This window comes from Micropterus salmoides, unplaced genomic scaffold (genome assembly GCF_014851395.1).
Source record: "Micropterus salmoides isolate LMB-PRFRI ecotype aquatic unplaced genomic scaffold, ASM1485139v1 Ms_hic_scaffold_5, whole genome shotgun sequence".
In the NCBI taxonomy this organism is placed as follows: Eukaryota; Metazoa; Chordata; class Actinopteri; order Centrarchiformes; family Centrarchidae; genus Micropterus; species Micropterus salmoides.
Genome location: NW_024044237.1, coordinates 21,343,936 through 21,453,912, shown reverse-complemented (window position 1 = coordinate 21,453,912; position 109,977 = coordinate 21,343,936). Strand labels below are relative to the sequence as shown.

At 41.0% G+C, this 109,977-nt stretch overlaps 4 protein-coding genes across 4 annotated transcripts; 1 reads left to right on the top strand and 3 right to left on the bottom strand.

The window, feature by feature from the left end:
- Positions 1-8,046: 8,046 nt before the first annotated feature.
- ccdc88b (coiled-coil domain containing 88B) lies at positions 8,047-62,522 on the bottom strand. Its single transcript, XM_038699669.1, has 28 exons — positions 62,309-62,522; positions 61,056-61,204; positions 59,548-59,656; positions 51,027-51,096; positions 50,769-50,827; positions 49,406-49,489; positions 48,394-48,534; positions 44,513-44,655; positions 44,040-44,121; positions 43,032-43,190; positions 41,726-41,872; positions 41,355-41,520; positions 41,008-41,123; positions 40,531-40,599; positions 37,621-38,328; positions 36,887-37,066; positions 33,709-34,049; positions 33,357-33,516; positions 32,128-32,529; positions 30,264-30,425; positions 29,391-29,668; positions 29,038-29,181; positions 25,212-25,398; positions 21,909-22,054; positions 13,276-13,383; positions 11,506-11,657; positions 8,736-9,080; positions 8,047-8,347 (listed from the first exon to the last, which is right to left on the bottom strand). The coding sequence occupies exons 1-28, from the start codon at positions 62,366-62,368 to the stop codon at positions 8,310-8,312; spliced, it is 4,905 nt and encodes a 1,634-aa protein (XP_038555597.1). The 5' UTR covers positions 62,369-62,522; the 3' UTR covers positions 8,047-8,309.
- A 1,582-nt stretch (positions 62,523-64,104) lies between these two features.
- rom1b (retinal outer segment membrane protein 1b) lies at positions 64,105-69,383 on the bottom strand. The gene is made up of 5 exons (XM_038699981.1): positions 69,234-69,383; positions 67,752-67,994; positions 67,006-67,193; positions 66,164-66,410; positions 64,105-64,879 (listed from the first exon to the last, which is right to left on the bottom strand). Exons 1-5 carry the CDS (start codon positions 69,381-69,383, stop codon positions 64,637-64,639), a joined length of 1,071 nt encoding a protein of 356 aa, XP_038555909.1. The 3' UTR covers positions 64,105-64,636.
- A 24,608-nt stretch (positions 69,384-93,991) lies between these two features.
- Positions 93,992-106,053, top strand: scyl1 (SCY1-like, kinase-like 1). The gene is made up of 18 exons (XM_038699097.1): positions 93,992-94,195; positions 95,247-95,387; positions 96,948-97,070; positions 97,187-97,413; positions 97,953-98,043; positions 98,399-98,554; positions 98,913-99,071; positions 99,808-99,915; positions 100,168-100,281; positions 100,394-100,549; positions 100,657-100,845; positions 101,499-101,574; positions 101,733-101,927; positions 103,260-103,408; positions 103,530-103,619; positions 103,827-104,147; positions 104,678-104,756; positions 104,834-106,053. The coding sequence occupies exons 1-18, from the start codon at positions 94,088-94,090 to the stop codon at positions 104,956-104,958; spliced, it is 2,607 nt and encodes an 868-aa protein (XP_038555025.1). The 5' UTR covers positions 93,992-94,087; the 3' UTR covers positions 104,959-106,053.
- Positions 106,054-107,113: 1,060 nt separating this feature from the next.
- rarres3l (retinoic acid receptor responder 3-like) lies at positions 107,114-109,977 on the bottom strand (the record flags this gene model as incomplete). Its single annotated transcript, XM_038699098.1, is given in 3 exon segments — positions 107,114-108,014; positions 109,461-109,729; positions 109,960-109,977. Coding segments are annotated over 3 exon segments (410 nt in total), but the record flags the coding sequence as incomplete, so codon positions are not given.

Here is a 109,977-nt window from a genome sequence, read left to right as displayed (position 1 = left end):
TGCTTGAAGTGGGCCGGGACATTTTCTTGCATACCGGGACTTCTCCCAATCTTCCGGTACTCTCCTCTGCCCTCTCCATATCAGGTTCTCTGGCCGCTATGTGACGCTTACCTGTTCCCGTTCTGGTCTGCCTGCTAAACTCTATCGGGGCGAGACGAGGGAGAAGAGAAGTCAGTGTCACTTGTCGTGAACCAACCACAGTCTGGATGGGCCAGGATATTTAAAAATATTGACAGATAGGTGTCATTTGCACTGGGGACGCTGGGGACAGGTCAGAATCTGAATGTCTCCATCACTTTTTGAAAGCTTTTGTTAAAAATGTTCTGAAAAACAGCAACAAGAAATGTTGAATAACAAATGAAACAATGCTCTGTATTTGTATAGCACCTTTACACTACATCTGCATTCACCAGTCATACACATTCATACACTCAGTGCTCAACCCGAAACTAACATTCACACACATTCATACACTGGCGGAACAGCCACTAGTTACTGCACAATATTCCATTATGTTTTTATATTTTGAATTGCCACCTGTCACCTTAATTTTGTTTCCTTTCATATAAATAAAGGCAATTATTTTTTCCCACTTAAAGCACTGTCCATATCCAATATTGATGTGAACCCTGTCAGTCACTGTTTGATGTCAAATGTACCTATACGGAAACAACAGAAAATGTGTCACTGTTCAAGAACCTACAGTACAGACTGCACTGCAAATCACAGAAACTACAGCAGATGCTTGAAATCAAACAAACATTATCTTGCACAACCATAATTATAGAAACTTGCTACCAATTCCAAGTAATATTAAAATGTAAACATACTGTTTAGAGATAAATGTCTGATCTCTGATGTTTGTATGATATGTAGCTATCTTAGAGGGCATCTCTGGGCTGCTTTTCCTTTCATCACATGATTAAAATACAACCTTATAGAAATGCGGTAGAAAGGTAAATCATGTTGGAGGATGGGGAGACATGTTAACAAAGTAGTCGTGTCTTTGTTGTGCTGATGTCAAACAATTTACAGGGAAGTTAAATTAGTCCGGATGCTGCTGGAGTCAGACCTCTTGGAACCAATTCAAGGAGCCCTGCTGAGCTCTGGACCCTTGTTGTGGAAGAGCGTAGGTACAGTTTACAAAGAAGTGTGTGTGTGCTGTGTGTGTGCAATCATTAAGTATTAGTGAAACGTTTCAAGCCTTTCAAGGTATTTCTCTTCAAAGAAAATTGTGTGTCGGCAGCAAAAAGTGGGAGGAAAACAGCGGCCGGCACTCAGAGAGGATGAGGATCCGCATTTAGGTGAGATGGGTGATGTGTATGGATGAGGCCATGATGGAGAGAGCGAGAGAAGAGGGAGGAGGGCGATGTTTACGGGTGGGGGGTAGCGAGGCCAGTAAACTGCTTGTGAAATGAAAATGGCTCTTTAGCAGAATCCAGGACACTTGGGCGCTGCGCTGGATCAATGTCTCTGATTTACTGTCTGAAAGCCTGTCAGAAGGAAAGAGAAGCAGAGGGGGGAGACAGAGGATGGAGGAGGCCGGACAGACAGAAGTTAGAGCTTAGAGGTAGAAGAGTCCTTTAATAGGAGGAGAAAGAGGAGAGACGGGGAAGAGGTAAGGATGTAGAGGGAAATTGTCCATGAGAGTGACAGTGCGCGGAGGCAGAATCAGAGGGATTGCTCCTCAAGTCCTCACGGCCGAGATACAAAATCAATCTGTCAAAGCAATGGGGAAGGGCAATCTTGTTTTGTGCAGGGAATTGGTGCGGCCATTTGGGGTAAAATCAATAGAGGGACACATGGCGCTTCTTAAATCCTTACTATTCCACAGAGGCCAGTCGTATTGACAAACATGGGAGAGGTACACAAATCTTTAACTTGACCTGTCTGAAAATAATCTGTAGGCCTATTCTGTTGGTGGCCAAAGAAGTCAGATGAAGGTGTTGATTTCTGCCGTGCAAAAAACATTCATGTAAATGATGGGAAGATTACTTTGAAGTAGCACGCTAACATTTGCTAACTAGCATTTAACACAAAGTGCAGCCGAGGATGATGGGGATGTTAATATTTTTGCAGGTATTTGGTCATAAACCAAAGAAAACTGACAAAAGTTTACAAGATTATGGCACTAGATGAAATGTTGAGGGATCACCAAAGTTATTGCAGAAGGGGAACATAAATGTCTGTACCTAATTTAACGGCAATCCATCCAACAATTGTTAAGACATTTCACTCAAAACCACAGAGTTCAAACTGCTGGTGACTATACAGTAGAGTGATAGAGTAGTTGATAGATTAAAGTCAGGGGATTATCAAAGTCATTAGGATTAATTATGTCAGAACCATGAATGTCTGTACACATTTTGACCCAATCCATTTAGCAGATGTTGAGATACTTTGCTGTAAAAACTTGGATACTGACTTGGAACATACTGATAGAACCGACATTGCATCAGTGCTAACTATGACAGAAAATTGTTTCTGCCATAACACTAACAACATGAAACAACATGCTGATCAGAATTTATCCAAAACTAATCAGTTTACTGTCATATAAATCACAGAAATGCAACAAATCATCACATCTGAGGAACTGGAACAAGAGAATATTTGTTATATTTGCCCTTTTAAATCACTGAAACAAAATAGTTGCAGATAAATTTTCAGGCGATCAATTAACCAGTTGATGCTGTTCCGCCCATCTATTGTTCACTGATGTGTATGTGTTTGAAACTGTATCAGACTGCATGAGGGGCAGAGTGTGTTCCTGTGAGTATCTCAATGCATGAGTCAGTGTGACACACACACACACACATGCAGGTATAGCTCTGGGGCACAGGACGACAGGCCGGACGTCTCGACAAGAGTGTTTTCCCGCACCCTCGGGACACCGGGTTGGGAAGGAGGGGGGTTATTTTATTTTTATTTTGAGTGTTTAATGTATTAAAAGGGGCCGGGGTAATGAATTATAATCTTTAATGCAGAAACCGATCGATACCACCAAGAGAATAAATCAGCTTTTACTGAGAGCGTCAAAGCCCCTTAATACACTAGGGGAGAGAAAGGGAGTGCATGAGGGAGAAAGAGGAGGAGGAGGGGAGTAGCAGGGACAAACTGTTAGGAGAGGAAGAACAATCCTGAAAGAAGCAGAGAGACAGAGAGAGAGGATGAAAAAGAAGAGAGAGGGGAGTGTGGGGTAAAGAGGAAGGGATGGAGAGATGGATGGAGGCAGAGCGAGGGAAGTTATAGATGAACAGACTCACCTTTGGGCTAACCTCATTGAGTAAAAGCCTGCTGAAAGCACAGCGATTTTGACAGTTTTGTGAGGAGGCGAGGTTGTAGGGTCAGCCGGTGTGTGTGCACACACACTCCACTTACTTGTTATTTTTCCACCTAGTTGTATTGTGTTCCCTCTCAATGATCCCCTCCTCGACTTCTGTTGCCTGGAGCAAAATATAATTAAATGAATTACACCACCACTTCTCGATCAAAGATCACCTCACCGCTCTCTTGTCTCGGTGGCTGCCCAACCGGGGGGCCTCTGCTGGGAGAAAATGCCTAACAATAATCCATGAATTACAACTTTTTATTAACCCAAAGTGAAGTTTCTGTGGTGTGCACGCATTCTAAATCAGCAGAAACGAACCTCGGAAGAGCTGAAAAAACAAAACAGTTTGATTTGGATTCAGTTGATAGTTGCACAGATTCATCTCAGAGGCAAGCACCAGGCCTAAACATGAATCTAATGCACCTCAAAGTATTTAAAATGCCTAGCCTGTTCAGTTAGTGGACTAAGTGGTTTGAGTGAGGTTTTTGGTCACTGGAGGCTCTTTAGTAAGACACAATCATTAAAATTTCATAGCTCAGACAAGGACTGGAGGTAAAAAGGCGGATGCGGGTGATGAGGAAAGATATATGTGGGCTACAGAGGTGGAGAGAGTCTTGTTGGTTAGAAAAAAGAAAGATGAAATCTTCAGAGAGAGAGAGGTCTTTTCTAGAGGAGAAAGGCCAAAAATATAGAAAAGGAGGGTTGAAAAAGCGATGTTCGCTGATAGTGTCACACCCCTCAGGTGCTCAATAATTAAACAGCTGAGCAGACTCCTGAGATCCAACTGTGATGTCAACCAAGGCAACCATCCATCATTCATCGCTTTAGGAATCAGGGGTGGAGATGGCACTTAATCACTCAGTTTGTGCCAAGAATTTGCTCTCGCTATTTTGTTTTCTTTCTCCAAGGCTTTTTTTGACAGATTTTTTGTTGCTGCTGCTTATTATGCTCACAGGGATAAAGTCTCCCTTCAAAATAGTTTATTCTAGTGAGAGATCCTGCTGAATAAACAAGGGTCAAGTTGCAAACGAATCACATTCCTGTTTTTTTGTTCATCCTCCTTTTCAAGTGCCCCATTCTTGATAATGCACGGGCGATTTATAAATGACAAAAAACAACAATCTGTGAATGCTTCCGCTGTGTGCGTAACCACAAGGCTTCTCCGGTGAGAATTTAAAGCCTTACCCTTCACTTTTTGTCTGTGGGTGCTGTCTGTCTGTGCGCCTGAGGGCGTGTGATTGTTGCATTGCACTCATAATAAGCCTCTGAGTGACTGGCAGAACCAATATCTTGCTATCGCTTTGCCCTGCGCTCACTCAGGCGGCTCGGTGTGCAGCCCCCGTCATGCATCTCAATTCCACAAACACAATGTTCAGAGCCGAGAGAAGGGCCCTGCTTTTTGATTAATGTCACCATGACAACTACATAATTCATGAATTGTATTAGCGATCCATTTGTCATTTGCAAATCATAATTCAGGATGTGTGTTTGGGAAAGGCTGGCTGCTACGGCCTGCTATTATCCTCAGTGTTGTCTTCTGAACACTCACACACACACACACACACACCCACTCTAAAACAACCCCTACCGGAAATGCTGACGTATCCTCGTCCTAATCTGGGAGGCAGAAGCTCTTTGGAAGCTGCCTGTCTTATAAGAGGGCCCATTTAGCTTCATGATGAACTCTCAGGTCTTCTCATTTGGAAAGCTTGCATGCTAATTCCCCCCTCTTCATCTGTCTGTCTGTCTGTCTGTCTGTTGGCAGAGGCCTGGTCGGCTCTACACTGACACCATTTGGTGCCACAGTGAAAGGAGTTAAGAAGGATTCTCATTAAAGCACTAGTGCAGATCATTTGCCGTTAGATCAATGACTAGATTTACACAGGAACCTTAAGATGAAATTGTATTTTCAACAATTTGCAAGCCAGATGGCAGGGTTTCTCCATGTTAATCACTCTGTGCACAGATCAGGTCAGGGGGTTACAAGGCAGTTTATCATTAGATGTACGTGTTTTATTTTGTTTCCTGCATCAATCCAACCCTCAGATTGATATCTCTAACTGGACTGCAGATGATTTAACTTTTTTTCTTAGTTCATTACATTAGGTTTGTAATTCCAGAGATTGTTGCCTTTCGGTCACCTGGTTCCAGTGGTAATATTCAACATTTTATGAGATCTGGATTATCTCCTTTTTACTTTGAGGACTGTCTTACAGAATACATGATAAGCTTCTAAAAGTGATACTTTTTTTTACTTTGAGTGAGCCAACTTAAAGAGGAGATAATCAGCAGGAGCACCACACACTTTTAGTTAATCCTGTAAAGGTTTATGGAAGACAAGATGAAGGAGTCCTAGTACTGAACTTTAATGCTTGAGTGAAATTAGCATATGAGGACATTTACTTCTCCCAGTTCTGCTCCACTTTGGTATTTCCTCCACCGCTGAACGACATGTTATATATGTTGCTAATGAAATCTATTTTGATTTTCCTGATGTCTTCACTAAGCATCTGTAATTGAGCAGTTCCAGACGCACTGCAGCTTCTGTAGTAAGTTAAGTAAAAATATAGCTGAAATAATATTGTTTATCATTAAAATGGAGTGTAAAAGAAAAATAAAGCTTTATACCTCTCCTTTACATCTTATCAGTCAGTACTTGAAGACAAGACCTGCATTTGAAGATAAAGATTATTTTATGACGATAGAAGCAATGCTTGTGAATTTCCTGGTAGCCTGTTACCTAAAAAACTTTTTTAGTGTTAGCTTGTTGGTTAAAAAGCTACTGTTACAAGAGTTCATAATGTGATGCTACAGCAGTATAGCAGTATACTCTGAGTAACATTACGCGGCTGCTGAAGCTTTAGCTTCAGATAGGTTTAGTTAAAAAGGCTGGTGCTTAGTGTGTTTAGCTAACAATGTTTTCATTTAAGCTAGCTAGCCACACAGTCCTCCTGACTGCTCTGATGTTACCAGCAATTCCTCCAAATTAAATGACTGATTTGTACAGTGGGGGAAATAAGTATTTGACCCCTTGCTGATTTTGCAGGTTTGCCCACTTACAAAGAATGCAACGATCTATAATTTTAATCATATGTACATTCTAACAGTGAAAGACAGAATCCCAAAGAAAATTCCAGAAAATCACATCATATGAATTTATAAAAATTGATAACCATCTGATGAGGAAAAACAAGTATTTGACCCCCTGGACAAACAGCATGTTAATATTTTGTAGAAAAGCCATTATTGGCCAGCACAGATGTCAAACGTTTTTTATAGTTGGTGACAAGGTTTGTGCACATTTCGGCAGGGATGTTGGCCCACTCCTCCCTGCAGACAGCCTCCAAATCATTCAGGTTCCGAGGTTGTCGCCTGGTAACTCGAATTTTAAGCTCCCTCCAAAGATTTTCAATTGGATTCAGGTCTGGAGACTGGCTAGGCCACTCCAGAACCTTGATGTGCTTCTTCTTCAGCCACTCTTTTGTTGCTTTGGCGGTGTGCTTAGGGTCGTTGTCGTGCTGAAACACCCATCCTCGACCCATCTTCAGCTCTCTCACTGAGGGAAGGAGATGTTGGTCCAGAATTCCACGATACATGGCCCCGTCCATCCTCCCCTCAATACGATGGAGTTGTCCCGTCCCCTTGGCTGAAAAGCACCCCCAAAGCATGATGTTGCCACCACCATGCTTGACGGTGGGGATGGTGTTCTTTGGGTTGTACTCGGTGTTCTTTGCCCTCCAAACACGACGAGTTGAGGCCAAAAAGTTCTATTTTGGTCTCATCTGACCACATCACCTTCTTCCAGGCCTCTTCTGAGTCGTCCAGGTGGTGTAGGCGAACTTCATGCGGGCCTGTACATGTTTCTTCTTGAGCAGGGGGACCTTGCGTGAGCTGCAGGATTTCAATCCATGATGGCGTAGTGTGTTACCAACTGTTTCTTTTGTAACTGTGGTCCCAGCTGCCTTCAGTTGATTCATCAGTTCCCCCCTTGTGGTTTTGGGATGATTCCTCACCGTTCACATGATCAGGGACACCCCACGAGGCGAGATCTTGTGTGGAGGCCCAGACCGAGGGAGGTTGGCGGTGGTGTGGTGCTTCTTCCATTTCCTGATAACTGCACCGACAGTTGATATTTTCTCTCCAAGTTGCTTTCCGATTCTCTTGTAGCCCATCCCAGCCTTGTGCAGATCAACAATCTTGTCCCTGATGTCCGTAGAAAGCTCTTTGGTCTTGCCCATGGTGGTGATGCTGGATGCTGGTTGTTTGGGTGTTGACAGGTGTCTTTTATACAGGTAACGAGGTGAGGCAGGTGTATTTGATGTAGATAATTGGTTGGGATTGGGGCTGTGTCTTAAAGAAAGACTAACTGGCTTGTAGGAGCCAGAATACTTGCTGTTTGGTAGGGGGTCATATACTTGTTTTTCCTCATCAGATGGTTATCAATTTTTATAAATTCATATGATGTGATTTTCTGGAATTTTCTTTGGGATTCTGTCTTTCACTGTTAGAATGTACATATGATTAAAATTGTAGATTGTTGCATTCTTTGTAAGTGGGCAAACCTGCAAAATCAGCAAGGGGTCAAATACTTTTTTCCCCCATTGTAACTACCCTCCAGAACAATACAAAAGCGTTGCTCCTGTGCTGATGTAAATGTTGCGTGGGGAATACAGGAGTTGAAAAATAATGAGCTAGTGAAAGCAAAATGTATTCAATTTTATTTTTGACTTATTTATTAATAATGTTTTACTATTTGTTAGCTTGGGGCTCCAAACTACAGAAGTGGTTCATTCGTTACACAGCACCAACACTGTAAATCATGACAGAATGATTTATTCATTTATGTATTCAAAAAATACTAGAAGGATCTCATATTTAAAATAGTTAGACATACAAAAGCCTGCATCAAAACAGTTTGCCAGGAGCACATAATATAAAACTTGCGTTTATTTAATTGAGAGTCGATTGTAGTTCATTCTCAGGCCGCTGTGGTGTCATCACTGGAGTGTTGATTGTCTGGAAGGCAGAGAAGATCACAGTCTTAACAGGCACTTGCATGTTTTATTAAGCTGATTATTAAATGGATTTTGAATGATTGTAGATGTTGTGGACACTTTCTGGGCACTGTTTTACTTTGCAGTCCAATTTTTATTCAGCTTGACATTTAACTTGTTACCCCCATAGACCATTCACTATGCTGTGCACATAGCATACTCGCAAACACACACAAACACTATCCATCTGAACAAAACATTTATTTATTTAAATTTGACCATTATCTTACTGGTTTTGCTGTGTTCCTTCTTTTAAGGAAAATGAGACTAAATTAAGTGTTAGGGTTGACATTTCTGAAAGTGTCAAGGCGTGAACACACATCTTCCTCATTCCACTTTCATCTCCTCACCTCTGCCTTCATCCTCCTCGGCATCCTCCTGACTGTTCAATGGTGTGTCTGCTGCCTGGGGTGTGTTTGTTTCACCTCTCTCTCCCTCCCAGAGGACATTTGAGGAATTCTGGCTAGAGCGCAGCTGCAGGCGGGGCGGTGTTTTGTGGTCACCGGGACTGAAGGATTGGGAAACTCCAGCGCCTCCCCTGGCCAATCCCAGCCCCCAGCCATGGCGGGATCCCAGTTTACGACGGCCTCCTGAGCCGGAGCGCATGGCTGGAGTCCCGGGAACCGAGATTTCCGGCTCTGTCTGGGCCTGAGTTTTTCTCAAGGGGGAAGGAGAGACTGGAGCACTGCGGGGGTCTGAAACAGTATGGAATTAATTCAAGGTTAAGAAAGACTTATTTTTACTTAAATTATATGGTTATACAAAGGCCTTGGTACATTAATAATGATATGTATAGTAGGTGATAACATTTTGACATCAGTAAAGCACTGGCTCATTTATTCTGTGATAAGAGTATAATCAATGTTCAAGACCTTCAGCATGATGATGATTTTCAACATTTGTCCTCTCCTATGCTAATTTTTTTTACTGTGTGCCACCAGGTGGCCAAATCTGCCTGATAGCTTCACAGCACAAACCAGGAAGGTATACAACAACTTTTCTTCCAGTGCAAATGCAGTTTCAGGGACTGTTGACAATGGCAGGTGCAGAAATAAATTAAGGTGTAAACTGTGGCTCTGGTGGTGGAGCTGGTTATTGGTTCGATTCCTGGTTCCTCCTGTCCACACATCAAAGTGTCCTTGAGCAACACGTTAAGCCCCGAAAGTTGCTTTGCCAACCATCGGTCTGTGAGTGTGTTAATAAGAAGCATTGTGAAGTGCTTTGTTCTGCTAAAGTACAAAAGCACAGTAAAGTAAGTCAATAACTCTTTATTTTAAACCCCTTATTTAGCTTTAGGCTAATAAGCAGTATATAAACAATTAAATGTACATGTAATGGAGTTATATGTTGACTATGTATCCATGCATTTGTAAACTGTAATTCCTCCTGGGATTCATCAGTATGGGGATATATTTTAAATGTAGCAACCTCTTTTCATAATTTTAGTTTCACTTCAATATTGTCTAATGCACACCTGGTCAACAGGTGCATAGGAGAATGACGAATGTAAAACAAGAAACAAACAAAGGTAGAGTACTACTGCACACTATCAGCACTAACATTATTGAAAAGGCAACATTTAAGACATTAAACTCACAAAATGAAACAACAACATCTTTATACTGGAACTACAGTTTTTTTTTTAGTTTAATGTCTGATCAGCCTTTTCAATACATTCAGTGCTGACAGTGCAGTAGTTCACTACTGTTTTTTTTACTTACACAGTTTGGCATTTAAAATGAGAATTATAATCATGATACGGAAATGTATTATTTATCCATCCATCAATCGTCAACCGCTTATCCTGTGTACAGGGTCGCGGGGGACTGGAGCCAGTCCCAGCTGGCATCGGGCGAAAAGCGGGGTACACCCTGGACAGGTCGCCAGTCCATCGCAGGGCCACACATAGACGAACAACCACTCACACTCACACCTAAGGACAATTTAGGGTCACCAATCAACCTAGGCCGCATGTCTTTGGACGGTGGGAGGAAGCCGGAGCACCCGGAGCGAACCCACGCAGATATGGGGAGAACATGCAAACTCCACACAGAAAGGCCGGGGCAACCAGGGTTTGAACATTGTCTTGAACGTCTAGAAGCCTATTTGTTAACTAAAGAGCTTAACATGGATATAAACATGACCTTTATATTCTAAAAGACAATCAAAACCTATTTACCAGATATCAATTATATCGCACTGAAATAGCTTAATGAAAACTATTCATTAATTCTGATAGCTTCAGTTTAATAAGATAATGAACTGCTGTGTTGCAGTCTGTTCAGAGAGTTGTAAAACCGGCTGCAGCCTGAAAACTGACCTGAGACAAATGGTTAAGTTCAAGTTAACCTGCCATAAAGCAGGTTGGTTTCAGCGTTAAATGTAGGTGTTATGAGAAGTGTCACCTCAAACATAGAAGATAGGAAGCAGCGGACTTTGTGTGGGAAATTTCTTGGCTGACTCAAACAATCTCAACCAGGGATTTGAATTATTATATACTGTTTTGGCTGCATGCACCGTCTTTTGGAGAGATTTTCTGCTCCTTCCACTTGGTGTGTACTTTAGAGATCAAGTCTCTCTGGGATACAGGCTCAATAAACACCACAAGTCTTCTTGTCGAGGAACTGAAAGAGTTGGGCCTCCCAGTTTTGGCCCTGACACACAGTTTAAGAAAGCAGGGTTTTAGGGGGGATAATAGAAAACACAATGCGAGGCAAAATACAATTAAATGGGTACAATAACACTGTCAAAAAGAGAGGGAAAAAATCTTAAATACTGGCTTTGAAAATGTCTGCAGAGAGTCCCCCCCCCCTTTCTCAGCCAGCGAATGCATTCAACAGTCAAGGTGCATAAAAAGAGAATGAAGCCTCGCAAATCTTTTCCTTTCAACATGTGGTTAGCAGAGAAAGCCGGTCTCAGTAAGTCTTGGCACTCTGCAGGGAGAGATCTAAGGAGAAGAGAGTGGTATCAATGCTGACCACACTTGGTAGTCATGAGATGATTTGTATGCATGCCTGTAGCCTCGCTTGATGGGGTGAATATGTGAGCATATCTTTGTGAAAACCAGTCGGCTGGTGTTTGTGTGTATGAGAAAGTGTTTGTGTGTGTTTGTGGTCTCACCAGGCTGAGGTGTGTGTGTGTCTGATGTAAATTCAGTGCTGTCGGCCAGGTTTTCCACGCTGCCCGCGGCGGTGAAGAGGGCACGTCCCTCTCTTCCTCCTCCCCGGGGTTTGATTAGCTTCTTCATCCTGTCTGCAATCCAGTTAGATTTCCTACGAGGACACAGAGGACAGGGACCATTTACAAAGAGGGATGAGGTGAAAAAGAGAGCGTGTGCGCGCACACAATGCCCTGATTTTCCAGAAAACACTAGGAGGATGCCAAGTGTCACAACGGCTGCATCTTGTTCACAAAAATGCATTGTTTGTTTTCAGAAAATGAACATTCAAAATTGAAAACAAAATGTTCTTCAAGGTGTCATTAATTATGCCAAAGAAAGCACATTGTAACATGACATCAAGAAAAATACAACTGGAAATGTTATAATTAAAATGTCATTGCCATATTAATTTGTAGCACTTTGAAAAAAATGCACACAATTTGTGACACCTGAACAATACTAATAATTAAAATTAAAAATGCTCGCTAGCTGACCAATAAAAGAACAGGTGCACTTCCTCTGAAGGAATTGGGCGTTCTGCTAAAGTGATACACATCTCAACACTATGACCTCAGTTTAGCAAACTATATTTGGTCCTCCCAGTTTTAGTCAACATATACACATACTTTACGACTTTACGTTTTGGGGATAATGGAAAACACAGTGCAAGGGAAATTAAATGAAATGGGGACAATGCTGTATATCAAAACACACAACACAAGTGTTAATCTTCCCCTGATATAGAGTACAAGTACATATGTAGGGAGGTACTAATTTCTGTTACCATAATGAACAATAATATACAGTATAATAGAAATGTTTCATCAAAAGGATTATACAAACATTTTTGCAAATCCCAGTGTAAAACCTCAACATCTTTTGAAAAAAAAAAGAAAAAAGCCGTCATAACAATAAAAATTATCTGAATAAAAGGATTAATTTTATTTAATCCAAATGTTTGCACTGTATGTACCGGGTCAAATTCAAAGCATTTCTTTTCAGGTTGAAACCTAGAAAGGCAGATTGCCAACTCTTAGAGCTGAATAAAATGTAATGAAGAGGGGAAAGAATAATAAAATGCTAAACTGAAGGCTAAAGTACTGACATTCTTTTGTGTTTCTGGAGTGCAGCTCCAAGTTCATACATGCTTTTAAGAGTAACTAAAATATTAATATGGCAACAATTTTGGAAATTACATTGTAAATATTCCACGTTAATTTTCTTCATCAAAATTAACAAAATATCTTTAGTGATAAAAAAGAAATACTTTGCTGCCAAAAGTGCATTTACATACAGAGTGACCGGCTCATCAGGTACATCTGTACAGAAATGAAATACATGAGCACTGCCTTAAATCCTATGTTTAAGTTTATAACATTTAGCTTTTATTGGCACCACATCGGATGTGCTGATTTTATATTATATTTTATTAATATTTTGTCCATACTTAATGAAATGGACAAAATACTACAAACATCTTTCAATATAATACAATTCAAAAGCACAGAGTTGATTCAACTCTCAGGCACAAAAACTGAACAGTATAAGCCTCTATAATTTATTGATACAAGACCAGCCCGACGTTGACTTAAAATACAGGTTAAAAGCTCTATACCTTTGTGCAAAGCAATTTGAATTATCTTTTGTGTATGTTAATATTAGTATATTTGGTGTAGTTAACTAATAAACTGGCAGTTCTTTGAATAGGTAGATATCTTTGTGTACAGTACTTGGCCTTGCTGACTGGAGGTTGCATGCTGGGCTCGAGGACTCTATACTGATCCATGATCTTCTCCACCAACTTCTGCTTCTCCCGACGGAGCTCGCTCAGTTTCTCCCTGAAGGAAAACACAAAGAACAAAAAAACTAAATAGGAAGGTCTGTTTAATTCATTCCGTGCATTTATTATCATTGTGAGTAGATGAGATTATTCTAGATATGTGAATGTAACATGGCTGATAGTATCTGACTCAGCCCATTTCTATAAACTCACTACTGAAAAATGGAGCCTGCTGTGCTGTTTAAGCTGGATTCTTTTAAAACCAGCGGATCAGAGAAGAGGTCGCATGTGGATGTTAATGTGGCAAGCGGTGGTTCAGGGTTCACGCTGCGATGTGGACAAACATAAAGCAGGACAGTGTTGAAAAATAGCCTGCATGCTCAGCAAACCCCTGCTAATTGAAGCGGTCAGTATCAAGGTCTGTGTACATTTATAGCCTGCGAGTGGTAGGCTCTAGGGATGGTGATGTCGGCCGTTCAGTCAGTCCACCACTTTGGTCCAGACTAAAATATTTAAACAACTATTTCATAGAACACTAATGCTACAAAGCAGGTTCTGCTTTGACCCTGTAGCATTACTCTGATTTATGCTTTTCTGTTGTAAAGTACAAGTCAGGGAAAGCCGTTATGAGATCCTGTTTTACATATAGGGTATAAATCAAAAAACACATCTGGTGCTGTACACATGATTTCTAAGTAATACACAAGCAACATTTTATTCTACTGTTTATTTTTTGTTTGTATATTTGTTGTTTAAGCCCAGCTAGCAGCATGGGTCTACTGACGGCCATGTCAGTCTGTCAGTCGGTCCACCACTTTGGTGCGGACTAAAATATTTCTAATAATATAATAATTTATACAGACATTCATGGTCCCCAGAGGATGAATCCTATTGACTCTAATGCCACCATGAGGTTCACATTTATCGTTTTGAGAGAAATGTCTCAACAACTACTGTGTTAGGTGAATAGCCATGAAATTGTGTTCCTCTAAGGATGAACAGTAAAAAGTCCCCTGACTTCAGTCAGTCTCAGCTGCACTTTGTGTTCAGTGCTAATTGAAATGTTAGCATGCTAACATGCTAAACTAAAATAATGAACATGATAAGCATTATACCTGCTTAACATAAGCATGTTAGCATGCTGACATGCTAATGGCACAAAGCACCACTATGCAGCTGTAGACTCTTACGGATGTTTTCATTTTTCTTATTGGATGTTTTCCAATTTAGTAATGTGGCCATCAACTCTGGTTCTTTTTGTGTCTTTCATTCTGTTTACCTCTTCAACTCCCCCCCACGACTATGTGTATCAACTACCAAAGCATCTAGCTTGCAGCAGAGCAGAATCTAATGTATTAAATAAGTTAAGAGTATGATGAAGCATTCTTGAAGGCCAGTTCGATTTATTTTCTGAACGCTTATGAGGCCTCCTCACATGCTTGCTCACTTCACAACATTTTCCTCAACATTAGTTTGGAAGGGCAAAGTCCATTTTTATAAGGTGGTTTATCTTAAAGGTATATATTTGAAATGTGAATCCGACTGGACATGTGATATTTGGTGCTTTTTTTGTATCTATCCTGGTTACTCACACATATAATACCACATCACATGGACTAATATGAAGCACATTCATTTTTGTTTATTCATTTTGTTGTCACGATTCACTTGTCTTGTTCCTCATTTCACCAAGGAACACAAAGCGAAAGCTGAACATGAGCCTGAGTCAGACGCAGTTTCCCTTCACATCATTTTTTAATGCCTGTTTTTCTAAGCAAGAGAAGCTGCTGGCTATGAGATAATGACATCCACCCCTTCCACCCCTGATACCCTATTTGGACTTGTATCCTGGTGTTAGTTTGGATTACATTCTCATCCCTAATGAACCACGCCACAGTTTACTTGGCTCAGGACAAAGACCTGCATTTCCTGCTCAAATAACCTGAGCTGCTCAGAAGTTGTTTTCAGAGCCCCAGTTTTCTTTGTACAAGTGCCGTTCTATCTCACACAGGCTCCGCCCTCTACTGGACTCTATTGGTACTACCTCCTCCAATCACACGCACGCACTTGCCCACTGGAATTTTATCGTGCACGTAGCCGACCAATAGGACGTCGCTACCGATAGGTGCATGACGTATAAATAGCAGTGTGCCTACTGCCTCAGCATCCTTTTTTCTTCAGCAAACGGTGAACTGCTCACTGAATTCACCACCTCCACGGATGGAGTCGCCACTTCTAGAAAATTATCTTTGCACCCAGGCGAGGTGACCCATGTCCTGCCTGGATGAGTCCAGGCCACCCCCCCGCCAGCCGACCTGCGGCTGGGGAAGGGAGCGACTGGCCAAGTGACCGTTATGGAGGGAGAGAGGCCTGCTGACGCTGCCACAGTCCCCCGTATGGTGTGCAAGACGCCATTGTTTTACATGTGCTGCTTGTGTAAAACTATGGTATGGCTTTTGAGAATGTGGAAACCGTTTTTTGATTAAAACATGTTAATTACATTCCTCAAAGAGCTAAGTTAACTTCTCTCATCAAAGAGCTAACGTTAACTCCTGGGATGAGGCTAAGGGTTCGCCCTGCGGCCTTGTGTTCACGAAGCCACTGTTCTAACGTGCATGAGTCGAATGAAGGGCTGCTGCCATGACAGTGACACAATCGCACATTGTCAACATATGCTCAACTGAACCAGCGCAGCGTTCAGCTGACTAGCTGCGACGGCATGAATCGAGCTAGCGCCAATCTAGGTCAGATAAAGCCGGATAGACTCAACCAGACAACACATCTCTTCCAGCAGTGCGGCCTGTGGCACTTTATCACAGTGAACAGCGGCTCATTCTCCCAGCAGCAGCTTGCTGCAGTGGAGAGGAGGATGCCCTGTCCTGACTCGGCTTCACTCGGCAGCTGTGTTGATATTGACTGCTCCACTGACGACGCACTCACAGTGACACTGCCGTCATTGGAGCAGCGAGCTGTGGTGCGTTCAAGGACACCACGGATCAACAGACCGTGGAGTATTCAAGGACACCACGGAGCAGCAAGATGTGGTGCGTTCAAAGACACCGGGGAGCAACCGGCCCTGGTGCGCTCAGGGACACTATAGCCCATTTGACATTGGCCCCCCCTTGGGCTAAACTTCATTTAGGGAAAGTGTGGCGGTGGAGAGTGCCGAAGATGCGTTGTTGAATGCAGAATGGCGACACCGCTGCATGCTGACAAGCTGGGTGGACAGCATTCTGAGACGAGGCTACTCTCTTCAGTTCTGCTTGTGTGTACACTGTGGTGATGCTTGTGAATGTTAAACTGTTTATTAGAAACCCATTACATTCTTAAAAGGGCTAATTCCCCACCACCAACCCCATCACATTGAGCTAGCCGTGTTGACAGCATTCTGAGACGAGGCTACTCTCTTCAGTTCTGCTGCATACCACCAGTTTTCCTAGACATAATGGAAGACTGTCTATCCTCTCAAGAGGAAGTGGACTTCCTGGCCGCCGACATCCAGCAACTTCTGCTGAAGCAGGCTGTCTTAGGGCATCTCTGCGCATGACATGCACAGAGGTCTTGCACCATGTACTTTTTGGTCCCCAAAAAGACGAGAGGCTTCTGAGCCACTGTGGATCTCCGCTACCTGAACCAGCATAATGGACAAGAGGGCGTATCCACATGCTGATGATCAAGAAAATGCTGGAGCCAGTGCAGCCCGGCAACTGGTTCACCGCCATCAACCTGAAAGACGTCTATTTCATGTCGAGGTGACACAGTAACACGGAATTTCTAGGCTTCTCCTCTCAGGGGGTAGCCTACAAGTTCATTAGGCTCCCTGTCAACTACTCACTAGCCACCCACACACTATGCAGATGCATCGCACTGCAATTGTTGTGCGAGAAGGGCATGAGGGTTCCTTTCTACTCACAACCTCATGGTCATGGAGAAATTGAAGCCTTGAGTGATCTCCACACAGCCCATTGATTTTGCACCTCAACAGCCTGGGGTTGCGATCAATTGGGAAGAAAGCTCCCCCCAGCCGCTGCAGTGAGCGGAGTATCTGGGGATTGTGCTCAACTGCAACACTCCAAGAGCTTATCGCTTGTGCGCGTCGCTTGGTGGTCCACAGGCTGCAGCAGGGGGCAGCTGCGGCAGCGCCCCCCCCCCCCTTTCAACTCTAGAGCAGGAGGACCTGTGATTCTGGGGGTCTCTCACTGTGTGGCAGCGCAGGTGCTGCTCGGCAGGGTGTCTTCATCCGTGTCAGTCTTCATAGATGAGTCTCTCACTGGATGGAAAGGGACCTGCCAGGGGAGTGCAGTGAGTGTTGTGGCTCCCTGAGGAGAGCCGAGGGGGCCACACACCACATATCCACAATCCGCTCCAGGTTGTGTTTCCAGTGTGGTGGTGCATTTCCTCCAGCGCGTACATCAACAGACAGGGCGAAGTCCAATCCACAGCTCTCTTGGCACTTGCAGGGAGCCTATGGACGTGGGCATCAGAAGACCTGCTGTCTCTGAAAGCCCTTCACGTCCCAGGCTTGGAGGACGGCGGTGGCTGACCTCATGTCGAGGGCTGGCCTCCAACCGAGCGGGTGGAGACTGCACAACATTGTGGTACAGCAGATCTGAGCTTGCTTCGGGAGAGCAGAGGTGGATCTGTTTGCCAACACCCAATGCCCGCTGTGGTTCTTAATTCAGCCACAGGACAGCCCACCCTTGGGGATGGACGCGTTACACACGTGCCATTGCCATAAGGGCTGCTGTTTGCATCCCCCCCACCCCATCTCATCCCTCCAGTTAGGTGAGGCGTAAACGGTCGTTTGTCATTCTGTTAGAAGTGACGCGGCCTACATTGACAGTGCCCTGTTCTGTACCTATGGTCTGGGGGGCTCTGTCACAAGGGTGATGCTTCATATGCACAATGCTGGTGTTGGACCAGCCTCTCCAGGTTTTTCTCCTAAAATTGTGGAGAGGCTGGTCTATCCGCTGAAGTCGCACAGACCATCCAAGCGGCGGGCAGTCTCCACCACGTCTTGCTGTAAAGCTAAGTGGTTGAGATTTCAGCATTGATACATTGAGAGGGAGACGGATCTGCCTACCTGTTCGGTGGGATCTGTTTTCTCTTTCCTGCAAGGTCTGATGGAGAAGGGGCTGTCGCGCTGCAGCTATCTCTCCTGTCACAGGGGGTTTGGTGAAAGAACAGTCTTCACCCACTCCCTCGTGATACGCTTTCTGCAGGGTGTGAGAAGACAGCCACCGGTGTCGTGTCTCTGGGCGCCTCAGTAGGACTTGCTGCTTGTGTTGGTGGCTCTAATATCTGCACCTTATGAGCCCCTGGAGCAGTCCTCATTGAAAATGCTATCTCTTGAACAGCCCTGCGCCTTGCTCTCACCTCTGCTAAGAAGGTGAGTTGCCTGTCGGTTCACCCCAGCTGCATGCTGGTTCTTGGTGTCCAGAGTGCAGCCAGATTGAGACAACATACCTCCTTTGTTCTAAAGAAAATAAGGAGCATGTTCAGGTCCAGGACAATAAATCTGGATGCTTTCTATCCCCCTACCCCACTTAGGGTGCAGGGAGGTGAGAGTGCATCTGTTGTGTCCATGTGTGCTAGGCTAACATCCTATGTAGAGCACACAGCCCCCATTCGATGCACTGGTCAGCTGTTTGTCTGTTTCAGTGACAGTGCAGTCAGTAAAACCCTGTCCAAGAAGAGCCTGGCCAGCTGGCTTTGTGAGTGAATCTCCCAAGCGGGAACAGACCCACCCTTAGCGGTGCGTGCACATTCCACTTGGAAGTGTGGAAGTGTCTATGACCCTTTTTCAGCGGGGTGTATGTCGAAGAGATCTGCACAATGGCATCTTGGCCCTTACTGTGCCCGTTTGTGCGTTTCTATCTTTTGGATATGTCAGGATCCAGCTCGCAATTGCGACCTAGGATCTGAAAAGTGAGGATCTGGTGATTACTGGGAGTGGAGGGGGAACATACACTGGCAGTGCCTGACGTTTCAGTCAGAAGTCAGGGCAGTGCAGGTGTTAATGGTCAGACCAAGCCCCTATCGGTCCAGCGACCTTCTCAGGGGTGTCCCACCATTCTGTCACTGGGTGATGTGGTGGTCGTGGTTGGTGTGGTGGACTTCGGCTTGTCGCGGCTAGGGCAGACAGTCATCGGGCTCCACCCACTGTACCCATAGAGTCCAGTAGAGGGCGGAGCCTGTGTGAGATAGAACAAAGGTTACGATATGGTAACCCTAGTTCTATAAGCACAGGCAGAGCCCTCTACCGATGAGCCCTGCCGCTCTGACGCCGTCTGCTGAGGAGGTGGTCGGACGCTGAGGAAGTAGGGACACTGCTATTTATACGTCACGCACGTATCGGTAGCTACGTCCTATTGGTCGGCTACGTGCACGATAAAATTTCACTGGGCAAGTGCGTGGGTGTGATTGGAGGAGGTAGTACCCATAGAGTCTAGTAGAGGGCTCCGCCTGTGCTTACAGAACTAGGGTTACCACATCGTAACCATTACTCTGAATACTACTGAATGTATAAAAACAGCACTCTTTTCAAATAATGAGTAGGAATAAAATATTTAGTTCTTTGCATTCGGTAGGCATGGATACTGTTTCAAGTCAGGTTCGATATGGATTCAAGTCAACACCTTGAAAGTCGCCCCCAGAGTGATGAAACAGCATCTTAAGTCTCATCTACAAACAAAAGTGCTTGATATTAGTGACACCTCACTCAATGTGTCACTCTAGCTACTTAAATTTCAGTAGCATCTGTCTGTATTATGTGCGTTCTTGCTACCTGAGGGATGCTGAGTTCTAATGATGACTATTTAACAATCATGTGTACTCAAAACACATAGCATCTTGTAGTGCACCACCTTATATCCTTAAACTTGCATTAGCTGGGGTTTTTTTGGCCACAACAAGCTATAAAAACACATGTGGCTTTCCAGTAGCTAAATGCTCCACTATGTTCAACAGCTAGTTGTTGCTGCCATTTGGTGCTAGATAGGTAACGCACAACGTTGACGGTCTTTCTGCACATGAACAAGATAGATAAAACTATATTTTTCATTGTATGCCAATGTTACATATAAACATTACACATATTTTTTGTCTTTGTTTGTCAAGATCCACCCTTCTATCTTGAGTCCCATTATCCCAGCATTGATTTTGATTTTCTTTCTATAATTCAGTGTTATTTCTTTCTCTTTTATAATAATAACTGCAATGATATGGATTAAAACTCAAAATACATTTCTGTGGGTCTAAATAATGCATGGCTGTTTAACATGCAGTTGTAATAGAGGGTAGTGTTACAGGTGTAAGAGGCTACAGACCTCGCATGGCAGGGCGCTGAACTAAAATGTGCTGTGAAACACCTGGAAATGTGACATTTTTTCTCAGAAATTTAAGAAAATAAAGTGAAACCTGTGTGGTCAGGAAAATAAAAACTTTTCAAGAACTAAAGCTTAAAATTAAGCTACAAAAATAATTTTTTTAACTTAAGAGAAACCTGGCTCATTAGATTTGAAGGATGAATCCAGCTCTGCATGCTCACTATTAGTTCTGGATTAATCTTTTACCAGTCTATTATCATTTAAAAGGATGACTGCTGAGTGCTGTTGGACTGTGAAATTGTTGCCTCGCAGTCTCAAACCTTCATATAAGTGCTTTTATGCACTGGATATGAATACAGAATGGTTTAACAGTTACAATTTGTTAACAACACACATAAAGTTTGCCCCTGCTTGTTGGTACAATTTGAACAACAGCATTAAGATGCTTTGTTGTGAGGAAACCTGAGGCCTGTACCACGAAGCAGGATCTGAGCTTATCCAGGTAACTTCGGGTTTAACCCTGGGTTTTCAGTACCACGAAGGGGGTTCACTTCTTACCGGGATAGATTTCCATGGTAACTTATGCTGAACGGCTAACCTGCACCCGGGGCAGGTTATGTTCCAGAAAAGAGATCAACTCTGTGAAAACGCAGTCTACTGACCAATCAGCTCTCTTGGAAAATGACATCACCATCTGTAGGAAATCCCACAGACTGTTTTAGCCAATAGGCTGCTTTATGTTTGCACTGGTGATGTGGAGAAACTCTTCACTATAGCGATATAATCCTACAGAGACTGATTAAAAGCCTTAGGCTATTGTTGCATACAAGTTTTTACAGTACAGCAGCATAAGCCTACTTACTGCTTTGAAATGAGTTTATATATATGTATATGTAATATAGCTTTCTTAGGCCTACTACAGAGACTGTGGTCATTAGTTCATAAAATGTGACGCTCTGCTGACAGTGGACTTGTTCATGTCTGTGATTGGTCATCTGCTGCTAACACCGCCTCTTTTATGTGAACACGCTCACGACTGAATTGGGAAACCCTGTGTTGACTTACCGAGTTGATAACCAGCTTCGTGGTACCGCTGATCCCGATCGTGTATGTTAGGGTTAGTTAAGCCAGATAACAAAAACATATCCTGAGTATGCTGAACTCGCTTCGTGGTACAGGCCCCTGATCTCCACTCCTATTTTCCGTGTGAAACAAATCATCTAGATTGTGTGTGCTGGCGAGTGTGGGTACTGACTGGTACTCCCTCTGCTGTGAATAGTGCTGGTCCCGGCGCTCCAGGCTCTGCTCCAGTAAGGCCCGGTTCTCCTTCAACAGGCTCTGGTTCTGCTCCGCTAACTGTCGGTTTTCCTCCTCCATGTTCCCCTTCAGCTGGGTCAACAGCTACACACACAAAATCAAAATAAATTGTTTAGTAAGATCAAAATACATAGTTTTTGTTTGTATTTGTACACAGCCCAATTAGTCTGTATAAGCATGATAACTTATGTCCATCTATGAATGTATTCCCAAGACAGTAGTGTGTATGTGTGTGTTAGAAATGGACAAAGTTGACAAGAAAGCAAATGCAAAAGACCATAGAAAACACAAAATGGATCTGCAAAGATCTATATACAGGTTGTTTCAGTATTTGTTGAATAGCAGTATCAAATGTGTCAGTCTCAAAAAGAAGATGTTTATAGTGTGTAAAGTATGAAAGGCAACTGAAATTGGCACAAAGAGACCCAGCAGTTGGTGATTGATTTGCTGGGGACCTGGTCAAAAAAAGATCAAACCTGACAAAAGTGGGAAGCAAGAGGTCAGTGCTCACCAACACTGACTGACTAAATGGCACATAACTGCAAACCACAGAATTCATTCAGCTGCTCTATAAAATTGTACATTTAAGAGTTTCATGAAGATGTTTTTTTAAGCAGAGATCACATCCAAGGCTGACGCACAAAACCATATCACCTAGTGTATCAAACATAACTACCAAAAAAAAGCAGTGAAAATAGGTAAAAATAGATGTTTGGGCTAAGAAAACTATCCAATAATGCTTTCAGACCACAAACTTTTTCTATAACATCCAACATATAATATCCAACACTTATTATGCAAGATTATAGTCTTACAAGAATGTGCGGCCACACCTTTACTGAACGTGTCTCGTAATTTCCTATTTGAGAATCTGTGTCGAATTATTCTTTGCCGCAGTCCTGTCCAGTGTAGCTCCATCAAAAAGCACAGCTGCTGCAACAGGTTACTCTACATTAAAGAGAAGAGTTGTCACCTTTCCATTTCTCTGTTTAGCTTCTGAAAAACAGTACAAAGTGAAGGCTGTATGTCCAGTGCTAATATATGGGAATGCTGATACTTCACCTTCTTCACCTTCTTCTCCTGAAAAAATTCTAATCTGCTAATCTGATCCAAGTTAGTAATTTAAAGGAATAGTTCCACATTTTGGTAAGTAAGTTAATTTGCTACCATCTGAATGTCTCAACAGAAATCGAGACTCATCAGACCAGGCAACATTTTTCCAGTCTTCAACTGTCCAATTTTGGTGAGCTCTTGCAAATTGTAGCCTCTTTTTCCTATTTGTAGTGGAGATGAGTGGTACCCGGTGGGGTCTTCTGCTGTTGTAGCCCATCCGCCTCAAGGTTGTGCGTGTTGTGGCTTCACAAATGCTTTGCTGCATACCTCGGGTTGTAACGAGTGGTTTTTTCAGTCAAAGTTGCTCTTCTATCAGCTTGAATCAGTCGGCCCATTCTCCTCTGACATCTAGCATCAACAAGGCATTTTCGCCCACAGGACTGCCGCATACTGGATGTTTTTCCCTTTTCACACCATTCTTTGCGAACCCTAGAAATGGTTGTGCGTGAAAATCCCAGTAACTGAGCAGATTGTCAAATACTCAGACCGGCCCGTCTGGCACCAAAAACCATGCCACACTCAAAATTGCTTAAATCACCTTTCTTTCCCATTCTGACATTCAGTTTGGAGTTCAGGAGATTGTCTTGACCAGGACCACACCCCTAAATGCATTGAAGCAACTGCCATGTGATTGGTTGATTAGGTAATTGCATTAATGAGACATTGAACAGGTGTTCCTAATAATCCTTTAGGTGAGTGTATATTCTCTCTGGCTTCCTCCCGCCATCTAAAGATATGTGGACTAGGTTAATTGGTGACTCTAAAATAGGCGTGAGTCTATGTTTGTCCCTGTGATGGACTGACGACCTGTCCAGTGTGTACCCTGCCTTTTGCCTGATGTCAGCTAGGATTGGCTCTAGCCCCCCGTGACCCTGTATGTGGGATAATGGATGGAAGTTAATTTGCTTTCTTGTCGAGCGTTACATGAGAAAATTGACCACTCTCACATCTGTACTGTAAAAAGTTAAATTAGTAATTAGCTTGGCACAGGGACAGAAAGCAGAGGGAAACTGCTAAACTGGCTTTGTTCATAGGTAACACAATCTAAAGCCCATTAGTTAACACTTGTTTAATCCGTATACAAACAGAAAAAAAGACAGTTATTTCTTGTCGGGTGTAGCAACGTCTCTGCGACACATAACCCTCTGTAAAAGCACTACAATGACATATAATGTGTCAATTAGTGAGCTTTGGGTGCTTGCTAGGTGGACTTTGTTACCTTTGGACAGAGCCAGGCTAGACGTTTCCCGCTGTTTCCAGCCAGCTAACCTGGCTCCAGCTACATACAGTATTGACCATACAGACAAGAGAGTGGTATCTAACTGTGTATCCCCAAATGTCCAACTATTCCTTTAAAGGTCGGTTTTGTCCTAACTGCAAACTGTGGACATAATCCAGAAAAGAGGCTGGTCTACATGCGTCCTGAATCCTGAAGGGATTTTGTGTATCCACTTCGTCTTGTACAATATTTCTACACCTATATCAGCAGACCAAAAGTCCTGTACCAGCTTTTACAGGACCGGATGATTCAGGATTAATTTGCAGCTGGATGAAGCGGCAGCACAAAACATCTGCTGTTTGACTCTTTACAGGAAGTCAATTTCCACCTGTTTTGTCCCTCAAATAGCTGGAAACATTCCTGATGGAAGAATGTTTTCAATATTCAGCACTTGTTAGATGGCATTACACGGTAGACTAAAGCTGTTCTGAAGACAAAGATGCCCCTACTCCTTAATAGCTATTTGGTATTCATTTTCTGTTTGGACCACTATATATATATATATTTTTCTGATGTTAAGATGAAATTGTCTTTACATGAAGTATCAGCCACTCAGTGTTCCCCACTGATTATATGATAATTGTTCCTCCCTGACTAACTATGTAAATTACTCTCTAAAAGCTGCAATGAATTCCTAATGAATTTTGTTTAATTGCCCAACAATGCTTTAAATAAATTTGTTTTTTTATTTCAAGAGGGTAATGTACCTGAGTGTCTCCGCTGTGAAGCACTAAATCCCTTTTTTGCATGTCAATGGTCGACTCGCAGCTTGAATACAAAACACCTGTGTGTATCTGCAGGTGTGCTAATACGCTTCTGTGTGTTTATGTATGTGTGTCTGGTTTATACCTGGTACTGGCTGGTGAGGCGGGCATTGCTGAGGTCCAGGCTCTGGTTGGTTTCCCTCAGCGCACTGAGTTCCCCCTCGAGTCTTGTCCGCTCCAGCTGGGAGGCGCTCAGCTCCCCCCTCAGCACTGAGCCCTGAGCTAGCAGCTCCGCCTGTGACGCCAACCACTCCTTCTGCTGGGCCTGCAGCCTGCAACACATGGGCTTTACTCATCACTGTCACTGTTATGTGTCCTGTAAAGTGCTGTGCATCACTGTTTAGTAAGTGCTCTCTAACTGAAGCTCATTGTTATATTATTACACAACATGATGAGTCCTTACAAAGCCCAGCTACCAACCAACATATAAATCTGACATCATCTTAGGCAAAATGATTGAAGAACACATTATCAGTGGTTTTGAAGGTAAGCAATAATTTGTGCTTCATTTTGTAATGAGATGATATGAAACTCGTAATGATCAATGTGGGGGAAATTTGGTAATATTCAGTAATAAACATCAAAGATTTTATGTTCCCAACGTGGATTCAAAGTGTTCTGGAATTAAACTTTTTATGTAAATTAAAACTGAACCAGTGTACAGCAAGCATAGCTCAGTATAAAACAAAACAGTTGTATCCATATATTTCCTTTAGAGCTGTAACTAACAATTATATTCATTATTGATTCATCTATCATTTTTTCTATAAAATAGTACAAAAATAAACACACAGAAGACAAGAAAGACCAGAAAATATTCACATTTGAGAAGCTGTAACTAGAGAGCTTTTAAGTGTTAAAGAGGTGGTATTATGCTCATTTTCAGGTTCAAAATCCTATTTATAGGTTGTACCAGAACAGGTTTACATGGTTTAATTTTAAAAAACACCATATTTTTTGTTATAGTGCGCATTGCTGCAGCTCCTCTTTTCACCCTGTGTTGAAGGCTTTGTTTTAGCTATGGAGTGATACATTTTGTCTCTAAATTATCTATATTGGGAGTTGCACATGTTCCTAGTTCCTCACCTACATGTACAAATACCTACTAGCCAATTAGAAGCAGAGAAGGGCGGGTCAGCAAAAAGCCAGTAACAGCCAATCAGAAGCAGAAAAGGGTGGGTCAGCGAAAAGCCGGTAATAGCCAATCAGAAGCAGAGAAGGGCGGGTCAGCGAGAAGCCCGTAAACAGCTTCGATTCAGCTGTAGGCTACAAGTTGCTGACCAGCTTGGCATCGTGGACTGGAGCAATAGTTATAGAGAGGTGAGTTATTAATCTGTAACAAAAGTATTTTTCAACCATAAAGTTTTAACTGAGCTCTGTCTCTACATCACAGTAACAACTTTATGTCCATTGACTGCCTGGAGGGTAGCTAGTGTTTGGAAGGGAGAGGAGAGGTGGGCGCTGCAGCTCAGTGTTTTTGAGGGCGTGTCGGAGTAGCAAACCTATTACTTGCACAAAGTATATAACTCAATAAAGGAGAGGGAAAAAGCCAAAAAGCATAATACCACCTCTTTAAGTCTTAAAACCGTTTGGCCAATTGGGGGCAGCAGAAACAAGTTGTAAACACAAATTGACATATCAACAACACTTTTTAAGATGATATGGTGAACTTAGCAAACAGCTGCTAATTCACACATGCAGCAGTTATGGAGTAACATAATTAATTTGAGTCGTATTTCTGACAAATTCACTCTCTCTTAGCTCTGTTTTTGGTCTCCACCAACTCCTGAGGGACATATCTGGCTCTTTATCTGCTATATGATCCACTATTCTCACCAGCTAGTCTTTAACTGTGTCTGTCTGCTATTTGGCCTGAGCAGCGTAAACAGCCAGTTTCAGAGCTTTTTTTATTGCAAACAGCTGCCTGCTGCAGCTGAAAACGACGCTGTGTGAGAGCGGGGAGAGTGAACCAAAACAGTAAGGTTGTGGACAGCCGGACAACAATGAGCTGAAACTCACTGAGGAGAAGTTGCATATTGAGGTTATAATCCTCTGTAGGTTCAACACAACGAGCAGGGGCGGAGCTAGACTCTCAGCAAAGTGAGGGATGCGCTTCATCACAAGGCCCACCTGATACCAAGTCACTTAAAGTTTACATGATCCTGGATTCACTCCAAAAGTCCACTGAGTCCGTCTGTGTCGCTGCTGCCGGAGCAGATCGCAGCCATTCTAGTAAATGTTTGTGCTCACACCAGAAGCGCTGCAGTGTGTCCCAGAAGCGTAACAGCGTCAAGCAGCACAGAGCAGATGAACCGGGCAGGAAGTCAGACACAGAAACGGGCAGAAAATCCGGTCAATTTTCAAAATAAAATACCTGGTACAGACTTCCGATCATGTATCAACAATAAACACAGTTAAATCAGACAAAAAAGAAACAATTTAACTACATAGCCTACTTAATCATAGTTGAAGCACAAAAAGCAAGCACTAATCACCAAATCAACAAAATCTAAACATGTTGGCAAATTTCGGCAGGCAAAACACTCTTATTCTGAAATGCTCTCTGTGGTAGTTGCTAGATGCACCCGTCAAGATGAGGAACAAAAGCGGGCCACAGAGAGCTGTGAAGAAGGTAGTAGAAGCACAAAAAGGACAAGAAGTCATTAACATGGGGCAGGCTACACGCTCTGCTGCTGAAATGCTTCTTAGAGGTTTCCAGTGGACTTTGACACCGTAAATAAACCGCTGCGCACACGCAGCCTATTTCCGTACCTCAGAATTCCCATGATGCATGAGGGTGAAGGGAGTTTTGTTAAACTGTGCTAATAAGTTTGCCATTTGTGTGAAATACAAATACTTTATGATTCATGTTTATTAAAACGTGTCTCCTTAGAATATAGTGGGGGGGTTTGTTGGTAATTGCCATTCTTGTGGTGAGTTATCATTGAAACAATGAGTGAAGGGACTGTTTCATTTGAAAAGAGCTGCTGAATTCTCCTGGTACATGGAGCTGCATGCAGCACTGTTGTTCATCTGTGTCCATAGCAATCAACTGAGCTAAATTTCTTGGCCCTCGTAGGGGGCCCCCATGCACCCACGCTACGTCTGCTTATGACTACGAGCAATACCTTTCAATTTGTCAATTGATGAATTATAAAAATATCGATTTAATCTGCTTTAAAGAAATTAATCGAACAATTAATTGATTATCAGAAATGTTGCCAATTAATATTTTTGATTTATATGTTAATTATCTAATTCTAAACTTTAAGTGTAGGAAATACAAATTTTAAATATACATTTGTATTTTTTTCGTCGTGTGACATCTGACGACCAGCAAAGGAGCCCATCCTGTTTCCAGCTTGGCAACCCATCATTTGAGACAGTCAGTCAGTAATCAATAGCATTAATATGATGATGAAAACCTGGTTGATTAACTAATTATGGCACATGAGTATCTTATGGTGATGATGATCATCATTATACACCCACTGCCCCCAAAATAAAAGCTAAGTACTTACATATACACATATATATTAAAATATTACAATTAAAACTGTAGATTCATTATTGTTTCATGTCAAAAAGCCTTAAATATTCTGCTTTTGATGTAAAACATCAAATATATACCTATATTCATCCTCAATCCTCTTTTTTGATGTTTTATATAATGCGTTACATTTCTGTGCTTCTGTTTTGTGCCCAAAAGCCTTAAATCAGTAACAAAATAAGCATTCTGTGCATTCCTTTTGGCACATTTGCATTCAAACCAGTTCTTGTGTCACTGTGCTTCATATAGAAGCATCAGTGCTGCTGCTCAACATGCAGGCAGTGAGAGGAGAGGAGCGAAGGCATTATCAGATCTCATGAATGTGATGCTGAAGAAGCTGACTGGTGGGCGCATTTGTTACCTCTCGTTGTCTTCTTTAAGTCTCTCCAGCTCTCGTTCTCTTTCCAGTCTCCTCTGGGCTTTTGCCTCCATCTCCTCTCTCTCCATCTTCATTTCACGCTCTCTCTCTTCCAGCTGGGTTTTACCGTCCAGGAGCTCCTTGTACCTTGAGATTGCAAACACAACTTTCACCCCAACAAAAACAAAATGCCAGACAGAAACTGTGTCTTTAAAGGATGCAGGTTGTGTTCTTGTGTCTATTTGGGAGAATAAAAAGTCCTCACAAGGATAGAAAAAGACTTCTCTACAGTCAGGATTTCATATTTTTCAATTTATAAAAGGGTCTTATTTTATGCAGGAGGTTTGTGTTTGTACCTGGCCTCCAGCTCCCTGTGCTGGGCCTCCAGGCTGCGGTTGTTGCTCCTCAGCTGAGAGTGTTTGTCCAGCAGCTCCTCCAGCTCCACCTCTTGCCGCTGCTGCAGTACTGTCATCCGCTCGTGGTCCCGCCTCAGAGCCTCCATCCTGTTCAGTGACTCCTCCCGTTCCCGCGCCCACACCTTGGACTCTGCCTCCAGAGCCGCACACCGTGCCTCGCTCCCACTGCAGCGCGCCAACACTGCTGCATGCTGGGAGCTCAGGGATGCTTGTTCCACCTGTGTGTGTGTTTGTGTGTTGTTGTGTATATGGTATAAAACAGAGAGATCATGCCTGATCATTTTAGGGGTCAAGGAGAAAGCCAAACCTTTTACCTCCCAGTGTCCCACCTGCAGCATGATAGCACTATGTAGAGCTTTCATTCATAGCACTAAAAACAATTAGATTAATATGAACATTTAAGATACGGGATGTATCGATAGAGTATACAAAGGGAAAACAAGGCTAAGGGTAAATTTTAACTTGGTGATGATGCTAGATGAAAAGTTAATATACAATATAATTTATGGAAATATGAAAATGTGAATCCAAATTTAATGGCTAATGATTAAGACTAATCAATCAACACTTGCTAAAAATATGGTGTCTCCCTACATTAAAGCAATCTAGTAATCCAATAATGTAAAAATTCCTTTTAAACTACTGTATGTCCAAATGCAGAGATCTAATAATCATGATTTGCTTTAATGTAGGTGGACCAAATGGTTAAAAATAATGTGAAAGTAGAGGTAATTTTTTTTTGTTGTTCTTTGTTCCAAAGATGAGTAAATAAATTCAGCTATAATCATGCTTTCTCTCTGTGTGTTTGGTCACCTGTAGCTGGGTGTTGAGTGTCTGTAATTGGGTGCAGGAGTCCTGCAGGCTGAGGGAGTGCCGATGCAGAGCCTCCAGCTGCTCCTTAAGGTGCTCACACGCATCTTGGGACTGGGACAGCCGCAACAGCAACGCCTCTTGTCCTGCAACCGCTGCCACTTTCTGAGGGCGACAAATTAAATTTTAAGAGAACGTCCACAGCCATGTACAGTAGCAGCTGCATCACGGACTGTGCGTCCGCTGTTGTCACATGCCGCTCAAAATAACCATATTATTTGCACTTCGACTGAATCTGCAGCAGACCTTCCAAATGCCCCCAGTCAGGTAGCAGCTTTATGTGACATTTGTGTCAATCTATAAATACAGAGATTAAAGTCATCCAGTGATTTTGCAGAGAGACCGAAACTACTCGTCCACATCTCTTGTTTATACTTATATATTTCAGTGAGTACAATCTTTGCACAGGCATTTATAATCCAATCATCAAATCTACAGACTTAGTTGTGACTCTTGATGGTGCAATCTGCACTGACATAAATAAGGGAGTGCGTTGATTGGGCATTGTGATGGGTAGAGGAGAAATTTACAAGCCATGTTGTATTTAGCAAAATTGCTAAAAGGTATAAAATCTGGTGTTTTTATCCAAAATGAAAAATAGCCTGCCTTGCACCAAAGCTCAGCTCTACGCCCACCAAACAATGTGAATTAATTTGTACATTTTTGCAAGTACTGGCACAACAACAAGACATTTCATGTATGAGTCATCTTTGAGAGTCTGGAGCTCAGCTTTGGCAGCTCTTTTTTTTCCATTTTGGATTATTTCAAATTTCTTACCAGGACCTTACTGAATCATTCTGCTACATTGGGGATTTCTACTTTTTTCACTGGCTCTTTTAGATGTCCTGCATTTTCACTTTACTGTTCTCCTTGCCTCTGTCAGTAGTGGAAAGTAACTGTGTATTTTTCCACCTGTACTGTAAGGGTATTGTAGTTTTTACCCCTCTACCTTTATTGGGGAACTATAGGTATAAGTTACATTAAGAAGAAGACATTAAAAAACATATGAAGAACTTTGAACTAGTGGTTCCCATTGTTGACTTGTGACCTCTTCCAAAAAAGTCTTTCCTCTCTCATTTATCATTATTTTTTTTCTACAGAATGAGTACTTTTAGTTTTCCTACTTTTAGTAGATTTTCTTGATAATACTTCTGTAACATTTTGAGTTTTTCTTCTAATTTCTAGTTTTCCTGGTACATTTGCTTAAGTAAAGGATCTGAGTACTTCCTCTACCACTTGCCGATACATCAACAAGCGTTCCTGCATCTTAAGGATGGGTAGGACCAGGAACTGAACCCTAACGGTGTTAGTGCTTTGCTTCATCTATCCTAATCTAAATCTTTAAATCCTGACAGCGTTAACGGACTACCATATCTTTTGAGCAATGCATTGAATGAAATTCCTGACCTTGGCAGTGCTGGATTTGCACCTTACAGCTTGATGGTAGAGCTTATGTGTGTGTCTGTATGTGTGAGTGTGTGTTTGAGAGAGAGGGAAAGAGAAGAGCTATAACATGAGAGCACCAGAAGAGATAAGGAAGATTAACAGTAGCCGAGGTGACATTATAAAAGCTGATGAGCAGAGATAAAGCAGTAGTTCTGGAAAATAAAGTGCCGCACTCTGGGAAGTGGTGGCCTACTGTGAGTTGATAGTCGTGAAGCATCCCTAGAGCAAGAATTTCAACATAATATAGATCATCTCCCATCACACAGAAGCTGCATTGAACCACAGAGACATCCTGTAAATTAGATTCAAAGGCTCACATGACACACCATGCACAGAAATATATTTGAACACAGATACATACCTCTTTTTCCAGCTCTATCAGCCTCTCACTCAGCTGACTCTCTTTCTCTCCTGAGGCACAATCTGGGGTCATGGAAAGGTCACGACATTTGCCGGGTTCAGGAGATTGATCCCGATGTGACGTCGTCTCCCGGGTGTGTGTCTGACAAATGTGCATTTTATTTGAGGAGTCTGAACTCGAATTAGATGTAGCATCCACCTCAGCGCTTCCTCTTCTTTTTTCCAACTGGAGAAGAGACTCACTTTTCTTAAGGCACTGGGAGATCGACTCTATTCTTTCCTGTGATTGGTTGAGAGAATCGGTTGTCGTCTTTAGTTCAGCCTCGGCTTTTTGTAGCTTCTGGCTAAGAAGTTTGACCTCAGTGGACAGCTCCTGAGAGCGTGACTGCTCATTGGATAGGTCCTAATAAGAGAGAGATGAGGGGTAATGCAGCGTTTGTACAAAAATTGTACAAAAGTACAAATTGGAACTGAATAAATTTCACTAAGTGAGCAGTTAATAGACAAGAAATTCATGTAACAAGAAATGGTTCACTGCCCTGTCAGGTATCATTGAAAATAGAGCCAAGTCAGCTTAACAAGAATAAAGCTAAAGATTTAAAGATTTAATGTTTTGTTTGTTTGTTTGTTTTGTTTGTTTTATTCAAATGTGAAGTAAATTGAGATTCTTACTAATCATCATTATTTTGCATCACTGGGTTTAGAGTTGCAGGGAACAGTAATCCTTGTATCTCCAAAATGCAAAGCACTGCATTTTGGGATTGTTAGCAGAAAGCAGTGTTCATGTTGTGGACGCTGGTTTTTTATGTTTTATTATGTGAATTCTTGAGGACACTATACAGTGCATACATTCCACACAGCTGTTGTCTTCATGGGGCTTTCATTTTTTCCTATTCCCCATGTGCATTGCATAGAGGGACAATAGTATCCATCAACAACACTGAAAAACACAGAAAATGTGGTATGCAAACTGCATTCTTTGAGTATACTGAATATTGAACACTTAATTATTATGCAGTACAGACGTCCAAACATCATAGAGTGAACTATTATTACTATGGTTTTATGTGATAAGAACACATTGGCAAATATGTCTGTCTAGATAAGGTAAGAAAGCTGAGTTTGGGTGAGTTTAACCTCCACTGCATCCCTGCAGCAGTGATTACTCTCTATGACTAAACTACCACGTCACACACCCACCCACACACCCCCCCACACACAAACACACACCTGGGACAGTGAGCTAATCTTGGCCTGAGCATCTGCGTACTGCTCCTGCAGCTGCTGTTTACCCTCCTCCATGCTGATTAATCGACTGCTGAGCTCTTTCTCCAGGTCCTGCAGCCGAGTGCACAGCTCCTTGGACTCAGACAGCTGCTGACACACACTTCTGCACTCGCACACACACACACACACACACACACACCAGCAGCAGCAACACAGGTCAGACACAGGTTGAATGAAGATAGAGTTGACATTATAGATATATGCACGCTGCAGCCACATAGCTCTCTCTGATGCCTTGTTAAGTTAATTGTGTACCTCAGCTCGTGATCGAGGTTAAGTATGTGAGTGTATGTACCTGTGTTCAGCGTCCAGAGCCCGAGCTCTCTGGTTGCTGTGCTCCAGGGCCAGGGTCGTGCTCTCCAGCTGCTGTCTCAGCCTCGCCGCCTCCCTCTCCCTCTGCCTCCCCTCCTTCCGTTGGCTGTCCAGCTCCGACTGACACACCTCCTTCTCCTGCTCTAGCCTTGAGGCCTCCAGCAGCGCCTGGTCTCTCGCTCGGGCTAGAGTTTCGGCCTCCAGTGTGGCTTCACGGAGCTCTGCGTCCAGCTCCTCCTCCCGACGACGAGAAGTCTCCAAACTCCGACCTTGGCGTTCCAACTCCGCCCTGAGAGTCTGAACAGTGAGCTCTAACTGGTCACCCTGGCCAAAGAGATAAGATGGGTGATTAATGTTGTTTGATTCTTACTGGTCACTTTAAATTACATACATTTATTAATACATAGAAGGGAAAGTAGTTTAGGGGGCAAATAAAAGAAGAGACACAAGTCAGACACAATAGACAAGATATATAAAAAACACAGTATAAACACCAACACATGTTCTAAGAACACATTAGTGTAGCCCTGCCTAGCCACTAAATAAAAAAATATGCCATTAATAAAACATGCATTGAACATAAAATGTTAAAAATCATTATCATCATGTCAAATTTTACTTTACTTTATTTGTACTCAGCACAACTAAAACACCAAACAGGCAATGACCTTTAGACTGAAATATGGTTTGGTCTCTCCTTCTGGTTCTTTCCTTTTGTAACTTGCGGAAATTGTTGTTCAGAAATGACTTAAAGGTGTTCTATGTTTTTTAGTAGCACTTTGGAGCAGTCCCTATTTTGTTAATCTTGTGCACAGCGCACAAGTATAAAATATATCTAATATATTTCCCCCTGAATTGTAGTGAAGTAGAAGTGTAAAGTGGGAGAAAATTCAATCAATCTTTTGCAACATTTCCAAGAATTGACCAAATCAACACAACATTTTTGGTTATGTTTCAATAAAGAGTAGTTCAGTAAACACACACAACAAGGAAGCAAAGAAGAGAAAGAGGATGTAGATGATTTGTAATTTAGGAGTGAATTTGGGTTCACTCCTACAGCTGAAAGAAGTGCACGTCATGTTTCATTTAAAGGGAAAGTCATTCTGGAGAAATATTGTTGAACTCAGCTAAACAAATACACCCGTCACTTCAGTGGTCTTTCAGAAGCTCCACTCCCATATTCATGGGCGCACATTTCCAAGGCAACGACACTAGCAACTGGGCTACCTGACCAAAAGAGAAACATGGTGAAATCCAGAGCGTCTGCTGCCCGATGATAAGTTAGCCTCAATAAGGGGAAGCAATTTTTATCGCTTTGAATATACAGAAGGCATATGTTTTTTGTAGTGCTGCAGCAAGTGTGACAATAAGCCTGTTAATATTTAAATAGGTGTTGAAGCCAAATTCTTATGTTAGCCAGAGTCTAAGCTGAGCAGTAGCTAAGCCTATGTACTGGTAGTAACTTCAACAATAACATTAACTTCTACACTACCGACGGATACATGGAGCAACATTGCTGATTGTGAATTCTAAAAGAACTAGGAAGAAAACAACGTAGCAGACATTTAGATTTTCTTCTTACTATGGTGTAATTCCACTGAAGACCACGGGACAAGTAATGTTACACAAAGAATGTGAGGTCTGCCAAAGTGAGTAAAATATTTTTATACCATGTTGGCAATGCAATAGCTCTGATGTTATTCACATTTCATTAACATCTGTCTAAACCACTTGGTTTGTCTCCAATTTACAGAGCAAGTGCTGTAAACAAACTATGCTAGCAGGTGGTGAGGAGATATTCGCTGAATTTGACATAAAGTGTAATGGATTAGGGCCGCCTTTAACCTTTAACCCATAACACACAATGTTATAATGGCCAAAAATGATTTGCTTCTCATTCTGGGGGTCAGAATACCAAGTCTACCTCAGACTAAACTAAAACGAAATGATATCACAGTATTTCCTCATTTAGAGAGTGAATTGTTGTTTTAGAGTTTAGAAATTACAGGAATACTCCGCAGTTTTTCAAAGTGATCTATATCTACAAGCTGTTTGATGTGCTGTGATGAACAATATAGGGTTTCAGTTGCTCTTATATATTATCACACTATAACAGAATGCAGGGTTGTTGCAATTCGATTTCATAATAACAACAAGATGTATTGAACCCAATTTCATGGGATCATGCAGCTGGATGGCGTCATACCAGAACAAATGTAGATAGTTAAAACATGTCTGAAATAAAAAAAGACAGGATTTTCTCAGCCACCACTGAGTGTATTTAAAATATATTTACAGTAATGTTTGGGTAAGTACATGCTCAGGTACAACATCCACAATAAAGACTGGATTTTCTCTTTAAAAAAAGAGGGCGGATAATACAGTACAATATAGCAACATCAGAGGGATTATGTACGACTCTCTCTGAATGGGAGGTATTTATGAATCCCTTTTATGGTATTTCTTTAATGCTGACTTAGCACTGCTCTTTTCCTTAGTTTGCAATTTCTCTGATGTCTTGCAATTTTTCTGCAAATAGCACTTTAAACACAGTATTCTGCTTTACGACTACATCCTGCAATGGAGTGTCTGAAAAAGGTGATTTTTGGTTTGGTTTTTACTTTAATCTACATCTACGGAAATGTACAAAACGAGCTGTACCAAAACGTTAACCTGTGATCTCTCCTCTGAGTGTGGGTTTCTTGTCAACATGTGAATAACACAGTTCAAAACAGACTCGCTCTCTCAGTACTGGGTATATAAAAACATGCTGTTTCACTCTCAGACAGCTTGATTTATCCGTTTCACTTCATGCTGTCAAATCCACCTCCTGCTGAACATTTTCTCCATGCAATAATATAATTAGATTTCAGATATTAATGCAACACAGAAGACCTATATTTGCCAAGTAGAGCCCCTATCTAATGTAATGTGTTCAATGTAACCAAGTAATTAGAGATTATTGAATAATAAGATCAGCTATTAAAAAATGAATTAATTTTTGTCACTGGGGATTTGTGTCCCTTTCTTTTGCTTTGTAGCCTACATTTCTTTTTCTCTCCCCTTTGTCTGTCTTCCCTCAAGTAAAATGACATCTGCCATGGTCATGAAAATGTTTGGTGTCACAGCTGCATCGTGTTTGTGCATGTGTACTCTCTAACCTTGCGCTGGGCGGTGCGCATGGCGTCCATGGTGCTGCGTAGAGTGTCCCTGTCTCTCTCCAGGGCCGCCCTCTCTCCCTCCAGGGTGGCAATGACCGTGGTCTGCATCCTGTGAAGTTCCATTTGGCTTCGCAGACGGCACAGCTCCTCCTCCATAACTAGACCCTCCGACTGAAGAACCTAACAGAACAAGTGTAGAATACTGGAGGAGGAGCTCATATGTAACTTTCATAGCAAGATCCCTGGTAGGGTCTATGTAACTTGGACATTATTATAGAGAAGACTTTATAAGAGAGAGAGAGTTCAGTTGGTCAGCTTCCAATTAATTAATTTTAGAAAATTGAGAGCATAACCTAAGAAGCCGTTTGTCAATGCACAGCAGGTCAGCTGAGCAGGCAAACATCTGAAACCTGTCTATAGGCAAATGTACAGTTCAATTAGACTAAGAAACTACAGAAATGCTAGCAGCTCTGTGAGGCTACACTTAGGCACAGCGATGCTTTGAGCTAAATGCTAACATTAATGTGACAAAATACTAACAGTGAAAATGCTAACATGCTGATGCTTATCAGGTACATGTCTTTAATTCATCCATCCAACCAACCAAACATCCTTGATCTTAATATCTCTTCAACTTCAATCTTCAACTTAACAGTTAATCCTTTCGTGTGTGTCTCCATTCATCCATCCACACATTTACATAGATCCTTACATGCACACACGAACATACATACCTCTATCTGCCTGCGGGCGTCTCCCAGACTCTGGGCAGCTTTTTTCAGATGCTGCAGCTCGGCCTCCAGGACCACCAGCCTCTGTTCAGCCTCCCAGGTCTTCCTGCTCTGCTCTCCCAGCTTGGAGCGCAGGTCCTGGGCTACCATCGCCTGTCTGTCAGCCTCCTCTTGGGCCTCCTGGAGCTGGTTTGTCAGAAGCTCCACATCTGGACGAGGCAGGGAACATACAGCCTGGTCTGCAGCTGTGGTCTCTGTATCACCTTCTACGCTTTGTGGATGCTTTTGGATTTCTGAGCTTGTTGTTATTGCAGTCTGTTCTTTCTTTCTTTCTCTTTCTTTCTCTTGTTTCTCTTGTCTGTCTTTCTGCCCTCCCTCTGCCTCTCCTCTCCTTTTGGACTTGACCTCCTCATCGCATGGTTCTCCTTTCGCCCCTTGACCATGGAGAACCTCTTCCCCAACTCCTGCTTCCCTCTGGGTTCCAAGGATTTCTCCTCTTCTCTCCTTCTCCTCCAACATCCTTACCCTTCCTTCCCCTTCTTCCCTGAATGATTCGGAGCCCTGGACTCCTCTCTCCACCTTCTCCTCCTCCTCTCTGTCTGGAATCTTCACTCCTTCCTCCTTCGTCTTGACTTCTAGTTGTTGCAGTTTGGTCACCAACTTTTCCAAATGCTGCTTCAAGGTGGCATTTTCATTCTTCAAGTTTTGAAACTGAAAAGTATAATAGGAGCATAATGGAAGTGCAATTTCTGTGCTTTTCAAAGCTTTGAATTCCCTGCATTTTTGCTTCTTTCTGTCCATGTTTCCTTTCTTTTCGTACTTCCATATATTGAACATGACTGAACTTGAATGCATTGTGAGTAAGAAGACTCAAACCACCTCTTGTCCTTATTCAAAATGCATCCAAGTTCAATACAAGGAAGTAAAAAAGAAGGATGAAAAAATAAAAGAAGCATATATGCCTGTGGGGAAATTAGAGATTGATTTAAATGATTTTTGGTTGGTTATAAAAATACTATACAAAGGCACTCCTCTATACAAATAACCACCGAAAACTCTAAGTGGTGAGAGTAGGCAGCTTGGAAATGACGACAGGCAGCAGCCATCATCAACAGCATTTCAATTCAGACAATATATGAAAAATAAGTTTACATTTATACAGGATTTGAGCAGCTGTACCATTGTTATCACACTTTATCAGTATTTTTCAAGAAATCTGCAGATTCATCCATTTCACAGGTTCATTAAGTCAATACAGAAATTGTAAATGTTTGTAACTGTCTGTTTGTTCATCTGCTGCAATGTGACTGTTGTGACTGGTTATAATTAATCATCATATTCACTTCTTTATATCATACTCTGTGTGACATTTATAGAGCTGCAATTATTTAATATAGTGATTACTTATATTAAATATAATCAAGTCATCTGCATAATGTCAAAATATCAACAAATATCAATTACCTGTTAAGACTAAACTTTTTTTTTTTTTTTTTTTGACAAAATAAATAAGCAAAAATCACACACGTATGATATGAAATGAAATGAAACAGTGGAAAGCAGCAAATATTTACATTGAAACATTTTAACCTTTTTAAATGAAATTACAAAAAGGAGTTATCACAAATGCATTTTCTGTTGACTATTGGATTAGATAATATAAGTATGAGTCAATAAATAAAAAAACATTGACATAATTTATTGCTCAAGTAAAGCAACTGAACGTCCAATACATGTTTGTCACATTGATCCAACATGTGGTTCAATATCAAGCATGTTGGCGCTGTATTCTCTGTGTATGTTTGTGTGTACATCCATGTATAAATGTGTGTGTATGTATATGGGTACATATAGCTATGTTTGTATGTGTATGCATATTAGGGCTGTAACAGTTCTGAAACCTGAGACCGAAACTGCGACACAAACGTCCACGGTTTTGGGACACACCCACTCCCAGCACTGTTGAGCTCTTATTAAAGACAGCAGCATGTCAGCAGTATGTTTTATAAAGTTGCTGCGTTTCAACTCACCTGCGATTCAGTTTTCACAGCAGCAGGTGTGCCGCATCTGGATCGAAACCAGCATGTTACTGAATGACATCTGCAATGGTGCGTTCACTGTCGCTCCATGCTTGTAAAATGTCCACAATGTCCGCATCTTGTAACGTGATACCAGATAACATATCTCTTAGTGTTTCTCTGCAAAATGCTAAAATGATTCGTCATATGTTTGGCAGCTGTTAATTTACTGGCCGGCCCGCCATAGTAATGTGTCACATAGTCTATATGGGAAACATTGTATTTAAAGTAAGTGCAAGGTGTAGGCCTACATTTTGTAAACCTATTTTATAGTCTTCATACTGCGTGTGTCAAATGACTACTGGTCCTGTCATGACTGAGTGATCACGCCCGAGGTAAGAACCGAACTGTGGATTTGGAGAGTTGTTACACTGCTAATACATATATATGTTGTTATACAGTATGTAGAAAATGTTTTTTGTGATTGTATTTTGTTTCATATTTTCTTGTTTTTTTAGTGTCAGGTTGTGTATTATGGTATCTTTTCGTTTTAAGCTGGGTGATAGGTGTAGTGACATTAAGAATATGTTGAAAAATTTATAAAGCAGAAAGATAATAATTGATTGAAGCACTAAAATTTCACTTGTTTGCCACAGAACTACCATACGTTGCCACATAGCGTTTATGTTTACTGAAAATTAAGTGTCAAAAATTACATTTTCATTGTCTTCCTTTTTAGACAATGCTATCTGCATATTATTACTTAAATATGCCTGAGAAATAGTATGGAACCTACTCAACATTGTGACAAAGCAGACCAGTCTCCCAAAAAACCTATATTTCAATATCTAATTAATTCAGAGGTAAAGCCGCCTTTATTCCCCCCTCAGCTCACCTCCCTGAGTGTGCTCTGGTGCTCTGTCTCCAGGCAAGCCAGCTCATCCTTTGCCTCTGGAGAATCAGCCTGCAGCGAGAGGAGAAGGATTTTTAACTACAACAGCTCTTGCTTTTCCTATTTCATTAACATTTACATACTGTGAGCCCAGACAGTGATGAAGCCCAGCTTCATGTCTGACTTTGCCAGGTCTACCGGTATTTTTATCAAACATTCTTGACTGAAATGGCTCTTCCTACCAACACATGATGATCATATCAATGATAAAACACTAGAGCCACGTGGAAGCTATGTTACAGTCATAAGTTGTGCTGCTAAAGTACAGACAAGCACTAATCTCTTATCTAACTGTCTGATCCCTCCAATCCAGTATCATCAATTGTCAAAGTTTGGTGTTAATTCTGATGACCTGGTTAACCTTTAACCAGGGAGAGCTGAAGGGTCTATTTCATAACCCTCGAACCCCTGAACTCTGACCTCCTGCTGGGCCTGCAACTCCTCCAGTCGTCTCTTCAGCTCTGCATTCTCCTGCTCTGCTCCCAGCAGCCTCAGCGTCGAAGCCTCGCCCACTTCCACACTCAGCGGCTTCTGATCTGATACAGACGGAGGGAGAAATAAAAAATAATGCAGGAAAAAAAGAGGAGAGAGAGAAGGAGAGAGGCAGATAGGCGAAAAAAGAAATGGAGAAAAAGAGAAATGGATATATGAAGAGATTCACTCAGTTATTGTTGACTGATGACCTGTGGGCCAGTATTACCTCAAAATATTTTCTCTTATCAGTTAATTAAAATGTCTTAAAAGTGCAGAAAGGCAGGTGCTCTGACCAATCAGTACGCTCAGCTCCCCGTCAGAGTCCAGTTCCGATTGCAGGAAACATTGATGAACCGAAGCGGGAACGCTGTCACCACTACTCCCGTGCCTCAGGTCCGCCTCAAGGCTCATGTTCATCTCCAGAAGCTCATCAACTCGCTGCCTCTCTGTGTCCCGCTCCTACACACAAAGACATTGATTCATTACCAAAAACATGACTTCAAGGGGTACACACGCAACATAACCAGATGTTTTTCTATATTTTTGCTACTCTGGTACTTAACAGTACACGGGCAAACTCATATTCAGATCTTAGGGAAGATTGGCATATACCCAATAACACACATATTTAGACACAAACACTCAAACATTAAATTACACATACCGCTTCCACGTCTATGATTCTCTGACGCAGTAGAAGATTGTCCCTCTCAAGCTCCCTTAGAGAGGAGCTGCGTGCCCGTGCATCGGCCAGCTGTTCTTCCAGAAGAGCTTTGGTCTCCTGCAGCGCTGCACACAGCTGCTGCTGCTCCTGCAGGGGGCGCCGTGCACAGACAGACAGGAAACGTGAAACCATTAGATGAAGTGAAGCCGTCGTCATGTCAGTCAGACCTCAGGGAGGTGGACGCTCAGCCCAAACATTTGCTGAGAGAATCACATTATCATGCAAAATCATCCGTCAGACATTAGGGGGACCTCCACTTGAGTTAAGACGTTAAACTCCCAAAATGTCAGTAGTAACCTGACTGATTGTTTTTTGCCCCTTCAGCCTTCTTCTTAGCCATACACCCCGTGTTCTCAGATTTCTGCAATTACCTTGGAGAGCACAATGTTGTTATTACTGACAGATCAAATAACACCCAGCGTGTAACAAAACGAAATGACTCTCTAAGTGTCTTAGGGTGGATTTTTCTTCTAACAGAGAACACGTAAACATTCAGCATTAGCTCCTCTGGTTTTAACGACCACGCAGGGGCTCACTGCGACAAAATTAATTATAAACCCAAACACGAGAAAAATACATCCTGCCAGCTAATTTGGGCTGTCACAGGGATGCAGAATAAATCAAAAAAGACTGAGAAGGTGACAGTGAGGACACTGAGGTGTTTTACAATGATATGAGCACATTTTCTGCCTCAGAACAGTTATACTACCTCAGAATAAATCTCATTTGGGTGTAAAAGCTCCAATAACTGAAGCCATACTCCTGCTCTTTGTCAATGAAGCAGCTCCGGGCTGTAAATCCTGATGACATCACACAGTATAATTTCATTCTCTGGCTTTGAGCTTCAGAGTTGTTCATACTCACTCTTGATTGAAATGCTGAGGGCCGTGAGAGGGAATATATGGCTTTTGAGATTAAGTGGTGCAGTGCTTTTTTTAAAAAATAATAGCTACTCAGAGAAGGGTTTAATAAAGAATCTTCTTAATGTGACCTTCGCTGGTAATGCTCATAAGAGGTCTTCGCTGTGTAAAAGTGTGTTTGTGTGTACATATCTTTGAAGCACTGTGAGTATGTTTAATTTTGTTCTGGGAGATTCCAATATGTAACTTACTGCCAGAACAACTTCAACGTATTTCATGGTGTAGACGAGTTGCCATGCTGCTTGTTTTCTTTCTTGTTTAAATGACTTATTCAAAAGTACGTCTACTGAGTTGCGTCTTTGCAGTGTGTGTGTGTGTGTGTGTACCTTCAGCTGAGTGCGTGTGATCTCCAGGCTGCGCAATCTGTGTTTACAGCTCTGTAGCTCAGTCTGGAGATGCTCGGCCCGCGTAGCTCTCTCTCGGGCGCAGTCCAGCTCATCCCGCAGTGCACGCATGCCCCTCACCTCACCCTGCAGAGAGCGGTTCTGCAGACACGCACACACACACATTCATATACCAGTGGGGATGAGGTCAAATAAGGTTATGAACAGATCTGGCCTGTGCAGCAAAGCAAATGTTGACATAGTCTAACACAGGAAAAAGGAAAGGTTTCTTTGTGTGTGTGTGTGTGTGTGTGTGTGTGTGTGTGTGTGTGTGTGTGTGTGTGTACAGTATGAATGGCATATCCTTACAAGGATAGTAAGAAAAATCATCTTTTCATCTTCTTTTCTAAAAGATCTTGGTTTAAGTTAATATTAGGACTATGTTTAGATTAAGGTAAGGGTTACACAGTGTTGTAGCACCAAATAATGCCCCCAAATCCCTAGATTTTGTGATTCGGCAAAATTACTTAATCCTATTACAAAATCTGTGAGTGTACTTGTAAATAAAGTTAGCACTATAACAATGGAAAAATACGAGTAAATGCTTCGGTGAAATTCTTCTTCAATGTGGGAGCATTATAACCTAATATGACCCACGATCATGCCTGTAGTTTTATTCTGGATTATAAATCTAAACTGTCAGGTTCCGCTGAAAGAAGTTTAACAGCAATGGTCTATTGGACAAACTGTAGTTGGCTGCAATGTGTGTTGTCTAATTGCTGTTGGAATCAACTATTAAAAGCCACCTGTGTTTTGTGCTCTTGGCTGTGCTGTATTGTTTTTTAGGCTAATATGCAGTCTATTATAGCTGTTGCCAAACATTTTATGTGTGATGAAGACTCTCTCTACATCCAAAGCAAGGATGTTTCTGGCTATTTGACAGAGGAATAACTAAAACATAACATCAGGTTTTGGTCTCAAGTCTGGCAGGAAAAGGCAGGCTGTCTGTACCTCTTTCTGAAGTTTCTTGAGCTGTTCCTCCATAGTTTGAATCTCCTGATTGTAATCCAATATCTGATCACCTTTATCTTCTCTAAAAAAAAACATAAAACCATCAGCACCAAAAATGCAATTGCAACATTCTTCAAAACAGTATTTTGCAGTTTTCTGATGATATATTGGCTGATAAAAAAAATCACATTATGTTTTCTAAAAATAAATGTATATGTCTGTGTATGTATAATTGGCTAACAGTGACCTTTATGATGTAGTCTACATTTAATACACTGAATAGATTTATAGCAGTGAGTACCTGATTTGTTCCTTACTAGTGGCTTAATAACAACACCTTATGTATTGTAAAGTGTGACAAAATCATTTGCACATTTTTCTTTTTGACCTTTATCGCAACTTTTTCTTATGTTTTTCGCACGCACGCACGCACGCACACACACACACACTCACACACTCACACACACACTCACAGTTGTTGTTTAAGGCGGCGGAGTTTGGCCTTGCTGTCTGCCAGCTGGAGTGCCAGACCTTGGGGCTCCTCGCTGCGACCACCCAGGGGCGCCGCGGTTGAGTCAGCCTGGGCCTCCCGTTCCCGACACAGCTCTGCAATCCTCTGGGAGAGAGAGATGGGGGCAATAAATGTGGCAAGGGACAAAGAGGACGGAGAAAAAGAAAAATTTGGAGAGAGGAGAGACATGCAAGATAAAGTATGTGAGGACAGGAACTAAGAAAAGACTGGAAACAAAAATGAAAAATGTTAAATAGTTTGGTATAGTGACCAATAATGTTCATTATTAATGCAGGTACAGTGTCATTATGGTGTTACACCTTTTGGGTTTTAAACAATCTGTTGTTCAACAAAATTACTGTAAAATGACTTATCTGTATGCAATTTTGTCCCTGTGGTCTGTGCAACATTTTCTAATTGTTGTTTTCATGTGGTTACACAATTCAAAGAAAATTGAGCAAAGTGAATCCTTGTTCCATCAGGGCTTATTTGAGTAAGTGGAAATTATTTGATCAAAATCTAATATCTTATGCTGCTCTGATGTCATATTAAGTTTTAGCTAAAGGTTTAGAACATTAATCACTTCAAAACAGAGATAATTCCTTTTATAATGTAGTTTAATCCCACAAAACCTGGTTAAATCAGTGGATTTAAGGATGCAGGATGGATTCAAATTAACAGGACAAATTATGGGTTAGCAATTGGGATTCACATCTTCGTGTTTTAAAAACTAAACAAATGACCTTGCTCCTCATAGTATATCCCAAATACTTTCACTATAGTCTATTTTTTCAGGGGACTGAACTCCACTAAAAAAACATTTATTTTTTTTTCATGAAAACTTACATGTACCACAAAGCTATTAACACGTCAACCTCATAACACAGTACCTGAAATGTAATCTAGTGGTCAACTGATATGGGTTTTTCAATGGCTGATGCCTATGCCAGTATTTAGAGAGCAGGGCTCCCGAAACATAATTCCAATATTTAAAGGAAAAAGTTTGTGAACCCTTTGGAATTACCTGGATTTCTGCGTAAAGTGATCATAAAATGTGATCTCATTTCCATCTAAGTCACAACAATATACAAACACAGTCTGCTTAAACTAATACCACACAAACAATTGTGTTTTCATGTTTTTATTGAACATACTGAGTAAAGAGTCACAGTGCAGGGTGGAAAAAGTATGTGAACCCCTAGGCTAATGACTTTTCCAAAAGCTAACTGGAGTCAGAAGTCAGCTAACCTGAAGTCCAATCAATGAGACAAGATTGGAGGTGTTGGTTAGAGCTGCCCTGCCCAATAAAAAAACACATCCATTTTAATTTTGCTATTCCCATGAAGAATTGCCTGATGTGAACCATTCCTCGACCAAAAGAGCTCTCAGAAGACCTAAGATTAAGAATTGTTGACTTGCATGAAGGAGGAAAGGGTAACAGAAGTATCTCTAAAAGTCTTGGTGTCCATCAGTCCACCGTAAAACAAACTGTCTATAAATGGAAAAAGTTCAGCACTCTTGCTACTCTCCCTAGGAGTGGCTGTCCTGCAATGATGACTGCACGAGCACAGAGCAGAATGTTCAATGAGGTTAAGGAGGATCCTAGAGTCAGCTGAAGACTCACAGAAATCTCTGTTAAAGGCTCTACAATTCGTTAAACACTAAACAAGAATGGAGTTCGTGGGAGGGCACCACAGAGGAAGTCACTGCTGTCCACAGTTGTTCCACAGCACTACTGGCAAAATATTCTGTGGATAGATGAAACCAAAGTTGAGTTGTTTGGAAGGAACACAACCCTATGTGTGGAAGAAAAAGGCACAGCACACCAACATCAAAACCTCATCCCAACTGGGAGCTATGGTGGAGGGGGCATCATGATTTGGGGCTGCTTTGCTGCCTCAGGGCCTGGAAGGGTTGCTATCCTCGACGTAAATATTTATTCCAAAGTTTATCAAGACATTTGTCCGCCAGTGGAAGCTGATGCAACAGGACAAAAAACCCAAAGCACAGAAGTCAATCAACAACAGAATGGCTTCAGCAGAAGGAAATACACCTTCTGGAGTGGCCCAGTCAGAGTCCTGACCTCAACCTGACTGAGATGCTGTGGCATGACCTCAAGAGAGCGAGTCACTCCACAAATCCCAAGAATATTGCTGAACTGAAACAGATTTGTAAAGAGGAATGGTCCAAAATTCCTCCTGACCGTTTTTCAGGTCTGATCTGCAACTACAGGAAATGTTTGGTTGAGGTTATTGCTGCAAAGAGGCTCAACTAGTTATTAAACCCAAGGGTTCATAAGTTTTTCCACCCTGCACTGTGACTGTTTCCACGGTTGGTGTTCAATAAAAACATGGAAAGATAAAATTGTTTGTGTGGAGTTAGTTTAAGCAGACTGTATTTGTCTATTTTTGTGAAAGGGTTCACATACTTTTTCCTGCGACTGTAACTATTTAACACTGACCAGTAATGGTTTTAGATCAGATTTGCTGTCATTTAGGAGACACATGTTAATGTTTAGAAAAGCCTATGGTGACAGAGGAACTTAAGGCCTCAAAACTAACTTTTTCACCACTTTCCCAAAACTCACAAGGGGGAGCGGAACGTTGTTCCGCAGCAGCCACACTGACAAGGCTGCCTGCAGATGTGCCCGCAGACATTTTTTATCTGCCTTGTGAATGCAGGCATTGATAGTCCGATGCCGATTATATCAAAATTCCAGATATCGGCCCAATTAATCTGTCTGTGAATAATAACCACAAACTGAATATGAGATCTGAGCAGCATAAGATATAAAATGTTGATCACACATGTGACACAATTAAGCCCTGATTAAACATGTGCTGTACTTACTTATGCATGTCCTAATTTTCAGTTAATTAAATTTCATAACTTCATAAAAACTACTTTTTTAAATTATCACATCTGTGTAATGGAAAACATTGTACAGGTCTCATTCAACACATTTCAAAGTCAAAGGTCCCCACAAAGGATCAAAGTAGGTACATTGCTGTTACACTATATGTACATGTCTTAAACCACAAAAGACTTTTTCATTTTAAGGCACAAAAAACAAAATATATCATGTGATGTACTCTCACAGCAACGTAGCTGTAGCCATATATGCCTCTGACTCCATCTGACTGAACAGATGTAGATGGTTTTCATGTATTTAAAGTTATACAGCAGTTCAGTGTCTCTGTGTATCCAATCAGCTGTACATCAGGAATGGTTGCATTGCTTGTAGCTTATGTGAAGAATATTTCAACAATTTCGGAAATACACTTATTTGCTTCCTTGCCAAGATATTGATGAGAAGATCAACCCCACTCTCACATCTGTATGGTAAATATGGTTACCACCAGCAGCAGGTTAGCTTAGCTTAGCATGAAGATTAGGATGAAGACTTGAAACAGGGAGAAACAGCCTGGCACTGTCCAGTGGTTTAAAAAAATCCATCTACCAGCCTTTCAAAAGCTCAATTATTAATACATGTTTGATTGCTGAAGTGTAAAGACACTGTGATTTTACAGGGGATTATGTGTCTGTACTATTTTTTGGCTAGGTGTAGTAACTGGTTGGCTGGCAACCTCAAGGTGACTCCAGGAAGTTACTGCACCCGGCCAATAAATTGTTTTAGAGGGGATTTTGTTATAGAGCCAGGCTAGCTGTTTATCCCTGTTCCCAGTCTTATACTAAGCTAAGCTAACCAGCTGATGGCTGTAGCCTCATAGTTACCATACAGAAATGGGAGTGGTATCTATGTTCTCATCTTACTCTCTGCATAAAAGTGAATAAGCATATTTTCCAGAATGTCCAACTATTCTTTTAAGTGTGTAGGTATACCTCCAGGTGTGTGTCTCTCTGTGCCAGCAGGCTTTGGATCTGTTTCGCCATGGAGCTGAACACCAGCTGTAAGTCTGCACCTTCAACCTCCAACAGCTCCTCCCACCTAAGCGGGAGCACCATGCGAGGATCCTGAGTCACCTGCAGCAAGGACAGTTTCTCAGGTCTCTATGATAACATCAGTGTGCGTCTGGGAAACCTGACATAAAATGGCAGATCTGGGGACAAACGACCCAGACAGCGTGAAGGCTGCGTGAATACCAAGCAGAGATGCATCTGTGTACAACAGGAAATACAATTTCTTACATTTCTTTGGGAATGTAGCTGTTAGGGATGTGTGTCCAAAATTGCCTTACTAATGCATGCAAAACTAATGATCATGTAGACAGTTTGAAATGTCCTCGGGTGGTAGGCATATGAACAGCAAGCAGGGGGTGCATCCATCCACACAGGAAGAACACCTCTCACCTCTATGATTTACAAGGCTGAGGAACCTGGCACAAAAAAGGCTGGTGGGCAACATGCTGCTACTGTAATTCAGACACGCTGGTACGCAACATGCTGTTTTTGTAATGCCGGCAATTATTCACAGGGGGTATTTTTAAAAGAGTACAATTTGGCATTTAGGCTTTATTGGACGTGAAAGCTGAGTATGACAGAAAAGAGATGAAGGAGAGAGGACGATGTGACAGAAGTGGAGAGGTAGAGAGGTGGACATGAGGGGTGGAGGATCCATCCTACGGTGGCAGCAAGGGGCAGCCAGAGGTCCTTAAAAGGCTGCCAGCAGAATAACAAGCAGCTCATTTTCACACTTACTTGAAGCGCCAGTAGAAAGTATAATAGTTTCACTCTCTCTGCCTACAGGCGAGACAGTGAAGAATTTTTTTGCTAAATCATATTTAGGAACAAAAATCCTCTTAGAAGTGTCTCCCCCGGATAATATCTCCTCACACTGACGGTTTTATATTTAGGGGGGGGTCCTTGATTTGATTAATTCTGCACTTGAATATACCTGCTGGATACAGCTGGCAATAGCTGCCTGGGTCTCAATGTCCAGAGACTGGATCTGCTGAATGAACGTTTCCTTCTTCTCACACTGCAGAAACAAAGGGATGAAACTGAGTCAGATGTGTGTGTGTTAGCTTAAAATATATCCACATAATACAATATATCAGTACAATAATCTAGAGGTGAAATAATCTGCCACTATTTTGATAATCAATTTATTTTAATTTGAGTGAAAATGGGTTTTGGGCTGTTGGTCAAACAAAACAAGTAATTTGAAGATGTCACTTCGGCCTCTGAGATTTTATCATAGGAATTGTTCCTTTGTTTCTTCTGTTGTCTTTGCTCTCTATTATTGATATTGATATATATTAATATATATTTATTTTACCATTTGTTATTCTGATCTTGTTTTGTGGCACTTGGTGCTGCATCTGTGCATCTTTTCTTTCTAGACACTTGACCAGAATTAGGTGAAAAATTTATTTTGGCTAGAATAAAAGGACATATTGTCTGAAATATCTCTTAAAAAGTGAGTTGGAAAAATGTCCAGGGAACAGGATCATGATTTTGTTTTAGTAGTGATGTTGGTTAGATGCTTAGCAGTGGTGGGTTTAAATATTATAAGGGTACAGGGTGAGTTATAGGAAAAGTCTGTAGGCTGGGCAGTTGGAGTAATTGAGTCCCTGCCAACCTGAACTATCAGGCGTGCATATAAGCACAACAAGTTAACAATGGATGCTAACATTTAGCAAGTGAGCATGCCAGAGTGCCATTTAGCATTTTGGCATAATACTTTTAGAGTGTTAGCGTTACATCACTTCACATCACATGTATTCATTTGGAAGATACATTTATCCAATGCAACTTGTAATAAGCGTGCTATGCTAGCATTAATCTGATGCTTACAGGAATTTTGTCATTATGATGTTCGACATTTGCCTCACTTGTTTCATCTGTTTATTAAAAAGCCACATTAAATATGCTTTGATTACATTTAGCAAAACATAAAACTTCCAACAGGCACTGCAGACTGCACACATTTCCAGTGGGATTGTAAATTTTTTCTACATTCAAATACTTTTGCCATTAGAATAATTCGAAATATGTTTTAATAAGAGGTATCCTGAACTCATTGATAAAAAGTCTGGGGATCACTTAAGTCACCAGAGTACATTCTTTGGGGACCAATGATAATCCTTCCAATAATTATTTTACTCGAAACCAAAGTGTAAGATCAAAAGATTGAAAGACTGACCGCACTAAATGTAAAATATTGAACAAAATACTGGTTATTAGCAGGTTCAGTGAACCAACACTGTCCTTTTTGACCTTCAAAAAGCGTGATGGTCATGTGAGTGTGTGATCACCTGCACAGCACATCCTAGTAACAGCAGGAGCAGTCGCCTGAGTTCTTCCACAGCTGCCTCTGAGTACACAGAAATAACTGTCATCATCATCATTATCATCATCAACTCCACCCCTTACACCCACACCACCATCCTCCCTATCATTATCACCTTAATGTGTTTCACAGATAGCGGAGATATAGACTCGTATATAAAGTATAATTACTTTCTTGCTGCTGAGATACATGGCACTGATACGGTCGTGTTGTTATCTCGTACCTGTTAGGGGGTCCTGCCCCAGAATGGCAACATTTGGGAGAGGCATCAGTATCAACTGCTGCAGGTCTTCCTGAAGAAGAGAATAAACGTGAAGAGTTTAGCAGAAAAAAACCCTCAAGTGATCGGCTGGACCGTCCTGTTTGTCTGCCCCAGTGAACATGGATAAACGACAGAAGACTTTCCACCAGCCTCCTGCAGTTTGTGATGTAAATAAAGAGCTGATATCTGTCCGATAAGAGCGTCTTGTTCTTCCAGGTCAAGAAAGCTTTGTGCAAATTAGATTTAATATTTTTCATGTGGCTCATTCTCAGTGTTCTCTAGAAGTAATAAAACATAAAGAACGATCAAATTAAGGAATAACAATCTAGTAACAAAATCCCTGAAGTGTTTCTATAGTTGCCCTTCTGGTTAGAAGATGTGCATAATAATGAACAGAGACACAAAGATAACACTTGACGTCATACACAGCCACAACCCATTACTAGCAACAAACCAGGGATAACTACTGCCAACAAGCTACTCACTCTAACCATTGTCAAGGCCATTATTATTGGCTGATTTTAGCTTGTCACAGATACATCTGTATTGGGATGTTGGCTAAGTAAGAAATAAGAAATTGCATTACAGAAATGCCAGCAGTATTATGAAATTTAGTAAGAAATAGAAGTGTAAGAAGTGTCTCCAAAACATTGTTTGTCCACCACAGAGTTTATTTTTCAACTGTAAAATGTCCAGCTTGGTCACGATTCTATATTATCCAAATTGAAGAGATCCCTTTCCGAAACATTTCTTTATAGGGTGTTGTTGGTGGCCTTGCAGTTTAAGGTGCTCAACATATAATCCCAATTGTGACTTATATATGTATATAAGTCCAATGGGATACTTTCACTGCATGTCATCCCCTTGCTCTCTTCCCTTTATTTCCTGTCACCTCGACACTGTCAAGACCAAATAAAGTTTGACATGTAACAGTAGGAAAAGCAGAGGTTTATAATAAGAAAATAATAATAAGGTGCTTCAGTTTCAGAGTCCTGGGCCCTGTTCCAGAAAGGAGGCTTAACAAACTCTGAGCTTATCCCTGAGCTCTGGGTTGATTGAGCCTGAGGTGGGAAACTCTGAGTTTTCAGTTCCAGAACAGCTGATCAAAATTAGTTCAATCAACTCTTGGGGATGAAAAAAAGCAATCATCAATTGAGCTCCAATACTTTGATTCACCATGGCAACAGATAAATAAAGGCAGATCCTCCATTTTAATCGGGTGGAGCTAGAAATATGAATGTGTGCCAACGCGGACCCTGATTGGCTCTAAAACGCAGGAGTGGAGGAAGGATCAATACGTTAACATTAGTATTTTTTACACAGCATTGCTCATTCATCATTTACAAGACTAGAATTTCCTTAATAAATGATAAAGTGCTGGAATTCTCCTACAGCCCATTATATTCATTTTAAATAGGAAAGCTATAATTAATAAGCTGTAACCCAACGGGACTAAATGCCAGTGGCAATCGGCTACCTGATTATGAAAATAGGTATAGATCAAATATAAGACCCAGTTATCTCATGAACCTGTGATTGTAAAGTCACAGTCACACCCAGTAGGTTAGCCTATTAATTTATATATTTTGCAGTGGAAAATGTATCTATGGGTTCAAACTGACTGTAAAGACATCCATTTTACATTAATAAAATCTTGCTAATTCTGTATTTTATCAATGCTGTCAAAACACATTCAGAATATATGCAGCTAATAATGAAAAACTCACTTAAAAATACATTTAGGCCTATGTGTTTCAGCTGCACCACAGTCATCCTCACTCAGAAATAGTCACATTATCTCCAGTAGGACAACTACGATAGGAATGTTCCAATCAGTGTGACTACAATATGAAAGATTACTGTTCATTGATCAGTTTTTTAGGTTACAGATTAGTTTAAACAGTGATTACTGCAGTAATGTAGCCCACAAGTGTTTTCAGTGCAACTGTCACAGTGTTATACCTAAAGACGGACATAGATTAAAGAGTAAATGCGTTCAGATATGTGCTTTGATAGCGACAGCATGAATGAGGGAATGAGACGGTGTGTGAGACAGCTGCCTCAGGCTCCGCAGGACGGGAAGAGTTAGAGGGAAACTGACGGTTTCCCAACTTATCCTGTGAACCTAACCTCCTTGGGAGGAGGTTACACTGCCGTGACTTATTGGGGCACTTAAGTATAACAGAGCCATTGTTAATGTTAACAGTCACACCTAGTCTTTTCCTACTATGACAAGTCAGAATGTCTGCTGTGAAAAAGACCTACTGGACAATCTATATCATTCTCTGATTTATTTTAACTCTCAATTATATCTTTCAAAAATCCAACCAAAGCTCTATACCTTTTCATTTTTGTTGTTGTTAGTTAAATTATCTGAGCTCCTAACAATCTGACAATCTGACAAACACACTTACACCTGGCCAGCGTTAGAGCAGTCTTACTGGAGTTTATGCTGAAATTTCACTTTTCTGTGGACCAGGGGCATCGTCATGCACAGTCTGATATCTCAGCATGAGCAGTTGTATCTTACCGTAAACACAGTCAATTTCTTATGAAAAAATAAAACATCTAATATTGATCTGGGGTCATTCAGACTATAATGGCTTACTGTGTGTATGAAGTTAGAGATTTTTATACTTTTATAACTTATAAAAATGCGAATACCTTATATTGTTGGTTATAGTGACTGTATGAGCTCACCAGAGGGTTTGTGTTTAATGCAGAAAGGTAATTTACTTTCCAAGATAAAACACAAAGCAATATGAAAAGTAGAATATGAATGCGCTGTGGACTATAGTCAATAAAATGTTCCAATATACTCTAAGGCGGGAAAAAGAAGCTCTTGAGTCTGGATGTTTCCAGCATGGTCCTGTGCATTTATAATGTGTTAAAGATGAAATGGGGTGATTCAGGAGTAGCACTGTGGTCAGCTTGTTTCAGCGAGTTGTAGTTCCTGCTTCAAGATCTTGGACAAATCTCCTGGCAGATTCTAAATGACGTAGAATAAAGCTGGAAGGCAGACGCCTCAGACGTTCCCCTGCCCAGAAACCTGGCAGCAAAAATAAGTATTTGTCATGAGGACCTCCTACAATGCCATCTAGTGCGACACCAGAGAAGCAGGCTAAAATAATTTTAGTAAAGTCATCAGCCTAATACTTTAATACTTTACTTTCTTGGTCTTAAACTGAGAAAAGACCAACAATCTCCCTGTTAATTAAATTTCTTTCTATCAAACAGCCACACACTGACATTGGCTAGCTCCTTTCCCAACTGCTCTGAAAGCCTGTTCACATCCATCGATGCAAAATCACCAGAGTACAGAAGCCAGTCACAATTACAGTCTACAGTGACAAAGACAGTGAACTAAGAGGCAGGGGCTCCCTTCAGAAACTCCATCGTGTGTGAGTTTGGCATCAGAGGCATGTGTGCAGCCAACCTGAAGTTTGTGCTCCTTCAGGGCATGTAGGATATTAGCCACTGTAGCTCTGTGTTGGTCATTGTGCAGCTCATGGTTCATGATGACAAACAGACTTCTGCGAGAGATTAGCCAGACTAGAAATACTAGAGAAGCAGCTTGTTGTTGTTGGCATGCTCACGTCCTCTCATGAACAATTCCCTCTCCGACACCACACAGTCAACACATACTGGGTGGTGTATGATCAAATCCCTCCTGCACTATATTTTACAAATCATCATTTGCTACTATTATATTATATACTCTGATTAAGTGAGAGATTAACAATATGAGTAATACATGGTGCAATTATGTGTTATGCTATAATTTCAAGGCCAGTTTCTCTCAAATGAAGTACAACATTTTCCAGTGACATTGTAGTAAAACATAAGGAATTAGTCTTGATCCCTCTGTGAGTTTGCCTCTGAAAATAATCTACTGTTATTTACACTAGTCCTGGATCTGAAACACCATTTTTAATCAAGGTGCTCCCTGAAGCGGTGAAAATAATTATATATTTTATAAAATTAATATAATAAATGTATTAGCACTATATTTTATATCAATAATTCTTGTGTCATTTAGATTGGTGCTGGTTTTTCATTCTACCCACAGTTTTAATTTTCAATGCTCTTGTGGTCCTGTGCTCATGCATCTCTCCTTTTCTTTATCTTTTACGTAAACCGGATTTAACCTGAAGATTTTTATGTTAATTCAGACATAATTTATTGGATGTTCAGTAGCCTTGAAAATACCACGGTTTACTGAGTACTGACATCTTTAAATGCAGAGGGTCACTAACTTAGTAGGCAGGAGTAATTAACATTTAGGATCCCATTAACAGAAGGATGAAGTCTCTCCATTCAGAGGCATTCAAGGCTCGTAGATTATAGATATATAAAGAATAAAATAGAATAGATACAAAAATAGAGCACACAGTCAAGTAAAATACAGTTCAATACAACAGAATAGAGTAGAATAGAATCAAACAGAATAGAACCAAATAGAATAGAAAGAACAGGATAGGATAGAAGAGAAGAGAAAAGTAAAGTACAGTATATTAGAATAGATAGATAGATAGATAGATAGATAGATAGATAGATAGATAGATAGATAGATAGATAGATAGATAGATAGCTGTACATATATGTGTGTGTGTGTGTGTGTGTGTGTGTGTGTGTGTGTGTTTGTGTGTGCGTGTGCGTGTGTGTGGCATGGCAATAAAGAATTGAAGGAATTTAACTGGATTGTATCAACATAACAAAATAGAACAGAATAAAACAAACAGGATAATATAAGAAAATAGAAGAGAATAGAAGAGGACAACAGGATACAATAGAATAGAATAGAACTTGTTTAATGAAATGTATGGGGTTGATTGTTCCTATGTAGTTTGTATGATGCTTTGGCAATATTGTTGTTACACATTCATGCCAATAAAGCTAATTTGAATGGAATTGAATTGAATTGAATAGAACTAACAGGCTATATCAAGAGAAGAGAAGAGAAGAGAAGAGAAGAGAAGAGAAGAGAAGAGAAGAGAAGAGAAGAGAAGAGAAGAGAAGAGATCAAACATTACATCACAGAATAGAGTAGAACATACAGGATACAACAGAATACAATAGAAGAGAAGAGAACAAACATAGGAACAAGAGAGTAGAACAACAGAGTAGAACAACAGGATTACATAAAATAGAAGAGAAGATAATAGAATATATTATATTTAATGACATAAAAGAACAAAATAGAACAAACAGGATAGAATAGATACAAATATTATAGAACAAACAAAATAGAATAGCACAAATAAAACAAAACAATCAGAATGGAGTAGAACAGACCAAATATACTAGAACAGAGAGCAGCAGACAAAAGACAGAACAGAAAAATTCATAAAATTCAATTATACGTACACGCTGCTTTTAGATGTCACCGCAGTACAGATGAAATGTATTTACTATGAAAGTGCTCTGCTTACAGCTGTATCTACACATATAGCTCTGTCGCTGTATTAGAGAAGCTGAGGTCACAGCAGAGCAAATTAAGCATTACAGGCTGCAGACCGTTGCTGTGGCTTACACACCACACACACTGTGTCATTGTATCTCTCTCTCACACACACACACACACGCACACACACACACACACACACACACACACACACTCACAACTAAACAGCATCAGTAAAGGACAGCAAGAAGTAAAACTGTGACCAATGTGGAACTAAGCGTCCACAGCGGCAGTGGAGCCTGTATTCTGAGCGCACCTGCTAAAATTTTAGTGTAACACAAACTGATACAAGCTTCCCAATTAACGCCAGTGTTTTGTGCTGCTCTGAGCTTTCAAGGGACATTAGCGATTCACTGAAAATTAGGAAGTGAAACCTTGTAGACTCGTGTTCTTATGTTGTGTGCCAAGCTTAGCAGTGCACGTTCAGTCCACCTGACTAGTGCTTTGGGAGGCTTTCTTTGCTGGAACAGACGCCTTTGAATCATCCTCCGGGGAAAGAATTGCATCATTTCCTCAAATGCCACAGGCACCTACAATACGCATTACGAAATGCTTGATACTGCTATTTGATAGATTTCTATTCACTTTCCTTCCCCAACCCTCTAACCACACACTGCTGCTAAAAAATTCAGCTCGCCACTTTTTTTCACCCCAATTGCCTGATAATAAGCAGGGACATGTCTTCTGAGGATGGAAATTTTTTGTGTTTCATCTGCTCTTTCATTCAAATGCTCCGTCATCCCCTGCATGCACTTCAAACTTTCTACAATATCCTTAGGCGAACTATTCGTGTGTTTGGACCGATAGTTGAGCTTCATTTTGTCCTCTGTTTTTACTACCTTACAGCTAGACAACTGCTTCTACAGCCCCCTCCATCAGCCCCTCTCCCTCGCCATTTGGTGTGGCCCTGAGTTATGTTTCAGAAAGATATTTCAGCATTCTTACAAGATGTTTCTATTTATTATGAGTTGGGAGTCATTTCAGTTCATCTACAAAAAAAGCCTTTAAACCAGTGTTTTGAGAACTTGTTTTGGCTAGAAATGCTAGAGAAAGTGAACAGGGCTATTCAAGACATTTTTGTAAAACACATTAGATGGAGCTCAATCCAGAATCAGACTACTTCCATATGATTGTCTAGTCTGTCACCAGTTTGCCTCAGTATTACCTCTCTGTGTAATGACTTTCCTTGTTACTGAGATATTAATGCCAGAGTTTTACAAAGCATCAAAATATCCAATTAAGCTTTGTTGAGGTGCTTCTTACACAGAGGTAAAGCTACCATAACAACGACTCAAAGGAACATTTCGCATTCTGTATTCGCTTTCTTACCGAGAGTCATGTGAGAAGATTGATACCACTCTCATGTCTCGAGGCTAAAGCTAGCAGCCAATCAGCCTGGCATAAAGACAGAAAACGGGGGAACCAGTGAGCCTTGCACTGTCCGAAGGTAAAATTTAAAAAAGGATTTCTGCCTACCAGCATATTTAAAGCTCACTAATTAACACGTTACATCTCGTTTTCTTTAATACTAAACTAAAGTGTAAAAATGACAAGTTGTGGCCGGGTGCTATATCTTGCACTCTGACTTCAGAGACTGCAGGAAATTGCTTTTGCACTTCAGTTTTTGTACAGATAAAACAAACAATATATAACGTGTTAATTAGTGAGCCCTGATGGTGCTGGTAGGTGGATTTTGTCAAGCTAACTGTTTCCCCTTGTTTCCAGTCTTCATGCTAAGCTAAGCTAGCCGATTGCTGGCTGTAGCTTCATGTTGAACAGACAGAATGGAGAGTGGTATCAATATCTAACTCTCGACAAGAAAGCAAATAAGCATATTTGCAAAATATGTGTAATAAAGCTTCCTGATTTTTTTACGTTCGATGGCAATGTTTTCATGCAGGCTGAGAGAAACAAGGGACACAAATGACAAATAAATTAACACAAAGTTAAAGCCAGCATCTCATTTCTCTGAAGCACACTAACAATTACAAATTGCTTGATATTTGGCTAGTTTTTGATCCATTACATATGGATACACAATTAAACCGAACAAGATGTCATGTCAAATGTTCATTAGTTTCTAGATGCCTCGATCTTAAAGCAACATTATTTGATGTTTTTGGCCAGTTTTGGAGGCAGCAGAAAAAGCTAAACACAAGAAAAGTATGGAGAAACGCATTTTGGAGCCGTGTTTCTGGCCACCTGATGATTTGGTGTGGGGCAGGTAGCGTGCTGCTGAGTTGATGAGAGCATTGAGAGTGAACCAAAATAGTAAAACTGCAGGATGCACAAAAAAAATGGTCTAAAAGACACTAAAAAGGGTCTATAAGGCTGATATGAACTGCAAAGGGTAAGAAAATCTATGGGTTTATTACTTCCAGTGACACCTTTCACATTACATGTAGCTATTTGATCCACTGTTAGTATAAAAACACTGACTAGTACAGCTTTAAAGCCAGATTACTTATCTCTTTGTGGTACACTGACAATTACAAATGAGTCGACATTTGGCTAGTTGGGTGTGAAAGATCATTCTTTCTGAAAAGATCATTCAGAGTTTGACAAAAAGATTTACATTTACAAGGTCTACTTATTAACTTTTTCAGAGCTTTCATGCAGAAGACCATGAGACGCAGCATGTGGAGTTTGATTTTCTTTCCATAATATTTGGCTACTTTGTAAATAGCTATCTATACAAGATTAGCCATATGTACTAGGTGTGATTTCAAATGTAGAATGTAGGCCCAAATGATTAATTTATAAAACTGTTGTAAAAAATGCAGTTAAATCTAGATACAAGTTCAAATGTAAACTTTAGTTTCTTCCATTGTGATGGACAAGCTCTTACAAATTCTGTCTCAGTAATAATAAACAAACAGTACAAGTGCATACATGGACTGAACAGTCACTATACATTCAATAGCTTTCATCCATTTGAGAATGGAAATGTTTAAAACTCCCCTCTTGATGAACTTACACCTCGATTTCACCCTCATCCCCAATGTGACCCTCCCCTACCTGGTAGAAGGCTCTGAGGTGTCGATTTAAAATAGAAAAGTTCTGGACTCTCAGCATGTGATCATCTCTCTCGCTGTCATACAGCCGCTCCACCTTGGGGTTCGGGTCTCTGGGATGAACACAGACAAGACACAGCGGTAAATTTAGCGCAGCTTTGATCAAACAGCCCAACACCACATCTCTCCAGATGAGAAATCCTTATGCAATGGTGCATTTAAGCAGAGTGAATAAAATTTTAATGAGCCTGAGAAGCAAGCAGCAAGAATTTGTTGAAATAATGTGGCTTAGGTCAGGCCAAATTAATCAGCTGTTCTGCAAATACTGACTAAGATCTTGTCTTGCATACTGAGAGACTAGAGACTAAAGACTGATGGAATTTGAACATGAAGATAAGGAATTCAGCAGAGATGACTAACAGTGTGGCACAAATACAGAACCCCATTTCATGACTCACTGGAAAATTGTGGCAAATATAAATGGGTCAAATATGACTGCCATCTTTTCACACAGGTTGCAGAACATTGCGAGGATACAAAAGGGAATGTGATGAATGTTACACAACTTTATGCAAGTAAAAGAACAAAACTAAACGTCTACAGCCATGCTAGCAGCTTTATGAGGCTGTAATTAGGCTCAGCTAAGCTTTGAGTTAAATGTTGCTAAAAATAACAATGATAACATACTGATGTTGAGAATTGGTGTTCACCATGGTCCGTCCTAGTTTAGCAAGTTAGTGTGCTAACATTTGCTACTTAGCAATAAACACAAAGGGAATGTCATTATTTTTGCAGGTATTCAGTCATGAAACAAAGAATTGGATGCAAGATTACATGCCGCAAGATTAAATGTCAGGGGATCGCCAAAGTGACAGTTCATCCTGAGGGGGACATGAATGTGTGTACCAAATTTCACGGCAATAGTTGTTGAGACATTTAATTAAAAAACATACATTTGAATGTATTGGTGTTGCGAGAGGAAAAGTCCAGAGATCACCAAAGTCAGTAGGATTCATCCTCTGAGGATCATGAATGTCTGTAAAAAAAAAAAAAAAAAAAAAAAAAAAAACCTATCCAATTAATGTGATATTTCAAACTGAACCAAAGTGGTGGACTGACAATCAGACTGACGTGTCATCCTTACCTATTTTAATGCTTCTAAATGGTTCTTTACTTAAAATTGCCTTTCAGTTCAATTGAAGAATGGGTTGTGGGCCCATTTCCACATTCTTTAACTTATTAATAAATACCAAGGGCAATTTTTGCAACTAACTACAAGGTTAGACAAGTTTATTTTTTTTGGTTTTCTACATTAAGTTTTTCCACAAATGGCTGAAAATAAGCACTTAAGATTGTTTTATTTGTATTTTTCAATTTCAAGTTTAAATTGGCCTCTTACTTTACATATTGACTGGGAAAATATCCTCACGTTTTTATCTGTTTTCCTTGGTGGTGGTATTGCTAGTGCATGGCTGTAAGTCAATGAAGCAAGAAAATCTAAATCAATCTTACATGACCCTCATGACCTCATTGAGGAAAGTCCCATTGGTCAGCCTCATGTAGCGATCCCGGGCACTCTGGTGAATTGAGTTTACTTCCATGTACTGGCTGTAGAGCGAGACACCATCTTCCGTCTCCACCATCTTCTCAAACAGCTGAACCTGTGAGAGACATGGAAGGATTATGTTGCGTGTAAGGTAGAAAAGCATGAGTGTGTACCAGGAGGTGACAAGGAAGATAGAGACAGGAGCAGAGAGTAGGTACAAAGAGAAGAACAAGGAGGGAGAGGAAGAGAGGTGCAAACATTTTCACGCAGGAAGCCACTTGAGTCGGTGCACCTGTCTGGACAGGTGGGATCTGTGCTCCCACACTGGGAAGCACTTCACAGTGACAGGCAGCCAAGCAGGACGGCAGCCAAGGTCTCTCTCTGCTAAGAAGAGCTGTGCCAATGCAAACTGCAATATAATGAGGTTTATTCCCACCTGCACCGTCTAAAAACTGCACTGTCTGTAAACAGAGTAACAAGCTTGAGTTGGTTCAGCTGATAAGGTGAGGCAGAGCAGCTCGAGACCCCATGCGACAGGATTAACAGGGTGGCAGAGCTGTTAGAGTGGATGTCCTTCAACATATATGAAGCAGGCTGACAACAATAAAGAGAATATTCCTACAAGCTTCAGCTGACTGTCACCATCATATCTTAAATACAGTTCATTGACCAGAAGGGGGGAAAATCCCCTTGGGCTGATTGGTTTCCCATGTGGAAAACCCAGCTGGAAATTCAATCTGTTACAAATACAACAAATCCTCAACAGATTTTAGGGGCAGACCATATTCTCTTCAATGCACAATAGATACATTTGTATTATTTTCAAAACAGAAACAGCCCAAGGCCACGGAAGTTTCAAGGCTAGGACAAAAGGGCTGGTCATTAAGAGGCATAGGAAGCTGACAAAAGGAGAAGTATAGGGTTTGTTTTGCTGTACACAATAGCAAGAAAGCAATATCAAGGCAATTTTTTGCTGTTTATTCAACTCCTACTTTTACATTTATTTGAGTGAATAGAGCTGGAAAGCATAGCTGCTCTTAAAGATACCATGTCATAAGTATTTGTGACAGGAAATAATGTCGGTTTTACTACAGAACTGATCTGCCTACGGTGGATTTCTACAGTTTCTACACAAGCCGCTTGTCTTATTCTCTTCTCTTTGCCTCTAGAAATGATGACCTTTTCTCTAACTGGAAGTGATAAATGATAAATGACGTACCCATTGCGCCAACGCACTTTCCATGAATTCCTCTATTATCTCCATAATGTTACAGTCCATTGTTGTGTTACCAGAGCGGTGAAACACTACAGAAGACAGGTAATTACAAAATATTATCAACGCTATGTATGTAATGAATCAAAGAGAGAGACTCCATCTTGCTTCAAGTGAAGTAGTTTGACATTTCTGCGGCCCTTCCCCTCCCTCCACCCCGGTGTCTCTTCCTCTCTCTGACTGTGACAGTTAGTTTCATTGCAAAACCACACCGGAATTTTCAAAACGCACATGTTGCGTTTTTTTTGGGGGGGGGGGGGGCGTTGAGCCGACGTCATTACACGCACTCAACACATACGGCCACATGTGGGCTAACCCACACAGAAACCTTTACAAATACTATATGATTATGAATCCACAAAAAAGATGACAAAAACGTGCATTGGGTTTTGTGTGCAGAGATAAAGTATAGGCTACATGTTTTATACTCGACATGTCATCTATATATGTACAAATGCTTATACTATGGAAATGTTTGCCTTTAGCCTATTTAAAAAAATAAACACATTGTTACATGTGAGTTAGGCCTGGGCCTCCGTTTTTTACAGAGCAGGTTATGTCCATAAGAAACCCACAAAGCGTCCCGTAAAATGCCGACGGTTTTGACAAAGATATTACCATAAAATTTTTAGTGCTGTAGTGTTGCATCTGTCTCCAAGTCCTCAGTAAAGCACAAACATAGTCAAACCAAACCAAGCACTGTGCAATAGCGAGCTCTGGTGGTTTAAAGTTGAAGTTCCTATTTGTCTATTTATAAATTACGCATGAAGATACTACATCATTATTTCCACAACGAAACCACTCGAAGTGTAACCAAGCAGCACTACTTTTATTTTGGTGCTGCACTTCCTGTAGGCCTACAGTGATCGCAAAGATATCATCTCTGTATCTTCCCTGCAATGTCAGTCATTTTGTAGAGACTCATTCCAGTTGAGATGTGGGTTTATAGCTGTCATATAAACCTATTTCTATTTTATTAGATATTAGATGTAGATTATTATATTATGTAGCCTATTATTGTTATTAGTGGTATGTGTACAGTTCTTACCAGTAATCCAATCCAGTAATTAGTGGGAATCTTACATTTGTAAGAAATAACAATGAATTAAAAAGTTTTGTTTGTTTTTTGATGTGCATTCATTTATTTATGTTTTTCATTTGCATATTCACTTTGTTTTATTGTAATTATTTAAGAAAACTAACTATGGTAACTATAGTAACTATTGAATTATTATAGGTAATTTTTTAAAGGACTTGTCTCAACCTGAAACCAAACTTACATCATCACTCTATCATTCTCTGTGTTTTATAATTAAAGAACATGTCTTTCTGCAACCACTGAAAGCATGTTTATCTGCTTCTTATGAATAAAATAAAACATTCATTGACCTTATTTTGTGACAGATTTTTATTTAAGAAGAATGAGCACACAGATAACCATGTTGTTCTTTGCAAATAAAAAGCAGTTAAAAACTGCTTTGCTTTATGAAATAACTTCCAACACGTAGTATCAGTGTGCTGTAGTGCGTTCCTGTGTGCTGCCAGTGTGTGCTGACACTGACAGTTCTGGGATTAACTACACCAGGATTATCAGATTGTTTCAGAGCTGCCAGAATAGACAAGATGACAGCTTCATATAGGGCACCACACTTGCATGCACATCTACACACAAACAGACACACATAATCCAACTCCTCTTGCTCAACTCAGATAACCCCTACTCAGGGAATTCGCTCCTCTATTATGTTACCTGTACAAAAGGAAGCCGACACTACAAAGCAGTTAAAACCTTCTAACTTTAATATATAATTAATGTGCCATTTTAACAGGTTCCTAAGCATTTCAGTGCAGTTTAGTACAAATTCTACAGCTATGAGATGAATAATACAAATGCACATTGAATGAACTTTAGCATTACGTGATTGTGCCAAATTTGAGCCAAACATCAAAATGTGTTAAATATTTGTCTGTGTGTGAACCCTACATCCATTTACACAGAATGTACTCTCTTCTAGTTACAACAAAAAGTACTACACATCTCCTGAACAGGTTCTCTGTTGGTTACACATTCACGAGTTCCTGCACCAAGGAGATGTTTGTGATGTCTGTGCAGGGCCTGATAAGATTCATTATGTGTTGCCTTGTTTTGGCCATGTGCGAGGGAGCTGCAGCTGCTGCATTGGTGGAGCGTAAATCAAGCCTAACGTGTCAAAATCAGGTGTTCTACCCGCCACCAGCCAACTCACACAACCAAGAACCCCCCTCATTTTCCCTCTAGCTGTCAGGAGCAGGGGAAGCAGCCTTCTCGGCATCTGCACCCTCAGGGACGGGGTCTTCGGTGGTGGGGTCAACCTGCGCGAACTTTATCATGGTGAGGATGTTGGCTTTGACATCCTCAAAGGTTTCCTTCACACCCTTCTCCAGGAGAAAACCCTCACTGTCTCCCAGTGGGTCCTCCAGAACCATGGCTCCTTCCACGGCCGTCTGCAGGTATCGCATGCTCAGGAGCACTGACATCTGGACAGAAAAAAACAATGAAGATGTGGTAAAAACTGCATCTTAAATCACTGTCAGCATGCAGTGTATGTTACCAAATGATACAGTCAAATGGTTTTATGCTTACAAAAACTGATGTCTGAAGAGAAGCATCAACTGTTACATCAGTCCTTGATGGCAAATCACAGATTTATTAACACTGATATTATAAAAGGGAAGTCTGAATAAGTCTGGCCATAAATTTATTCAAAAAGTAATCAAATCCAACTGTCATTAACCTGATAACTAAGCTTGAAGGATGCACATATTTGCACACATTGCTCTTAGTCTGTAGTTATTAGTCAGCCACTCAAAAGACAAACATCCATTGGCTCACAATTCATTAAATATATTCACTTTGGCCATGGAAGAATCAACATTATGATATCAATAATTATGTTTTACTGCAGGATTGCATACACAAAGATGAGATAGAGAGTCAAACAAAAGCTTAACCTTTACATATTAAGGTTAAATGTAAAGGTTAAGGTCAGGGAAAACTTCACATTCACAAAAGTCTGCATCAAGTATAACATGAGGTCCAACCTGCCCTCCCCACCCCAATAATGTTCATGCAGTCCCTTAAACAAAATGTTTTCACGTCTCCATACTTTGACATCCAAACACTGAAGTGTAAGCACTGCTGCAGTCCTAATAAAGCAAAAAATAAAAAAAGCTCTGACACAGTCAGTGCTGTACAACATATTTTTAGTTTGATCTATGCTTCCTCTTCCCTCTTTCATTTGATCTGGGGCTGCATGATTCAAAGCAGGTTTTGGCTTTTGCTTGAAAATCAGACGCTGTCCAGCTCAGCTTGAGGCCTTGTTACTCTTCACATGGCAGCCATCTATCCCTCTCATGGTGGACTAGAAAAACCACCATACTGAGTTGTTGCATTTAAAGGTATAGATTGTTTGATGAGCTGTAGGTGGTGTGTAATGATGCACTGTTAAATATGTATGTGAGCGCCCTGTTCCAGCCTGAGGTCTTGCTTGTTATTTGAAGAGAATGTGCCATCAATACTGTCATTTGGCAAAAAAACTGAACGATAGAGCTCAGTGTGTGTCAGGGAGGTTTTCTTTCTGTCGGTTGTCATGGTACTCTGTGCGTCAGTAGACAACCATTATTTAACATTCTGGGGGTCATCAAACATCAAACCAATGAACACTCTGTGCCCCGGGAAAATTCTGTATACTGTGCTGTTTCCTATATTTTACCACAGTTACACAATAGCTAAAGTGTTGTTTATGCCATCATGTATCCCACCTGAATTAAGATGACTGACAGCACACCAGGACCAGTTGAATTCATCAAGCCCATGTAGTAGTCGACCAGAGCCTGCCTGCAGCCGCGACTATACAGGTTCAGGTCCTCTGTTTGGAAGTCATAGTTGTGGTGGGCGCTGTTATCTGTTAGGTGGTACTGCAGGCAGGGACGAGGGGAGGCGGGGTTACAGCAGCTGTACGGAACGGCATCCAACAGGTAACGACCGTCCACGTTACTCCGGATACGACTAGAGAAAGAGGAGGGAGGGATGGAGAGAAAACAGATGATGGAAACAGATTAGAAGAAGACAGAATGGGAGAGAGTAGAGAGGAGACAAAGAAAGGAAGGAAAGAAGAAGGTACATCCATTATATGGGTGGTAAAGCACAGAAATGTTCAGACAGGTTAAAGGCCTGACTGACTTCTAGCTCAATACACACTTAATATTAGTGAGAAATGAGCAGTGCCTCTACACAAGTGTCATCATGTCACAACCTTTCTGTTTACTCATTCCTTTTCACTTATTTCATCTTTGACCAACCTTCCTCTGCTTGCTTCATGACCAACCTTTTCATCTAATTGTCATTCTCTCCAAAAGAAAAGGCCAGATCCATTTTTAAAGCACTCTTCTTCTACGTTTACATCATTCTTTTTTTCCCAGCATCCCTCCATCCTTCCTCTATAACATATTGTCTGACCTTTTTGGATGTGAAGTTTATTTATCAGTCATTAATCTAGACCTCTATCTCTTCTCTTTCTTGTGTACCCTTCATCAGTCCAGTTTCTTCTCTTTCTAGTTCATCATCTCACAATTTGCTCATCCCCTTATTGTGATTCACTCACTCCTTGACTTCCTTGGAGGTGAAGTCCAGGTATCTGTTGCTGACCCACTGAACTTCAAACCAATCCCTGAAGTTGGTGTTCCCACAACAGCGAAACTCCATCTGCAGACGATCGATGGTCTCTTTCTGAAAACAGCGGCCTGGCACATCTGTGTCCTTGTAGAACCGAATACCATTCCTCAGGCCGACCTGACAGCAGAGAGAGAAAGTAAAATAGAAAGGGGATGGGAGGGGGGTGATTCTGATGTTTTTGGAAATGGTTTTACTCCACTTTAGGGCAAAAATGTTGTTTTCAAGAGCTCCCATTCTTCACTACACTGTAGGTTAAATGTCTTCAGAAATACATTTGAAATGACAACAAATGGTGAACATTTTTCTGTTTTCTTAAATACTAATAAATGCACACATAGTTTTGCTCTATTTTGGTTTAATTTTCTTTTCCGTTTCTTTTTCTTCTTATTCTTATCTGCACCCATTGCTCAGTTTACAGGAATATGGGATAGTCATTTTCTTTCTTGCCCAAATACCCTAAACTCCCCCATGTTCATCATTCGTTTTAGACAGTCAGCTCTTTCTTTCAGCCACAGCAAGTTAGTGGGGTGAGAGTTTCGTTTTGTGTTTTGCTTGAGGATCAGAAAACACTATCTTGTTATGGGATGTATCTCTTTACCAGAAGGCCACCCAATGACACCTACTCTACCACTTGCCCAGTCACCCTCTAATCATTACCCGGCCTAGTGACCCCACCTTCAGTGACTCCTCCAATCGTCCTTGCAGGGCATAGCTGAGCACCACCACGGCGATGAGCAGACAACAGAGCAGTGCAGCTACAGCAAACCAAGCCAGCAGGAGAACTTTCCAACGGGGGAAGCGGCTTGCGTCCAAGGAGTCCTGACACACACGACTTGCAACCCAGTTGGTGCCGATGGAGGCCAGGCCCACCACCATCAGGATGTTGGGAACCACGTGGATCTCTGTGTTGTCCATCACCTCAAGAAAGGAAGAGCACAGTCAAAGATAATAGCAGCCACAAGAGCAGCAGCCAACCACAGGTCACTTTGCCATTTCCTCTACCCACTTTAGCAGGTAATACTCCTGCATTCAATTAGCCTTATCTATTCCAAAAATGACCTTGGCAGCCAAGTGATTCAATTAACTGCTGATATACTGGATGCAAAGGCTACTACAGCAATATGATGACACATTTAATTCATTGCCCTGGATACAGCAAAAGTCAATTATGGACTGAGTTTATTATTGGCTGAGTTTTCACCCGTAAAAAGCACCTTTGCTTCAATGTGTTGTTTTAAAATTGCCATTAAAAATTTCAGCCCAATACAGTCACCTTCTAACATAATGATCCTGTAATATCTGTCCAGCCAACTGTGGCAGTGAGGACAAATCATCTCAGCCTCTGGGTGCTCGTTGAGATGAAATCGTTTCAGCTCAATGGTGAATAATCAGTTTTGTCAATGATCTTTTTGCACATAAAAGTGCAAGAGTGCAAAACAAACTGTCTAAATGAATGAATTGTATTTAGATAGTATAAAAGACGATTAAGCTGTTGTGAATCGTTGACACATCCTGACACTATTCTGTTGGTCACAATGCAGTTTCACTCATCTAAGCCATCTCTACACTAACTCAACAACAGAGATGGAATCTGGTTCTCTCGCTGGACATCAATAACTATCTGTGTTCATGGCCTGCAGCTTTCCTGTGTGGCCCGCTGGATATCAATGCATCCAACCTATCCAAATTAGTCAGGGATCAATCTAGCCCAATGCCTGGTTGCCTTGAACAAACGCATCCTTGTAGAGGTCATGACCTTCACCTGCTAGTCACATTATCCAAATTCAATACACACTGAGCCCCAATGACTTTTGGGGGATTTTTTTTATATATACAAAATCATTTAACACACTATGTCCTCATGACTTACCATGCACGAATGTGCCTGAGTGTCACTCTGTGTGTGTTTACACTAGTATTTTGTGTGCTGCATGTTTGTGTTTGTGGATTTAACTCTAGAGCTAAGTTTGAATAAAGGTCACTGATAAGCGGCAGCACAGCAGACTCAGTAAACCACCAGGAGCAAAGGCATAAGTCTAAGCACATAAAGTCATGTTTGTATAATTAATGCCAGTGCTTTTAGACGTGGCTCTCTAGTCTTTCAATTGGCACTGCATTCCTCTGTGTGTGTTTGTGAGTATATTTCCTTTTCTCTACCTCGGCCCTACGGAGCAGCTCTGTCTTGAGGTAAACCCCCAAACAAAAGATGAAGGTCCCGCAAAACACTGCCAGCCAGGACAGCAGCCACAGGCCCTGGGCCAGACGCACCCGCCGCTGCTGGGTGAACTTCATCTTCAACAGCACCATGGCTCACTACTATGCACTAATCAACACAAAGACAGAAGAGGAAAGTAGAAGGAATAAGAGGATGGCGTTCAGTAAAATCTGATCAAAAATATTTTTTAAAAGTGCCAATCCAGAGGAGGCCAGCTGCATGTAAAGAGACAAACCCGACAGAGGTCACAAGCAGGTGGTTTCAATGTTGCAGAAATACAGTGGTCAATGCAGGCCTTGCACTTGTTGTTTGGTGAGTTATTAGCAGGTTGAGCTCATCTAAGTTGTTCCAGGTGGAGGGGATAAGCAGATAGATCCCTTAGATGGGACACAGTCAACCTCAGAGGATAATCCAAAAGCTTTCACTTGGATGCTGAAATTGTCCCAAAAAGATGTTTTATGATCCAAATCAGAGCAGCAAAACCATGGGAATGTGTCAGTAAGTTGTCAAATTATGAGATATGAAACAAAAGAGATATTCCTTTTTCCAGCGATGACAGTTATTCCCCCAAAGTTGATTGGTCACACAGCCGAAGCCCCCCCTTCAAGCTGAAACCAATGATTTCTTCGTCTTGACGTGATGTTGTCTTTTGATGGCGCCCCTCTGGGTCTGTGCATGTGCGGCGCCCCCCTAAACCGCTGTACCCATGGTTGGAGGACACAGAGACTGGCCAAAGTCGAGAGTTTGGAGCCGTAATCCCCCCAACCGAGTCCCTGGGATCCTATTAAAATCCAGGGGCCAATGGAAAAGCAGGCCAGTGTCTGATCAGCAAACTTGTTCTAATAGACACGTAGTATGGGAGGGACTGCTGAACTATTATGACAGGTGGATTTACCTGAAACTCATCTGCACAGGCCTCAGAGACAGAGTAGATATCATAGAAACAGTTAGCTGAGGCTAAATTGTTGCAATATCATGAGATGTGGGAGTGTGGGACAATGAGTGAGCAAATCTAATTTATTTACATTCAAACAGCGCTAAAGTCCCAGGGTTGACTTCATTTGCTGGCAAATGTTCAGTGTCAGTACTCAGATCGTTTACATAAGTAAAAGTACCACAATGTGAAAATACAAGTCAAGTCAACTTTTGTCTACATGCTATTGCCATTCTTCCACATACAGCTTAACAAAATGTTGCTTCGTACAGACCAAGAATAAACAACAACAAATCATAATATACTACAATAGACAGAGCAGTACAGCCATCAACCATTAATGCAATACACACAATAAAATACACAGTAAACAGTAACAATCACAGTAAACAGTAATAATAATGCAGTAAATAGTGCAAATTGCCAAGGTGCAATAGACAGTAGGAAGTGCAATAGACCAGAGCAGAAGCTAACAGTACGAGTATGAGTCCTACATCAGAATCCTAAATTAACTTACAGTATCAAAAGTAAAAGTACTCATTCTGCAGAAAATCCTGTAACTGATATATTACAGTTTTTTGCATTTCTAAGATTAGAATTGAAATTTCACAAAACTAATTGTTCAACCTCCACATCATCTATTCACTTGCGCACATCACATCAAATGCTTTGACACATTGATGCAAATGATTATGTACAATTGTCTGCTGTTTCCTACATTATCAGTTGCTTATGTCATGCTGATGTCAATGTATTATACCAGTTCTCTGTTGAATAATCTTACCCCCCAAAACATCTAGGCACAAGTTCATTGTGTAAGTCACTACATGCAAAACAGTTGAACACATTATCAAAAATTAAAAAGTTAAATAAAGTCAAACTGTATTGTCATTCTTCAAATACAAGTATACAGCTGAACGAAATGTTGTTTCGTGCAGATCATAAACAAAGTAAGAATAGACAACATATCACAACATACTACAATAGCACACACAGTAAACAGAAGCAATACATAGTGAGCATTGAATAGTGCAAATAGTCAGTAAATGAGTGTGTGTGTGTGTGTGTGTGTGTATAGATAGATAGATAGATAGATAGATAGATAGATAGATAGATAGATAGATAGATAGATAGAATGAAGAGAATCCATGACCCAACAGACAGGAACGTCAGCCTACGGGGTGTAACCCATGCTTTCATTTCTAATGTAGTAATTTTTACCATTGTGCTATGCAGTGCTGTATATCAGTCTTGTCTTTCTGTGATTCCAGCCTTGTGCATTTTAAATCATTGTCATCAAAAACTTGTACAAAGTGTACATCAGAAAATACAGAATACACTGTTATATTGACAACATGGCTAAAGATTTTGACTATCTTGTTCGTATACAATGACACAAGGACTTATGATTCTGATGGCACTAACAAGTTCACTGACCTAAATATTTACTTTTGAGAGATAGACTAAGGATTTTGAGCAAGTTAAGGGCTTTTGCGGGTAATCCACTGTGATGTGCCATTTGTACTACCTGTTTCGAGAAATGCACTTACTGTTTTGCAAATGTTGAGGATGATTCGAGACATGCCCCAAAGCGACTGAGAAAAACTGTATCTTATATGTGTATGACATTATTAAATTGTAAGTATTGATGCATCAATTTGTAAACAGCATTTTTACTTAGCTGGTTTAGGGGAAGAATTATTTTAGCTACGTTATATACAGTGAGGTAGTTTATTCTGGTGGTTCCCAACCTGTGGGTCAGGCACCACCAAAGGGTCACAATATAAAGGATGGAGAGGGATCCTGAGATAATAACTGGGAGAAGAAAAATAAAGTTCTGATACACAAACCTGTATTGATTTTTACACCACAAATCCACTGATTAATGACTTGACATAAATGAAGTGTTGATTGTGCAGAGGAGGGTTAGGCAGAGGCTAGGTCATGTAGAGGTAAAGTAACACACTGGAGAGGAGAGTTATGCTTGTATGGGATTATGAATACAGTGCAACAGGGAGGCTTGGTGGGGCTGGATCAACAGGATTAAACTGTTATTATAAGTATTTCTGACAACTTGAGTCAGAGCTATAGTTAGGTTGAAGCCAGTTGTGTGCTGCCACCTCTTATGACATACCAAACAAAAAAAGAAATAAATCAAAGTCTCACCTCGTATGCATAAATCAGCTTTAATGTTCTTTTACCGCACCTCCATTAATCACATTCCAGTGATGTCTTTAAATAGTGAGATTGATTGAGACATTTGGTAAGGTTGTTTAGCCCTCTAGTGCAGTGTTTCTCAAACAGCGGTGGGCCCCCCTTGGGGGTCGGAGGGCCACTTTGGGGGGGCCGTGGATGTTGAGCAGATCTTAAATTGCATTTATGTGGTGACATAAAGAAACATAAGTGCTCTGATGCTGGCAAGGTTATTTTCTTAACCTTAATGTTGTTTATTTCAATCGCCTACATTGTTAACGATTGACAAAAAATGAAATTCACTTTTGCTGGGGTGGGGCAGGGAAATAACTTTTTTTGTCTTCTGAAGGGAGGCATGACAGAAAACCACTACTTTAGTGGGAGAGATGGAAATGTTGGTTTTAACAAAATGGATATTCAAGACCCTCAGCAAATACGTCTTGGGGATTTTGGAGATCCCAACATTTCTTTCTTGCAGCAAATTAAGTACAAATATATTTTTTACTGCAGCTAAGATCAAGGGTAAGAATATCAAAGATGCCCATTTGTTGTTTGTTACATTTAGAGAGATTATTCCTTATGATTGTTGAAGAAAGAGAAGCATGAATAATGAACAGACGTCTGTAATCTGAGATGTTGCATTCATTTAAGATGATTATTTTTATTGGTAGAACAGCTGTAATAACACAGTTACATGTTGAATTGATGTAGACTAGCAGCATTCATAGTTGCATAATTCAGAAGGTAAAATGAACACAAATGAGAGATGGAGGCTATACAGATTAAAATAACATTAATATTTTGCTGCTGCACTCTATCCAATCTGCACTGAAACAATACCTTTGCATAATTACAACTTCATGTCTCTTAATTGCATACTTTTGTTGAACTTACTACATTTTACTACATTATTTTTTAGAAAGGAAGGGGCCACCACATTTTATATTTCATATATACACATACACAGAGTGAAATATTTACACAAAGTAATACAGTTTACATTTTCTACTAATTTAAAATTAAATTTCACATAAATCAGTAAATGTTCTTAACTCCATATCAGTTTAGCAGTTTTCCTTGATTGGTTCTGAATATCAGCAGCCAATGTGCTTCCCCCATTTCAAGACGTGTTCTTCACAAATATACAGAACAAACACAAATGAGATTATGTCTGTGTTAATACTTAAAGAGCTATTTCTGCCTAGTTTTGTGATGATTAATAAAAGTAAAATACAAAAAGGAATTTCCATTCATGGTACAACAGGTTGTTGTTTAAAGATGACTAATATGAACTCACTGATAAGAGTGTGAAAGCAGACATGCAACTTCTAGTGGGACTCTCAGCCTTGTGCTGGATTTGAAAAGGATGTTAGCATCATTCTTCAGGTAGTTATATCAGTCTTCATCATTCAACAGCAATTTATTGAATTATATCAACTGATTCATCTCACATACAATTGTTTTTAGCTACCTTGAGAAGAGGCTACTGATGTTGAATAATACTGTATGCTAACCTCAGACCTGTTGTTATTAAGTACACCAATTACAGAAGACCTTGACGTCTCCTATCGTCTCTTTCATTGTGCTGTTATGTCTGAAGGGCCGAAATGAAGAACTGCTTCAAATCAAAACAAATCATGTATTTATTTAAAATGGCATTTTTTTTTTGTAAAAAAAAAGGTGATTCTTCACATCAACATGATGTCAATTGACAGATAACACTGGATGAGTATTTTGTCATTTCACCTCTTCACACCGGCACCATTCTAAGCACAGAGGCAATTTTCATTCTCAGTCAATAGTGAAAATGAAGACTCTGTATTCAGATGACATTTCATTTGATCAACATGCTGTCTGGGGGACAGGGGAAAGGAACAAAAATAGTAAATAACATTGTTAAAATGACCACTTAAATGGAGATATATTTAGAAAGCATATTTAGAAATAGCTAGCTATAGTTTATCTTCTGCATTACTGCATGTTACTTTTTTATATTTCTTTTTATATTTTGGCATTTAATTGGTCTGTTGCAATTTTTTTCATGCAGTTTTTTTCTTTGCATGTGAGTAATATGGTTCTTTTTTTGTTTGTGAAACTCTTGTACTCGTACAAATGTATGAATTTCCTTCCTTTTCCTTTCTGGATGCTGGTCTATAAAATTCTCTGAGCACCTTAAAGTACATTATATTTACACAACAAAACTGTCTCAGCTTCAGCAAAACTGCTACTTTGCTATGTTTGCATTTGACAGCAATGACAAATATGAATAAATACTGTATATATTTCAATGCAGTGAGATAAGAATAGACATTCATCCTGCCATGTTGTTCCATTACATTTTCAGTCTGCCACTTTGCCTGTTTGTTCTGCTCCTCCCACCCACTCCTGCCCACCCTGCTGCTCCTTCCCTGCACCCGCCTCGTTACGGGTCTGCAGCTGCTGCATGAACTCATCCAGGATCTGCTGGGCTGACATGGAGGTCACATCCACAACGTCCTGCTCCAAAAGCGTTACCTTCACCCCTCCCTTCCCACCCCAGCTGTCACTACCCATATTAGCCTGCTGGAAATTTGGAGGGGTGTCAGCGTGGTTAGTGCCCAGTTGAGGCTGTGGTTGGCTTTGGGGATAGAGAGACTGTGGCCTGGCACCATAACTGGCAGCCATTTTCTTATAGATAGCAGTACTGATGTCAGCTACAGAGAAAGGTGGGCTGTGGCTAGACTCATGCTGGCCTAAGAGACTATTTTCAGTTCCTGCTGTTTGCACTCCCTGTTTAAATGGTATGAAAGCTGTGACCCTCTGCGGACCTGCCTCTGATTTCATCAACCAATCAGGTGCTGCTTCTTCCACTTGAGGAGCGTGGGATTGGCCGTGTGCTTGTGGAGAGGTGTCAGGATATCTGATTGGAGCAGAGGTCGTCAGAAACTTCTGTATGGCCTCAGCTGAATCAAAGTGCTTCTCCAGTAACTCCTTTATTAAGCACGGTACCTGAGGTTGAGACACCAAATACCAACATTTACTCTGAATTCAAGCCATGCAAAAGAAGGAAAAACATCACTTCATAAATGTCTGAGAGTTTTCTGTAATGGATCTCCTCCAGCGCACGATCAGTTTTGATTGCCTCAGTTGTTTTGAAATACTTGTTTGACCTACGGTGTCATTTCAGGAGTGGAGTGCAACCTCAGATACAACACTTGGAACAGGTCACACATGGATGGAAATTCATTCACTCTTGCACACAAGAACAGATTATGAGACTGGCCCCTGGGCACAGACAAATGAAACTCCCCTCGTAACTACCCTTGCATTGCATCTCTCCATATTTGGTTATCTAATATGCTGCTATTGTTTGAAAACTTCCAGTGGTGGAAAGTAGATTTAGTATTGTTCTTAATTTTGAGATACTCCACTACATGTTACAGCTTTAAGAGGTCTATGAGTTGTTACCACTTCTACTAAAGAGATATCCTGTATCTCTATTCTCACATGGTTTCATTTTTAGTACCTGTTCATAAGATCAAATATTTGACACAAAAAGTTGAGAAAATATCAATTTGATTAGAGGACTAGGGATTAGTAGAAATGTTTTTTGTTTTTCCACTCGCATGAATGATCTCAGGAGCCCTCAGATTTATCTTGTGACCCTCAGGAAGGGCCCTTTGGTTAGGAACCACTGGACTAAAGCAAACTCTATATAAAATACTTTAAACTAGCTCCACCTCAACCCGCTAAGACAGTAAAATGATGCTCACACATTGATGCACAAGTATTAACAATCTGATAAAGTCATATATAACGTATCAGACACAGTCAGGGATATTTTACTGCAGAATTAGTAGATAGAGTAAGGAAACACGTGGTGCAGATTATATGATTTACTAATATTAATGTAGGCTTAGCGTAAGTAAGCACTGTGCAGCGGTTTCATTTAGGAATACAAAATATAGGCAAATATAAATAAATCTCTATCTTTGGGGGCCTGTCATACATAGGTCCTCTAGGCCTGTGACCAGCAGGCCTGTTCAATAATCCATTCATGCTTTCACACACATGGGTATAGAGTTCTGGGTATACAAAACAATGGTCTCATGGTGGCTACTACTTTGAGATCAAATTGAGATACTAGGAGGAGCAGTCTTAAACACAAGTTCAGTTGCAAACATGTCTGTGTTTGAAACATATCCTTTTGTGAAAATAGGGACACGGGGTGGTGTGGTTTCATAATATTAAATTTCAAATATTGAAATGACCCATCTAACCAAGGATTAAAGAAGACCGATCCATCATAATGATGTATTTAGTTAAGTGCTATCTATTGACATTTATTGTATGTGGAAGTGTGCTTGATGTCCAGCAGATGGCAGTGTGCTCACATTGATGTTCTCCAGGGCTGCCATGGTCCTGTGGGCATCCTCCAACTCTGAGCTCAGCTGAGACACACGGTTTAGTAGGTACTTCCTCTCACTGCTCAGGCTCTCTGACTGTCCACACACACACACACACACACACACACACACATACAATAGGGTGACATTTACATGACAATACCTAATGTTTTGTTAATGTAGTGAGACAAGATCCCTCTTTTATTATTTTGCATGTGGCAATCTCATCTCCATGCAAGCTTTCTCACCGCTATATGCAAGTGTTCTCCCAGCAGGTTATTGGCCTCCTTGGTCCCAGAGTGGGTCTCTAGAAGGCTATAAGATACAAAAGAGAAAAAATAAGAAAAGACCACCATAAGACCTTCAACGCTACAAGACCTAGTATCAGTATGATGTCAAAGCACACCACTTTATCACCATGTTATTAAATATTATCTAGTATGAAAGACAGTTGTTTGTCAGGCCAAATGGCAGCCACAAACTCTCCCACTGAATTATTAACAGTTGACACCAAACTGGGGACCATTGTGGTGACTGGTTGCTCTGGTCTGTTGAAGAATGTGTGGTATGTGCCTGGTGGGCTGCACCGGTTGTGTGCAGTGACAAATACTGGCTTGATAGGGCTCAGGTCACAACAAGAGTCACACTGGTGAGTGTGAAGGGAAAGGACAGATGCCTGTAAAAGACAGGTCCGCCTGTCTCTGTTGGCCAGGTGAAACATGCCACTGCAGAACCAAATCACCCACAGAAATGCACAGGGAAGAATGTGTGGCCTTTATGCTGTATGTTCCATGGATCAATTTATCTATTGAAACTGTTGTGTTAAACCATATGTTGACTATTGATTACAGTTGGCTCTGGAGTCAATATGTGTATGGTGTTCACATCACATCATAATGGCATGCTTTCCTGCCCCAAGTAATCTATAGTATATATTTGTGCACACTAGTCATAGGCATATCTGTAATGTTAATTCATCATGCATGTGGAATTTAGTTCTGTTTACGATCACAAACCTTTTATATTTCTCCTTGACATGGCTGAGCTCATCCCTAGTCCTCTGCAACTCCATCTCCAGGCTTTCGATGCAAACCACAGTCTGCAACAAGTTTTGGTGAAGATCTGTATTCTCCTCCTGCAGCGCCCTGAACACAGAGGAATGTTGGGAGATGGTGTTTTGTCACAGAATATAGATTATTTAGAAGTTGCCTTCTTGCATCCAGACCAATATTTTCAAATGTTTGCTGTTTTTATATATTATATAAATATACAGTAGGCCCAGAATTTACACAGTCAATCATTTGGCAGTAATAACCCCAAGAACCATACAAGGTGAGGCCTTCTCTTATATGCCTCCATTTTATGAATCTATTCATTATGCATGGTGAAAAAAATGTTTAAAATCCATTTATCCAAGATAAGACTTAAAAATTATATAAATACCTCATGAAAATGGCTCTGACTCTCAAACAAACTCAAAGATGGCTGCTATATAAGTTGTATTCCAGTAATATTTCAGCTACAGAACTACAGACGTGTGTCAATCAGCACTTCAGCATCTATGTGTTTTTTTTAATGAAAATAACAAAGACTCAAAAGATTTCTGGCCCAACACCAAAAAGAACCCACAAATTTATTTTAGAGGATTAGTCCGGAAAGACTGCATCAGTGGACAGTGCATGTATTACATATAGGAGGTTTTCATTTGGTGCTTATGTTATTTTTTCTTTAGTTTCTCTGTCATACTTTTTACTAATGACATAGAGTGGGTTATATAAATGTGTTCCATAACTACACTTCCTCCTGTTAAAACAGGCGTGGAGGGAGAGAGGATGCTCATTAGTGTGATCAATAATCTCTGACGCATCACAAGACACACAGAGAGAGGACAGAATGAGACAGAGATATTATTACATACTTACTGTAGATAGTCAGCATCACACAGTGTGTCCTAGAAAAAGAATAGAAGAATAAAGAGAAATGTAATTAATACTCATAATACAGGAGACATTAGGTTATTTAGGGTTAAATACTAGCGTTTACTTGTTTACCACACAGCATTACACATGTATGTACAGTATTTACAGTAAAGATTCTATCTATTTGTTTATCTATCTATCTTTTCTGTCTATCTACTCTTCATACAGTGCAAAGATCAGCCCGACAGAGCAGTCCAGAAATATTTGGACAGTCTTGTTTTGGCACTGTGCTCAAGCACGTTGGATTGAAAATTAAACAATGACGTGAAGCTTTTATTTGAGTTTGTTTACAGCCACTTTCCATGACTTGTGTAAAACGTGCGGCCCATGTTTTACATAGACGACAAGTTCTCCACTGTTCACCCAATATGAATGTGAACACTCCCTAAGCACCCCTTCTGAACGTTACAACTTCACCCTCAACGTCACTGTTTCATTTGAATTCCAGCGTGCTGGAGTAGAGCCAACACAATGAAAAACATGTCACTACCTAAATACAACATGCACGGTAGATATTTAAGAGTCCAACAAAGCTATTTCAAGTTGCTGATTCCAGTCCCTAAATCTGCAAGAACATATAAGCAACATTTGCAGAAATGACTCCAGGTTTGGTGCTGCAGGTGAAACAGCATAGACATATAAAGAAAATAAACAATAAAAAGTAAGAATAAGGACATATTTTCTATATACACTTATTATTATTCAGGGTTACTGAACATGGAAGCCTAACCCAGCATGCATTGTGTTACAGTAAAGGCAGAGTACACCCAGGATGTGTTGTCAGTCCATTACTGAGGACATGACAGATTTAATAAACTATTGAGTTATAACAGACCGATGTCCGGAAATGGACTCAACTAGAATCGATTTGTTCTGTGAAGCTACACTGTAGCCGGGATTTTTCCCCTTTGTATGCGTGTATGGTGAATTCATTGAACTCTGCGAGAGCAAATGCTGGATAGCAACAACACTGAAAGAGGCAATGTTATTTATTGCTCTGTGTGTGTGTGTGTGTGTGTGTGTGTGTGTGTGTGTGTGTGTGTGTGTGTGTTTATTAGTACATGAGAGTGTGAGCTGGAGCAGATTCTTGCATAAGAGTAACGTGATAGTTGTTCACCAGCTCACTCTCATATTTTGCCTAGTGCTGTTGCGACTACAAGCTAGTGTGAGAGATTTGTCTCAGTGGATGTGTATTGTTACTTTCTCTGCCTACATTGTCAATTTATAGAACATACAGTAGCTCATGGCTGATCCTTCATAACAATAATAGCATTTAAACTGATAAATCGGGTAGTTTATAAGGAAGTTTCCCCTGAAAGCACAGACTATCATCTGCTGCATTGCTGAAGAATGACTCAGCTTGTAATGCGCAGTGTTTAACACGTCCCACACAGCCTGTGACTCAGCTGTACTGTCTCTGCAACAGAGCAGCAAACACTTCATTTATGCTCATCCTGTTCTTTCTACAGAGAGATATATTCTCTTCAGTGAAGTGCTATGCCTTCAGATTTCTTTTTCAGCAGTCTGACTCACATCACACAATTTGATTCATGTCTTTCTCACAAATGCCCCATTTGAAGGCCATTTGTGGTTTAATGCTAAGGTTTTCCTTTGTTTAATTTCAATGTTATTATTTGATTAATGTTTTAAAATGACCACCTATCTGAATATAAATGAATTGTATTAGCAGACTAAGACATAGGGATAACACATGTTTTCAACCACGATGTTAGCAACCAAAGCCCGTTCTCATTCATGTTTCCTGACTTTTATAGACTGCAATAAGATATGTGCGCTGTATTGATTGACTTTCAGATTCATGATCTGAGGCCTGAAATTTGTCATTCCTGTCTCATGTTATTGTACCTTAAATTAGACTCACCCTGCGTTGTTTAGAGTGCCCCACATGCTGTGAATGGTGTCGACCACTCATGTTAGAGCTGTGACTGGTAGCTGTGGAGGCCGTGTCTCTGGCCCTGGGTGAATCAGATTTTGTGGAGGAAGATTCAGATCCCAGACCTGGCCCTACACCCTGGGCTGAGGATGGAGGGGAGCTGGTGGGCCCTCTGTGCCCAAGGCCAGGGTGCGCCTGTTGAGGCTGGTGCTGAGGGAAGTTCTGGGTGTGTTGCTGCTGTTTGCGGTGGTGGTGTTGTTTGGGCTGGCTGGGCTCAGGGCTGGTGCTGGTGTCATCTGTGAAGTGAGGGCCACATCTACCATATCTGTCCCCTGACACAGAGCTCCCAGTGGGCGACGGCCTCCTGTCTTTACGGCTGTTTCCGTGGTGAGTATTTTGACTAGGGGAGTCGGGGTAATGATGAGGCGGGGGGCTACTGTGGTGGTTCTTAGCTGCATATGAGATCAGTTTGCCATGATTGGAGTAGTCTGAGTGTTTCCAGGAGCTGCTGTTAGCAGCTTTTTCCTGTCTGCTGTGCTGTTTCAGGTGCTGCTCCCTCTCCTCCCTTGAGCTCTCTTTGTGCTTCTTGGGTGGGAGTTGAGGCTTGACTGGGCCAGGGGTTTGGGTTGGGGCAGCAGGTGTCTTCCCAGTAATTTTATTTTTGTTCACACCCAAGATGGTGAGAGCTGAGGGACTTATAACCTGTTTTGTAATCTCATCTAGAAAGGCTGAGAATTGTAATTTTCCCTGCACAAAATTTGTCCTAGCTTGCTCTACCTGGACTTGAGTGGCACCCCTCCCCTTCTGTCCACTGGGATCTTGTCCTTTCGAAACTCTTGGGGACAGCACCTCCATCGACTTCGCCTTACGAATGTCACCATGAGGCTCCTTGTTTTTGAGGATGCTTTTGACAGGTAGCTGGATGGAGGACACCGCTCTTTTGGGGCCCCTGGAGACCCCTAACAGAATATCCTCTTCACTGAAAGCCAGGCTTCTGTTCAAACTAGCTGTCTTATACAGAGGTCCATAGTTCATGTGCGGTACCTTGGATCGTTCTCCATCACTTTCATTACCCTGCAAAAGGGCTTCATCACTTCTGCTGTGACATCGGTCAAGAGTATGAAAACCCCGCTTTCCCCTCTTTTGTGTGTTCCCTAACTCACTACAAACACTGCCTTTCTTGTCATGTTTGATGCTAGTAAAGACAATGGGCTCGGTGCTGAGGTCTTCCCTGAAGCCCCTGCGCACATCTGTGATGTTGGAGCAGGACAGGGAATGCTGTGGCTGCTCAGCATGACGGAGAGAGAAGGGATCATTTGCACTCGCCTCTGTGTGCCAAGAGGAAAAAGAGGAGTAGGAAGAAGAGGAAGAGAGGGAAGAGGAAGATGCCCTGGAGAGAGTTACATGTGTTTCACAGTTGTAATGTATCTCATCCTCTTCACTGTGGTGAAACTGCTGTGTTTGATGGTGATGGTGGGCATCGTGATGAGGGCTGTCATGGACCTGGTGACCATGTTGGTGGTGACGGTGGTGCCCATGGCTTCCATCTGTATTTCTGTCTGTGTCATCAAACATTGTGTACCTACAACACAAGGACACAGGAATATGAGCAACTTTATAGATGTTGCCAATCAGTATTAAATGTGCAGATAACATGTTTTGTACAATAAATAATATAAATTAAACTATTGCCAGAATCTTTAGTGTTTCATTTCAAAATGCAGATGACGTCATAATGTATGTAGCTCTTTCTCTATAAAGGCAATTTGCAGGATGTATGTGACTGTTATTTCTTAATACCTCTCTCAGTGGACATGAATGTGGCAGACTTGAATGAACCGTCCTACCTGTGTGACTGAGGGTCTTGGTGATGGTGAAGAGGATGATGGTGGTGGTGCTTCCGCGGCTTAACCTCGTCTGGGTCAGAGGGGCTGTGAACAGGCTTAAAAAATTTCTCCATCACCTGTCTCTTCCCTGGTGGTAGGCTGTGGATGCCGTCCTGGTATGGTTGATTATACAGGATGATGGTGATGGTGATCCAAGTTGGTACTCAGCTGGTTCCTCTGCTCTGCAGCTGTAGTTTGATTTTTTTCAGACAATCTTTTTCTCTATAACGCTACAAATTGTCTGTCGATGTCAGAGATCCTCACTTGAGACCAGACAATAATTTACTGCTGTTTCTGACCAAACAAATAGGTACAGCGTGTGGTGAGGTGTTCTGAAAAATAAATTATATTCTAAACAAGCTAATAAGAGATTCAGTCCTTAAAATGTTTGCTCACAATAGTCTCTATAGAAGATACACCTCCAGGTGTTTCAGCAAAGTATCCAGTTGTTGATTTGTTTCTACCTACATGAATAAGTTTGTCTCCCTCAACAGCTTGCTGCAGAATAATGCAATCACGGCCTGTGAGCAGGAATGTATGAATTCCTGAATGGTGGCTTGATTTTGCATCACGCCTGATGTAAGAGCTGGACGCTCATTGGACCATCTGAAAGAGCAAGACCTTTGTCCTGATCCAGGAGACAATCGAACCGAGCCCTGTGGCACAGGATCTATACCAGGGATCATTTATCCCACTGACGTAACTTGCACAAGTGGGGTTTGCCTATATGTTTGTGTTGCTGCGTGCTTCAACTTCATGTCTTGTGTGACATTTTTTATTTACATTGTTTTCCACTATGGTTATTAATTTTACTACAAAAAGCTATGAGCACAGCTACCCCACTGATTTTGAGAAGTTTCCTATAACCATCTGGCTGATGCCTACATAATTACATTTACAAGGGGAGGGTGATATGATGTTATAAATTTGTAATTTATCATATTATTTATAAGTCATATTATTTTAACTGTGGCATCTAACCCTTTAGTGTATCAGTTTTTCTCAATCATTGCAGTTGTTCAGTATGGCATATATAAATTTCAACAGTACAAAGTTATACATTGCAAGAGATTGGATTCACAGTTATGCTTTTACTGTTTGTACATTGTGATACAGAAAAGAAAAGGATAGGACAGTTTTACAGCACTGTATAGCACAACAGAAAAAATTACAACATGTTCTACCATTTTGCATGTAGTGACTTATGCAATGAACTTACGCGCAGATGCTCAATGTCTTCCTTTGCCATTTCCAGTCACAGCCATTTAGTTCAGTTTGATGCTATTCTGATGTTTTGGTTTTCATGTTTGAATTTGCAGCGCCATCGGTCTGCCAGTTAAATTTGCCTCTTAAGCTGTCTTTGAAAATGGTTTACAGTTACATTCATTAGAAATTTAAAAAAGTAACCAAAAAGTAATTAAATGTAATAAGTTATATTACTTTGATAAAATATCTGAAATAGTTACACTACTATTTACATTTTATATAGGGTAACTTGTAATCGGTAACCTATCGGTAACCAAAGTAACCTTCCCAACACTGGGGGTAAGACTATACACAATAGAGAATCAATACATTGTGGTCAACATGACATAAGCTATTGATAATGTAGGAAACAGCAGTACATAATAATATAATCATTATTACAATTGAATAGGCTTCCCAACTTGTAACACCCCTGAGTCACTGAACAACTCCTTTGTAATGATTTGATTAGCAAGTATCACACAAAGGTTTGATGAGCCTTTAGCATGAAAAGCCTTGGTGTGGCATGGTTATCACAAGAAATAGGATGCCTCTTTCTCTGATGTGTGTGTCAGCACGGACAATACCCTGTCTAACAACCATGAAAAAGATCAATTCATTGAGGCTGGGAGGGGCTGAAACTCATGCAGAGAACAACACCCTACACAAGGCCGTTGCTGATCAATGACATAGAGGTATGATGAGAATAGTTACATAAGGGAGGTTGCCCAGACTTGTCCAGGGTAGACTGTAATCAATGATGAAACCAGTTCAGTAGATGAAAACACATGGTAGGGAAAGGGAGATTTCATGTATTAGGACCATAGACTGTACATAAAAACAGACGTGACAAATGGCACGTCTTCTCACTGCACCCTCTGCTGGTGAATAAAAGTAACTCACATTTTGGCCTTCAGTCCTGGTAAATTTCCACCCTGCCACAGCTGCACACTTTATGGCACTGGATGTTTCTGGATATTTCTAGTTTTATCACGTACACTCTTCAGCCAACACGATCACTGTAATGTATCTATCACTCTATGTACAGGTTGAATTGGACGGTAAAGATTAGACTAACATAATGAAGGTGTGTACCAGGTGTACAACTACATTAATATAATACATGCTACATTTAATGAAAAAAGTACCAGGATCTTTTGCAGAAACTACTAGTAATCTGTCAAAAGGAAAAAACCCGTTACTGAACATAAGCCATGTGAAACCAGATGAGTTGGCTGTTTTTGTATTGTTTGTCAGTCACAAACAGCATATCATTGCGGTTAAAGGGAAGTAGATCCGGCAACTCAAACATAATCTAGTTTGATCCGGTTTTTCTGACCGTGTCACACACAAGAAGAGATGAATCCGCGCAGCCGTTACCGTGACGTCAGCTGTTTTAATAGCTGTAATGGGTTGAAATGTGTTTATTGAAATATTATTTACTACACTCTTTCATGTGATTATAAATAGTGAATATTACTGTTAATGCTAACACACAATCACACTTAGTAACTCATTGTCTTGTCTAGGCCAGGTTGAATGGGAGCACCCCTTCATGTATTAATACTGAATATAGGCAGAGTGCCCTATTTATCATTTATTTTCTCACATTTATTGATTTATTATTAGACTCTAAAGCCCAAATCAGCATTTGTAAGCGCTTTGTGTGTTAAAGTGGGACTACCTTTTTCATCGGATGAACACCTCCTCTTGTCATAGACGAATCACCCAAACAGTATATATTGCGTAAGTGACGCCATTGCAACTCAGATTGCACTGGTACGAATTCGTCGCGGTATGGGGCGTCGCAGGTTAAACCCAGTTTGTTTGTTTTTCTTTTATACTTAGAGATTCGAATGTTAGGATTGAAGACTTGTAACGTTAGATTTGTTCTACCTAGCTTGATAGCTGTTAAGTGTTTGACTTAAGTGTGTTTTAATCAAAGTCAGAGCGGTAACATTAATTTAGGCCCTGTTTCGAAAGCAAATAACGTTAGCTTCCATATCAAGAGACGCATTGTAACGTTGCCGTTAGTGCTTGGGTTTTTCTTAATCAAGAATTTTACCATCAATATTTTTTTTTTTTATACTTTTCTGTTGGCAAATGTCAACAAAAATTAGCCTTGATCTAAAACCGAAGCTTAATAGTTTTTGTTGGCTAGCGAGCTAACAGCAGGTTAAGCGACTCAAATATAGGCTAATTTAAATACCAACGTTGTCAGAACGTTAGAAAATAACTTAATCAAACAAAACCTCTTACGTCATATATAATTTTTTTTTATTTTTTATAAAGAAATCGAATCCAAGTTTTCTTTCTTCGTAACGGTTGTTGGCCCAAGATGGAGGCAGTGACGTAGCTTCCTGTAAATGTCGGCTATTGGTTGATTTGAGTTATGCGTGACGTCACTTGATGGAAAGGGAGCGGGCAGAAATGCACCAGCCTCGATGCTAACCGCAAGTATTTTAATTACTCTTAATAGGAAAATGCCTCTTAAATAACTAAGTGGCAGCTTGAAGTTACACTATTGTAATCGACGACATTGTTGTTTTGAAGTTAACATGGCAGTGACGTGAGACGCTAGGTTTGTGTCAAGAGTCCAGTGACGTGGCCTTAAAGCAACCTCTCAGAATAGAAAGGTCGTCATGTTACCGAAGTCAATCAAGTAAAGCAGACTAGGCAGCAGGCAAGGATTTCTCCAGAGAGCTTTAAATAGCAAGTGCATTAACGTTAATGTGAGAAACATGCAAGCTGTGTGTTATTTAAAGAGACTAAGGTATATCAATTAGAGTAATAATATTAAAGACAGAAGCCAGTTTGAGACTAAATAGACCCAATGTAGGGCAGCTGGTTAAACTGTTACTCCTCAAATGTTTGTAAACCAAAGATGCAATCAAGACAATCCAAAAAAAAGATGGTGGATGAGGCACAGACTTAAATCTCAGTCTAACGTTATGCGATTGAGGCAAACATTTTGAAATTCAATGAAGCATATATACTTTTTTTTTTTTAAGTTCTGGAGTTACTCCAGTTTTAGTAATCATGCACTTGTCTTAGTGGTAGTGGTTTGAAGATTTAACTTTTTTTTTTTTTAAACAAAAAATAACAGAACAAACTGCAGTTTTAGTGCAGCTTGGAAGGAGTCAAAGCTTATGTTGCCAGAGCAGTAGCTGTAGCTCAAGCAGCCACAGGCTCAGATGATTCTGTATGGACTTTGTTTTATTCATCTACATGTAAAAGTCTTTAGAGAAGACAGAAGATTGTATTTTTTTTTTTCCCGGTGAAATGGACTGAGTTATGAGAACGAATGGACTTAGATATTAGAGGAACATCGCAGGACCAGCGCAGCGTGAGGCCATGGGACCAGGGGGAGGACCAGAGTTGATCCAGGCAGGACAGGACCAGAGGGCGTGGGAGGACCAGAGTTGATCCAGGCAGGACAGGACCAGAGGGCGTGGGAGGACCAGAGTTGATCCAGGCAGGACAGGACCAGAGGGGAAAGCAGAGGGGGCCCAAGAGCAAGAAGCTGCAGCAGCTGTCGCCGAAAGTGTACACCAGAGGGAGCCAGAGGCACAGGGCAGGGTAGCGGCACAGTGGCCATCGCTGAAGCAGTTCCAGAGCAAGCCAGCCAGTGATGAGTGGGTGGGACGGGGCGCACAAGTGTCTTCTAGCTTCACACGTTTAAAGCAAGGCATTGGTTTGTATATTGGGTAGAGGTATCTCTGTAACACACTCAGGTATTTAGCTTTTAAACCACTTTCTAGAAACAACTGTTGTAGAACACAATTTCTCGCACAGATTTCTCTTCCTTTTTCAGGCAAGCCGTGTAAGTCGTTTCGTACCGTGGTCACCCCTCCGGTTGTGCACTGACATGAGTGTGGTGGTGTCTGCTGTGGTGAATGCCTTGGTAGTGTGCTGGCGAGAGGAACATCTTATTGGACTTCTCTACCCCCCCTGCAATCAGAAGTAGTTCACCCAGCCGGAGGGAGAGGCAGTCCCTTTGTTGTTCAATAGGTCTTCCCCCAAAGAAGTTTTCAGCATTGGAGTGTGAGATTCGATGGTCTCCCGTCTGGCCGATTTGATGGGTGTGTGTATACAGCAACCCTTCAGTGCTTCAGCTGCGCTTCAGTGGTACAGATCCCTCATCTACCTCTTAACCCGAGCAGTGAGTTAATGCATGAAATGATGTACATGTGGGTGTAACTATCCTGTACATTAACTCATCATTGCCAATGCTGTCTACTGTATGCAGTATTTTTTTTTTACAATCAAGAGAAATTGTATTGAAATGGCAGTTGATCCTGGCTAGTAAAGATTTGGAATGGGTGGGGGGGATTTAAAACGTGTTTCGAGTTTTTCTTTTCACAGGCATGGTCCCCTAAAGCTGATCATCGAAAGAACCCCCCCGTGCTAGCAGCTCAGTACAGCTGAGCTCATCTTATTTACTATAGTGCTATGGATCGGGATCATGTGCATCCACTGCTGTTTAAAGAGATGTAGGAAGGTATTTGGTGTTAAATCTATTAGATTTTATTCATTCTACACCATTTGGAACGTGTGTTTTTTAAAATGGGGGTTCATGCACATTTTGTGGGTAATGGGAGGGTGGGTTGTGGGGCGTTAATCAGTCTCTTCCTAGACTTCACAGCTCCATGTTACCAACGCAAAATGGCTTGAGTAAGAAACATCCAGGTGCAGCGAACAAGATTCAAGTGGACACTTTGCCTCGCAGGATAGCGACCTCAAAACTAGTCTCCTGATGTAGCAAGAAGCTCGGGTTTTTTCCCAGGGAGTGTGGTAAAAAGTCTCTTTACTAGAAGTCATCAATTCTATACAGGCTCCAAGTTTCTTTGTGGGGTTGGGAGGGGGCTGTTTATTTGTGACTCTTGCAGATTAAGTTATATGGCCCACCCTTCAAAAATCTACATCCAAGTCTACAGTTCATAAGGAAGGAATCCCTCGCGTTCAGTCTTGCGGTATTTGAATGCTTCTTCTGGAAAATCGATTCAATCTTTTGTGAATTGTATTCATAGTCACGAAGTTGTCCTTACAAAGGCAGTATTGTAATGCCAGCATTGTCTTGTAGTTCTGTACTGCTTCTTTGGATGGGGTATTGTGGGAAGAGAGGCTTTTTTCCTTTGCATTTTTCAGTGTGCTGTGTCCTGTGCGCTTTCCAATACCCGAGACCATCAGGAACTCTCCTAACTCATTGTATGTACAAGTTTCCTTGCGCATCGAGCATCACGTAAGGTCACTAAATGTCTCATTTCTCTTAACATTCATTGTCTGGCTAAATGCCTCCATTGCAATTCCTTTGCAATTAGTTACTATGCCTTGTATTGATAATACAATGAGTGAACTATCTGTAAAGGATTTTCTTATTGCATAATAAATGCATAGCTTGTTGTGATTTTTGAAAACAGTTTTGGTATGCATTTGTTCTTTTTGGGGGCTTGTGTGGGGGAGCTTTTCTTGTGCTTTTTCAGGTATGACTAAAACTTGGAGCTTTGTAGAGCACGGATGTGACCTGGGCTCGAATGACATCCTTTTCAAAGTGGAAATTGAAGGCAGATAAGTTGAATCCATCAAATATTGATGTTGGAAAGCAGAAAATTTCAACCCTAGAGGGGTCACTTCTTTGAATGGGCTCAACTGCCCTCATTATTCTTGAAATGAAGCAACTTGACTATAGAAATAGCACTGCTGTGCTTTCTTAACAAGTCTCTTGTGATAATGGGAAGATTTGATGGACCTTCATTGATTCTGATATCTGCAGTAAAGCATTTGGGTAAGGATAACAATAGTCAGTTCTATGATACTGTGTCAGGGGGGGCGGGGGACAGGGGTGTGTGTTGTCTGCCTCTTTGATCTTTCAGAACAGTCCAAAGGAAGAATGCAGTCTACCTAGGACAACACAGGAATCATCCTGCCCTTTGAAATCAACCAACACACAGTTTGAGCAAGTGGAGTCAGGTTGTGTCTCTAATATGTATATAGATTGGAGCAATTAGCCCTCAGCTGCTAGCCCTCGCGCAACTGTGCAAGTGGCAGTTTGGTCACACGAAATTACTCAATCGCGCAACTGTGTGAATTTTTCAAAAGATTTAAGTAGCTGAGGAAAGCTGTGCATGGCGCAGCTTTAAATTGGTCTGAAATGCAGCGCAAATGTGTTGCTTTAGTGTGTATTGTGCATTGGATTTGGTTGGGTGTATCCCTTCTCTTCACAGAAATCAGAGTGCAAGATGAAGGTTCAGGTGAAGTCCTCTAACCTGGAGCATGTAGTAAGATGTTGGCTTAACTTTTCAAAATAAACTTCTGCAATGTTGTAGTTGACAAAATGACATCTTGGAACTGGCTTATGTTAACCTCAAATCATCAGTAACAGCAATGCTTTACTAGCATATTCCTCTTTGGCCTCAGGGCCCTATTGCTTTGCATCTTAAACTATATAAGATGAGTAGAACCCGTATCTTTTTAAGTATTGTGTGGTGGGTGTCTTGTGTAGATCACTCTTTGTTTCAGATCATTCTCGTCTGTCCGCTCCGAAATCGCCTGCCCCTGAATGCAAAGCCATCTGTGGAAGCTGTCAGCGAATATGAGTGTGGCCCCTGAATGAAGTCCCAACCACCCCTTGTGCGCTTAAGCTTAAATCTGAACCCCCTCCCCCTGACGTCCTTCGCAGAAGCCCTGCTGTGTTTGTGTGTGCCTCTTTTCTTTCCCTCTTGGTTTCTCAGGTCAAATTACCTTTTAAAAAAGTCTTAATTTGTCATCTGGGACGACCTAACCCGTGGTGGAACACTGAGAATCCAGTCACATTAAGATCAAGAGCTGCAAGCTTGTCTCGCTAATACTGCATCACTTCAGTCTCATTGGGTGCTCAGTTAAGTAATTTCGGTTCCCTTGATTTTTTATTTTTTTTTTCTTTAACATACCATGGCTTTAATGTGTAACTCAACGTGTTGCATGCACATCAGCTCTGCATAACATTCGTAATACACAACATAATGTTCATGAAGTCGTTGTCAAACATTGCAGTAGTATTTTGGTCAGGGTTTTTTGGGGCTGGGGGGGGGGCAACACTCTTCTCTCCTTTTCAGATTTCTCATTCAGCTTAACTTGGTACTGAGCCAGGCGACTTAAACCTCTGCAGGGAGTCATGGAGGACTTGGTACAGCCAGCCTCTAGGGTACAATCTTTTAATACTTCGAAGAATTGAGCATCACTGCAGAAGAATAGCTGTGGTAAATCCTGCTACATCAGTCGCGGTAAACAATGACCATGTTGGCATAAATTGTCGTATTGGCACAAGTGTGGGATTTATATATGGGGGGGGGGGGGCGAGGCTTAAATTGTCTGTCTTCTTTCCATTACAGCTGTAATCTCGGCAAGAAAGCCACCTGTCTGTTTGACCCGCGAGTGCTGCTGAATTGCAAAGGGAAAACCGCTTTGGGTATCGCCAGGGATGCTGGTATCGTGGCTTTTATAATGTGGATAAAAGGATCTCGTGGAATCGGTCACACAATACTGTCGTGGGGAATGCTGGGGATTGGGGAAACGGTTGTCTCTTTCTTCTAGTTTCAGCCTCGTGACCAAGAGATCCCCATGTGGTGAAAGGATAAAATAGCAACCAGGTGTTGAGGGTTTTCTTTTCCTGGAGGAACAAACCTCTGGGTTTGTTCCTCCATGTTTTGCTTTTGCCCTTTAATACAGTAACAAAAAGCAAAAGACTCCGGTGGTTGGCACTCCTGACATTGTCGGGACGGGGTTCAAATCCCTGCGGTGTCCTGCTTTTTTTTTACGTTGGGGCAAAACTGATTTTAGTCTTAAGGATAATTTCGTGTCATTTTAAAAATGGGTTTCATATCCTATTTTAGCCACTCTTTAAATTAAAAAAACCTACAGGATGAAATCAAATGTTATGTTGTCACACCCCTTTCATAGACTTGGTGTCCCATTTAGTTGTTAGTAGGGATGTTGAGCACGCAAACATGTACAATTTGTACATACCATCAAGTTGCGCACAAATGTTGGGGGGGGGGGGGGGTTTGTTATCGGAGACTGTAAGAATGCATTTGACAAGACTTGTAGGCAACGTGGTAATTTTCCACCCTCAGCGCTGCACAATGTAAAAATTTTATTCCTATAATTTTCTGTATCAACACTTGTGAGTGGCACCAAGTGAACTACAATCCTCTCCAATCCTGTCTTGTAAAATGATAAAACTTCCTTGTGTAATTGAAATGTTAATCTTGTGTTAATGTGAATTGTATGTTCTGAAAGATGGATGTAAAAAATACTTAGGAATGTGTAATAAAACTCTCTTATCCTTACCCTGTCCTACAAACTGGAAATTTCCCTCTTACACACTATTGACTATAGGCTGTGAAATTGTGTGGAATTTCAGAGTTGACTCTGACCTCATGAGGTCAGATTATCAATATATTGGAAACTATATTTATCAAAGTACAGACTAAAGTTATGTCATTAAATCCATGTACTGAACTAAACATTTTTAGACCTTTTATTGACCAGTACAATTGAAATGGGTGTTTAACAGCATCCCATGTGGTCCTAAACTGAATTAAAAAACCCTGATGCTGTCGTGTAGAATGACATGCATAATTTAAAAAAAATGGTTTGCTACATATGAATTGTGCACAAGGGAATGAAAAATAAAGTTGCCTAGATGAGTCATCAGAACGGCTTTAATGCACATGCTGAGTATTTAAGAGCATGATTGTATAGTGTACAGAGCATGATTACCTGTATGGCACGAAGCAACTGCATTCGTTTCTCCCTCAGCGATGCAGTTTGTTCCCTGTTAGCCGTCCGTTTTGGTAAAGCTACACAGTAACACAACCTGAACAGCATGAGACGCAAAGAAGATATTTTGCGTGAAATTGAAGCTCTACTTATTTCTATAACAGTTTTGTGATGTGCCTTCACTCACCAATCGAATGCCATATTGAAGAAAAATGCGTGAGCATAAAACTACCACTAAAGAGTAACACATTAAACTGAAAAGCAATTCAAACACAACTTAGCGACCATCTTAAACAAGAGTCAAAACTCAAGACCAGCTTTGTGGCACAGTAGTGTTTGGAGCTCTAAGCAGTTGGTACATGACCAATTCCAGTAGAGGATGTTTAGAGAACTCTTCAATGTAAAATGTGTTAATAGTCTGTAAATAAAGCCACATTTCTGGTGATCATGCACTACTTTGCATCTGCCCTTTACTTTGTTCTGGTTGTTGTGACGCTGTCTCCAGTTCACCTAGTCCACCTTATTTATGACATCATTTGAAAATGTTCTATTTCTAACAAGCCATCAAGATGCATGACATATTATCAAGTCCTGGTCTAACATGGCTCAAAGGATCAGAAGGGGTCCCGGAGTCTCACTTTTGGTAACATTTCTTGTTGGAGAGTCAAATGGCTCAGTGAAAAGACCCACTGGAAAAAACAAAACTAACTACACAGAGACCATCATAATGATACCTTCATGATTTGGATACAGTGGAGGAACTAGGTAGTTTTCATTTGGTTAAACACATTTACCATTAAAATTTTGACACAGGGTCCCTCTACAAGATATGATAGAACTTTCTTTGTCCTGAGGGAAATCCTTGTGCAGCAGTAAAAAGTAGGAATGTGTGTAAATATAAAGAGTGCAGAAATATCAATAATATATGCAAAATCCAAGTGTACACAATGACAACAATATAAACAAGGTTAATAACGAGGTTGCTACAAGACATCTGTACTAGCCAGGTGATAATGCCTGCCTTAAAACCCTGATCATTTGAGTTTATATTGTACTTTAGTGGTGCATTCATACAAACAAATGTGTAATGTTAATTAGGGGCCTTTGGGGGCTGTTACCCTCTTAGTCGTGTTTCTTTTCAAATCAAAATCCATAATGTATAAACCTCATTCTTTGATATTGGCTTGAAATTCCACATGGTGGTTCAGAAATACCCCTGTTCATTGGTACAAAGATGAATTCTATTTCTAAATGAAATATTTGTGGTTTCCTCATTAATATAATTTTGTGACTCGCTTAAAAAGACTTCAAATTGTGATTTTACCAAGACATTGAGGTAAAATTTTGTACTTCTTACTAAACACGCCACAATAAACCTACTGCGGAACCAACGTGCAGAAGCAAAGTTCACACGGAGCCATTTTACATCCGTGCCGTTTGCCAGCTAGCCTCTTCTAGCTCTTCTGTGTAGCTTTCCTGTCGCTGTGTGTGTGTTTGATGAGGTGTGGAGGAAAGAGGAGATGTGGTCCTTTTTTGCCCGGGATCCTGTCAAAGACTTTGCATATGAACTTCTGCCAGACACCCAAGAAAAGTCTGGAATATGGAGTCTACATCGGGGAAAGCGAAAGGTAAAAAGAGGCTATCGATCCTCTGCTAATGGTTAGCTCGTGACGTTATGGAGGCCTGTCACTTAGCCGGCTGGAGAGTGTTAGTTCACTGATTTATTGATTATCCCTTTACACACGACACGTCCGGTGTTATATTGGCGTGGTTACATGTCATGTCTGTCCGTATCTGCCTCGCTTAGTCAGTGTCAGTGCGAAATTAAAATGTTCTGCTTGCTGTAACATTAAGTATCGTACGTCTTCGCTAATGCAGTGAGCTCAGGCTTTGTTTACTCCGAGGGACAGACACGTATTCCTCGCCACGTCACCCCGTTTTTAGCCGAGTTAACAACTGCTGTTATAATTATTTTCAAGCCAAAGCTTTATCAAATTAATGAAGATGTCGTCCCTCATCACTGACAGAAATCTCACATAAATCGCAGTCCCTATTATTTTCGTTGAGCAGCTCAGTCTGGACTGTCTTCATCATCATCCCTGCAGGGCCAGATCATCACAGCCAAGCACCAGCTTCCTGATTGCATTCTGCTTTTTGTAATAGATTTAAAAATTATGTGGGATATTATATTTAATGTTTCAACTCCTGTTATATTTAATTACAAAGCATAAACGTTAGATTACATTAGATTAGAAAATGTATTAATCACCAAAGGGGAAACTCAGTTGCCACCAGCTCACATCAAACAACATAAACAGAAAAGACAACCAGTTTGTACACACAGGACAAGTAAAAAAAACAATGCACTCATTAAAAGCCCTTTGAATCCTGATTAGAGCTGACAGGTTGCTACAAATAGGACCAGCTGAAAACCTTAAAATCAGAAATATGCATTAAAGGATCTAATTGCTGTTGGAATAAAAGACCATCTGAGCCGTTCAGTAGAACACCGGGGCATCTTCTGTCGGCCACTAAAGGAACTGCCAAGTGTCTTAAGGACACTATGGAGTGGATGGTCTACAAGATCCATGATATTCTTTAGTGTGACACTTGGTAATGGTTTAAATATCACATGTCAGCTTTATGAGTGAGCCATTTCACCCCATCCTGTCTCCTCAGACCAATGGCGAGCCAGTGTCCGTGTTTGTGTACGAGGTAGCACAGGGAACAGAGCAGCAAACCCAGCTGGCCAAGGCCGCCTTCAAGCGCATGAAGACCCTGCGGCACCCTAACATCCTGGCTTATGTCGATGGATTGGAGGTATGTTTTTGTGTATGAGTGATTTTGCACCTGTCTTCTTTATCTCCACACTCTCTACCATTGTTTACATTGTTGAGAGGATAAAATCAATCAGCTAGTTAAGTGAGGCACATGAGGTAAAAACAAACCAAAAAATGGTCTGAATGGGGGCTGGTCTCACACATGGCCACCATCTCTGCCTAAGCGCCTTTGTCACTGAACCCCAGAAAACTGGTCCAGGCGGCCTTGAGGTAGACCCTGAAGGCGACCCTGCGCTCTGGCCTCTCTGATGAAATGCATATGTGTGGGTGACTGTATTTTTGTGTAACTGGGAGGGTTATGCAAAACGATACTTTTCAGATGCCGTGCGTAAATTGACACTAAAAGTAAATCTTAATGTTTAAACTCTAATTAACATATAATTAGTGTCTCATCCCCACCATCTGCTTTTCCCTACATGTCACGTTGTCATGTTCAGATAGAGGTAAGTGTGATTTTAAGCCGTTGTGGGCCTATGATATTTGTACAAAAGTTGTAGTGAGTTGTGTACTAGATCATGTAAACAGTTTCTTATATTGTTTTATCAGTTTTTGTGTGCTCAGCAAGGTCCAGTAGTCCAGTCATGCTGTACTATTAAACACTTGAAATCTGTGCATCTGTTGGTTTATCTATTATGTATATCTTGAATTGAAAATCAAATGTATCAAGGAAAATGTGACAGTTGATTGCAAGCTAGGAAGACAGTGTGCATTTATGGTTCCTCCTTGTCTATGATGGGTACATATTCCTAATTCTGAAGATTCTTACCACTCATCATACTCCTGAAGATCAACAGCAACTGGGAAACTCCTTAGCTTAATATCATTCCTACCACAAATCCCTCTTAAATGTTAATGTGTGTGCAAGGTTGTGCTGTGTTTGAATCACTCTAGTTTAGTAGCTTAAATTGATATTGTGATAGTATTTGGGTTGAGTGTTTTTGCCGTGAAGTTGGTGCATAAACATACAAAATAGTAACTGTTATGGCCGAAAATTGTGTCCTCTTACATTTAATCTTTTATGCATGTTCTTTTACTATTATTATTAGTAGTAGTAGTAGTAGTAGTAGTAGTAGTAGTAGTAGTAGTAGTAGTATTATGTCTTATAGATATGTATTGTGTTTTTTTTCATTAACCTTTCCTTCTTCTATACTCCTTATGTTAGTCTGTCCACATTTACTAGGGTTTAGGTCAGAGGTGTGAGATTTATTTGGTGTTTCCCCCTCTTGTTGTTCCTCTCCTTTCCTTGAATGTGCATTCAAGGAGAGGAGATGATCTCTGTTCCCCAAAACATAGAAACCTAAACTGCGTAAATGATTATACATCCCTTTTTTCGCCCGAAGCTGCCCTCGGCGGCAGGTCTCTGGACCAGCTGTATATGTGTTTTAGTACTCTGTTTATTCTCTTATTAATAAATTCTTCAAAGACAACGGTTGGTTTTTACTCAATTATTTGCTTAATCCCTCTCCAGCAATTTACAAATTTCCACGATAATTACATACACATAAAATAATCATTTATTTTACTTGCGGTTGTTTCACAGACAGAGAAGAGCCTGTACCTGGTTACCGAGCAGGTGACGCCCTTGTCAGTCCACCTGAAAGCCCAGGCAGAAAAGGGTGGAGCTGGGGACCTGGAGGTCTCCTGGGGACTGCACCAGATAGTGGTAAGGATAGGAGAGTGCACCATATGATACTTTGAGGGGAACCATAGTTGAGCCATTTCTGTCACCAGCCCTCTGTAAGACCTTACTCCACCACTACCGTTTGCCTCCTCCCACAGAAAGCTCTGAGCTTCCTGGTCAACGACTGCCATCTGCTCCATAACAACTTGGGTGTATGGGCTGTTTTTGTCGATCGAGCTGGGGAGTGGAAGCTTGGGGCCCTCGACCATGTGGTCCCTGAGCAGGGTGACACAAGCGGGGTCTCACTCCCTGCCCCCAAGGCTGTTTACCCAGACATGGAGAAATATGACCCACCGGAGATGCCCAATAGCAGTGGAGAGAAATGGTGAGAGAGAGTTGTTTAAAAAAAACAACAACACACATTTAAAATAGCTAGTTGAAATAATAATAGTAAAGGCTCGTGCAGACTACATGACTTTCAGCATCGGCCGATGGCCGTACGCTTCACACTACACAACTTGCCGTCTTGTGATGGGAGTCTTGAAGTCGTTGTGGCGTTCACACTGGATGTGGATGTCGAGTCAGCCGACTCCTCCAGATATTTGGCATGCTAGATATCTAGCAGATGTTGGCGATGTGTCAGAAATGTGTCAGGGAGCCGTTTTGATGCGTTGTTTAGTAGTTCACATAACGCCGAGTGGCAAATCGGGCTAAAAATCATGTAGCATGAACTAGGCTTAATATGTTAAACAGGTAGAAAAGGCTGAGCAGCAATAAGACTATCTGGAGAATGTGCAGAAATGATGTTCACAATAGGACTATGTAAAGATACCTGAATTAAGTTTTGATGAGATATTAAACCTTAAATTACTGCCTTGTGTTCGTAGAAACATTTCTATTGAACTGTGTGCATGTTTGTTGCAGGGCAGGGGAGGTGTGGCGACTGGGCTGCCTAATCTGGGAGGTGTTCAACGGGCCACTACCTCGCACATCCTCCCTTCGCTCCCTTGGAAAGGTATGACATTTCCTTTGTGTACTTGCCGCGCGATGGTGTATTTCCACTTTGATATTCTATTGTTAAATGGATTGTACAAGTGTTTTAGTGAAGTCAGATAAATGTGTAGTGTGAGGAATACTGGAAATTAGAAGCATTTAGATCATTCTATTGTTTATTTTACATTAAAGGGCAGACATTATGCTCATGTAAAGAAGAAGCACTGTCAAACTGAACTTGAGAAGAGTTAGTAGAGACTGTGAATGACTCAAATAATATAACCTACAGTTTCTTCGTGGTTTCCATTACAGTTAAAAGGAATCTTTGTCTTGTTCAGAGTTGTGTTCTCTCTCTTGTGCCCTTTTTTTGCCAACAGGTCCCCAAGTCCCTGGTCCCTCATTACTGTGAACTGGTGGGGGCTAATCCCCGAGCTCGGCCCAACCCAGCCCGCTTTCTCCAGAACTGCAGAGCCCCCGGGGGGTTCCTCAGCAACAGCTTTGTGGAGAGCAACCTTTTCCTGGAAGAGATACAGGTCCGCAGACTTGCATTAACACACACATTTAGCATGTATAACCGTGATGTTTGCATTAGTGCTAAAATTAAATCTCGTCAGTAAAGTCATAACGCTATCAAGATAGAACAGTATCAAGTTCTAATGGCACATAAATATGCAATAAATTTGATGAAGCAATTACCAGCTATTGGAAACTGTGTGATGTTAGTTGTCTTAATACACCCAAATCATTTGATTACTTTGCTTCCTAGACTTTTATTTTAATTGTAAAGCAGATCAAGTCTTAATATAATAGTATATTTAATAATATTAAAGCAACTAATAATAGCATAATAAATTATAATAATTGTGGAATTGAAATGTTCTCTATTTCCAGATCAAGGAGCCCGCTGAGAAGCAGCAGTTCTTCCAGGATCTGAGTGACAATCTGGACTCCTTCCCTGAAGACTTCTGCAAACACAAGGTCCTGCCTCAGCTGCTCACCGCCTTCGAGTTTGGCAATGCAGGCGCTGTCGTCCTCACACCGCTCTTCAAGGTGAATCCTTACCTGCCCGCGTAACTTTTACACCTTATTGTGAGGGTATTTTCCTCAGTGGGCTCAATGTGGGTGAAAGCTGAGGAGTGGCACACATATACGTAACGATTTGATCACTCACAGTCCGAGAAACAGAATGACCTCTGTCTCTCTAGCAGTAGTTCAAAGTTCAAAGTTGGGTAGATCAGGAATGAGTTGAGGAGTGCAAGGACAGGAGATATGGGGTGCTTGGTGTACTTCCTGAATCTTAGATGTTTACAGACTGTCTCCACTTAGAATGTAATACATGTGACCTCCAGCTCCCATCATTACTTAGGTAATGCATTTGAGTCTAACATCCAGTAGTGTGGCAGTACATATTTTGGCCAGTAAAGAACGACCTTGTATGGGATATATCGTAGACTCTACGGGATAAATATTGTGGGCCAGGAGGCAATCTTCACATTGTGTTTGGCAGTACAATGTGTTCTTAGTTCTGAGTTTTCTGAAACCTTCAATAAGAGTTGACTCGCTCACAAGAATTTCCATCACATTTATCAAATGTAAGACCACAGGGTCTGCAAGCATCTCTGATCATTTTCAAAGTAAAACATAAACAAAACTTTTTTCAAAATCTAAGTAAGACATTGTTATACTGGTATTAACACATTAGTGCACACTTCATTTCAGGCCTTATTTGAAAGTAACACCTCTTCTCACTTTTCCCTGTTCTCATCTCCATCTGTTTGTCTGCAAGGTTGGGAAGTTCCTGTCAGCAGAAGAGTACCAACAGAAGATCATTCCTGTGATCGTGAAGATGTTCTCCTCCACAGACAGAGCCATGAGGATACGACTGCTGCAGCAGGTATGGAAGGCCTGGTTTCATCTAGCCACTGACACTCTCCCACAGTGATTCAGTGGACATGTTGGTTTCCTATGCACTATCCAGCAAGAAAACATTGCAGCACTAGAGCAAGGAAAGAGAAACACCAGTTAAAATTAGTAAAAGCCAAAAGCTAGCAGGAAATCATATCCCTATGTGCTGTTTTTAAGCCTTTGTTAAAGGATAAAAACATTGATTTGCTTTGCTCTGATTTTTCTTCTCTCTCTCTCTCAGATGGAGCAGTTCATTCAGTATCTAAACGAGGCAGCAGTCAATTCCCAGATTTTCCCTCACGTCGTTCACGGCTTCACAGACACCAACCCTGCCATCAGAGAACAGACTGTGAAGGTAGTGTGCATGCTTAAACAGGGCCACAGACCAGGATAGATTACTTGTGTACTGGATGTTGTCCGCCTGCCATAGCCGTAACTCTTTTCTGTTTCTCCTCCTCCCGATACAGTCTATGTTGCTGCTGGCTCCCAAGCTGAATGAGACCAACCTGAACCAGGAGCTGATGCGTCACTTTGCCCGGCTGCAGGCCAAAGACGAACAAGGCCCAATCCGGTGCAACACTACCGTCTGCCTGGGCAAGATCGCCTCCTACCTCAATGCCGGGGTAAAGTCCACCCACACCATTGTGCTTCATTTCTTTAATGCAAAAATGCCTACACCAAAGTTCAGTAAAGAATCTGTTTAAATGAAAGATTATCCCTCTGTTCACAGACTCGACAACGTGTTCTGATTTCTGCCTTCTCACGAGCCACTAAAGACCCCTTCCCGGCTTCCCGCTCTGCTGGTGTACTGGGCTTCGCCGCCACACACAACTACTACAGTGTAACAGAGATCGCCGCCCGCATCCTGCCCAACCTCTGTGCCATTACTGTTGACCCCGACAAGAGCGTCAGGGACCAGGTACGCATGACTGATGGGAATATGTGACTACATGGTGTTTCTTTGATCTCACGCTTGCACGCCTACAAATTCATTGCTGTGGAGAAAAGGAAACCGTTTGCTTCTGCTTTGGGATTTTGGAACTCACTTTTTAATTGATCTATATCAACAACATTTAGAGTGTTATTTATCAGCAGGAAAATGCCTCATTTACTGTAAACCTTGTGGTCCTGAAGAGATAGTCACGGTTGTGATGTAATGTGATGCGTACTTTTATGTATTGTCCTCCAACAGTAACAGAATATCATTGTCAGCAAAATGTCAACACTGAAGCATTAAGCTTGATGTTTTTGACTCATGACCCCAGCAGTATGGCAAGGTTTAGACACACAATCTCATACAACCCACATTGATTTGACTTTCTTTTAAAACGCAGTTATCCCAGGTGAAATTCTTGGATGAGACAGGGAGGTGTCACATCCAATAATTGGCTTCAGAGTTTAGCTGGCTTGTGATACCAGTTGTTTTAACTCAGGTTAACCACCTCTGTATGGCCTATTAATTCAACCTTGTATACTGATGTTTAACCTCTGTACACTATTAATTGTTTTTACTGGTATACACTGATGTATTTCTGCTCAGGATTTTCTCTCCTGCCTTTCTCTCTGTGTCAGGCATTCAAAGCCATCAAAAGTTTCCTGACCAAGCTGGAGACTGTGTCAGAAGACCCCACCAAGCTGGCTGATATAGGTTTGCAACACACTGCGCTGAGCTGCAAAGCTTTATTGGCATTGGAAACTGATGTTTACATTGTTAAAGCAAGTGTGAAATAAATATATTACAGTGTGAAAAATGTGTATATATACTGATATACAGAAAAAGTAATATGTCTTCTGCCCATCCTGCAGAAAAGGACGTAGCGTCGTGTGCTCAGCCTGCAGGTGCCTCTTCCAGCTGGGCCGGCTGGGCCGTGACTGGAGTGTCCTCACTAACGTCCAAGCTGATCCGCACCGCTCCAGGGACAGAGGGGGGTGCAGCAGCTGACGGCAGCATGCCCGCCAGCGACAGCAACCCTACCAATGCCACCAGTGCACCTGCACCTGGTAGGGTTATCACATTTGATTTGCTTGACTCCTAAAACATTGTTGAACACACGACGAGCAGTTTTAAAAAGAGGATCAAAATTGTGCAGGGGGACCCCAGATATCACCTTTTTATTTATTCAGCACATTGGGCCTTTCCGAAACTAGACCCTTGCCACTTCCACTCCAACACGGAGTGAACTCTGGTCGGAGTCACCCTCACAGCCAAATTGAGCTCCCTAACCCGCGTAGTGTATAAATACATTGGCCAACTTTCCGATGAACTACCCTCTCCCCAGCGTAAATTGGATCTGACATTACTGCTGCACTCATTTCTATAATATGTGTATCAAATAAACAACAGTTGTATTAAGATTCAAGATTGATGTTGAGGAAAAGTGTTTTTTACAATAACGAAACTGAAAGTATTTATCACTTATTTTGTGTTTATTAATGAACCAAATTATTTTGGTTAGATTTTGAATATTTCTTTAAGACTATGACGAGCTATATTTACGAAAATAAATTATGTTCTTTTATGAAAAGATTGATTGTAAAATATACATACAATATACAATAAACATTGTAAAAGAAAAGCCTATTTGAACCCCTTTATCTTAAAAAAAATAACAGGCCGACATTCTCAAATAAAACATTTCAAAAGAAATCAAACATGATATTGAAGTATTATGTAGTCTGAAGAATTTAAAACAGTTAAAATTTATAAAGACTTCACTATTTTTCTTTAATGCCTTTATTGCTTGTTACGTGATCCCCCTGTATACTCTATCTAGTTGTGCCATGTTCTATTATTCTGTAGGCTATTTTGTTTTGGATGAAGATTTTCGTATGAGATTAATACGATTCAATAAAAACAACAAATTATATTGTGTTTTATTAAACACAAAATAACATTTTGGCTGCGTTGTTAACCTGTGGATGGTGATATGAAATGTTAGTGGAGTTTTGGAATTTAAAAATCCTACATGTTAACCGGCAAAGTCACACGGAACTCGCATTTGAAAGAAAGGTCCCCCATCGTGCAAGATGGGGGACCCAAGCAGAGATGAGGAGTGAGCTACAGAGGTCTGGTAAACTCTCTTCTTTCTAACACCACCCCCCCCAGATTTATTTCATTTTCAAACTTATCTTCAGTCCTAACCAATACTGACTCAAGTAACATCACTCGAGGCAATTTCTGATCAAAATTGGATTTGATTTGATTTTTTAATACATAGTACATCCCCAAAATGTGCAAACACACTTGGATGTGTATAAATGGTTGAGTTCTCCTTTAAGAAGTCTCAAATATGCTATCTGAAACATTATCTCTTACTTTCCTTTCTATCGTAGATTCTGAACATAAAACTCCACAATCCACTGTGACTCGCCATCCTCCCTCTAGCCGTGCCAACCAATCACAGAGTCTTGAAGTAACAGACAATGATGACGAGCCAATAGGTGACCGCTGGGATGAGGAGGAGGATTGGGGAAGTTTAGAGGTAGGATTTCACTACTTTTTACTGAAGAAAAAAAGAGAGAGATACACATGTGTATGTGAGATTATGTTTTTACATGTCTATAATTTCTAATCACATAAATTGTGGACTGTTTCTCATGTAGGACCCAGAGAAAGCACACACTGACCCAGATGACTGGAACACAGACTGGTCAGGAATGGTATCATCCAAAAAGAAGGCCAGTGACAGAGGAGTATGAGCCCTTTTTAGTTTGGATTTATCAATCAATAAATTGAGAACAAGTGATCCACAGTGAACAGGATTTCTTTTAGGATTTTTTTCTTAGTCAGTTTGTGAAGAACTTCATAGTCCATGTTCTCTACTGGGGATAAAATTTTTGCTTTTTATATTATTTCATATAGTCTCCATTTCGATCTTGAATCACCTCTCTGATATCCAGGTGGGCCGGTCCTCGTCGTCCACGGCGGTGAAAAAGCAGAGCTCTGACTGGAGCAGCTCAGGCTGGGACGCTGATGACAGCTGGTCCAATGAGAAGGAAGGGCAGGGTCAGAGCTCTGCGGGCGAAGAAGGCTGGGGCAACGACTGGGGGGAGGAGGACACGGACACAACCTTGACCAGCGCAACGCTCCCCCTTCCTGAAGGGGTGCGGTTGGCCAGCGATTACAACTGGGACAGCAGCAGCACAGCCAAGGGGGCCAGTCAGAATGATCTGTTCGCCAGCGTGTCCCAGAGAAACACAGCCAGCACTGCTGCCACCACGGTGAGTACGAAGGGAGGCAAATAAGACAGAAAAGCAAGAGATGGATGGTTTAAATAAAGTGTTTAATTGAAATTGAATGAGGATTTTAAATAAATTAATCCTGAAAGTAATTTTAAGCACCTCTAAAGCTCCCAAATTAACACGTTACATCTCATTTGTCTAATCCATACAATAACCGAAGTGTAAAACCGACATGAGTTGCATGCACAAACTTTATTCAGAGCTGGGCTAGCCGTTTTCCCCTGCTTCAGGTCTGTTAAGCTAAGCTAAGCTAATTGCCTACTGGCTCTAGCTTCATATAAAATGTACAGACAAGAGAGTAGTATCAGTCTTCTGATCCAACTCTCAGCAAGAAAACTTATTACCCAAAATGTAAGACTCTTCCTTTTATATGAAGTAAATTGCTGCATTCTCTGTTGATCTATAGGTGAAGAAAACATGAGGATGAAATGAGAGAACACTGTTGTAAAATCTTGACACTACATGCATTTCAGCTCAGTGATGTGTGTGTTGTGTTTTCACCTTGTCAGGCTGGAGATGGCTGGGGTGCAGAGGCAACAGGGGACTGGGGAGCTGAGGAGAGCTGGGAGTCAGTGGATGGGAACCAGGGTAAGTATCTCCGCTGGCACCCCTTTATAACAAATATGGCCCCTTTATTTTGCTTACTGTATGCTTGCATCAACCAGGTCTCAGCAAGGCCGAGCTGTCCAAGAAGAAAAGGGAGGAGAGGAGGAAAGAGCTGGAGGCAAAACGGGCAGAGCGCAAAGCTGCTAAAGGTCCTCTCAAACTGGGCGCACGCAAGCTGGACTGACGGGGGATGCAAAAGCAGATTAGAGAGTCGGGATGGAGAGGGAGGAACATGGACCAGTGACTGCACCCGGAGCAGCGGATGGAGGATTGACATTCCACAAACAAAGGACCAGAAAGAAGTGTTAGAAGTTGAGAAAAAAAACTGTGAACAGTGTTTCGCTATAATAGAGGCGTTGGTTGTTGTTTGAGCGGAGGAAAGTGTTACTGTTGGTCTGATGACAGACAGGTGAAAAAGCAACAGTCCAGTGATTTACGAATGCATTATTGGGGATGGCAGAGCAGAAACAAATGCAGAGACGGAAAAGCGATATAGAAAATCTAGGAAGACATGAAGCAGCACTTCTTGCAGCAGAGTTGATCACACAAAATGTCCCCCTCTTTTTTTTTTTTCTTTTTAAATGCATAACTCAAAGTTGCAGTTGTAAAGTAAATGTATATAAATGGTGCATCTTGTCTTAAAATGACAAAGATATGACACTTTTTTTTAAAATTGAGAAATATATATATATAAAAAAGAATTTAAACATGTATTCTACTGAATGTTGTTCAGTAATCTCTCTCACACACACACACACACACACACACACAGTGGATATGAATGTTTTAGTTCAGCTGTCACTAACTTACAGATTTAAGATCAATCCATGCATGCACTTGTATATTTGTGCGGCCCAACAAAAGATTTCCTGGCAAAGAACTACAAATTTGTTGTCTACTTTGCACATTCAACACTGGATTTTACTGTACTGAACTGGCCCGAGGGGACACACATTTGACTGATCTCAGATCTGTAAATGTGGAACATGCACTGCTGATGCGTGATGAGCACATGGAAATGCAGTAAGTAGTTAAACTGAGGCTAGAGAACTGGTTTTAAGGGAAAATCAATTTGTGTGTTTACATGTCTTTTCCTAGTGTGTTCTATGCAGGGTAGTGCTGTGGATGAAGGGTTATGAAATCTTAAGTCCTGTTATGTTTTTGTACGTGTATAATCCTGCAGATCTCACTAAAAACTTTTGAGATCATCTGAGGAAGTACAATTTACAATCAGTCATTTTTGGCAGTGGGTGTGGTCAGTAAAGGAGATTGAAGTAGATTTTGCTTTTATTATTATTTGTGCCTTTATTTAATTGCAGATCTGCTCTGTAGGATCACATCAAGTAATTCTTACGTTTCAACAGAAATTTGACATGAAATGTTTCCCACTAGCATATTCTGTTCATCATCCCCTGTCTGTGATGAATGTGGTATTGTTAGATTTGGTGTTACTTACTGTTCAAGATGCTGTATACATAAGCCAGCTGACACAATCAGCAGCTATCACCATGGGAGCTAATGTCCTGTTTTGGGGCAGTCAGGTCAGGCAAGGAACTGGATGCAACCTTTTACAGAGAATCCAAATCATGTAGCATGTGAGCTATTCTAAAAATAAATAATTAAAATAAACCACATGTTTCTTCTTTAGATTAAAGGGCTTTCGTCACAGTCCTCGTCAGCAAGTGTATGAGCCAAGAACTAAGTGAGTTGACCAGGATGACTGGTATCCATCTCTGAGATGTCTGCCTCTGCCACACACAGGAGGTGAAAATTTCAACAGAAGTCAATGTGGACTCATAAGTAGGAAATATAACAATGAAAATAGAAATTTAGTGAAATATCTATTCTCCATTGTATTGGGCACTGAAGAGAAATTGCTGCTGGTAATGTTTTGTTAAATGCACAATTATAAAAAGGTGGGTGGAGACAGACGTCTCAGACAGATATGTCAAATGCCTGGACAAAAGATTTCTGGGTGATATCAAATGTGTCTCTTATTTGTGAGGACTAATGAACTGGAGAGATGCAAATGGTTCAGTAAAAATCAAATCTGCAGAGAGGGCCTGGGATGGAGATCAGAGAGATGTAATATTTTTCAAATACATCATTTTAAATAAAACAAGTTCAGCGTACTCAGGGATAAAATAAGGTGGTTTGTCTCTACAACACAGTAACATTAATAAAATAATAGAGTATGCTGCTTCTCAAAAGTGACCAAGGAAAGTAAGTAAACAGCTAAAACCAAAATTTCATGAATTCAAAACTGAAACCAGACTGAGGTCAAGAACTAGGACCCTGTGTGAGAGCAACACTACATTGCAGAAAGAGAGACTACCATCCATAATCACACAAATAATTCTTTATTCAAAACATTTACAAATAAATTTAAGATAAAACCTTAAATTCCAGTTAAATTGAGAACTCCGAGATAAAATAAGAAAGCAGGAGTGTTTAATTCAGTCCACGTCTCCTTTCCGCCAACGACCTACAGTTCATAAGGTACTATAACATTTCATTACATTACTTTTCTGTGAGATATAAGCAGAATATCATATTTGCTTATTTTAATCATGTAAACTTATTGTTGGACAGCTTATTAATGTATTGGCTAACAAGAATCACCATTTAGACTTCAGAGCCGTTTAAATTCGATTCAAGTAGCAAACATTATTTCTTCATTTGCAGCTACCAGCAAACTTTGTTTTATATAGAAAAGATCCCCTAACCTTGTGAATCTCACATCCCTCACAATCCAATAAAAATCTATAGTTATCTTCAAAAACTCCATATTAAAACATTTAAACAGATTTTATCTTGACACCTTAATTAATGAACATTTTCTTTTGTGCTTCTATGTGCTGTCTGTAGAAATGTTAAAAAGTCAGGGCCATGATACCAAACCAGCCAATTTGCATTGTTATTGAAACCAAAAGGTGGTATGAGAGAGATATGGTGATTACTTTGAGCAGAAAAGATAAAAATCAGCCAAACTTCTCTCTAAATCACAGAAGCTTGCATGTATATTAAGTGTTTTCTATGAGCGATCATGTTAACTACCCTTAGGCATTGCTGGTGATCTGTTAATCAAGCCCCTGCACAGGTGACCCGGGACTTCCATCACTGTGTGTTCTTGTTTTCTTTTTTGCTGCCTCCAAACAGAGCTCCTGCCAGAGCTACAAAACCCAGACCCACCACTGTAGCCAAACCCGCGACCATGGCTACTTCTCCGGCCTTACGCACCTGCAGAGGAACACGTACATCTTGTAGTTAGTGAGCAGAGGTTTGATGCACAGAGTCATCTTGACATTCAAAACTCTATTGAAATTATGCTAAATTTCACTCACATTAGAACATTTGTACCGCTAAGATTCCCTTTTCTACTTTAAAGTAATGGACGGCAGACATGTAGACCGTTTATGCTGTAAAAGGGGTTTGATGTATTGATCCTCAACATGAAAATAGGTCACTATTGGGGGAAAAAAACAACTATTGATTGCATGTTGATATGATTTTGCTTATCAGTTATTTTTTTTTATTTTCTAACATGTCTTAAGTCAAACAGAATCCATGTCTTCATTTTGATATATGGTGAGTAGAAAATGAAAACACCAGTGAAAATGATCAACAGGAAAGTCCTAGATATATTTTTATACATTTATTAATATATAATTTATAAATGGATTAGAATGTTGTCAGTAAACCAAATTACTAACAACCAAATACCTCACACAACTCTTCTCCAATAAACATGTTTTAATGTTTTGCAAAGAGAGAGTAGAAGAAGAGTTGTCATTTTTATTTTATTTCACTGGACCACCCTGTGTAAATAAAAGGATAATTGAGTGAATGAAAATTATTGATGTGCTCGCTTTGACAGATCACGAACAAGACAATTCAATCAAATTAAATGACAATAAATGAAGCCATTACTGGATAAAATGACGAACTTTAATAGCATGTGTGCAGCAATGTACACTTTGGACCGGTTGCCTCTTCCCTGTTTTAGTAGTCCCAAATTGCTCCATTCCTCTATGGGAGTTATTCTTCCTTCATTTTGTTTCATAATCCAATCTGTACTACAGCACTGTTAAGGTTGTGATTACATTGTGATATTTGCCTCCACTTAGCCTCTTTTGCAGAAAGCTGCAGAGCCACAATTAATAACTTGGAGGATAAAAATCTCTGCTATAAATCTCTGACCAACTCCGAAGATGTGTTTGGATATTGGATGTGTTCATCATCATACATTGCCAAGATAAACAGGCTTAGGCCTATATGTTGAACATGCATTTATAAGTGTGTGTATCAGACGTATTTACACTAAACAAAATTATAAACGCAACACTTTTGTTTTTTGACCCCATTCATTATGAGACTTTCTCCATGTACACAAAAGGCCTAAAAGGCTATTTCTCTCAAATATTGTTCACAAATCTGTCAAAATCTGTGTTAGTGAGCACTTCTCCTTTGCTGAGATAATCCATCCACCTCACAGGTGTGGCATATCAAGATGCTGATCAGACAGGATGTTATACAGGTGTGCCATAGGCTGGCCACAATAGAAGGCCACACAAGGCTTACACAAGACTCCTCCAGCTACACCCTGTCTTACCATTGGAACCCCTTTTCTGTTTTTCATCCCAGCCCCAAAAAGAGTCCTGCAACTAAAAGACTGGGTCCACTGACCTGCCGGGACTCTGCTTTTCCGTAGCGGAGCTCGTTTGCGAAGTGCTCACAGTTCCCCCTGAAGATGCAGTACGGCAGCTCCTTGCCCACCAGCGCACGGGCCTCTCTCAAAATGACGTGGACTGGGCGGGGCTCGTACTTCTCGTCCAGGCTGTTGTTGATTTTCCACTGGTCGGTGCCCACCATGTCCCACAGCTCCTCTTTCTTCACAATGGCTTTCTCAGTCAGGACAGACATCACACTGCTGGCGCCTGCACCCGCGACCTCGGCTATGAATAAAGAGGAATGATAGAGAGAGAAACAGACATGTGTGCGGGTTTATGTGCTAAATATTGCAACATTGTGTTTTTTGAGTGGTGTGTGAATTATGAATCAGTTTAACTAAGAAACCCGTTTAAGCTGATATACTGAAAAACAGTGAATGTGGGCCATCATAAGGCTGGATTTTGCTCAGGATTTGGGAGTAGCAGTCCAGGGAGTTGTGGGAGGGGTTACTCACAGGGTGGTGCCAAGTGAA

What these genes read in the sequence shown, in the direction of transcription:
- scyl1 (XM_038699097.1), top strand. Translation starts at nt 94,088, where the DNA reads ATGTGGTCCTTTTTTGCCCGGGATCCTGTCAAAGACTTTGCATATGAA. An exon ending in GGGGACTGCACCAGATAGTG is followed by an intron (nt 97,071 to 97,186) that starts GTAAGGATAGGA and finishes CTCCTCCCACAG; the next exon opens with AAAGCTCTGAGCTTCCTGGT. An exon ending in ACAAGAGCGTCAGGGACCAG is followed by an intron (nt 100,846 to 101,498) that starts GTACGCATGACT and finishes TCTCTGTGTCAG; the next exon opens with GCATTCAAAGCCATCAAAAG.
- ccdc88b (XM_038699669.1), bottom strand. Translation starts at nt 62,368, where the DNA reads ATGGACTGTAACATTATGGAGATAATAGAGGAATTCATGGAAAGTGCG. An exon ending in TACTAGGATGTGCTGTGCAG is followed by an intron (nt 49,490 to 50,768) that starts GTGATCACACAC and finishes TTGTTTCTGCAG; the next exon opens with TGTGAGAAGAAGGAAACGTT. An exon ending in CACTCAACACCCAGCTACAG is followed by an intron (nt 29,669 to 30,263) that starts GTGACCAAACAC and finishes ACACACACACAG; the next exon opens with GTGGAACAAGCATCCCTGAG.
- rom1b (XM_038699981.1), bottom strand. Translation starts at nt 69,383, where the DNA reads ATGGTGCTGTTGAAGATGAAGTTCACCCAGCAGCGGCGGGTGCGTCTG. An exon ending in ACCTCCAAGGAAGTCAAGGA is followed by an intron (nt 66,411 to 67,005) that starts GTGAGTGAATCA and finishes CTCTTTCTCTAG; the next exon opens with TCGTATCCGGAGTAACGTGG. An exon ending in TGTCAGTCATCTTAATTCAG is followed by an intron (nt 64,880 to 66,163) that starts GTGGGATACATG and finishes TTTTCTGTCCAG; the next exon opens with ATGTCAGTGCTCCTGAGCAT.